Here is a 127839-nt window from a genome sequence, read left to right on the forward strand (position 1 = left end):
TGCAGAGCAGGTACGAGGCAGATCACATAAGATCGGCACAAAAGGCCAGTGCTGAAATAGTCCTTAATAAAAGGATTGCACTGCATGGGTAGAAACCCTTCACGTTTCCCCTTGAGCAGTTGAAGAACTAAGTCCCCTTCCAGAATTGTTTGTTGAGAATTATTCTTTATAGGGATATAAAGTGGTCAAATTCATAGACTCAAAGAGAAGACAGGTGGTGGGTCTTGTTGGCTGCAGGAAGGATAGTATGGACTTCCCAACCCACTAGCATAAACTTTCCATCCGAGGAGTATGCTGTAAAGACCAGCCTCCCATGGACCTACAGTCAACAATAATTCATTATACACATCATTTATTAAGAGGGTGGGGGGTCGATCTCATGTTAGTGCTCTTATCACAATCATTTATTTTCAAATAATACCTTCTTTATCCAGCCAAAGTCCATTTCAGTCCACAGTTTGTCAGTTCCAGGGTCCCGGGGCATTACCACAATCACAACCTAAGAAAGCTAGGCCAACTGGATTTCTCTCAACCACTTAGTGGTTGGTCTAGGTCAGCCAATAACTCAAAGTCCCAGAAACAGTTTGCCATGGAGTTTATTTGTGTTACTGCTGCCCTGAAAAATCATAAAGGGGTAAGAAAGTGAGAGAACAAAGATATTATAGGAGAAAGCCTTTAAACTAAGGCTCGACCCTTAATCTTATCACAAGTAGGAGACCCACATACAAAGGATGTGGCCTGAAACTGATGGGCTTCAGCCAGAACAAGATGATCATCCAACAAGCCACAGAGGCAGCAGCTATAATCAAGAAGAGATTTAGCCCTCTAATGCCAACCAGTATTGTTGCTGTGGACTCTCTTGGACTGGCTGTCCCCCTGCTGTGGCTAATTTGATGGCCACTTGACTCTAAGGCAGGACCACAAACCCCACTTTTATTAGATCTACATTAATGCTCATGCTTTGGGGAGAGGAGGCTGGAGCTAACAACAAAGACTCCAGAACTTTTTCCCAGAGCTACAGCCTAAACCTCTAAGTTATGACAATAGTCATAAAATATTTGGTAAGTGTACAAGCTCATAATTTAGAAGACTTGAGAGAGGAAATCTCAAGAGAAGCAAAGTATTTTTACATGTTTTTGTTTATGTTCCTTCTTTCTTCTGAGTGTTCCAAGATTCTTTCTTGTATCCTTTCTATTCTCTTTAGAGAACTTCCTAGTGTACCCCCATGCTGTTAGGGTACTTCTCATGGCCATGAGCTTTCTTTAGTAGGTATTTTTACTGGATAAAGGACTCTTGACCAACATTTTTTTCCTTCCTGATACCACTTCCTTCTGGCCCCATGGCTTCTGAGGAGAAATCATCGGTCATTTGAATTGTTTTCCTCTCTTATTGCTTTCATGATATCCCTATTTTACTTTTAGAAGTGTGTGTGTGTGTGTGTGTGTGTGTGTGTGTGTGTGTGTGTGTGTTTCCCTCAATCATGATGGGAAAAGCACAGTGGACAATGAGGCAGCCGCTCACATTGCAGTCACAGTCAGGAAGCAGAGAGAGATGAATGCTGGCGCCCAATCAGTTTCTCCTCTTGACTCAGTCCAGAACCCCAGTCCATAGACTATCGCGGCTCACATTGAAGGTGGGTCTTCCCACCTCAGCTACATCTCTCTAGAAATGCCCTTACAGACACACCAAGATTTGTCTCCTGGGTGGTTCTACACCCAGTCAACTTGACAATGAAGGTTAGCCATCAGGAAGATTGTGTACCAATTGATTACAAAATGTGTCCGCCACCGCAGAATAAAGATAGCAAAAGGAATGTTTCTGCGCATGCTCAGTTTTCTCTGAAAAGTCTTAGCAAAAATGCAAGGACAAGATACTTTGCAAGTGTGTTAATACAGGGGTTTGCCCTTAAAGGTGCTTGTCTCACTTATCAGCTAGCAACTGGAGACCTGGATGGTTGGGAGAGGCAGAATTTTTGTTGTTGTTGTTTTAGTTTTTGTTTTTTGCCAGAGAATGACTAACCAACTAATTGATGTTATGATGTGGATATGGAGTATCCTCCCAAAGGCTCTTATTTTGAAAACTTGGTCCCTAGCTGGTGGAACTATTGGGAGGTGGTTGGATGATGGGTACTAGTGTCAGCAAGTTAACGCATTCTTAAATTCAGACTGAAAGGTCAGTAAGAAAAGGGTCCTGAGTAGAGGAGGCAGACCACCTGAAATATAGCAAAATATGAAACTTGGGAGGCACTAATTGGATACAAATGGGAAATTCCGCACTTGATTTTGTGTGTCAATTCACAACCAAAATGCTAGCAATACTACACATATTACACAAATTAAGTTTAAGCTGTCTGTCTAATGTATATGAAACACAAATGAAGGTCACACTTAGGCTTAAGTCCAAGCCTCAAGAGATCTCATTATGACTATAGATATTTCAAAATCAGAAAAACATCTGAAATGAAACACTCCTGGTTTTAATGTAAGTGCTATTTGGCCTGCACCATGTCCACATAGGTGTGTGATTTTTTTTACATGGTTTTAGAGCTTAAAAAAAATTAGAAAATTATGTATTTGTCTATGTGTGGGTAAATACATGGGCAAGTGCAGGTACCCAAGGAGTCCAGAAGAGGGAGCAGGAGTTCTGAAGCTGGAGTTATACGTCATGTGACGTGGGTCCCCTGCCATTGCAGTGCCTGATCTTAACTGCTGAGCTTTCTCCGGACTCAGGTTTGTTCAAGCCAGGCTGAGAAAGACAAACATAGTCCAGTTCTCTTAAATATTTGCAAATCTGAAAAAAAAAAAGACATGAAAATAGGAGGGAGACTTTTGAAAAGAGGGATGGTGGGTGGGAGAGGGAAACAGATGAAAAGAATGAAGGGGAAAAATTTATCAATGTGTATTATGTACATTATGAAAATATCACAAGAAACCCATTATTTTGCACAATTAATATATGCCCAAAAGGGGGGGGGGCAAAACAAGAAAAGAGTCTTTTCATTGGTTTAAAAATGCCAAGTTGACTAATTCAATGCTTGTTGAATTCAGTGTTTGTTGAACTGTGACTTCTCCTGTCTACTGAGCCTTCTACAGAATGTCAAAGGTTCAACTGATATTCTACATATTTCTTTTATTATAAAATATAGAAAATATCAATTTTATAGCTTTATCTGTTTCAAAACTGAAGTTAGTACCAGACATCAGTGGCCTACCTATTATCCTATAATTTCAGGTGTCTAGGAGAATCACAAGATTGAGGTCAATGTGGACTCCTTAGCAAGACTTGTCTCAAAATCAAGTGTTAAAAGTAACAATAATAACTTGACTGGGGTCAGAGAGTAGATGGGAGAAGACTAGAGACGGAGCAGACAAGCTGCTCTCAGAAAACTCCGTAGTATGTCTATTGTTTTTCCCCAGAATGAAAGAGCAAATGGAGACTTTGAAGTCGGCAAGATGCACTTGAGGATATCTGTATCAAAGGTATAGACAGCCCCAGCTCTTAAAGCTTTCTTTCATCCGTGTGTCCCTGGTAACCAATATAGATTTCAGAACAATAGATAGACATAGACACTCATTCACTGGCCAGTGGTTCTCCCAACCTTCTGCAGAGAGACTGTTCCCCCAGACACAAGAAGGTCTATCTAAAGAGTGACTGCTCCACAAAGTGAAGTTACCTCACAGAAAAAAACAGCTCTGCTGCAGAAATCATGTCCTGTAGATGTAATTCTAAACAGTCTTATTAAATAAGAAACACAGAGCCAAATAAAGAGTTAAAAGCCCAGAGATTGAGCAGTAGCCAAGAGCTAAGACCACCTTATCTTACCACTCGCTGCTGTCCTTCCCCTGAGAAAGAGACCTTTTTCCTGTGTCCTGTCTTTTTATTGCTTTTCTGTTCTGCCTTCTCATTGGTTCTAAACCCAACCACATGGCTTCCTCGTCAGTCACTGCCTGTCTATACAGACCTCCAGGTTTCTATGGTTCATACTGAGATTAAAGGCTCTGGTCACCGATTGGCTGTGTCCTTGAACACAGAGATTCTGCCTGCCATGTGATTGAACTAAGGGCATGTGCCACCACTGCCTGACTCTGCTTATGAATAAAGGCAAACTTTATTTATTAACAATCAAATAAAATCACATTTCAGCACAAATAAAATATCACCATAATGTCCTCCTTCCCAGAATTCTAAGCCAGAGCTCCTCAGGGATGTTCATCCTAAAGGACAATTTACACATTTTTAAATTATACACCTCATCTCCAAATGTGAATGGATTGTGATAAAAGTATCTTGAGCAAAGCAAAGCAACTTAAAAGAATAAAAAGTTGATGTGGGGTCACAGACCCAGGCTAGACATTATGGTGGGAAGTCATAGCAGAAGTGTCTTGAGGCAACTAGTCACACTGTGTCTGTTATCAGAAATCAAGGGAGGGAGTGTGGATTCTCACTCTCAGCTAGTTTTCTCAGTTTTATGCAGCACAGTACCAGAGCTCACAGAATGATCCTACCCATGTGTAGGTATGTCTTCCCACCTCAATTTACCTAATCTAGGTAATCCCTACAGATACTCCAGAGGCTAACCTAGATAATCCTCACAGATACTAATCTAGGTAACCCTCACAGATACACCAAATGCTAACCTAATCTAGATAATCCCCACAGATGCTCCAGAGGCTAACCTAATCTAGATAATCCCCACAGATACTCCAGAGGCTAACCAAATCTAGAAAATTCCCACAGATACTCTAGAGCCTAATCTTATCTAGATAATCCTTACAGATACTCCAAATGCTAACCTAATCTAGATAATCCTCACAGATGCTCCAGAGGCTAACCTAATCTAGATAATCCCCACAGATACTCCAGAGGCTAATCAAATCTAGAAAATTCCCACAGATACTCTAGAGCCTAATCTTATTTAGATAATCCTTACAGATACTCCAAATGCTAACCTAATCTAGATAATCCCCACAGATACTCCAGAGGCTAACCTTATCTAGATATACCTCACAGATACTCTAGAGGCTAATCTAATCTAGGTAATCCCCCACAGATACTCCAGAGGCTAACCTAATCTAGGTAATCCTCACAGATGCTCCAGAGGCTAACCTAATCTAGGTAATCCTCACAGATACTCCATAGGTTAACCTAATCTAGATAATCTCCCACAGGCATGCCCAAAGAAGTTGACAATCAGTATTAGCCATTATAGAAGGTCAATGTACCACCTTATATTTTATAATAACTAAATAAATAACCAAAGTAAGAGCCATTTCTCCTCAGACTGATAACAGCCCCAGAAACAATGAATCTGCTTTTCCTGAGGAAATACTCAAGTTGTTTACATGATTGTTGTAAACAATCTGAGGTTAGCCAATGCCTGGCCTCTACAACTGTAAGAAAAATAGAATCTTTCACCAGAATTCACGTCTTCAAGGTCTAACATTTCTTCTTCAGCAAGATCTCCTTCCATGGGCTCCTGGGTATAAATTTCATTATCATTAATCTTTTTTTCACTGAAATGCTTGCACTGCCAACAGCTTCAGAACTGAAGACAAATCTTTGCCTGTAAACATCTCAAGCTCCACGCATGCTCCCTTAAGAGATACAGAGAGACCAATGCCTTCCACTCGGTGTGTACAGCTCCATCTTCAGCAATTTTATTCACCCACAGTCAACGATGGTCAGAAAATATTAAATGGAAAATTCCAGAGAGAAGGAGAAACCACATTCACATAACCGTTACTGAAGTATACTGTTATATTATTCTACTTTATTACTGATTTTCCTAATCTCTTACTATGCCTAACTCACAAATTAATATGTATCATAAGATCATGCACTGTCAGAGACCAAACATGGACCATGGAAAAGTACTAGCTAAGCCAGAGAACAAGCCCCTACCCTAAACCAAAGATAAGGAACAGGTCAGGCAGGTCAGGTAGCATAGCAACAGAACAATGGGCCCTGACCAGTGACCTTACCACCTAGCAGCCTCACGACTTGCACGACTTGCACGTAGCCCTTCACCTGCATGTCCCTCTTCACCTACACGTACGGCACGTCGTGCACCCCTTCCCTCCTTCCTGCCCCCTCCCATGCTATATAAGCCTTGCTGAAGAGAATAAAATTTGCAGCTTGATCAGAACACACTGTCTTGCTGTCGTTCTCTCGTGTCCCCCCCCCCCCCCCCGTCCCTCTCATTCTCTCCCACAGGTGGGTCATCCCCGTTGACACCCCGCCTGCCGGGGCAATGCACTCTACAGTCTCAGGCTGGGAAGGTCTTTATCTCAAGCAGGTAAGTGTAGAGATGACTGTCTGTAGCCAATAATCATGTTCTTCCCTTGTTGGAATTGACTTGTCAAGAAATCTGTCCACCACTTTCCCTCCAGGCATTTGGAGTAGGAAACTTAGAGGGATGATCAAGCACAAGGAAACTAGAGAACTGTCCTACACATTGCAAAGGCATGGATTCTGTTTAGGGCCATATTCTGAGACCATGAAAAGTAAAGGTCCGTTCTAATGCTGATTTTCATGTAAGCATAATTTTAATTTTGACAGAATCTTTTTTAGTGTAATACTGTTTTATAAATTCCTTACTAAGCAGGGCTCAGAAGATGGCTCTGTGGAGAAGGTACTTGCTGCTTAAGCATGAGGACCTGAGCATGGATACCCAGCACCCAGGCTTGGCAGCACAGGTCTATGACCCCACTGCTGAGCAGGGCAGGAGACCAAGACAGGTGGCTCTCTAGCACTCCCTGGCTAGCTAGTTTAGCCAACCAGTGAGCTTTAGGTTCACTGAGAGAGCCTGCCTTGAAAAGTAAGGCAGAAGACAATAAAAGCAGACATCCAACATTGACCACTGACCTCCACATGCACACATACACATATGCACACTCACCTGCGCAAGAACATACACATGCATGCAACACACACACACACACACACACACACACACACACACGAATACCACATAACAACAAAGTACATGTAGTCATTACAACAACTACCTTTGATTGGCTCTCTTCTAAAGCAGAAGACACGAGAGCAAGAAGCTTCTCTAAAAGAAAAGCCCAAGAAGTACTAGAAGAAAATTCAGAGAGTGCATTAGGGAAGGGGAGGAAGCCTCATGAATGGATTATCACTGTGGACTCAGACCTAGAGAGAATAGAAAATAGAGAACACACCTGCAGTTAATTAACCAGGCACAAGGCAGCCACCATCTACTGTTAGTCAATAGTTGAAGGATGTTTCCAGGGGTCTTAATCCTCAACACTTAAGGCTACATAAGATGTGCAAACAGTTAGGTAGCACAGAGGTGGGAAATTCTAAGATCTTATGTCCAGGGAAGAAGAGCTCAGGCCAAAAACTATGGTATTACATCACATTACCAAACTATTGTTTATCTATTTTCTTCAAGAATAGACTTAATATATCTAAGTTTCAGCAAGGGAAAAGTCCATTAGTAGAATGCTCTTGTAAAACTTAGAATATGTACTTGATAAAGATATGAGTTAAACTTTTCTCGTGAATCTTATGACACAAAATACATTATTATTGTTTAAGAAGGTATTCATTCATTTAACATCTGTTAAGATGGCTATAAGGAGACAAAGCTTCAAGCATTAAGAGGGATGAATGGTAACTGGAAACCTCGAAAGTTGCAGGTGGGAATGTAAAATGTGTAGCTCCTGTGGAAGACAGCACGACAGATCAACAAGAATAAATATAAGCCGGGCAGTGGTAGCGCACACCTTTAATCCCAGCACTCGGGAGGCAGAGGCAGGTGGATCTTTGTGAGTTCGAGGCCAGCCTGGTCTCCAAAGTGAGTTCCAGGAAAGGTGCAAAGCTACACAGAGAAACCCTGTCTTGAAAAAAACAAAACAAAAAAAAAAAAAAAAAAAAGAATAAATATAGAATCAGAATTTGCACACAACCTTGTGGTGGTATTGTGTTCCCCAAAATATAGTGCACCCTAATAAACTTATCTGGAGTCAGAGACAGAACAGCCACTAGATACAAAGGCTAGAAAATGGTGGCACTCACACCTTTAATCCTAGCATTCCAGAGGTAGAAATCCCTCTGGATCTCTGTGAGTTCAAGGTCACATTGGAAAACGGCCAGGCATGGTGACACACACCTTTAATCTCAGAAAGCGAGCCTTTAATCCCAGGGAGTGGTGGTACAAAGCAGAAAGGTATATAAGGCATGAGGACCAGAAACTAGAAGCATTTGGCTGGTTAAGCTTTTAGCTGGTTAAGCGTTCAGGCTTTCGAGCAGCAGTTCAGCTGACAGCCATTGGGATGAGGACACAGAAGCTTCCAGTCTGAGAAAACAAGACCAGCTGAGAAGTTGGCCAGATGAGGTTAACTGTGGCTTGTTCTGTCTCTCTGATATTCCAGTTCACCCCAATACCTGGCTCAGGTTTGATTTTATTAATAAGAACTTTTAAGATTCTTGCTACACAACCTAACATCTCCATTGTGGAGTACACACCCAAAAGAATTAAAAGAAAGGACTGAAATAGTTGTTTGTATACCCATGTCCACACAGCATGATTGATGATAATTAAAAGTCAAAAGCTTTAACTAAATGCCCATAAACATATCAATGAACGAACCATGGTCTATAGTTACAATGGGATGTTTTTCAATCTTAAAAGGGTAACAAATTACTGGATCCAGTAAGATGACTAGGCAGCTAAAGGCACTTGCTGCCAAGCCTGAAGACCTGAGATCGAGCCCCAGGACCCATATAGTGTAAGGTGAGAACTGACAAGCTGTCCTCCAGCTTTTGCGTGCTCCCCATGGCCTATGTGTATGTAAGTGCACAAGTGCACACAAACACAAAAAATGATTGTAATTTTTTGTAATCAAAGGGACGAAGTTCTAATACATACTCCTACACAAATGAACTTTGGAGACATGGTCACAAAGGGCAAATACTGCATGATTCTACTCATATAGGGTACTTGGAGTAATCACATTCATGGCGGAAAAACAAATGTGTTTGCCAGGGTCATGAGACAGAGGAATGGAAAGCTACTGTTTAACTGGTGTAGAATTTCAGTTAGGAAGATCAAAATGTTGTACTAGAGCCAAAGAAGGCTATGATTGTAATTAATGCTTTTGAGCTACCACCTCCCAGATGGCTAAAATGATAAAAAATCCATTATACAGACCTGTGTGCATGTGGAGTATATCTATAATCACCACATTTAAAATCCTGCAAAAATAAAATAATTAAAAGAAATGGGCTGAAACTCAAGGCCCTACGTTCAATACCCAATACCGCAACAAATAAACACACAGGTGACCATTGTCTGCAGCAATGTGGATTTTTAAAGGCATGCATTAATTTTCTCAACATCTTCTATTCATGTGCCTACTTAGTTTCTATAAATAGCGTCTAGAGCTCATGAAAGTACCTTAACAGTAGCCATTCTGGGACTCTCTGGTGTTCTTCCCTGTCTGATCTAGACGCAGGCACACCCAGGTCTTCTTCATGGAAATATAGGTACTATTACAGCCTAAATGTGTCTGTTTCATGTTCACTTTCTCCAAGGCACGGTTCACTTGGCAGGTGTGTGACTCTGTGTTTGTGAAGAAGAGGCAGATCAGGGAACCAGGCAATCTGGTATTGCAGGTTTGCTGGTATCTGTGCTGAGACTGGTTCTCTGAGTGTATTCCTTCTGCCTCTTGAGGGCAGCTGCAGGTTTGCTGCTATCTGTGTTGAGACTGGTTCTCTGAGTGTATTCCTTCTGCCTCTTGAGGGCAGCTGCAGGTTTGCTGCTATCTGTGTTGAGACTGGTTCTCTGAGTGTATTCCTTCTGCCTCTTGAGGACAGCTGTAAGAAGGCCACAAAAGTGGAGACTCACGGAGGCTTCCTAGTGAGAACTTACTCAAGGTCTGAGCTTGCTTTACCCAGCAGGACTGCATAAGATGATTTGACCACGGAGATGATTTGACCACATCATGGTTACCAGGTATTTGGAAGGGTCTACAATTAGCTGTGTGGTGTGCTTTGATCTTACAAGGGGGAAGTCTTTTGCCCCACCCCTTAGCATTGTTATAAAAATCATTTAGAATAAACCTTCAAGGCCTTTGGGTAGTGATCCAGGCCCTCCCAAAGCTATCCTGTGTTTCTGTCTTTCTTCTCGTCAACTAGGTCTCTCTTTCTATCTAATATTTTCTTATCCCTCTCTCATAAGAACCCTTCAAAAGGTGGGAGCTGGCTTCCCACACACTGAGGAATGTGGGTTTCGTGTTCGTCTACTGCACACTCCTATCCTTTGAGGGACGTGGATTACTTCGAACACCAACTTATCTTACCATCGTACTAATTAAAGCAAGATTCGATCCCTATGCTTTCTCCCACACAATGTTGAACTCTTGAAGTGTATGGAATAAGGGAGAGGAACCTCATAATGGCATTTTGTTCCCTGGATTCCTGACAAGTAAAATTGTGTGTTGCATCTTAAACATTCTCCCTACTCCCAGCATTTGGGTGTGTACCTTCCTTCTTCAGGAGGGTCTTTTGTCCACTTTCCCATCCCTGTAGACCTCTGCATACTCCATTCAACACTCTAATTCCATGCTGGAGTATTGATTGAGAAGTAATTTCTTCTTCCCCTTCCAGAATACCACAGTGCTTTTGTATTATCCTACATTCAGCATTTATCAATTCCAACTCGTATTTTACACACTGATATTTGCCTTATCCCCCTTGACTTAAGACAAAGTCTTTGATTTGGTGGGTCCTTTCTCTGAGCTTTGTTTCCTTATTTTCAAACGAAGAGACTGACCTAGGAGACTCTGTTACAGTATTACACAGTAAGTCTCTTTGAGGAAATAGAAGTGTTCTGTATCTACGCTGCCCAGTGTGGAAGCCCCCATTCACAAGTGACCACCGAACACATAAAACATGGCTACTGGGAGCAAGGAGCTGGATCTTTAACTCTAATTATCCCTTTTTAATTGCTCCTGTGAGTAGCAGCTACTATATTGAAAGGGTGAAGCTTTAAGCCATTATTTCTAAATGCCCCAAGGCTTTGACATTCTAACGTTCTAGAACTTTCTAAATTACTCTACCTCAGCCTTTGTCCTCCTACCAAACTTTGGTAATTATATTCCCCACTCTCATAAAACAGAGAGAGAGGGAGAGAGAGAGAGAAAGATTCAAAGGACTAAAATTTGACTTCCTCAAAATAAACAGTAGGTGTCTCCATTGGCCAAAATATCAACTATTCAAAGTGTGTTTTAAAAGCCTGTGGATAAACAGACATGGGCCTAGCCAGTGTGTTGTCTCTAGACAGGAACTAAAACCTGGAATCCAATTGCTTTCCAGGAAATCCCTTCATGCCAGAACATTGGGTCGAAGAACAGAAAGTGGGCTCTGTGAGGGTGTAATTGGACCCACCAAACTAGGACTCTGGAAATGGCTTCTTCTTGCCTAATGCCACTGAGACACTTCCTAATTAAGCTCATGTCATTGTGTTGGATATTTGGGGACGGTGGGGAATTTCAATCTCCCTCTTCTGAAGAACACGGTCATGTGACGTGTGGCTAGCGATTTTCAATTACACCCAAGTGAGTGGCTACTAGTCACTTGGAGTGGTTCCCTAGAATCCCTTGGTTCCAGCATCCCTCTGCAGTTCCTCAGAGAGTCCATATCTTGCCGAGACAAAAATCACAACAAAAATGAAGAGTAGTTAGTATACATTTGCCCCAAACTGCACTCCATCAAGTAATTTTTCAAGGCATTTCCCCTAGAATGGCTTTGCGTCTGACTATCCTCCTACAAAGAGACAAACTACAGCAGCAAAGCCAGACATAGGTTGAGGCCAGGGCAGGTAGCAGCGCAAAGATGGCCAGGCTGGACTCCAAACTGGCCCATGGGTTGCCCAGTTCCCTGTGTTAGAAAGATGGTCTCAGACATTACTGTCTGTCTTACACTTTCTACTGCTATGATAACACACTGTGACCAAAAGCAACCGGGAGGAAGCGGTTTATTTGGCTTACACATCCTGGGTCACAGCGCACTGAGGGAAGTCAGAGCAGGAACTTGAGGTGGGAACATGGAGGCAGGAACTGAAGCAGACCTGCTTACTGGCTTGCTCTCCAAGGCTTTCTTGGCCTTCTTTCTTTTACAGCCTTGTATTTGTCCATGGGTGGCACTGCCCACAGTGAGCTGAACTCTCCCACATCAATCACTGATTTAAAAAATTCCCCCACAGACTAGTCTTATGGAGGTATGTTCTTAGTTGATGTACTAGACTCAACTAGACACAAGTTAGAGGCATCAGTGAGCAAGGATCCTCAATTGAGAAAATGCCTTCATAAGAGCCAGATATAAGGCATTTTCTTAATTAGTGATTGATGGGGGAGGGCCCAGCCCATGGTGGGTGGTGCCATCCCTGGGCTGCTGGTCCTGGGTTCTATAAGAAAGCAGGCCAAACAAGCCATGAGGAGCAAGCCCCATAAGCAGTACCCCTCCATGACCTCTGCATCAGCTCCTGCCTCCAGGTTCCTGCCCTGCTTGAGTTCCTGTCCTGACTTCCTTTGGTGGCCAACAGTGATATGCAAGTATAAGCCGAATAAACTCTTTCCTCCCCAACTTGCTTTGGTCATGGTGTTTCATCACAGCAACAGAAACCCTAACTAAGACCTCTTTTCTAAAATTACTCTAGCTTGTGTCAATTTGACAAAAACACTGACCAGTACACTGCCTGCACAGACTTTATTCCTGCACAGACCTCAATGAGCATATGTAACACGTTGCACACAGCTTACTAGTACACATCCCCTTACACAAGTATCTCAACTGCACAGTTATTGCTGTTGCACAGACCTCACTATACATGAGTGTGATGTCTGTGTCCCTCACACAGACACTATCACTGCACAGGTGTGTATCAGTGCACATCACCGTGGCACTGTGGTCACACAGTGCTTGAGGGCATGGACTCTGGATTTGCACTCCAAGTCACAATTAACAAGCTATGCCACATTACTCGACCTGTTGGATGGTTTTTAGGAAACAGCTATATAGAGAGAGAAGGTGGAAAGAAAGAGACCATGTTAATTCACAGCTACAGGCATCTTGTCATGCACATAGGTGGATGACCAAAATGCCTGCAAAGGAAGATGGGAGGTGGCCCCTCCTTATAGAGGCAGAGATGGGTGGAAATGACTTCTATAGTCCACAAGGGAATCTGGGAAGTGTAGTTCTTCAGCAGAAAACTATGACAACCTCCCTAATAACCAGTGTCCTCATATATAAAGAGACCATTTGGGAAAAACAAGAAATCACCACAGTGAAAGGTCTATGTGTACATGAGTTATTAAGGAAGAGTTCTTTCTCACAGCCCAGCTATGTGATACATTCTCTCCCATTTTTTCAATGATAAAGATGTAGCCCTGGAGATTTTCCTGTCTCCTCTGTTCTCGTGAACTACCTCATCAGTCACTTTCTCAGCTTGACTGAAGATTTTCATTGAACAACACATCTTGAGTCTTTACTCTCATACACCCTCCATTCTCAGGACATGCACATATAAAATGATCTAATCTCCCCCTTTCCCAGCGCTAGGCCTCACATTGGCTTCCCAGGGCACCCTGAGACACTGTCATATGCCTTTCCAGTTTGGGATGTTAGACATCTCATTCTGGCTGCACTCTCTCATGGTCACTTTTGTGTTGCTATTACAGAATTCCCGAGGTACGGCGCTGTTGTTTAGATCCTGAATATCCCCCAAAGCTCATGTGTTGAATTCTCCATCTCCAAGGAAGCGCAAGTGGGAAGCAATAGAAACTGAATGGCAGAGCCTGGGGAGAAGTCTTTGGAGGCATGCTTTTGAGGAAGATCGTGTGACGTGGCCCCCTCTCTCTGCTTTCTATTTTGCTCGCTGGCCGCCAGTGTCAGTGGTTTCTTCTCTCACTCATTCCTGCCATGACATCCTGCCTCATCCTGCGCAGGCCTTAAAGCGATGGGTCTGTCCAACGGTGAATTGACACTGTACGCCAAAAGAAACCTTTAGTGTTTATAAGTTAATTACCTTGAGCATTTATGAGATCAGAGTGGTGGGAGGTGCCCTAAAATCCTGGGCAATCAATAAAGGACAAATACATACAATGGAAAAGTCCAAAGTTGATGGGTTTGCATCAACGTATGCTGTATCAACACACGGCAGAAGGACAAAGGGGGGGTTGGGAGGGCAGATGGAGGAAAAGGAGGAGGAGCGCAGACTCACCCTCTAACCAAGGACTCCATTCTAGGATAAGTAACTCATACCGTGATAATGTATTTGTGAAGGTAGCTTTACTGGCCCAGCCCCTCAAAGCCCCTATTTCTCCACACTCCCCCATTTGGAAGCTCAGTTTCCAGAGAACTTTGGGAGGCACACTCAAACCAGAGACTTTCACCCCTGGCTCCCAAAATTTATCTTCTCAGCTCACAGTTCCTAATTCTCAAGCATCAACTGAAAGCCCCAATTCTAGGGCCTCGTGGGACAAAACACAGATGGGTCTCAATGTGTGATCTACCCAGCTGTGAGTCTTTAGAATTAACAAATTACATGCTTCACAAAGACAACAGTGAGACAGGAATAAGACAGATATTCCCATTCTGAAAAGGAGAAATGGGCAAGAAAAGGGTAACTGGCCCACAAAATCCAAAACCCAACAGGGTAAACAATGGAAAGTCTTAAATAATCTCCTTTAACTCCATGGTGCACATCCTGAACATCTCTGATGTCCTTTGACATAGGATTGCAGGGCCCCAAGCTCAAGAACTCCATATCCATATAATTAGCATCATGCAGCACTTGTATCTCCAGAGTGGAGGCCTAAGCTTCACCCAGGTCTCCTTGAGTTGCAGCTAGGGTAGCCAAAGAAATGGGTGTTTTACCAGAAACAGACGCAATCAGCTGCAGTTCTGGAGGTCCCAAGGTCCCAAGGCCAAGGGAGCAGAGTGCCAAGGCAGCCCTGAGCATGAGCTGCTAAGGGGCCAGGGGTTCCTCTGTGGCAGCCTTGATCTAGAGCCCTGCTCTGGACCAGTGACCATGAAGGCCGCCTGGAAGACCTCCAAATGACCTTCAGAGCCCCTCCCCTCATCCATGGCCCCTTCTGCCCACGATTATCTCTTTAGCCAAGGGTCCCTCGGCCAACTTTTAGTTGTTCTCCCAAACTCACCTTTGCCTTCTTTATAAGCTCAGGGTGAAGTTTTTCAAGTATTTTATTTCCTTCTTTTCTTTTAATTAAAAATTACATCTTTAAATGATTTCTCTCTCATTTTACTGCAATCAGCCAAAAGAAGTTACACTGCACCTTGGGTCCTTTGTCATTTAGATAGGTTTTATGCTGATATCCTGCTTTGTCACTGTTAATTAAGTTCTGCCTTACTCAAAGACCTAGGACCTGCTCATACATCTATCAAATCCTTTGTCACTGTATAACAACAGGACCTTTACTCTACTTTCTAGTCTCCATCAGGTCCCTCTGATGTCTTGGAAGAACGATCTGGCCGTCCACATGTCCACTAACATTCTGGTCACAGCCTCCATCATCATCCATGAGAAGGTCCAGGCTTCTCCTCCATCATCATCCATGAGAAGGTCCAGGCTTCTCCTCCATCATCATCCATGAGAAGGTCCAGGCTTCTCCTCCATCATCATCCATGAGAAGGTCCAGGCTTTTTCTCCAGGTCTCTTACTCTCAGCCCTCACCAGCATCATCCTGAACGCTGTTTGCAGCGATCCCGGCTTCTCTACCCTCATCCTCTAAATCAGCGGTGGTTGAGGAATATTGTTCTAACTAGGCAAAGATGTGTTTCATTTGTCTATGCTGCAGAATGTCACTTTAACTGTGCAGGTGTGCTGCTTTTATCTATGCTGCATTTGCTTAATTGTGTAAAGATGGGTTGCACTTGTTTCACCTTGCCTGCCCGTGGCACCTGATTGGTCTAATAAAGAGCTGAACAGCCAATAGGTAGGAAGGAGAAAGGATAGGCGGGGCTGGCGGGCAGAGAGAATAAACAGGAGAAGGAATCTAAAGAGAAGAACGAAAAGAGGGGCACACCTGGGGTCAGACGCCAGGCAGACGCCAGCCAGACATAGAGAAGCAGTGAGAGTAAGATATAGAGAAGAAAGGTAACAAGCCCCGAGGCAAAGGGTAGATAAAGAGAAACAGGTTAACTTAAGTTAAAAGAGCTAGCCAGAAACCTGCCTAAGCTAGGTCAAGCATTCAAAACTAATAATAAGTCTCCGTGTCATGATTTGGGAGCTGGTTGGTGGCCCCAAAAGAAAAGGCCTGGTACAAGTGGTTCTCAACCTGTGGGTTGCAACCTTTTGGCACCAAACAACCCTTTCACAGGGGTCTCCTAAGACCCTCAGAAAACACAGTGTTTACATCGGGATCCGTAACAGTAGCACAGTTACAGTTAGGAAGTAGCAATGAAAATAATGTTATGGTTGGGGGTCACCCCCACATGAGGAACTGTATTAAGGGGTTGCAGCATTAGGAAGGCTGAGAACCACTGCTCTAAATTCTCCCAGCCTTCTATTCAGTACTCAGTCAAGATGCTTCCCCCTTTTCAGGTATTTGTTGTAATAACGTTCTAATTCTCAGCATCAGTTTCTGCCCCAGTCTGTTTAGTGCAGCAGCAATCAGAATCCCTGGGGCTCAGAGTCTCAAGTCAAGGGATCCTCATCTGGTGATGGCCTGTCATCCACAGCAGAGGGCAGAAGGATGGAAGGAGACGGGAGGGGACTGAGCTCATCATAAGGAACCCACTCTCAACAAATGGTTCCTCCTGCTCTAACAGCATTAACTCATTCCAGCCTCCTCTAGGGTCTCCCACTTCTCAGCACAATCGCCTTGAGAACTGAGCTTCCCACACACAAACTTGCACAAAACATTCAAACTGTAGTGCTATCAGATACCATCCTTGGAAAGCAGTTAAATATAACCTATTAAAATGATCTGAAGACGTTCAGATGGTCAAAGCAAAGACATTAACCCTAATCGCCTCACGCCCGTGGGAGCCCACTAGTAACTAACCTTACCCCCCCTGTGAGGTGGGGGTGTGGTTTTCAGCTCCGAACATTTGCTGTTGCCAGATGGGGTGTATCAAATTGAAACAGCTTTGCAGCTCTGACTTCCTGCCCAACAGCTGGGCCTCCAAATGACTCAGTACATGACCACAAAGCTGCACCTATATTGCTCGATATAAACACTAAAAAGCCAAATACACTCATCTATTTCTTTTTTTTTTTTTTTTTTTTTTTGGTTTTTTGAGACAGGGTTTCTCTTGTGTAGCTTTGCGCCTCTCCTGGAACTCACTTGGTAGCCCAGGCTGGCCTCGAACTCACAGAGATCCGCCTGGCTCTGCCTCCCGAGTGCTGGGATTAAAGGCGTGCGCCGCTACCACCGCCCGGCACTCATCTATTTCTTTAAGCTCAGTTAGGCCAGAAAAGTTAGCTATCACAACTATCTCTTGAAAAGTCTAAATAATAGCAGAATAGACACTTAAAATTCAGTAAATTGGACTTCCATTTTTACCCTGTAACTCAAACAGTTACTGTGGCTATTTATTGAACTGGCCACAATCAACAATATTTCTCAATATAAATGACAAAAGCACATTTTAAGATTGCTTTGCCAGATGTTCAATTAAAATACATATAGCATATCAAAACCGTCATGGGTGCTATGTTTTAATTATAGAGGACCTCTATATATCCATCACCTAGGCTGCATTGGCACTTAGTTATCAAATTTATCCATTCAGAGACTTTGGGCAGGTAGAAATGTCATATCCTATAAGTTAAATAATATGTTTATATGTTTAAATAATCAGATCAACATGTAGTTGTTTGGGGATAGAGAAACACTAAGCTAAGAGAATTGAGAGGAGGGCACTGTCTCCCCCCTCTATCTAGTGGGGTCTCCAGAGGTGTGTCATGTTACAGCCCCTGGTCTCTGGGCACCGAGGAAGGCTGGGAAGTGGGGACTCCAAAGCTGTACTCCCCTGTAATCGCTGAGAAACAGGCTTCTGTCACCCTAGATTCTACTCAGTCGACTCTTCAGACAACACCCACCTCAGTCACAGCTAAGGAGAAGCCAGTTTTGCCCCTGAGGGTACCTCTGGCAGAGAGTTGGAAGTGATACCAGGTGGCATTTGTGTACAGGATGGGTGCCACTTGCCTAGCATCAGTTATGTGCCAGACAATATGTTACACCAGCACTCTGTGGCAACTGCTTGCTAACCACGTGAGAAGCAGGGAGAAATACCCGAGGTCTCCCTAGACCAAGCAGGTAATGGTCATATACTATAATCCTCTCCACAGCCTCATGAACCAGGTCCAACTGTGCTCATGAGTGACAATGATGTTAAATTATGGGGCTAGCATAGGCAACATTACTTAATATAATAAGGATAACATTATTATTATGACCAGAGTCTAGATGTGAGTGATGCTGATTTCCATGTAGACCATGAGATCCAGGTGGGCAGTAATTCCCACAATGTCCCTAGTAAATTCTTCATGAGGAACTTAGCAGAATATTCTAGAAACTGGATTAGAGGGTTCAGATTGCTCACATACTTCCACAAAGACTCCAACTGCTGGTGTAAGCCCTGGCTAATAAAGAAAGTGAAGAATCCTCACACTCTTCCTCCATAGATAAAACATTCTACTATTAATCATATTTCCTTTCTGTCTTTCTTTCTTTATTTTTTGGTTTTTTTTTTTTGTTTTTTTTTTTTGTTTTTCAAGACAGGGTTTCTCTGTGTAGTCCTGGTTGTCCTAGAACTCCTTCTGAAGACCAGTCTGACCTCGAACTCACAGAGATCCACCTGCCTCTGCCTCTTGAGTGCTGGGACAAAGGCGTTAATTGTATTTTCAAGTATTCCTTCTCCCCTACCCATTGCCTGCTTTATTAAAATGCTAATTAGGTGACTACTAGTCGGGTACTGTCTATTGCACAGCTCCTGAACTGTCTTCTCTGACTAATTTGTGTTTGATTGATTTTGATTTTCAGTCATTTTTTTCCCCCTGCTTGTACTTCAGTGGAGGCAATTTATCCTGACCTGTCTTCAACTCCTGAATTTCCTCAGCTGAGTGGATTCCTTTCTTGCAGTTTCCATCAATCTGCTGGTAACCTTGTGTGTGTGTGTGTGTGTGTGTGTGTGTGTGTGTGTGTGTGTGTTACACACCTTTTCTACTAGTGACTTTCTTTTTCTTTTTTTCTTTCTTTTTTTTTTTTGTTTTTTGTTTTGTTTGGTTGGTTTTTCAAGACAGGGTTTCTCTGTGAAACAGTCCTGGCTGTCCTGGAACTCACTTGTAGACCAGGCTGGCCTCAAACTCACAAAGATCCACCTGCCTCTGCCTCCTGAGTGCTGGGATTAAAAGCATGTGTCACTGCCGCCCGGCTCTACTAGTGATTTTAACATAATAATCTTTTTTCCCCTTTTGTCCATATGTCTTTACTAGTGTTCATGGAAAGAGTCATTGGTCTGGTTTGAGGCCTCTGGTTTCTGCTGCACTGTCCATGCTGGGCCCTCACTGGAACTCCTCTTGGTTATCCTGCTGTTGCCCTGTGTTGTGGAGATCCTGCAGCTGTGGGTCTGGAGGACTGATCCCTTCATGTGCTCCAGCAGATCACAGATGGGGTGGATGTTGGGACCAGCCAACTTATAACCCTGGTTCTGGGCCTGGGTAGTTGCAGTGTTGGTCAGCCCACCAGCTCTCCCCTGCCCTCATTACACAGGGTGAGCTCTCCTACATTGCCCTGGCTAGTTCACTGCTTGCATGGATGAGCAAGGGGTGGGGCCAGTTTTCCCACTTTCACATCCTCAGGGTTGGACTTCCCACACCCACACCTTCAGGGCCAGCTCAACTATGTTACTCAGGTGTGATATAGGGGCCACTCTCCCAAGTGCTGCAGCTGATGGTGGGCAGGGGCAACTCTTCCGCTCTCATGACCTCATGGCCAGCTCTCCCAACTGCCTCAGGCATTGATGGGCAAGGGGTGAAGGAGGGCTTCTCTCCCCTGCCCATGCTGCCACATGACAGATGAGTAATGGGGACAGCTCTCCCATGCTCACAACTTCAAGGCTGGCTCACTCACACCTCTGCCAATGGGGTTGGCTCTATTGTACTGCCCAAGTGAGGTGCAGGGCCTGCTTTCCCGAGTTAACATAGTAATCTTAACTATTTAAGTTCCCCTGAGACTTCCAACACATGAATCTTCTCTGACTCTTATTCCTGATTCTCATGTCTGCTGGCTGTGAAGTTCATCTTTACCTCCGTGTCAGGTGATTTATTGATGAGGTAAATAGTTTCATGCCTCGGACTGTGCATAACTCACCTTGGTCTCTATCTTTTCTGTGAGGAACTGAGTCGCTCTGGTCAGTTGATCTTGCTTTGTGATTACTGCCCCTGCAATTAACCTCCATATACCACAGGCTTTCATTTCCTCTGACATGACCTTTGGCCTGCAATGGCCTGTCCTTATCTGAGAACTTTCCTTGGCATTCTCTTCCACCTCAGATTTAGGCATCCCTCTGAGTCTGACCCTCAAAGAGATTTTGTGCTTTTGCACACTCCTTGACCAGATATCTGCTAGTGTGTTTGTTTGTTCTCACTAGCCTGGGAATCTTATTCTATGCTCCTGGCCCAACCTGGCTTGGTCTCAGATGTGAGAAAACTTCAATGATTCTATCTTTTCCCTCATGGCTGAAAACCTTTTTCTTCCTGGTTCCCAGGAATAGAAGGTTGTTTTTTTTTCTCTCTCTCTTCTCTTCCCTTGTTTACAATGTGTCTTCACACATGTCGTGAGGTCGAGAGTATTTGCTGCCCTTTCTCAACAGTTTAGAGCTGTTGCTTTGTAAAGAAAACAAGGGTGGGGTTGTGAGCTCCATTGGCAGAATGTTTGCCTAACACCCATGAAGCCCTGGGTTTGGTACCCAGCATCACATAAAGTGGGTGTGGTGGCACATACATACCCAGGAAAAGAGGTGGATCAGAAATTCAAGGTCATCCCCTATACAGTGAGAATGAGGCCAGCCTGGAATAAGAGGCCAGAGAGGGGGGTGGGGAGGGAGGGTGGAAGGGAAACAGGAAATAGGAGTAAGTCATGCTCATAAAGTGTCGTTTCATGCCTGAGGTGGGAGCTGCTCTTCCCCTCTGCCCAACACAGAAGCCCTTTCCAGCTTCCTGCCTCATCCCTGCTCTGTGAAGAAAAGCTTCTGGTAGGCAAGAACTCCTCTTGTATCTGAGGCTACAGGTCAACCACGTTCTCATGCAAACCCACCCAGGGAACTTGGAAAACCGTGATTTCTTGCAGCCTCTGTGATGTCCGGCATCGTTCCCATCCTGCTGCTTGCTGCAGAGCAGTAAGACAGCTCTTCCTGGAGCCAGTTCCCAGATTTCAGGCGACATGGTTTGACCGAAAACCCCAATTCTCAGAGAACTTCCAGAAGTTATCATTTTAAAGGTTATCCAGGGTTTTTTTTCTTGTAAGGGTGAGACCAACATTCTTCCCAACTTTCTATATCCCATAAATCAGGTCTGATTTATGTTTTAACATTTTACCTTGCTTTGTGTGTGTGTGTGTGTGTGTGTGTGTGTGTGTGTGTGTATGTGTGTATGTATACCCATGTAACAGCATACATGTGATTGTTTCTTTCTCTTTACCAGTGGGTCCTAGGGATAGAACTCAGGCCGTCAGGCTTGGCAGCAGGTGCCTTTACCCACTGAGCAATCTCATCAGCCTTGATTTTTAAATGATCAAGATCAGCATCACTAATGGGATGATGCAGGAGCAGAATGGCCTATAGGGAGGCCATTTCACCTTCTAAGCGAAGGATGGAGGTGATGTGAACCAGGAATGCAGGAGAAAATAATATCATGAGTGACTTGGTTCTGTATGCATATTTTATGTAAATGAATGGGATTTTCGGATAGCTGAATGTCAGATGCAAAGATAAAGAGGACTACTTAAAGACAACACTTTTGTTCTTAAAAAAAAAAAAATCGCCGGGCGGTGGTGGCGCACGCCTTTAATCCCAGCACTCGGGAGGCAGAGCCAGGCGGATCTCTGTGAGTTCGAGGCCAGCCTGGGCTACCAAGTGAGTTCCAGGAAAGACGCAAAGCTACACAGAGAAACCCTGTCTCGAAACACCGAAAAAAATAATAATAATAATAAATAAATAAATAAAATAAAATAAAAAATCACAGCGATCACATACCACAAAAATGAAATGGAGGAAACAAGAGACAGCGATGTTTGGACAGAAATCCAATGGTTTCATTTCAGAGCTGTTGTAGTGGAGCTATTTGGGAGACCTCTGAGTAGAAATGTCAAATAGGAGTGAGGTCTATAGGCCTGGGGATGTAGCTAAGTTGACAGTCCTTGACGAGCCTGCACAAAGTTAGAAAATGAGTTTGTCCCGGTGCCCAGATAAGAATAGCACAAATATCAACCGACATCAGCGGTATGTGCCTCCGGGGCCGTGGCAGTAGCAGTTTTGTGGAATGATGGAGAGAAACCCTGCCTGGAGTGATTTAAGGGAGAGCTGGAGTAGATGGGTTGGGTCAGGGAGTAAAATAATATAAAGGACAAAATGCTGACATGAAGATGAGTTCAAGGAATTGAGAGGCCAGGGCACTGCACAGTTTCTGAATCACCTAGAACTAAGACAGAAGTAGTAGTAGAGGAAGAATACTAAACCAGGGTCTATAGTTTTCTAGAAATGGGGCAGTTCCTAAAAAACACTAAATGGAATTAAGATGTGGGCCAGCAATTTCCTCCTGAATACACACTCAAAGGAAATGCAAGCAGACCAAATGTGAAGTATTAACTGTATCCAGAAGGTGAGAACAACCCAACACCATTAGCAGGTGAGTGGTAAGCAGCGGAACATTGTTCAGCCATAAGGAAGAGTGAAGTTCTGATACATCCTGCAACAAGAATGAGCCTTAAAGACATTGGGCCAGGCGGAAGAAAACAATCAAAAGGAAACAGTATATGATTCAACTTATTTGAAATATTTAAACATGCAAATTCATTGGGACAGACAGATCAGAGGTTCCCAGGTGCTGAGGGGGAAGAGAGAATAGGAAGGAATTGCTATTAACAATTAGTGTTATAGTTACAGTGTTTCTGCTATGAAGTAATGAAAAATGAAATGTAGTAGTGAGAATTTCAAACATTATGCATCTATTTAGTGCTATTAAATTATGTTACTAATATGGTTAAAATGGCATTTTTATAATACATCTAGTATTTAAATTAGTAATGCAATGTACCTAAAATCATTGAATTACACATTACATGGGTGAATTGTATAGCATATGGCCTATATCTTAATGCAGTGACTAAACAAAATTAGAAATGACTGTTCCAGAAGACAGAGCAGGTGCAGCAGCATGCAAGGCAGTAGGTGGTTTAGGTGGTGACCTGAAGAGATGTACTGCTGTGTGCTGGGGACCTGGGGAGTGCAGTCCATTTCCTAGAAAACTCACCACACGGAAACTTTGGGTCTAGACCACATCTAACTGACCAAACTCTAACCAAATGAATTTCGTGAGAACCCCATCAAAGTCTGTTCTCATGTCAAAGTTCAATCTGGGTCCCAGGTTCAGAAAGTCAATGAATGACAATGGACTCTTTCCCCACCAGCACCTTGTGGGGAAAGCCTGTTCCCACATCATCCTTTACTGAAGGATGGAAAAGAACAGCTCTAACCTATAGCTCTGGTCTACATCCTCTATTCTAGTCCACTCCATCTTGTCTTGGACTCCCTGCCCTCCAGTCCTCCTTGTCTATTTTATGGAAACCCATTGTCAATAAATAAATTCATTCTAACACCTCTAACATACTCCTTCCCTCTCTATATTCAGGCACTCTGTAAATTCAGACCCAAACAATAATTTCCTAACTGATCATGTCTGTAGCTGGGAAGTTTGCAGCCTCTCCCCTAATGTGAGTTTCTACCATCCATCCCAACAAGCATCCATCCTTAACATTCACTCTAGTTTCGAATTGGGTATTGCTATGAAGATTCTGCTCTGAGACCATGTCTAACCTCCCACCTTGAAGCAGATTGCTGCCCCTTCAACCTTGTATCTACAGACACTCTGGAGCTGCCACTGCCTCGACATTGGTGCCAGAAGAAATCCCTCCTTATCAAATACAGATCCTTGAAAACACTAACTGGCTGATATGGCTGATCACCTTTCTCTTCTGGAAGTGTGCAAAATACCTTCCAGCACTGTGAATGCTAGTCAGTGGGGGTGAAGCTTCTAGTGGGGTACCTGCTCAGTTTTTCACGTTCAGGTGCAGAAGTGATATCTTCAGCAGTAGGGTCTTGCCTTCAGGTTGTGGAGGGTAGCCAAAGCCTTTGCAATAACTTGTGATGTTTAGGGAGTCTATAGGACCCCTTTGGCCAATGACTCAATAAGATGTGAGCCATTTCTAGCAGGGGGTGGGGGGTGGGGTATACTTGGTGGCATCAGTCATCTAGTTGGGGCATTGTCTTCCCCCTTATATAGTGACTCCACTTAAGTTCCTTTCTGCTGTGCATGTATTTATGAAGTGTCTGTGATAGCAGGCTTCCATATAGCTTTTCCAAAGATCTTCAGTGTTAGTTGTCCTTCCCATATTCTGCCCTTTAACCTGTCTTCCAGTTTCCCTTCCCATTTAATCCTCCTAGTCTAGTTTCCCCTTTATTTACAATGCAGTGTTCTATTTCCTCCTGGAGGAGGAAAGTAATCATCAGTATCATCCAGCTACAAACCCTGTGACCAACAATAAGATTATACTGGTACAACAGTGGTACAAACGTTATGGGAGCAAACAACCACTTTTGAAAAATTGGGTTTAAAGTCCGTTTATGAGCTGGAACCCATATACAACACTGCTGAAGCGGCCAAGAACCCAAGATATCTATATCTATATCTATATCTATATCTATATCTATATCTATATCTATATCTATATCTATATCTATATCTATATCTATATCTATCTATATATATATATATATATATATATATATATATATATATATATATATATATAGAGAGAGAGAGAGAGAGAGAGAGAGAGAGAGAATGGGCCCTGGGGAAAATTTAATAATACTATTATTCTGCTAAAAAACCATAGCAATAAAATTATTCCTAATGATATATTGTTATATTCATAGATCAAGGCATTGCTTAGCCCTCATCAGAGAAGCTTCTTGTAGTAGATGATAATTAGCTCAGGGACCCCAGACTATACAATGTGTAGAAAGTGAGAAATTTTGGAGCACTCATGTCTAAATGAAATTTCTTTATCAAACCAAAGTTCAGAGATCTATTTGGAAGAGGAATCAAAAAGACTGTAAAAGTCAGAGGTAGATGACTCCAAAGAAAGAGTATCTCCCGGAAACGACAGGCTGATACCCATAATGATATATATATATGAACTCACAGAGACTGTGACAGCATGCACAGACCTGGACAAGTTCAAACCAGACAAAATCCCAGTGTGGAGATGGGGAAATAGACACAAAGTCCCACCCTAAACAAGAAGCTGTTTGGACCGGATACCTGCTTGGAAAGGGAAAATCAGTTGTCTGCTGTGGAGTTTTGGTGGGTTATATCAACCACACTCCAGAGTGAGCCCCATGCCCAGGAATAGTTGGCCAACATAAAGTAAACTCCATGGTTTTTGTGTACTTTTTTGTTTTGTTTTGTTTACATTTTGTTTTGTCTTACTGGGTTTTCGTTTTGTTTTAGTTTTTCTTTTTTTTTTTTTGAGAGAGAGATAGAAAGAACATGAAGTTGGATACATAGGGAGGCAAGGGGGATTTATGGGAAATTGATGGAGAGTAAAGAATATGATCAAATTACGTTGCATGAAAAAATATCTGAATAAAGGTTTAAAACCCCTGACTGGTTCCCCCTTGTCCTTTGACATCTGAAGGCCTTATTTATCATGATGCTCAAAGTTCACCATAATGCTCCCAGCTCTCTCACCTCACCTTTCACTGCTACCCACACTGAAGTTCCTGAAACACTGGCTAGTTAAAGTCTCCATATAGTCCAGGTCCTGAGGTCTAAGGTTTATCCTCCCATCTAGCACCATGTCCAGCAAATAGGACCCAACCAGAAATGTGCTAAATGAGGTACTTATGAAAATATATCAATTCCATTGTGAGAAATAGTATTAATTCTACTTTTTAAGAAAAATAACACCCACTTTTCATGCCTGTTACAGTGCTTGGACACAAGAGATATTCATTAAAGACTGAGTGAGTAGGCTGGTAGAGGGATTGGTGGATGGATGGATACATGTGAAAGGGAAAAATCAGTAGCCATCTTGAGAGACGCTTCCCGCCTTCCAAAGGTATTTGCTGACCAGAAGTTTTAGAACTGACCAGAAGTTGAACTCATGAGAAGATAAGGCTGAAACAATAAATCTACATATCCTGGGTTCAACAAAAGCAGGACATAAGGAGTAAAAGTTTATGTCTCTGTAGATACCCTGAATCCTGTTAGCCATCAGTAACCTAATGCTTATAGTTTAGCCAGTAACTTCAAAGAACTACCTCACCCCTAACCCCCTCACCCAATCCCAAGCTGCATGTAAACCTTTCTGATATAAACCCCTTAAAGTGAGTGCTCAGGCCATTCTCCTTCAACCGCTGTGTCAGATGTTGGACAGGACCAAGCCCCAGGCTTGCTTGCTTTGTTATTAAAAAACCTCTGTGTGCTTGCATTGGATATTAGCTCTGTGGTAGTCTTGCTTGGGGGTCTTGTGACCTGGGCACAACTCATGCATGGATGGACAGACAAAGATGGAGGTGGACAGGTGAACTATGAGGGGAAAAAAGTACATTAGGAGAGTGTCTCCTCTGGGTAGTGAGGCTCTTAGATGCAGAGAACATGTCTGTGGTTGTTGGGGAATATTATTTTAAAGTGTGTTGAGTGTTTTCCTACTGCTTTTATTAAATTCAAATATGTGTTTGATTAAATAAAATGAACCTGTAAGCAGGAGGCTGAGTCAGCAAGTAGATGACAGGAAGTGGTAGGGAGGAACCATGTGTAGCAAGGGTTTTTTAAGTGGGGGCTGAGAGAAGGACACTGGATTTTTTTGGAATACGCCAGCAAAGGGACAAGGTTAGGTACTTGCTATCCAACCTCTCTGAGCAAGCAGAATTCCACCTAAACCATTGAATCCTGAGTTCTTTAGATTTAGGTAAAATTTCCCTTAGTAGCTTTGAAAGAGTCAGTGCCTGAGGGAACAGAATCCCCTCAGGCTGCGGCCCTTGCAGCTGAACCCTATCAGCAGGAGTAGCAATCTCTGACTAGGATAGCCATTGCTTAAGGGGTAGCCACTGTAGATAATAAAAAACAGAGTACAACATGTGGTGATTTGAATAAGAATGTTTGGGAAGGATTAGGAGGCACAGCCTTAAAGGTGTGTCACTCAGGGCAAGCTTTGGGATTTCAAAAGTCCATGTCATTTCTAGTTAGCTCTCTCTGCTTCTCGGTTGTACCTCAAGATGTGAGTTCTCAGCTACTGCTCCAATGCCATGCCTGCCTGGGCTATGCTCCCTGCCATGATGGTCATGGACCAACCTTCTGAAACTGTAAACATCAAATTAAACACTTTCTTTTATAAATTGGCTCCATTATGGTGTCTTATCACACAATAGAAAACTAAGGTGATGTCTTAATTCAGCTTTATAGTTTGGGATCTCAAAACAGGCTAACATGGACAATTTTCAACAAAGATATCAACTGCAAATTGATTTGGAATTACACAAGTAATATAAATAGTATTATCACAGTAAAACATAGTTTAATAAGTAAACATGGTGTTCCAATTAGGTATCTTATATGAAATGATATTTTAGACATAAAAAGTTCAAACATGGGAAGTCATACTAAAGAGAAAAAGGTTTCAGGAATTAAAGGGAATTGTCAGCAACTGGAACAATCTGTAAAAATTATTTTCATTCCACTGTAAAAATGAACCACATTTCCTTAACCACTCTTCAGTTGATGAACATCTGTGTCGTGAACAGAGCAGCAATGAGCACAAATTAGCAACTCTCTCTGTAGTGAGAAGTAGAGTCCTTGGCGTGTATGTCCAATAGTAGTGTAAATCTACTTCCATGTGGTAAATCTATTTCCAGTTATTTGATGAACTTCTTCACTGATTTCCACAGTGGCTGTACCTGTTTGCACTCCCATCAGCAATGAGTAAATGTTTCCCTTTCCCCACATCAACACCAGTATCTGCCATCATTTGTTTGCAGTAGTGACAAATAGAATCATGTTAGTAACCAGCCACATTCTGATTCAATTCAAGACCCACTCCATAAGATGGAACCCATATCTGACCCCATTATGGGGGCCAAGAACTGTGGCTAGATAGGTCAGTGGCCCTAGGGGAGAACCTACCACTATTACACTGCCAATTGGAAATAGTATTAAACTAACTTCCAGTGATTCCTCAGTGTACCTGTGGATTCGCACATCTCTAAAAACACATCAGAGAAGCTCCTTTTTGCCGTAGATGGCGATTAACACAGAGACCCACGGTCGGTCAAGGTTCAGAAAATAAGTGACTGTAGAGTTCTCAGACGTAAATCGGACATCGACATCACACCCATCTCCTCCCCAGGCTCAGGGACCATTGTAGGAGGGAAAGGAAGGACTATAAGAGCCAGAGGCGGTGGGTGACTATAAGGAAACAGTGTTGTTGTTGTTGTTGTTGTTTGCTTGTTTGTTTGTTTGTTTGATAAAACAGCGTGCTTGCACGTGTGAGCGCACAGCAGTTCTGCAATGCCCAAGATCTGCACAAGTTTACTCCAAACGAAGTCCAAGCATGGAGTCAGGAGGTAGGTACTAAGCCCACCCCCTAACCGAGGAGCTGTTAGTAACTGGTAGCTGCTTAGAGAGAGGGAAAGTTGTCTTTTTAGTGGATGGCACATACCTAACTGTGGTAATATTTTATTTGTACTGAAATGTGGTGATATTTTATTTGTGCTTTAATAAAGCTTGCCTGGAGATCAAGGGGAAAGGCCAGCCATTTTAAGTAAACAAAAAGTCAGGCAGCACATGACCTTAATCTGATCATCAGGCAGGGTCTCTGTGTGTTCAAGGCCATACTAGGGAACAGAGCCAAGCGTGATGACACACGCCTTTAATCCCAGTACCAACCTTAGAGACCTGGAGGTTTGTATAGACAGACAGTGACAAGGAAGTGAGGTAGCTGGGCTGAAATAGCCAATGAGAGGGCAGAACAGCAAGACAATAAAGGCGTGGGTAAGACAGGAAGTAGCTCGCATTTGGAAGCTGCGGAGCTGGTGAGGTAAGGTTGGCTGGTGGCTTTCCCTATTTCCCTGATCTCTAAGGCTTTCACCCCTCTATTTGGCTCCCTGTTTTTTATTTAATAAGACCATTTAGAAATTCGTCTATACCTAACACTATATAGCCAACACTGATACAATGTAATGGGTTGTTTGTTTTTTTTTTTTTTTTTTTTTAAATAAGGGCACAAAGTTGAGTGTGCATGCAATGAGGGGATGAGTCTGGGAGGATATGGGGGAGGGGATGGATATTATCAAAATACAGTGTATAAAATTCTCAAAGAATTAATAAAAATGTGTTCAAATGTCCATTAATGTCATCCATCTCTGATGATACCAACATTTTAAGTTTTTTTTTTTCCTAAGCCAGAGTCTCACTATGTATCCTTGGCTAGCCTGGAAGTTGCTGTGTAGACCAGGCTGGCCTTGAACTCACAGAGATCCGCCTGCCTCTGCCTCTCAAGTGTTGAGATTAAAGGTGCATACCAAAACACCTGGATGGAGCCTACATTCTAAAAGAAAGACTGGCAAAATAGAATAAATGCCATGTAGAAAAAAAATTAATCATTAACCTTCACTTTAAAGGTATTTTAATATTTTATTAATAATTCTGTTCTTAACAATTTATTACAAAAATATTTAAAATATAATTATATAAATAATAAAATAGTTCATCTTCTGTAATCACCACCCAGCAAAAGTTCTTTTTACTACATAGAGTTAAAATATGTTCTTTTCTTTGTACATTTAGGGGTGTGTGTGTGTGTGTGTGTGTGTGTGTGTGTGTGTAGACAAGCATGCTACAACACACACACACATGAAGGTCAGAGGACAAGCACAGGAGTTGACTCTCTTCTTCCACCATGTGGGTCCCAGGGAATTGAACTTGTCATCAGATTTAGAGACAAATGGCTTCACCTCCTACTGAGCCATCTCCTCAGCCCTAAAGTATATTCTCATATTTTCATTGCTTACATGTGTTGCATAACACAGATAAAATGAGAATACTGGAAAACCTTTTTTTGGCAATTGCCTTTGAAAAGAAGGGTCTATAGAAAAATCTCAGCTGCTCCTGTGTTATTAGGTGGGGTGACCCAGAGCAGCAGGATGAAAATTTTTGAAGGGGTGAGGGCAAGTCTCTGCCAGGTTCACTGCCACCACAGCCAGCTCTGGAGTGGGCATGGTGGGGCTACTTTCTAGGTCCTATCTGAAATCAGTTTGTTTAATTTACCCAGGACAGGTGAAGGAGATATCTTACACTGGATCTGTGTACATTGGTAGGATTTTCCTCATAAGGCATTTCCTGCCCTTATCTCTTGTTCTGAATCATCCAGGAAAATCTTTTGACATCTCACACCCAACAGCGATGGGAATAGCCAGAAAAGCAAGATGAGAAGTACACTATAAGGGACTAAGTTAAAGGAATGTTGGGTGGATCTATGCAAAGCTGGTTTCCATGGTAACCTCTGGGGAGCATAAGAGACCTAAGCACATAAGGCAGAGATCACCTGAGAGACCTCACTGGTGTACGATTAGCCAGGCATCCTGTGATAATGGGCCTCTACAATGCATATGAAGCCTGTGTGTGTGTGTGTGTGTGTGTGTGTGTGTGTGTGTGTGTGGGTGAAGAAAGAGAGAGAGAGAGAGAGAGAGAGAGAGAGAGAGAGAGAGAGAGAGAGAGAGAGAGCTCCCCACAGGTAACTAGTGGTACACATTTTCTCAGAGTCCCCTCCAGGTTTGTGGATCCATGACCTCTAAAAAGACTTAAGCAGAGTAGGAAAGGCTACAGTCTCCACCACTACCAATCTCCTGTTGAAATACCACGTGTTTTCTCAGCTATACATTCCAGGGGTTTCTCAACGCTGGCCAGGGGTTTGGTTGTTCTTGGTTTATGGCTGGATACAATGACTTCACGTCGAAGCTATCATTACCTTGCAACTGTCAGGCCATGGTTACGGCAACTGCTCCGTCACCTCCATCCTGAGGTACAAGCACCATCCATCCCAGGGCAGCCCTGGGACCCACATATCCTCCTCCCTCATCACCTAGTGCTCCTCTGCTTTCTTTGCGCTGTGTGGACCAATTTCTCTCATCCTGCCCTGGGCAGTGAATCTGCTCTTTGCCTGCTGGCTGACTGGACAAAGGGACTAAAGGGACCCTGTTCTCCCCACCTTCCCATTCACTGCAGTTCTCATGACTTTGCTTCATCCCAGAGAGAAACCCACCCTCTCCCATCCGAAACTCACCAGAACCTACTATCATAGTGATATGAAGAACAGATTGTACAAGACAGTCATGGAGAGTCTTCATGGGAGGGACCATTAATCCACTGATGAACAGCCTAGGTTGATTCCCGGTCATAGCCTGTATGACTGGTGCTACCATAAAGATGGGCATGTAAATATCTCTGTTTTTTTTTTAAGATTTTAATTTTATGAGTATATGTTTGTATGTTTATTTGTATATGTCCATGTGTATGTGCACATGCATTCGGGTATCCAAGGAGGCCGGGAGAAGACATCAGACCCCTTGGGGCTGCAGTTACAGGCAGCTGTAAGCTGTCCCCATGGGCTCTAGGAAATTAAATCTGGTCCTTTGTAAGAGCAGCAAGTGCTCTCAACCACTGAGCCATCGCTTTGGCCCCTGTAGGTAGCTCTTTGATATAATAATTTCATCTCCTTTGGACATATACACTCAGCAGTGGGATTGTGGGATCCTATAGTAGATCTGGTTTCAGTTTTAAGGAATCCCATACTATTTTCATGAAGCCTGTACTAATGTGCAGTCCCGTTAACAGAGTCCAAGAGGGACTCCTTCACACATGCTCAATAGCAGGTTATTCTTGATGGTAACCGTTCTAATCGATTTACACTTCCCTGGTGATTTCTGCATCTGCTTGTTGGCCACCACAGACTTCTTGGAAGAAGTATCTATTCAGATTTCGTCCATTTGTATTGGATTACTTCCTATTAAGCACAATTTCTTTTTAATTTTTTTTATATAAATTAACATAGCCCCATGACTTCACATTTGCCCTTTTGGACAGGACACATCTAACCCCAAAGGAAATAACCTCAATTTATGAAACAAGTAAGAACCCACACCACAGAAAAAATACGACTCAACTTTCCAGTAATAAAATACCTACAGCTTCTGCATAACAGAAGAGAGAGGGGTGAGGAGAGAGGGCAAACAGCTGTGTCTCCTGTATTACTGAAGCCAACACCTGGAATAGCACTCTCCAGATGGGGATGGATATCGGCAACAGCAGGGTGCCTCCCGCCTCCTTTCTCCCCAGGACCATCTTTTTCCTTCTCATTTCTGGAGGTAAGACATACTTTTGGATGCTTTTCCCTTTTGCTCCTGAGAAAATAGAAATCTATATTGGTTTAACTTATGCTTAATGTTATATAAAAAAGGAAAGAAAATGATAAAACCCCCACCACTCATTTTTAAGGCACCCTTTGTCTCCGCTATCTAAAAGGCACACCAGATTTAAAAAAAAAAGTCCAAAGTGTCTAAGGTGATACCATGAAAGCATCAGCCATACCTGGTGTCTCTTACAAATTCAGACTCTACCAAGCAAGGTCTTTAAATGGAAAACTGCCAGTGCCATTAAAGTGGGGATGTCCAGGTTGTATTAACTAACCTGCCAATTACAGAAGTACAACCGAATGCTCTCAGATAAGTCTTACAACGTTTAGTTTCAAGATTTTGTTTGTAGCTCTGTTCGTGCCCAGTAGTGGGATGATGAAGGTACATCATCAGTACAAAATAATCTTGACTACATACACGTATGCACGCCCACACTCACACACACATGCACATGCATACATATGAATGCACAGGAACAAATGCCTGTCCTTAACAAAATTCGCAAATAAAAATTAGCAATATGCTAACTGTCTATAGACATTGGCTCAGTTGAACATCTTAGTGTCTGTGAAATCATCTCCATTTCACACTTGGGAACCCAAGACCAGAAAGGTTACTATGTAAGCTGAACATGCCGCTGGTTTGTAGAAGCGCTGGGCTTGAGCTCTGACTTCAGGTTCAACCACACCTTCAGAGCTGGCACACTGGCACAGGATCTAGGCACCTATTCAAGGCCGTGCTTAGACATCAGAAAGTCCACAGCTCTTCCAAAGCCACATGTAAATAGTTAAATTGCATGTGTAGGCCTTGTGTTATTAGATTCTCATAACGCTGTAAGAAAAATGCTAAAAGAAAGAAAAGACTATGTAAGAAGCCACGACTGGAGGAAACTGTGCTTCACAATGGGAAAATATGGGTTTGCACTTCCTGTGTTAGGACGGTGCTCGGGCATTGTTAGTGGTGTGAACTTTGGTGTTTAAACTTCATCCTTCTCATCTACCTGGAAAAATATCACCTGTCTTCCACTGTAGTTAACATTATGAGTGGTGTCAGATACAAATGGGTATCATATGCTCCATTATTGCTGTCTCTGGAGGTTCTGAATTTTTTTCCTTTACTTTTAATATATTTACTAAAACTGCCCCTACAGATACTAAACATGCTATGGAATAGTGTGAGTTTTTAAGGCCAATACCCCAGTGTCCCACCTGTAGGGGGCGTCAGTGTCCAGAAAGGAGACTTCCTGACCACTCTAACCTCCCTGAACCCTGAGCTTTACAAAATCGCCTGACATTTCCCACCTACATTTTAAATAGATGGTTTGAACTCTACTAAGGAAGAATTTATGATATGGTTATGCAGAGAGATCAGGAAAAAAATTGCAAAAGCTGGGATAAACCCAACCTGAAAGATGAAAAGAACAGCAACAGGTTAAGTCAGACCTTGAAAACACACACACACACACACACACATACACACACACACATATATTACATATATGTGTAATTTTGTTAACAATTAAAATGTTAAAGTCTGAGAGTATATTAAAGCTGAGCCTCGAAGGAATTTATAGTCAGTGGAACCACAAGCTCAATTTTTTAATTTATTTATTTTTATTTGCATTAGTGTTTTGCCTGCATGTATGTTTGCATGAGGGTGTCAGATTTTGGAGTTACAGTCAGTTGTTAGCTGCCATGTGGGTGCTGGAATTGAACCCGGGTCCCATAGAAGGGCAGTCAGTGCTCTTAACCACTGAGCCATCTCTCCAGACCCCAACAAGCTCAATTTTAACATCACTCCATGGGCGTCGGTTTCTTCCTCAGGATCCCCAGAGTTCTGCCTTTTACTTAACTGACTTGAAACTTCCTCTACCCTCGAGCGAATCTTAAGTACCTTCAAACCTCCTTCAAGAAACTCAGCAGCTCCTGCCTCTGAGATCCTGCAGCTCCCCACTGGTACCCGGGCCAGACACTTCCCAGCACTGTTACCCTTTGTGAAGGATACGTGGCACCGGCCTTGCCTGTCCGTCTTCCCAGTGCTTGTAGTCTCGGATGGAGAGAACTGTGTTCCGTTCACTCCTGGGCCCATTTTAACAGCAGATACTCAAAAACTGTTGTGAAAAATTGGGATGATTGTGAATTAATTAGAAAAGAAGTCCTCGATTCGTACAACAGAGGGGACGGGGAACTGTTAAGAGTTCTTGCACAGTTAAGTCCTGCACAGGACCCAGGTTCAGTCCCCGCACCCACATGGTGGCTCACTACCATTATTACTTCAATTCCCGGGGATCCAATGCTTTCTGATCTCCACAGGCATGCATGCAGGAAAAACACACACATGAAATAATACACATAAAATAATAATATAAAAAACCTATAACCTTAACATCTATAAAGTGGATGATGGTATGCAGTACAGACCTAGAATGCCCAGAAGATGGCTAACATGGGTTCAGGAAACCAAATCAGTGGGCTGAATTTCTTCATAGACAGATTAGCCCAACAAGTACTTTTTCCTGTCCAGGCATTATGCTAAGGTGTTTTGGTTTTGTTTTTGTTTGTTTTTTTTTTTACTTACATGAGTACATGTTTTACTAATAATCGACTTTTTTCATCCATGACAATTCAAGAAGGCTCTCGGTATCTGTGCTTCTGAATAAGAGCATAGATAATTAGTCACCATGCAAACCGAGAAACTCTGAGGCTAGAGCCAAGCCTGGGCGTGGGGTGGGGGGGGTGAGGGGGGGTGGTCCAATCAAGGATGCTGCCTACTCAGTCTTCCCTACTCCCTTCCAGCCCTCCAGCTTCTGGCCACTTGGTGGTCTGGGATGTCTCTAACAAGTATCAGATGACTCTCTGTAAAATGCCATCTGCTGGTGATGACAGGCCACAGCATCAAAATTGGGATAAATCACTACTTTCCTACACACATCCACAGTCCTCTGCAGCTCAGAGAACTTCCTGCATCAGAATCAGGATGCTTATTTAACACATATGTTTCCTGGTTCCAAACCATTCTCTCAAGTGGGTCTATGGAATGAATTATGGTTTAAATATGGGCTATAGGTTATTATAATGACAATAAATTATTACGAACAAAGAAAAGCATTCTACATATTTGTCACTTAGCCATAACGAGAAAAATTGGGTAATAAAGCAGAAGTAGAAAGAATAGAGAAAGTAGGAAAGAGAGAGGGAGAAAGAGAGAGAGAGAGGATCAATTTAGGCACATGGCATAAAAATATAATTTAAAAGTAGAGATGTTTACTTACAATGAAACTTAATAAAGCTAAACTCAAGCCTGACATGGTAACATACCTGTAATCCTAGCATTTGGGAGGCAGAGGAAGGATAAAGGCTAGCCTTGGCTACCTAACAAGTTTGAAGCTAGCCTGGGCTACATGAGACCCTGTCTCAGAACACAAAGAAAAAACAGAAGCCAAGCACTAAGCTAAGTGTAAACAAATGCTATGAAGCAGCATGTGTGGCTGGGAACACAGCCATGGGACAAATGCTCCAGCAGCAAGCCCTAGCCAGAGCCTGGGAGCTTGATCTACTCTTTTCTGGCACAGAACATACATCTAAGAATTTGCAATGTAATTTTTTTTTTTTTTTTTTTTTTTTTTTTGCCAAACTTTCCGGGGTAGGTAAAGGATGATTACATGAGCAAGGATTTCACTCTCTATCGATCTCTTAGTTTTTCCAGAATCCTGTAAGGGAATTATAGGAGGAAATGAAGTGCCCTCTCATGCCAGACGCTACATGGCTCTGATCAAAGGACTGGGAATCTGCGCAGGGGCTTTGATCCACGAGAACTGGGTCCTGACAGCTGCTCACTGTGACCTGTAAGTCATCCCGGCTCCTCTCACTCCCAGTGCTGACTCACAGCCATCCAGTCCAGAGCCGCAATCAGTGTAGAATGGAGAAAGTAGTGGGTACCCATAATCAACATCATATCCTGCTTCGTGGGGGAACCCGCCCCCACTTTTTCCCCAGGAGGCTCTTGAGGAGAGAGGGATAGTAGATATTAGGTAGAAAGATAGAGGGGGAGAGAAACAGATAGAAACACAGGATAGCCTCATGAGGGCCTGGATCAATATCCACCGGCCCCTTCTGTCTCTTCTAAAGGGCCTTTTATAGGAATGCCAAGGGGTGGAGCGAAAGACCTCCCCCTAGCACAGCCAAGTGCAGACCCTTCCAAACACTTGGTAACCACACATGTGGTCAAGCAATCCTCTAATGCAGCCCTGCTGGGTAAAGCAAGCTCAGATCTCACTAGGAAACCTTTGTGGACCTCCACACTGTTGTAATATATGCCTCATAAACCAGGGCCAGATAATATAGAATAAGACTGAAATGCGTAATACCACTCTAAATATCAACTGTATTAGAAGTTGAAAAGACGGGGAAATAACAGCACTCAGTGAACTCACCCAGTCTGACCACCCCCACACAATCTGTCAATATTTTGTTCCCTGTTTGGTTCATAAGCATCTTTTACACAATCAATATCAATCACATTGAGTGTCTCCTGTGGTTACAGCTCATTTATTTGCTATCACTGGTCTTTTCCCACCTTAGTATGATATTTTAGAGTGATCATAGGAAATTACTACTCTTTGACTGTGTGAAAAATATCAATACCCTATAGCTTAAACTAATGGTTTGAGTCATTATTTTAAAGGCAGAGTCATATTCATCAGGTAGAACTACTATTCTTTAACTGGTACCTGTTGTTGGTAAGCAATACCGGATATTCTCTCTGCTCACTCTGGCACAAACTGCCTAAACCAAAGATTCAGCTTAAAATTATATATGAAGTTATGCTGTGGTACAAAATAAAGTTTGTCAAGTAAGAACATCAGCACAATTTATGCAAACAAGAAAGCTAACCACTGACAAATCCGTTAATTGACAGGACTGGTTAGTGCCAAGTTCACCCAACAAGTTGGGATACAGTTTTTCTCATCTGTCATTGGTTCATAAACTAGATTAGGAGTTAGCTCTAGTTCCATTTGCTTCTGTATGTGTTTGGTGAGGGTGTCTCTGTGTGGATCTATGTATACGTCCATATGGGAGGCAGCAGGGTGTGGGGGGTAGGGGTGGTGTGTGTGTGTGTGTGTGTGTGTGTGTGTGTAGGAGGGCTGTCTATGTTTGTCTGTGTGTGTGTGTGTATGTGTGTGTGTGTGTGTAGGAGGGCTATCTGTGTTTGTCTGTGTGTGTGTGTATGTGTGTGTGTGTGTGTAGGAGGGCTATCTGTGTTTGTCTGTGTGTGTGTGTGTGTGTGTGTGTAGGAGGGCTGTCTGTGTTTGTCTGTGTGTGTGTGTGTGTGTGTGTGTGTGTGTGTGTGTGTGTGTAGGAGGGCTGTCTGTGTTTGTCTATGTGTGTGTGTGTGTGTATAGGAGGGCTGTCTGTGTTTGTGTGTGTGTGTGTGTGTGTGTGTGTGTGTGTGTGTGTGTGTGTGTAGGAGGGCTGTCCGTGTTTGTCTGGATATGGGTGTGCAATTCTTGGTTTCACAGTATCCCTATAAAGGCATCTCTTCCTTCAAGCTCCTAGAAGCATGCCTTGGACCACCTTTCCTATTTTGAATACAACAGCAAGGTTCACTATTTTCCTGGAGCACATAAAGGCAAGCCTCTCGCTATGCCTTTGGGTTGGATCTTCCCACTGGGTGTCATCAACCCAGAAGGCCACTAGGAGACAGACTTTGCTGCACAAATCCAAAGCAGCGGAAGCTCCTCCTTTACTACAGCAGAGTCCAGTTCCTCTAGCCCAGGGCCTCAGTGCCTGTCCAGGGAAGCCCTGTTCCACACCCTCTCCAGGACATTCCAACTCATGTTTTTTTCCTAAGTCAGAGACTCCCTTCCTGGTTGCTTTCTCCTTGAAAAGACATGGACAACTTGAATGTGTCCTAACACATGTGGGAAGTCTTAGGTAGAAGACACCAAAACACCAAAAAAAGGGTTCTATAAACCCCACGCCATTTTGTGTTTGTTTATAAATATGAAGTCATCTGCAAACATTGAGGGAAATTATACCTGGAGCTGAGCTTACTCTAGTCTTTAACTTAAATATTGCATGATTTTCTTTTCAGGAGAGGCAAGCCTCAAATTATTCTTGGTGCCCACTCTGTATCTCAGAAAGAGAAACTCGAACAGATGTTTTCCATTAAAAGGGCAATTTCCTACCCATGCTACGATCCTGAGACATTTCAAGGAGATCTTCAACTCCTTCAGGTAAATATGCTTCAATTTTTTGTTTTTTTCTCATAACTTTTAGTAAACAGACAGTGTAACCTGAAACCAATTACTACGTGTGTGTGTGTGTGTGTGTGTGTGAGTGTGTGTGTGAGAGAGAGAGAGAGAGAGAGAGAGAGAGAGAGAGAGAGAGCGCGCGCGCACGAGCGCGCGCGTACGCGCGCACACACACACACACATACACACACACACACACACACACACACCATAAACCAGCCCTCACAAGATGGATTCCAAGTGTGAGGTTCCTCAGTAGGGCAAGGATCCAGCCCTTCACCCCTGATGTTCCTTCCCGTTCAGCTCAACTGTTTCTCACAAATTCTTACCGTTGCAGGACCAGGCAGTTCACAGTGTTGCTGCTCATTGATCAAAGGCCACCAGAACTCCCCCAGAGTCACACGTGTCTGTGCTGACTGACACTCGCTCAGCAGGGGAGATGGCCACTCTGGGAAACTGCTGGGGTAGACTCAGTGAGAGGACATGCCGGGAGCCCTCTTGTAGGATTCAAGCTCTGCCTGGCAGTCTGGTAGAGCACCGAGGAACTGAGTCTGCTCTGAAGGGAGTGTTATCAGCGAGTGGGCTGGTTCTGTGATGAAGCATCTTTACAGTTTTACTTACCTAGGAAGCAGAAGGCAAAGAGCCAATGTTGTGATTGTAAGGACATATCCATCGTGAATTTTAGCCAATGGTGTTTGGTCATTTTGGGGTTGTGGACAATGACATCAGTTTTGTCCCTACTCAAACTTGACTACAGAGCCATCCTGTGCTTGTTCCCTTCATTGGGCTCACCTTGTCTGGTAATGACAGTCTTAAGGAAGCTAAGAACTACCAGGAGGATGAAGGCCACTGCTCAATGGTTAGTGCAGCGTGCCTACCTCTTCTATAGAAGAGAAGTTGTAAATGGGACTTCCCCTACAGGTGTTCAGTCTAGAGAGAGGCAGACGGATTAACTACTGACTCTGAACTGACAGTGTGCTGTTTATCCACGACCAAGATAACATGGGAGCACCAGGGAAAAGCAGGTGGTCAAAAAATCCTGCTGGGTACCAGGAAACAGGGAGGAAGGGGCTCTCTAGGTAGGAAGAACAGCGTGTAAAATAGAATAGCTTGGAGGAAGAGGAGAGAAAGGAGTTAGGATGAGATCTGAAGTGGAGGGGTAAAATGGACACAGACTACAAAGGTGGAGTTTGTAAGGCTCGGCTAGAATTTGAGTGTTATAGGGGAGTGTTTTAAGCAGGAGGGTGATGTGACCAGGTACATCAAGAGTGATGTAGAACGTAGGACGAAGAAGACAGGACCCGAAGAGAGAGAGGCAGGAGCGGCCCACAGTGTCTCACAAAGCTGCAGACGGGTTGATGGTGAACTTCATAAGCAAGAATGAGACTGAGCCCGGGGTTCTGCATCCTCACCCCTGGGGGTAAAGAGAGAGCCATGGGACTCCGTTCGCCTCGACAGGACCCTCACCTTCCTTGTCCCCATACTTCCAGCCTAAGCTCTCCCACTGGTTTCCTAGAGAGCACCAGCCCTGGCCTTCCCTGGGTCACCTCTCATCCCTATGCTAACTCCTGCCTTGCTTCCTGGATGGTGTGAAGCAGCTCCATCCCCACCCACCGCTTCGTACTCACTCAACTCCCTTGGTTACACGTCAGGTTGCATTTCTTCCTCTGCCTGCTCACGTGCGTGAGGCCATAAACAACTCTGTGTTTTCAGCTGGATGGTAAAGCAGCTATAACCAAAGCTGTGGGAATCCTTCACCTCCCCAAAAGAGGAGAGGATGTGAAACCCCACACCAAGTGTCGTGTGGCTGGATGGGGGAGCACCAAAAGAGATTCTTGCAAAGTTTCCAACATCCTGAGAGAAGTCAACGTCACCGTGATTGACCGAAGAGTCTGCAACAATCCAGCGCACTACAATTTCAAGCAGTTGGTGGACAACAGCATGCTCTGTGCCGGCGGCAGGCAAGGGGAAGACGATTCGTGCAGCGTACGTAAATTAAAACGTCTAAGCATCCTTTGACTCTGAGCAATGAAGGGTTTAGAGGATCTTCTAGAAAGAACACGGTGAACAGCTGTCATTCCCTTTTGTGTCTAAGGACCCCTGCTTGTCCCTAGAGTGGTGGCGCCATTCTCCATCCCTTGGCAGACCCCCTCAGGGAGTGGTATCTATTTTCTAACGGTCATTTCCAGTACATGGCCAGAAATAAGGTAAAATGAGAACTCACAAATTCCTGGAGAAAAAAAAAAATAACCTACAAATTGTTTTGAGATATCAAATGTGCTCTTCCATCTGAGATGACTTAGCTAGTGTCCTCCTTGGAGAAGGGCATATTTGGGACCCCATCTCACGCTTTCTAATTGCCCCAACATATGTCTTCCCCTGACAGACTGACCAAGAGAGAAAACACATAAACTTTTTTTAATTTTTTAAAGGGACAGCAATGTGGATCAACATGTAAAGGTGCTTGCTGCCAAGTCTCAATTTCATCCCCATATTCCACATAGGAGAGAATCAACTCTCACAAGTTGTCCTGACCTCCACATTGTGGCACATGAGCATACATACATACATATATACAGAGACAGAGAAATAATAATTAATAATAACTGTTGGTAATTATTTATTAATCATAATTATGTATTAGTTATTAATAATTATTATTCAATTTAAAAAGAGGACACAGGTCAATGAAAGGAGACTTGTATTCTCTCCTGTCTTACTGATAGAAATGATTCTTCACTGCTGCAGATCTGCCTTTTTTTTAAAGATTTAATTTATTATGTATACAGTGTTCTGCCTACATGCCAGAAGAGGGCACCAGACCAAATTACAGATGGTTGTGAACCACCATGTGGGTGCTGGGAACTGAACTCAGGACCTGTGGAAGAGCAGCCAGTGCTGTTAACCTCTGAGCCGTCTCTGCAGCCCCAGAACTGCTTTTTGAAAGGGGTGAACGCCTGGAAAACATAGACACCCGTAAACTAAAAAGCCCATACACAGATGCTAAGGGCTGAGAAGTGGTGGAGGAGATTTTTGGTTTTGTTTTTCATTTTGAGAACCTCTTCTACTTGATTCATTTTCTCATTCAGTTTTGTTCGAGTACATGCAGTGTGAAGAATAATGGGTTTCATCACAGAATTTTCACCCACTAACACACACACACACACACACACACACACACACACACACACACACACACCCCACACATTGTGTACTAGTCACACATGCTGTGTTACCCTCTCTGTCCTCCTCCACCTGCCTGCCAGTCCCTTCCTCTTCCAAACTCTCCCCAACTTACTGTCCTATCATGTCGTCCCTTTGATTTAGTTTTGGTTTTTGAGACAGGGACTTACATTGTAGCCCAGGCTGGCCTAGAACTTACGGTAATTCTCCTGACTCAACCTTTCATTCTCAATTTTTAATCTAGTTTCTGCATATAAGAAAAATGGGCTATTTGTCTTTCTGGGTCATATTTATCAACACATGATTATTTCTGATTGAAGGAGATTTAAAATTTGCTTTTAAATCAGGAAAAAGAAAAGGGATGGAGGGAAGGAGAGATGGATGGATGGGTGGGTGGATGGATGGATGGATAAAATGATTAGTAAATATCTTGGAAAAGCAGCATACTCATAACACATGTCTTTCTGTTCCAGGGGGATTCTGGAAGCCCTCTGATATGTGATAACATTTTCAGGGGTGTCACTTCCTTTGGGAAATGCGGTGACCCCAAAAAGCCTGGCGTCTACATTCTCCTTACAAACAAATATCTCAACTGGATACAGAAAACCATTGCAGGGGCCATGTGACACTGGTCCGTGGAAGCAGAGCCCCGAGGTTGCCACTGGTAGAGATCAAGCAAAGGGGTCTGAAACTTCACCTATCCCAAGAAGCACTTCTTCTTAACCGTGCTAGCCATGGCCTGTCTGACATGATCACCAGCCACCTGCTTGCATTGCTCTGTAGATCATTAAGGCTGCCATTTCTCATTTAACTACTTCTGTGGCAAGAGAAAGCCCTGAGAAGAGGGTCCTTGGTTCAAAAATCACTTTGCTTTATTCACAGAGTATGGGCTGATGTTTTCCTGTGTGCTGCTTAAAAGAAGCCAATCCCAGAGAAAGCCAAAATAGTCTTTGCCCTCCCAAATACAGTCCCCAAATACTGTGGCCCTTAGAATGTGTGTGTGTGAATTTTTTTTTATTAAAAATAGATTCTTCTCTCATACAATACACCCAACCAGAGTATCCCCTCCCTCCATTCCTCCCAGCTCCTTCCCACCTCCCCTCTCCCCCAGATCCACTCCCTCTCCATATCCTCTTCAAAAAAGAGCAGGCCTCCAAGAGACAACAGCCAGACAGGACAAACCAAGATGCAATAAGACAAAGCAAATGCCCTCATGTTGAGGCTGGACAAGGCACCCCAATAAGCAGAAAGGAGTCTCAAGAGCAGGCAGAAGAGTCAGAGACACCCCACTCCCACTGTTAGGAGTCCCACAAAAAACAAGCTAACAGCCATAACATATACTCAGAGGACCTGGTGCAAGCCCATCCAGGTCCCCATGCTTCCCACTTCAGTCTCTGTGAGCCCATGTGAGCCCCGCTTAGTTGATTCCGTGAACCGTGTTCTCCTGGTGTCCTCCAGCCCCTCTGACTCCTACAGTCTTTCCTCTCCCTCTTCCATGGAGTTCCCCAATCTCCGAGGGGAGGGACCTGATGGGGACCTCTAATTTAAACTCTCTCTCTCTCCACATAATGTTTGGCTGTGGGTGTCTGCACCCGCTCCCATCTGCTGCCAGAGGAAGCCTCTCTGATGGTGACTGGACAAGGCACCAATTTATGAATATAGCAGAATAGCATTAGGAATCATTTCATTGATTTTTATATTTCGTTTTATTTTATTTTGTTTTATTTTATTGCCAGTCCTGTTTGGTTCTACCCGAGGTCTCTGGGCTATCCAGTCCCCTGTTCCTAGTCCAGGCAGTTTAGATCATGGGCTCCCTCTAGTGGGGTGAAACCAAACGTTGGTTGGCCACTCCCCGCGTGTTCTGGGACACCATTGCCCCAGCACATCTTGCAGGAAGGACAGATTGTAGATGGAGAGTTTTGTGGCTGGGTTGGGGTTGGGGTTGTTCTTTCCATAGCCTGCAGAATACCTTATCGCACCAAAGAGACTAGAATGTAGGAGTGAAGTCCATGCCTGCAACCAGCTCAACCTCTCTCTGTTTAATGAGCTGAGTGGGAGGGGCCATTGAAAATGCCGCCCCGCCCCCTCCCACCCACCTACCTCCTGCTGTCAGTTTTCAGAAGGCGACCTTCTGCCCTAGCACCAGCCTGGGCTGTTTAGAGATCTCCATGGGACCTCCTTGGCCAACACCTGAATAGAATGTCACCCAGACCCACCACTGGAAGCCTTGCCTGGCTACAAAAGAGGGCCAGTTTGGACTCGGTGTCCTCCATTACTAGGAATCCTCACTAGGGTCACTCTCGTAGACCAGGAAGTTTCCACTGAGCCAGGTTCCCACACCATCCTCCAAAAGCCCCCCAATTACAGCTGTCTCTCCCTGCACTCTCTCCCTCCACCTCCCCCCTGAAATCCAGCCACTTCCCAGCCCCACTTGAACATCAAGCAGCCCCCCTCCCCTGCCCCCAGATCTTCCCTCTTAAACCTGTTTCAACTCTGGTTTTTCTGTTTCTAGGAAACTCCCCTAGATAGCTAGCTCTATGTCTTAGCATACCCAGCCTCCTTCAAAACACTGTGGTGTCAGTGCACACCTCACCCCTGGGACACATTCGCTGCCGTGTGTGTGTGTGTGTGTGTGTGTGTGTGTGTGTGTGTGTGTGTGTGTGTTTTCCTAATCTGTTATGTACGTATTACCTTGGTGACAATATCTCTTCCCACTAGTGCCTAAGTCCCATGAAGATGGGACTGGTGTAACTTTCAGCATCTACATGTTCAATAAATGAATGTAATGAAGCTTAACTGCTGCCGTGTTAGCAAAGGACTACCTACCAGACCCTCTGAACAGCTGAACACCTTTACCCGAAAAGTAACTCTGACCCTCACTTCTAACATCAGAGTAGAGCTTCACCTAAGCGTTGGTGATGGTTGTCTTTATACACCCACCCCTGCAGTGCATGCTGCTGTCTTTATATACCCACCCTTGCAGTGCATGCTGTCTTTATACACCCACCCTTGCAGTGCATGCTGTTGTCTTTATATACTCACCCCTGCAGTGCACGCTGTCTTTATACACCCACCCCTGCAGTGCATGCTGCTGTCTTTATACACCCACCCCTGCAGTGCATGCTGTTGTCTTTATACACCCACCCCTGCAGTGCATGCTGCTGTCTTTATCTACCCACCCCTGCAGTGCATGCTGTTGTCTTTATATACCCACCCCTGCAGTGCATGCTGTCTTTATGTACCCACCCTTGCAGTGCATGCTGTCTTTATACACCCACCCTTGCAGTGCATGCTGTTGTCTTTATATACTCACCCCTGCAGTGCACGCTGTCTTTATACACCCACCCCTGCAGTGCATGCTGCTGTCTTTATACACTCACCCCTGCAGTGCACGCTGTCTTTATACACCCACCCCTGCAGTGCATGCTGCTGTCTTTATACACCCACCCCTGCAGTGCATGCTGCTGTCTTTATACACCCACCCCTGCAGTGCACGCTGTCTTTATACACCCACCCCTGCAGTGCATGCTGTTGTCTTTATACACCCACCCCTGCAGTGCATGCTGTTGTCTTTATACACCCACCCCTGCAGTGCATGCTGTTGTCTTTATATACTCACCCCTGCAGTGCATGCTGCTGTCTTTATGTACCCACCCCTGCAGTGCACGCTGTCTTTATACACCCACCCTTGCAGTGCATGCTGCTGTCTTTATACACCCACCCTTGCAGTGCATGCTGCTGTCTTTATACACCCACCCCTGCAGTGCATGCTGTTGTCTTTATACACCCACCCCTGCAGTGCATGCTGCTGTCTTTATACACCCACCCCTGCAGTGCATGTTGTCTTTATACACCCACCCCTGCAGTGCATGCTGCTGTCTTTATGTACCCACCCCTGCAGTGCATGCTGCTGTCTTTATATACCCACCCCTGCAGTGCATGCTGTTGTCTTTATACACCCACCCCTGCAGTGCATGCTGCTGTCTTTATACACCCACCCCTGCAGTGCATGTTGTCTTTATACACCCACCCCTGCAGTGCACGCTGTCTTTATACACCCACCCCTGCAGTGCATGCTGTTGTCTTTATGTACCCACCCCTGCAGTGCATGCTGCTGTCTTTATATACCCACCCCTGCAGTGCATGCTGCTGTCTTTATACACCCACCCCTGCAGTGCATGCTGTCTTTATACACCCACCCCTGCAGTGCATGCTGTTGTCTTTATGTACCCACCCCTGCAGTGCATGCTGCTGTCTTTATATACCCACCCCTGCAGTGCATGCTGTTGTCTTTATACACCCACCCCTGCAGTGCACGCTGTCTTTATACACCCACCCCTGCAGTGCATGCTGTTGTCTTTATACACCCACCCCTGCAGTGCACGCTGTCTTTATACACCCACCCCTGCAGTACATGCTGCTGTCTTTATACACCCACCCCTGCAGTGCATGCTGTTGTCTTTATGTACCCACCCCTGCAGTGCATGCTGCTGTCTTTATATACCCACCCCTGCAGTGCATGCTGTTGTCTTTATACACCCACCCCTGCAGTGCACGCTGTCTTTATACACCCACCCCTGCAGTGCATGCTGTTGTCTTTATACACCCACCCCTGCAGTGCACGCTGTCTTTATACACCCACCCCTGCAGTACATGCTGCTGTCTTTATACACCCACCCCTGTAGTGCATGCTGCTGTCTTTATATACCCACCCCTGCAGTGCATGCTGCTGTCTTTATACACCCACCCCTGCAGTGCATGCTGTCTTTATACACCCACCCCTGCAGTGCATGCTGCTGTCTTTATATACCCACCCCTGCAGTGCATGCTGCTGTCTTTATATACCCACCCCTGCAGTGCATGCTGCTGTCTTTATACACCCACCCCTGCAGTGCATGCTGCTGTCTTTATATACCCACCCCTGCAGTGCATGCTGTTGTCTTTATACACCCACCCCTGCAGTGCATGCTGCTGTCTTTATATACCCACCCCTGCAGTGCATGCTGCTGTCTTTATACACCCACCCCTGCAGTGCATGCTGCTGTCTTTATATACCCACCCCTGCAGTGCATGCTGCTGTCTTTATACACCCACCCCTGCAGTGCATGCTGCTGTCTTTATACACCCACCCCTGCAGTGCATGCTGTCTTTATACACCCACCCCTGCAGTGCATGCTGCTGTCTTTATATACCACCCCTGCAGTGCATGCTGCTGTCTTTATATACCCACCCCTGCAGTGCATGCTGCTGTCTTTATACACCCACCCCTGCAGTGCATGCTGTCTTTATACACCCACCCCTGCAGTGCATGCTGCTGTCTTTATACACCCACCCCTGCAGTGCATGCTGCTGTCTTTATACACCCACCCCTGCAGTGCATGCTGTCTTTATCTACCCACCCCTGCAGTGCATGCTGCTGTGTGAACTGATTCTTTGTGGAACATTACACTTGTGAGGTTCATCCACGGTGTGACAATGCCACCACATGCCTGTCCTTCTGTGTCTGCTAAGATCCGCAGGTTTTCAGCTTGCCTTGTTTCTGATGGGAGCTCCAGAATCGAACCCTTGCAGAAAGAGTCTTGATTGACTAAGAAGGTGCCCCAGGGTAATGGGAGCAAACTAGCGTTGGAGTAGGAAAGTGAGACACAAAGGGCACAGTTTCACTGACAGCCCAACAATGCTCCCTCTGGGACCGTGAGTGTAAACACAGAGTAAAAGAACCCTCGTTCTCCCTCATTCTCACCAGTAAGGCTTGCCTTGCTTCCTGTCTCCTTGAAGACACAGATTCAGTCAAGACACACAGACAGCAGACGCAGAAGCTATTTATGAAATGAAAGTGGAAAACACTCCAGACCCTCTTGAAAAGGACTGTGGATCTCCCAGTCAGCCAATGCATTCCCCTCCTGTCTCCCCCATCTCCACCCTTCCCCATCCCATCCGCTTTTAACATCTGACCATCAGATGCTCCATGTGCTCCTACGGTGCTGTGCCACCATATGCTGCTCTCAATAGAGACTAAAAAATGGCTGCATTTGATCCTGAACGCTGAACTCCCAAAAACCGAGTTCAGTAAAACTTTCCTTGGTATAAAGTTAGTTGCCTTGGGTATTTTTCTAGTCATACAAAGCTAATATATCTACACCACTTCCTTATCAACATTGAATTTCTTCTTCCTATTTATGAAATAGGAAAGCAGTTCCGTCCAACAGGACTAAGTCGCTGGTGTTGGTTCAAACGTTAGGAGTCTGACCCTGAGTAGTTTATTTCAAGGATATTTAAGCACATCACAACTTGGTGAAAACTTTCCTGGTGATAAGTAACTCAGTTCCATGTGCACAACAAAGCGAACATAAATCTCCTTGAGGAACAAAGTAAACTAAATAAATACCGATGTGACTACCTGAAAACTTCTTGTAAAGTACGTGTGACACGTTCCAGAAAGATGGGTTCAATGCATTGACTGGGAAAAATAAGCTTATGACAAGGGTCTTAGGGAGGGGCCAGTGTGGTCTCTGGCCACACAGGTAGCACAGTAGGGCAAAGGTCTGAGTGTAGTTTCCGCTAAGCAGGAAGGGTGGAGTGTAAGGTTATCTGTGCTTTATCCAGCAGAAACTGGCTAAAAACACACCTTGTCTCTGCATCCTGGGATGGGAGAGTGAGAAACCACAGACTTGCCCCAGAAGTCCTGACTGCCTCCACCCCTGACTCTCCATAATGCTTGGAAGAGATCATTCAAGTTCCTGGGCCCCATTTCCCTCGAACCGCCAGTGAGAACGTGTCCAGGAGTATCTTCCAATCTCAATCATCCCCAAAAGAGGCCAGGGAGTCATTCTCCTCACCTCCTCACACACACCAGGCTCCACCCTGATGTGGGCTTTTATATTCCCCCACACATCCACCATACACATATGACTTCTCAGCCCCACAGGCATATACTCACCTACAAATGAGGGGTTTCTTTATATCCTGCAGGCAAATGCTCAGCAAATCCTGTTCTGGGCACCCTTTCCCACACACACCCTCCCCTATTATTCTCCATTCTAGCACTCGACTGCTTTCTTTGAAGATGCTTAACAAATTAAAATTCTTACCGATCTATAAAACTTCCTTCCTAGGAGCCAGGGTCCATAATGGCGATGGTAAATTTGTTTTACACCTTTGCTTCTTGTCTCTGACATCTGACATCCTATCTGACACATACACACGTCAGTCAATACTTGGGTGACTATTTAATCAATATGATTTCAATCACTTTCCCCAATAGTCAATTCACTACTCTGCTACACGGGAGCAGATCTGTACATTCAAATGCATGTAGAAACATGCACTGACATTTTGGAAAATATTGATTCGCTGAGCTCGACATACTTTCCAAAGTTTTCCCTACCTGAAATTAAAGGTCATGTTTATTAATTCCTCTACCATTCCAACAGGAATCTTTGAGGGACACAAAGATGTTAAAATCCTGAATCACAGACCTAAGTTTTCCAAACAGTCTTTCATATGAAAGTTCTAGTTTTATCATTGGCTATAAAAATGATCAAAACTGCTCTCTTTAAAGAGGCAGGCTACTTCACTCACACTGTGCATATAGTACTAAACAGGCATTCACTACAAGGCTGTCCCTGAAGCTAAAACATCTTAGTGCTTCTACTGCTGAAGCAAGGACATTCTTGAGTGAATTTTCTTTTTTTTTTTTTTGTTTGTGTTTCTTGAGAGTTCCTGACATTGAAGAACATGGGAATACTGGAGCAGTTTGGTGTAACTGCACTGTGTGTTCTAAAGCCCTAGAATTTTGATCAGCACAAATGTCAACATAAGAGCCAAAGGCAAGCATCCTAGTATTGTTATGGAAAAAGTTTGGAAGCTGGAGAGATTGCTCAGTGGTTAAAGAGCTTGTAGCACAGGCTTGAGGACCCAAGTTCAGGTCCCAGAAATTCTCATAGATGCCAGGTGAGCAACACAGGCCACCTGTAAGTCCAGCTCCAAAAGATGGAGACAGGGGCTCCCTAGAGCAAACTGGTTAGCAAGACTAACCACATCAGAGACTTCTGGGTTTCATTGAGAGATCCTGCCTCAATGACTAAAGTGGAAGAACTGTTGAAGATTCCTACTATCTACCTCAGACCTCCACATGCTCGAGTGAGTACACACAAACACACACACACACACACACACACACACACACACATCACACACAGGGTGGGGGGTGTTTGACCTCACAGACCCCTGAAGGATCTCAGGATGCCTTACAAGTTCACAAATCACATACTGAGGTCCACTGGTTTGTAATGTTGCAGTAGGCTTCCTCACAGTTGAATACATTTAAATGTTCATAGGAATGGAAAGAAAAGCTGCACCCACAAGTTTTGAAATTTGTATCTCACTGTCAAAACCATCTGGGAAAGAACTGTTAGGACACAGGTAGTGAACTCACATTTTTCTATTTCAGATGAGATCAGTGTGTTCCGGGTGATATATATGGACATGGACGATGCTTTTCAGTTTCCAAAGTTTACAAAGCTATAGTAATCATGACAAGTGGGACTAACATAAGAACAGACCTATCCATGCATTTTGTAGAACTGAGATCTCAGAAACAAACCCAAATAGTTATGGTCAAATGATATTCAACAAGAAGGAAAAACAATCCTGTCAGGGAAAAATGGTTGAACAAATTAATGCTGGGATAACTGAATATTCACATACAAAAGATGAAAATGACCCCTACCTCAACCACACACAAAATGTCACTCAAACTAGGGGCTGGGAAAACAACACAGCAGTTAGTAGCGCACACTGCTCTTACAGAGGACCAGTGCTTGGCATCTCCCAACCACCTCCAGTTCCAAAAGACCCAATGTCCTCTTCTAGATACACAGACATACACATTAAAAAATAAAATAAATATTTGTAAAACAATCAACTCAAATTATAACAAAAAATTCAAAAATGCGTCTAAATATTAGAACAAAGCAGAAGACAACACTCAAGAAAATGTAGACCGGATTGGACGGTGATGGCGCACGCCTTTGATCCCAGCACTTGGGAGGCAGAGGCAGATGGAGTTCTGTGAGTTTGAGGCCAGCCTGGTCTACAAAGAGAGTTCCAGGACAGCTAGGGCTACTCAGAGAAACCCTGTCTTGAAGAAAGAAAGAGAGAGAGGGGAGGGGTATGGAGGGAAGAAGGAAGGAAGGAAGGAAATACAGATGGAAGTCCCTCCAGTCTTGGCTTAGTGGATGACTTTTTAAATATGGCATCCAAGATGCAAGTGATGAAGAGGGCTGGTAAGTGGAGCTTCACCGAAACTTAAAACTTCATGCTCCAAAATACAGCATCAAGAAAGGGAAGAAGCTGGGCAGTTGTGGCGCACGCCTTTAATCCCAGCACTCGGGAGGCAGAGCCAGGCGGATCTCTGTGAGTTCGGGGCCAGCCTGGTCTACAGAGCAAGATCCAGGACAGGCATCAAAACTACACAGAGAAACCCTGTCTCAAAAAAAAAAAAGAGGGGTGAACAGATAGCTACAGATATAGAGAAAATATTTGCAAATCCTACAAGCTATGAGAGACTTGTATTTGGAATATTTAAAGAATGCTTAGTCTTCATTAATAAAAAGACAACAATTTTAAAATAGGCAAAGGATGTAAATAGACATCTCAGCAAAGACATATGAATGACACATGAGAAGTTCATCATCATTAGTCACTGGAGAAATGTCAATCAAAACCACAATGACTGAAAAAGAAATTATCAAAGTAGTGACAATATTGGCAATGATGCAGATAAATTAGAGCCCTTGTAGATTACTGGGGAAAGTCTAATATGGTGCCTCCATTTCATTAAAGTTCCTTTTTTAAAAAAAGATAAACACACAGTTACTGTGCAATTACTCAATTACTCAGTAATTGCACTAGTAGGTACAGACCCCAAAAATGTGAAAAGAGAAGTTCACATTTAAAAATTATACATAAGTATTCAGTCGCTCAAGAGTAGAAATATGCCATGTATCCATCAACTAATGAATGAATAAATAAAATGTAGCTTACCTATATAGTGAAATTTTATTGGCAATAAGAAGAAATAAAATATGGACAGGCGTTACAATGTAAACTCTCAAAAGCATTGTGCTAAGTGAAAATAATTAGTTGCAAAAAAAAAAAGAACTCCTTTATATTATATGATTGCACTTACCTGAAATGCCCAGAATAAAGAAATCTATGGAGCCAGAAAGTAGATTAGAGAGGCCCTGATGGGGCAACAGTTAATTGATTATTGGTTATTGGGGAAAATGTCTTACAGTTAGATTATATTGGTGACTATATAACTCTGGAAGTATGCCTTAAATGAGAGGAGTAATGGTACATGGATTGCACCTTATCAAGCAATTAAAAGCCAAAATAAATGGAGAAACTATGATGACAGTTAATAGAAACAGAATTGACAATGTCTCCTTTTTCACTTGGTGCAAGTGTGACTTTGAAAAAAAAAGTGAGAAGAAAACTATTCACCAAAACCAGAAGCACGATATCTCACTGCTGTTACTGAAAATGATTAAACCCTGGTGCTCTCTGAGATCTGGGAAAAAGAACCGCAGATGTCTCAGCAGGGGTCCCTTCTAAAGTCATGTGACTTCTAAAGAAGCACTCACTGGGTCTGAAGTCACAAGGGTGTTAACTGTGGGGCTGTGTGGTTTAACACCAGATATCCTCATGGAACATATGGCCAGGGGCCTCACTCTCAAGACCACTTCCTTGGCTCCGACAGAGAGCTCAAGACTTTCTACTAGAAACGAAGCCAGAGCTGTCTTCCCAAGACTGGCCATGTGTTCGGTCTGTTTTAAGAAAGCAACATATCCCAATGTTGGGACAAAATAACCTGACTCTTGCTGTCCTTCAAAAGTGAGGCAGGAACTTCTGTCCATAAATCTTCCTCTGGACCTCCACTTGTATTTTTCTTATCAGTTCTTATAACCCGAGAAAATAGCTAAAAAGAAACGTGTCTGGTGATCAATTTTAGGACTTTAAAAAAAAAACTCCAAGTGTGTGTGTGTGTGTGTGTGTGTGTGTGTGTGTGTGTATACATGTGTACGCATATGTGTGAAGAGACCAGAGGTTGACACAGCATCTTCCTCAAGCACTTCCCACTGTTCTTTGAGACAGGGTCTCTCACTAACCCTGGAGCCAGTGCAGCAAGATCTCCGTCTCTTGGCTTTTCGGTTCTGGGATTACAGGCACACACTGCTGCACCCAGATTGTTATGTAGGCTCTGGGAGTCCATACTCGGGTCCTCGTGTTTATGTGGCAGTACTTGACCAACTGGCACCGAAAACTCTGTTTTGTTTTGTTTTGTTTAATTCATCTATTTATTTTACATCCCAGCCGCAGCCTCCCCCCCCCCACCATCCTCCCCTTCCAGTCCCTCACCCCCATTCCCCTCCCTGCACCCCCAATCCCCTCCTCTCTGTCTCTATCCAAGAAAGGGCAGGTCTCCTATGAGTATCAATAAAACCTGGTGTATCAAGTTGCAGTAAGACTAAGCACCTCCCCATGTATTAAGGCTGGGCAAGGTGACCCAGTATGAGAAGTAGGGTCCCAAAAGCCAGTAAAAGAGTCGGAGACTCTTAGGAGTTCCACAAGAGGACCAAGCTACACAACTGTAACACATATGCAGAGTGCCTAGGTCAGTCTCATGGAGGCTCTCTGGTTGTTGGTTCAGACTCTGTGGACCCCTATGAACCCAGGTTAGTTGATTCTGCGAGCCTTCCCGTAGTGTCCTTGACCCCTCTGGCTCCCATACTCTTTTCTCCCCAGGATTGCTGAACCCCACCTAATGTTTGGCTGTGGGTCTCTGCACCTGCTTCCGTCAGTTGCTGGATGACCCTTCTCTGATGACAATCTGGTCACAGGAGAAGGCCACTCCAGGCTACTTATCTACTACTGCTAGGAGTCTAAGCTGGGGTCCTCCCCATTGACTCCTGAGAGACTCCCCTGCACCAGACTTCCACCCGACCCCAAAATGGCCCCACCCTGGCAGTCCCCCTCAACACTCTTCTCCCCACCTCCCACCTTCCCCGCCCCCCCCCCAACCTGATCGCTCATGCAAAACTCTGATTTTCAGGTTTTCAAAGAGTTTCTACTAACGGATACTGACAATATTGCTGGTGATGAAAATATCCCAACTGAGTCATTTCTAGTCCATTCTTCGGAACTATATTCTAATGGCAACAAGGTCCCCTTCCCCTCAACTGTTGGGTAGGAGGACACGTGGCCCTCTGCACCCCGCATCACTAACACAGTCAAGCATGCGCACCCACCCCACCCCCGCCCCGTGATGAGGGATTACGTCTGCTTTCCTCTCTTATAGTTTCATTTTCCAACTCCACACCTAGAAATCTGAAAGAGAAGAAATGAAACCACATCCTTTGTACTCTCATATATAGGTGGAAAGAAACAAAACCAGAGATCCCTGCTGATTGATGTGGGGTGAGCCACAATGAAGAACTTCTGTGCTCCCCGGGTGTCTTCTCTTGCCGCTGTCGTTTTTCTCCTGCTAATTCCTGAAGGTAAGGCAGACGCATGGCATTCCCCTCGCAACCATAGTGGAGCGGATTTTTGTGATGCTTTAGCAATGGTGCCTTATTTATAACCGATAGAATTCCCAAAGCCTAGGAGCGTTTAGCATTCGTTTTTTAATTATATTTATTTTAGAAGAAAAATGTTTATTTGTAATTTCTTTCCAAAAATTGGCAAAACCACTGATTGGTAATTGCTGCCAACTTATTGCTTGCATTTTGCTTTAAAAGACAATGTGCAAATGAGCAAACGAATGAATGAAATGCTCTTGAGTTGGGAAACCAAGCTCTAGATTTCAAGAAAGGAAGTAGTGGTGGGGCTTCCCGTTCTCTCTCCAAATACTGTACAGACAGTTTTGAAGAGAGTTGAGCTGTGTCTGAGCTAGACAGCAGAAGCCAGTGAGGACCGGTAGGTGCCTCTCACTATTGAAAACTTGGTCAGAGTTTCCCTGGCAAGTCTTCCGGACCCTGAGGAAGACCTCTCACTGACTCCTTAGGAGAACTGGAGTATTTGCTTTCCCGCTGCTCCTTTCACGTAGTAAGTAGTAACCCATATTCCTGTGTGAGTGAACACACATGCACCCGTGGGAATACCATCGCATTTCTTGCCCTGACACTGGGGGGACAACAAATTCTTAGGGGTTCTCCATGCTCCTTGGAGAACCTGCTAGGAAGCTTGGCGTGGGGGTAAAATGGCTAGCAAATACAGAGGCAGTCATGATTTCTCCCAGGACCCATAAGCTTTTAGGGGTAGAAGCGATGGGCAGGAATTTCAAAAGAAGTTCTAGTGTCAACCTTATACCCAACAATGACAAGAAAATTTAAAACAAGGTGGAAAGATATTTGGGACCAAAAGTGAACACATGACCTGCACAGCACAGCCCACAGGTACTCAGTCATGTCAAATCCCCCCAAACCATGAGAGTAGAGCAGATTTTCTTTTTTTTTCTTACTTTATCATTGGATTTTGTATTTTTTAATCCAATTATATATATTCTTCAAGAGAAACCATAAAAGCAGCTTTTTTCTGTTACACTTCGTTTTCTGTGTTCAGAAGGAACTGTGTGACCCGAAAAGGGGAAAAGCAAGAAAGCAATGCTTTGTATTCAGGACTAGTCAGAATAATCTAGAAGACCTTTTCAAAACAAAGTCTGAATGTCACAGCTCCTGCCTCCGAAATTCTACTAAATCTAATTCTATGGGGAGGAGTATTTGCTAGTGTTTAAAAGCTTCCTGCCCACACTAATCCTATACCAAACCTTTTTAAGTCCAGTTAGTGGCAGACCTGGCCTTATGCTCAGGCTGACATGAGATCAGGCAGGCACAGAGCTCTACAAAGGAGAAAGTTCACAAATTCATGACTCCTGGTGTCCACAGACTCTCCTTTGTAGTCTAGCTCTGTAAGAGTCACCCCAGGAAAACTTGGGATGTGGTCAATGTTCTTTTGGTTCTATCCAAGTCTATTTGTAGAGCCTAAAATTCTGCCTTCCCTATTCCCTCACGGAAAGTGGACCATGTGCCCTCTTTTCCAGCCTCTCACCCTCCTCAACCTGATGAGAAGTTCCAGGCCTACCACTGATACTTAAGAATTCAGCAATTAGTTTGACTTATCTGTGGAATAAGAGATGTCAATCCCTACTCAAGAAACCATAACTCTCGGCCAGCAGTCAGTAGTATTTGAGAATCCAAGAATAACTTGTATAGAAGTTTCAAAACTGCAGCTCGCCACAAGGGCACGGGGTCCTCCCCACTGTCACACATACTCGCCTTGTGCCTATGTGTCTCTCTGTCCTGGTCCTCTCTGTCGGTGTCTATCATCCTGGTCCAGCTCACGCAAGTTTTAATAAAGTGGACTATCTACTTACACACCTCCACTCCTTTTCACTCTACTCATTCAACTCATCTATGAAGGGTGTAAACTAAACCATGTTTGGTCTGAGGATTGAAGCGGAACCTCAGGGGAGATATCAGTGTTACTCTCTCCACTTGTGAATGAGAGTGGTGCTCTTAATACCTGAAATCTCACAGGGACCAAAGTCTTCATGGAGGGTCCCAGCTACAAGGTGCTAACATCAATGTGCATACTATGTTTTCACACGGCCTCTGAGTGGAAGGGGGAAGTGACAGGCTTCTACAATCATTCCTGTCCTGCTTCTCCAATCAACTATCATCCAGAAGAGAGTAGGGGCAGTTAGGGCTGCATCAACACAGCATCCCCTCTAGCAACCGCTAATGGTATCGACCACTGCACAGCTCTCTGCCCTTGGCAAAGCCTGATCTCTGAGGCTACAGCTGTGACAGGTTTCCAGCAGAATGGTCGCTGGAACACCAGTGGGCTTCTGTGGATGTGACAGCAGGGACTTCTCAGGAGCCCCAAGGGCCAAGACATAGGGTCAGACATCTGAAGGTCTGCACAGAGGGAAAAGAGGAGGGGTAAACATAGGTCGTACCAAATTCTCTCCCAATTCTAAAGGCATGCCTTGTCCCAGAAATATGGCTTTCTTGAAGAGTTACTTGGAGTGGGCACTCACCTGAGTTTCCCTTTTCTATTGAACAGGTGGCTGTGTAAGAATCATTGGAGGAGATACAGTGGTCCCTCATTCAAGACCTTACATGGCCCTACTTAAACTTAGAGGAAAATACATCTGTGCTGGCACTTTGATTGCAAAAGACTGGGTGTTGACTGCTGCTCATTGCAAGCCGTAAGTCTTGGGGGTTAAAGTTTTGTAGAAATATTCTAATGAGGAGAAATAATAAAAAGACTATATCTCACTAACACATGGGAAAGTCACTTACATATAAACATTTTTATATCTATAAGTGAAATCCTTGACAAGTTGTGTTGATCTGAAAGGAAATTAAGCCCAGGTTTGTCACAAGGAGCCAAGGCAATGAGGATACAGTGTCTGCAGGCTCTGTCTGAAGGTCTCCACTATGAGGGGGGAAAAAGAGATCACTTGGAGGGCATAGGGAGGTGGAAGTGGATCTGGGAGGAAATAGGGGAGGAAGAGGAGTGAATATGATCAAACTACATTGTATCAAAGATTTTTTTAAAGAAAAGAAAGATAATAAACGGGTTTGTTAAGTGGAAATAAAAAAGTTGGCTTTTTTATAAAGGGAGGATCACTCCCGAGAATTAATAAGCCAGTGAACTGAGGTAAGGCGAAAATACCAGCGGGCCACTAGACTCCTGACCCTATATGGGTCATTACATAGCACCCACCTCTCCCATTTCTCTAGAGCATATTCCATTTGTTGAGTGAAGCCCATGTGGAGAAGGGTTTCTGGTCCTTCTTGGCCAAATGGCTTCTTTTATCTGTCAACATGATGGCACTTTTCCCGGTGCCTAAGCTCCTGCCACAGTACTACGTGGGCGACATAAGTTCCATCGAACTAAAAGTACAAATTTATTTCTTTGGTCATGTACCAGAGTCCTAGTAGCTACGTGTGACTCATGGTTTTGGGGTCATGCAATTTACAGACCATAGTGTTGTCAAAGCATGCTCTGGAATGTACAGTTATGACGCCTTACGTGAGACCAGCCTCAGCTGGTGCAATAGAGAAAAGACAATGTGAATATTGCTCAGTTTGGTATATAATGGGTTGTGAATGACAAGAGCCATAAGCATGAACGCATTAGGAAATGTCTGCACCCTGAGTGGCATGTACACAGGATTCCTTACTAAGCTATCTCTTTCTGAAAGCTTTCCCCCATCTGAGTTTGTTCTCTTACAAAGAGATCAGCCAGAAAAATTGTTTTCCAGCCCCCAGCTGCCTTCATTTCCTGCCTCTGGATCTCCTGGGAGCTCTGCTTTTTAGGGATTTGCAGCCTAATCCTCTACCTCAGCTAATCAGGGAGAGGAAAGAGTAAAAACAAACCCAAGATTTGGATTTGCTGCCGTGAACTTCTCTCATTTGATTTTCCCATAAACCTGTTATCTTGTTATAAATAAGCTGTTGGAGACAATAAGTGTGGTGGCTCAAATGTCATTTGTCCCCTCAAAAGTTCATTTGCTGGAAGTTTGGTCCCTAGGGTAACCACACTGAGAGGTGGTTGGGACCTTTAAGAGATAGATCATGGGAGCTCCATTCTGGTAACGGGATGAATGTAGGCTTCAGGGTTGGCCAGTTACCATGAAGGGTAGATTACTATAAATCAAGCTCGGTTTCTGGTCCCTCTCTTGCCTCCCCTGTCACTCAGCTGATCCTCTTCACACATCCTCATCCCTCCAAGCACTTCTCCACCATGAGCTGACAAGTCACATGACCCTCATTAGAAACCCAGCAGATGCTGACACAGAGCTCTTGAACTACAAAACTGTGAGCCAAAGGAAACTTCTATTCTTTATAGCACACCCAGCCCTGGATATTTTGTTAAAGCTACATAAATCTAAAACAGTAATGTTAACAGATTTATAAACACCTTACCCTTCAAGACAGGCATATTCTCTCAAGCAACAAAATTTCTCCAAGAGCAACATTTATATCAATGGCATAATGAAACTGTTCAACACATATTATGACCAGTTCCTGATTAAACTAGCAACTAGTATTGTGTTTATTACAGGGGGAAACGTTCTGAGGTCATCCTTGGAGCTCACTCAATAGACAAGGATGAGCCAGAAAAACAGAAATTATCCATTAAGAAAGCATTTCCCTACCCATGCTTTGATGAGAATACCCATGAGGGGGACCTGCAACTTTTACAGGTATGTACCTTTGGTTGTTGTTTCAGTCACAAAACCTTCTAAACTTTCACCACTTACATAAAAGTATGTTCCTAGTTCCCCATCTGGTAAAAATAAGGGAGCCCCTCAGAGATAGGTAAGAAGTTCAAACATTGATATTCATTGTAATTGGCATTTTCTTTGGGCCGACAACCAGCTCCCAAATAAAGACATGGAGACTTATTATTAATTATGAATGCTCGGTCTTAGCTTAGGCTCCTCCCACTAGCTCTTTTAACTTAATTTAACCTGTTTCTATTCATCTACATTTTGCCTTAAGGCTTTTTTCCTTTCTTTCATTCTGTATGTCCTACTTTCCTGCTTCCCCCATGTCTGGCTGGTTGGCCCCTGGTGTCTCCCTGGCATCTCTTTTTCTTTCTTTTCCTGAACCTAAATTCCTCCTTCTACTTACTCTCCCTGCCTAGAAGTCCCACCTATAGCTCCTCCATCACTATTGGCCGTTCAGCTTCTTATTAGACCAATCAGGTGCCTTAGACAGGCAAGGTAAAACAGCGACACATTTTTACATAGTTAAACAAATATTCTACAACGTAAATAAATATAACACACCTTTGCATAGTTAAACAAATGCAACACACCTTTGCTTAGTTAAACAAATATTCCGCAACAATTCATTTCGTACGCTTAACTGGTTTATGTTTGTCTTCCCACAGTTAAATGGAAAAGCAGCCATTAACAAAAATGTGGCAATCCTTGCCCTGCCTAAAAAGGGAGGTGACGTGAAACCAGGAACCAGATGCCGCGTTGCAGGATGGGGGAGAATTCAGAATAATTCACCTCCCTCTTCTACTCTGAGGGAAGTCAACATTACTGTCATAGACAGAAAAATCTGCAATGACGAAAAACACTATAATCTTAATCCTGTAATTGGACTAAATATGATTTGTGCAGGAAACCTCCATGGTGGAAAGGACTCGTGCCAAGTAAGTGAAATGAGATAGAGTGTGTCAGCTATTGGAGCAAGGTACAGGGGTGTAGATGGTGTGACGTTATGTTTGGTCTTGTCAGGGCATTGGCTTCTACGGGTTCCTACTGTGTTTGTTTGTTTGTCTGTTTGTCTGTTTGTTGAGACAGGGAGTCTCACTGTGTAGCTCTGGCTGCCCTAGAACTCACTATGTAGATCAGGCTGGACTGGAACTCACAGAGATCCACCAGCTTCTTCCTCCTCAATGCTGGGATTAAAGGCCTGTAGCACCATGCTCAGCCTTCTACTGTGTATTTTGAAATTTGGTAAGATCTAGGTGAATAAAATAACACATTCAGCTCCAAAGAGTCAGTAAAAATAAGAATTCACTGCTAGGACCATGGATGACCTATACATTGACTTTGTTTCATATATTAAACAAAACAAACAAACAAACCCCTTAGAAAAAGTGGTGAGAGAGTTCCCAGTTTTCATGTTATCATATAGATACAAACAAGATACACAAAATTCTAAAGAGTTCCTGGAGGGCCGTCAGTCTTTCCCACCTCATCACAACCCCAAAATGCTCAACTGCCTTTTGTATGGACATGTTTGAAATGCCAGCCATTCCCAAACCTGGCCAGGGACCTGGAACTAGAGTAAACAATTTCAGGCATGACCCTCACCAGAGGATGTATAAGCCTCCCTCCCAGTGTCCCCAAAAACATGAGGGACAGGGCCTGATTAGAGACAAGAATTTAAAAGAACTCTTCGCAAAGGTTTAGACCCTCAGTTCTAGCTTGTTAGTTCTCGCCTCTCCACAAGACTCCAGAGAGTCTCCCGAGGTGAGGCCAGTGTGTCTATCAACAGGAAAGGAGTCAGAGGACCTATGCCTTGTCTTCAGGACCAAGGTTGGCCAAATACCGAGAAGAAATGGCACCTGTCCTTAGCACCTTTCTTCTCTTTACTTAACCCTGCCTCCCTCATTGCCTCCCACATCCTCCACTGAAGGCACCCAGGAACCTGGCTTTCCCTCCTGGGGATTTATATGCAACACCCTGAAGCCACACCAGCATCCCAGGATGCCCCTCCCCTGGGACCAGCCCCTGTACCCGCAGAGGCTCAGCAGTGCTCCCGTTCTCTCCGTGCCCTCGGCTGGCTGCTGAGGAATCCAGCCTACGGGGCTGGATCTGCACATTCCAGATGCTCTAACAAGGAGGGAATGTATCTCAGCAGGGATGGCCATGGTTCTCACATGATCTATTACTTCATACAGATATAAAGACAGCTTTTCCCTGAAAGGAGGATTTCAATTTTCTTCCTTTGGGAAAATTAGTTATCTTCTAGAGGGACCAGAAAACATGGCAGTTACTCTTTACCTAAGTGTGTCATCTGGGTCTGCCTATTTCACTCCATGTTGAAAAAATAATCAAGAGGGATGGCTTTCTGGAAAAAGGCAACCGATCTTCAAATCAGTGGCTAAAATATGTAATACAACTTTCATTGCAGTTTTCATTAATCTATACATATTAAAATATTGCTAAGCATCTTGATGTTTTAAGCAGTAATTTTCAGTGAAGTCTGGACTGCTCTTCACACTAAGTGCTACAGAACTTCTTCATAACTCATACTGATCTCACCTCATCCCACCCCTCTTCTCTCCCCAGGGAGATTCTGGAAGCCCTCTGGTGTGTGATGGTATTTTCCGAGGCATCACAGCTTTTGGCCTTAAGGGGAAATGTGGAGATCCCCGAGGGCCTGGCATCTATACCTCCCTCTCAAAGAAACATCTCAGCTGGGTAATTAAGACTATGAAGGGCACAGTTTAGATGCGTGAATTTCATTTCATCTGTTGTCACTTCTACATCTAATCACAAATAAAATCAATTGAATGACTGCACGTGCTTCTCTATTGCAGTGTTCTTGGGCGGATCTCCATCAGCAAAACCAAGAGTCAGAAGGCAATGACAAGGACAGTGCAGGAGGGAGATAAGAAAGCCAGGGCCACACCAGTGTCATCCATGGGTGCAGGGACAGGGGAGTTTGTCCCTGGACAATGCACTTCACTCTCCGCAGATCTGTCTGGCAGTAAACACAGTGGAGGGCTCAGGCGTTCTGAACTGCTCTGGAGTGTAGGAGTGAAAAGAGAGAAGCCTGGTTCCCACTCTCACACCTCCACACCACTGCTCTTATTTATATGGAAGAAGTGAGAGGCCAGGTCTCAGAAATGACTCAAGGGTAGTTTCCCCAGGCCGATGTGCATTGCCTCTTGGCCTCTGGACTAAGATGAAGCATAGCGTCAAAGGCTGAAGGAGAACAGAAATTGGAGTTCTAGGAGATATAAATGAAGTGCCTGGCCAGCCAAGAAAAGGATGTAACAGAAAGTCAGCTTTGGTAGTTTTCATTTCAGCCTTGGATTATCTAAGTGATCTCTTGCTTTCCCTTGTCTGTGAGCCTGGGTTGATGGCACCATCACGGTTGGTACAGTGATTGCCGTGTCCATAGGGATAGAGTAATGAATTGTGATCTAAACATTTTCTTGGAAAAAAAAAATGCCCCGTGCTTGCTCAGCATTTTTAATTTAGTGGACAGTCATCATCCCAGCAGCCATTTTAAAATGGGATCAAGGGAACAAACTCCTATTTTCATATGAAATGTTTATATGTATGTATGCAGTAATGCATGTATGTATACACATACATACATAATTCCTGTCCTATCAAAAAACATACACTAATACTCAGCTTTTAAAGCCAATGAAGAAGCAAAACTCAGGCTGATTAAAACACTAGTCACAGCCTTTTAGTAATGGTTGCCCACCAGATTCATGGGCCTATCCAGAATCACCATTGCCCAGGGCCCACCTCTAGAGATTCTGAGTCAATTAATATTGGTGGATTCCTCACATTAGCACCCCAACAAGGCTGATAACACCCAAGGATCATACTCCCTGAACTATAAAATGAAGTTTCTACTAGAGGGGGTTCTGGGATGATATTTTTAGCATCTCATAATCTTTAATGTGGATTTAGGATTTTAATTACAATAAATAAACTATTCTTTACTGAATTCCATTTTTTGAAACGAGAACATTTATTTTATGACTGATTGAAATCCTCAAGATGAGCTGGATGCTGCAACAGCTGCCCTCTTGGGTTTAGATGTTGTCCCTTTGCCCTCTTGGGTTTAGATGTTGTCCCTTCATGGAATCCATGTCTGAATCTTCAATAGACAATTTTCAGGTGCCTCATCCACTCAGTCCCGGTAGTGTTACATCTCTTAGCCTGGGCACTCCATTTACACTTTCTCTTGCACTTGGCCGGGTAGCCACATTTTCCACAGGTCGACTTCTGAAGGTGCTGGGCCTTAGAGCCACAGCGGTGGCACAATGTGTGCGTCTCATTGTGACACTTTCCAAAAGATGACACTCCTTTCGTCACCTTGCTTCTGCTGCCGAGGCCAAAGAGACTGGAAAACCTGCATTCCGTTTCTTAAACTGTTGACTCGAACCCTCGTGCATCGCTAGTTGAAGTACAAATGTGCCTTTCTTCCCGGAAAAGTTACTGGTGTCTGTTGAAGATGAACCTGATATATTTATAATCTAGCGATTCCACTCTTGAGTACATACCAAACTGAAATGAGTGTTTTGTCCACCAAAGATATGTTCAGTAGTGTACACACCACATTAATTACTAAAACCCCAAACTGCAAATAACTTAAATATCCATTTCTAGTAAATAAACAAGTTTATACTCATAGGGTAAAATGTACAGCAGTGAAAAGAATGCTATAGTCTCATGTAACACACGTTTATGGCAGGACTCTATCTAGCAGGAGGTAGGCACAAGTAAAGACCGGTCCATCATGATATAAACCAGAATACAGAGACCGTTCACTGACAGTACACACACAGATCATTTTAGGAAACCAGGAACGTTCATACTCTAATCTGGAGAGAACTTACTGTTATCTATTCATGAACTAAGAAATTTATCCAGCTATCCACTAAGGATTTATACACGTGAAACTTTGTATTACAAAATTCAAAAAGTGATTGTAGTCAAGGCTTCTGTTTTGCATGTTATCTAGCCTTGTTCTGATTTCTTTATAAAAATCATATCCCAAACTTTCTGCTAAAATTAATATCAGCTAGAAATACATTGATGTTTTTCTTAAGTGAGGCCCCTTGGTCACGTATCAACATTGACTGTAGAAATGACCTTTGATCATGACAGTGTTATAAGACTGTTAAAACAGAAAACTATAAGTAGAATGATGGGGGACACTTGAAACTGTCTAATGTGTGTATGAGAGAGAAGGAGAGATGACAGAGACAGAGAGAGACAGAGACAGAGACTTGCAGTTTTAGGAGCCCTAAATTTTTCTAAAAAAGGAACTACTAACCTTACTGAGTTAAAGGAAGGTGGGAAAATTAACTGACAAATTGAATTTGGCAAGAAAAATCCTGATTTTATATATATACGATACCCTGCTCTACAATAATCGGGCTTTTGTTTTGTTTTATGGGAGGAATAAAGGGGAAGGCATGTTTTCTTTAAGATCCAGGTGTGGTGGCCCACACCCGTGAAGCCAGCATCCGGGAGGTGGATGCATAAGAACTGTGAGATTGGGGCCCGCCTGAACTAGGTACTACTGTCAAGAACAGCCTGAGCTGCAAAAGAAAAGTCAAAACAACGATGAAAGAGAAACCAACATTTGTTGCCTGGGATGTGCTCCCCTGTCACTCCTGTTTCATTGTCCATCGGGGGAAAGTGTGTTGAAACTAAAATAATCTAAGTTTCACATAGTAAATTAAAAACAACAAAACTACAATCATGTTAATACCGAATAAGTAATACAGACTAATACCATGAATGCAAGCACAGGTAACAAACATCTTGTGTACACACCTTTAATCCCAACACTCGGAGACAGAGGCAGAGGCAGGCAGATCTCTGTGAGTTCGAGGCCAGCCTGGTCTATAAAGCGAGTTCCATGACAGTCAAGGCTACACAGAAAAACTCTGTCTTGAGAGAGAGAGAGAGAGAGAGAGAGAGAGAGAGAGAGAGAGAGAGAGAGAAGAGAAAACAAACATTGTGTGCAGGGGAAAAAAGGAAGAAAAGAGCAAGAATTTCAAAGGACAAGCAAAGCCTGACACTGGAGTCATACAGAAGACAGGCAGAGGTCGCCAGAGGCTGCTCACTGGCTTTCTCCCCTAGCTTGCTCAATCTGCTTTCCTGTAAAACCAGGCCGGGTGGTGTCGACACCCACAGTAAGCCTCCACAACAGTCATCAATCAAGAAAATGCCCAACAGGCTTGCCTGCTGGACAATCTGATGGAGACAATTCCTCAGTGAAGCTCCCTCTCCTCAGATGACTCTAGCCGTGTCAAGTTGACAAACACACACACACACACACACACACACACACACACACACAGCATAACGACCTGCTGTAAGTGACCTCCTGGCTGTCTTGGCCTCTTGTGTCTTTTGCCCTAGGATGGCACAGTGGGAAAATCCTAATCCGATGCAGGGCTACCAGCATGCTCTTGGACTTCCCAGCCTGCACAACCCTGAGCTAAATAAATGTCCCGTGTTTCTAAGTTACGCTGTCTTGGACCTTCTGTTACAGCAGCACAAAACAAAGACTGGAGGAAAGAGGGCAGGAGAGCTGAGTTTGCTTGCCACAGCATCAGATCGGTAAGCTGTACCAGCAGTGTACTGAGTTTGAACCAATGGCAAGAAAGCAGCTCAAAAAGGAGAGATGGGAAAGGCAGTTGGAAATACGATGGAAGGACTTAGAAAAGGCAGGCAGGAAAGAACTGTTTAGAACTCGTTTTTACTAAAACTGTGAAAAATTAATCTTAAAAGAGGAAAGAACAGAAGGCAGAAGAGGAGAAAGGAGAGAGGAAGAGGAGAGAGTATGGTGGTATTTTATTTGTACTGAAATGTGATTTTAATTGTATGTTAATAAATAAAGTTGCCCGGGGGTCAGAGCTATTAGAGCCATAGCAAGAGCGTGGCGGTGGTGGTGGCGCACGCCTTTAATCCCAGCACTTGGTAGACAGAGCTAGGTAGATCTCTGTGTGTTCAAGGATACAGCCAGCATTGGAGACAACACACGCCTTTAATCTCAATACCATAGAGGACCTGGAGGGCGGTACATACAGGCAATGACGAGGCAGTCATGTGTTTGGGTTTACAACCAATAAGAAGGCAGAACAGACAGGAAGTAGCTCCTTTCGGAGAGCTCTCTTGGCTGAAGAGGATCGCTGAAGCAGGAAGGGCGAGGCTCTGAGCTCTGACCTCTTGGCTTTCTTCTCTGAATCGGCTCTGTGTTTCTTATTTAATAAGACAGTTGGTTACATCTACAAGAGAGGGAGAGGGAGACAGAAGAAAGTTGGACCATCTCTGGGCTGCGGGTGGGAAGAAGTACAGAGAGGCCAGTCTGAGAAGAATCCGGCGAGGAAGAGCTGAGCATCACAACTTCCGATCCCCATGACCTAAGGGAGAAGGAAAGCCTGCCGCACTGTTCTCGGCTACAACTGGCTGGGTGACCGGTGGCTCTTCCACACACAAGCTGTCCCATGCGTCAGGGTCTCGTCTGGACTCGGGGCCAGGTGCAGCACCCTGCCTCTGTGACCTGTGGGAGAAAGAAGATGCATCTGGCGCCAAGTTACAAGGGTGGCCGATGAAAACTAAGTAACCTGAGCCGGGACCAGCATCCCTCCCAGGGTTCCCTGAACCCACCAAGTTCACCATCCAGGCCATCCAGGCCTTTCACCCAGCATCTGAGGCTAACTAAGTTTCTTTTCCAATGCTTGTTCCACCTTCCCGCTCCCCCTACTCATCCCTACCCCCTCTCACCCCCCACCCAAACCTACCCACCCCCGCTCCCACCCCACCCTGACCAGTGCCTTGTGGCTATCGTAAGAAAAGCCCACAAGCTGGGTGGTTACGCACCAGAAACTGACTTCTCCCACAGTCTGAGGTTGAAGTGTGAAGTCTAGGGGTGGGTGGGACGGCGGGCTCAAAGAGTCTCAGCCTTGCCACTTCCGGTTCCTGACAGCTGCAGCCTTTCTCGATTTGTGCCCACACCAACCACTCCAGCCTGCCTGTGTGAGCACACTGACTTCTCTGTGTCTGCTCTCTGATTGTCTTCCGAGTCGCAGGATACTTGACATTGCATTTAGGCCTGCCTACATAACCCGGGACAGCTCCTCCCAAGACCCTGAAACTCATCACATCATGAAAAACCCTTTGTCCGCAGAAGGTCACAGGCACAGCCTACGGAGATTTCACAGAGTACCTTTAAGGAAACGGAGCTTCAGCCCACACTCTTGCCCCACTGTCATTGGTTTTATCTTCTGCCATCTCAAATACCCCCTTTCGGGTAGATTCCAAGAAATGGATCCCATCAACGGACCCCGCTTAAGGCAAAGGGGTCCAAAAACTCTTCCACAATGCAAGTAGGAGACTTGCGCACAGGATTCTGGAGCTTGTGGCTTCCTCTCTGCTCTTCTATTCACTATTCCCAAAGAATGCTCTCAATTATGCTTGCTTTCTACAAGGTTGATAGATATTAAAAAGGAGAACAGCATTTAATGGTCACATTAGTTGGGGAACTCTTGAGTTAATATCAAAGTCAGCTGTTTACTTCAGAACTCATTTTGTTTTAGGGCTGCTGTATGCATTGGGGCTGTTTGGAAAATGAGGCTATAGTGGGCAGCATTTCTCAACCTCAGCTGACTCGCAGTCCTTTTGACTTTGGCATGACAAGGTCCTCAACAGGGCCACCTGGAAAACGCTTCGCAAAACCTAGCCTGACCCAACAGTGGCCTTAACAATCAAAACTTTGGGCCAAGACAAACAAAGATAATTCCATAAAAGAGGCTAGGGATAGGAGGATATGAAAGATGAAAGGCCAGATAAGGTTTGAGTGGGGAGGTGTTTGGTGATATAACTGAAATCAAACTCAGGAAGGGGTCACCTTTTCACAAAAGTGGGATTTCTTACAAGTTATTTGAGAGCGGGACTCTGAGACATCATCTTGTCCTGTGGTACAAGATCTTCAGCACAAAGGAGTGTGTATGCACTGGTCAGCTCCTGGAAGAGACATAACCTAGGTCCTAGACCCTTGGGAGTTTTGTTGCACCTACATGTCACTCCCCTCTCTGCACACAATACACATACACACACACATACACACACACACACACACACACACAAACACACAACACACGTGCCACTCACTATATGATATTCCAAGGGGGGACATAGGACTGGTTCTTTAAGTGTTTTACATGAAATTATGTTCACAGAATAATACAGCCCCTTATTTATGAATGAATAAAATAATGTAGAAATAATAAGCATCTCACACAAGGTCACACCATGAATTAACAGCAGAGCTAGAACTAGGACCAGTTCAATGCTCCAACATTAGGCCAAACTCCAAAGGAAAATCTCTTTTTCTATTGCAGGCCATTATCTTTTTATTTTTCATTTAAAACTTTTTTTTTTTTTTTGTTTTTTTTTGTTTTTCGAGACAGGGTTTCTCTGTGTAGTTTTGCGCCTTTCCTGGAACTCACTTGGTAGCCCAGGCTGGCCTCGAACTTACAGAGATCCGCCTGGCTCTGCCTCCCGAGTGCTGGGATTAAAGGCGTGCGCCACCACCGCCCGGCTTCATTTAAAACTTTAAGAAAACGCAACTTGATATAGTTGTTTTTAAATGACTTAGAACCAGGGTAGGAGAGAAGGCTCGGCAGCCAAGAGCATACACTAACTACTCTTGCAGAGGACCTGAGTTCGATTCCCATCACCCCTGTCAGCTAGCTCACAACTTCCTGTAACTCCAGCTCCAGAGCACCTATTCTGAACTCTGGGAGCACATGCACTCACATATGAATATACTCATCCACATGGATACATAATTTAAAACAAATATTTTAAAAATAAACAAAAAGGTATATAGGACCTTGCACTAAAGCTTTTCAGTCATTTTATCCTGTTCTCATTTTGATAGTCTAATTTTATTGATATATTTATGTTGTTTACTTTGACCACCCTAAAATATGCAAGAGAGTTACCTTTTTGAAGAAGTGGGAAATTAAATGACTTTAGAACTAGGAAATTTTTAGCTGGGGAATAGCATGCTTGCCCAGAATGTGCCAGGCTCTGGTTTGATCCCAAGTACAGCAGGAAAGAAGAAATGGAGGGAAGGAGGAAGGAAAGGAAGGAGAGAGGAAGGGAAGGAGGGAGGGAGAGAGGGAGGGAGAGAGAGGGAGGGAGGGAGAGAGGGAGGGAGGGAGAAAGGGAGGGAGGGAGGGAGGGAGAAGAAATTCTGTACACATAATCAACACACAAACTCAATTTTAACAATTGCAGAAGGTCACTTTAAGCCACAAGGTCACTTTAAAAGCCACAAAGAAGGAAAGTAAAATAGACCCTCTCTTGGGACTGGACAGATGATTCAGCAGTTAAATCTGTGCGCTGCTCCTATACCAGCAAACACTCCTTGTTGGGTGGTTTGCAAACTCCTGTAACCCCAGCTCCAGGGGGATCTAATGCCTCTACCCCGCCCCCAGGACACCTTCACCCACAGGTGTACACACCCACAAACACACAAGCATAATACAAACAAGTTTTTCAAGTGATTTCCTTTTTAAAAAATGATATCAAATAGTCTCGCGCTCACACTTCTCCAAGTCTTTTTGCTACTCCCCTTCCTTATCTCCTGGACAGAAAGTTCTTATAAGAAGAAATAATAAATAGCTGCAGTGTTAGGTACGTACAGAAAATTGTCACTTGGAGAACCCTCTTGCCAAAAAGTTAAACACTCCCATTGATTTCTGCCACAAAGCTCCAGGCACAAGAATGTTGCAATGTTCACTTCCAACTTAAAATAATGCTTTTTAATCCACACTTGCAATAATGTCTTTATTATATTCAATAGATATAATGAGCAATGAAAAACGACTTTTTACCCACTATGTGTTAAAAAGGAAAAAGAAAGAAGAAAAAAGAATGGAATGGAATAGCAAAGAGGGAAAATCCCATACGTTTTCAAAAGCAAGGTTTGAAAGCTAACTTAAATTGAAGAGAAACTTCTGGAAAAACGACACGTGGCTCGAAAGCAACAGTGTTCTTGAAGCCCTTTCGGAGCACATCAGTGACAGTCGTAACTCACTAGGTAGTGGGAAACGACATCTTCACCTCAGACAAAGGTACTCTTTACGGGGAGGTTGTGTCTTCAAATTCTAAGAACACTGCTGCTGTGAGTTTTGTTTTCTACACACAAGTGTCATCAATGACACTACATATTGATCCTTTGCTATGGACCAAAAAAGTCACGTCAAAGACAGGTCTCACCGGCAAACTAGACAGTTACTTACACCCGGCTGTCTTTTTAATGTTAAAAAAACAACCTAACTTTTTGAGAATGTATACAGTGTATTTTGATTGTGTTCACCCCCCCCCTCCCCTAACTCCCTTCAGATCCTCTCTCACCTTCCCCTTACCTCCCAACTTTCTGTCATCTTTTTTTTTTAAAACACCTCCTGAGTCCAATCTGTGCCGCCCTCGTACTCACGAGTGTCGGACCATCCACTGGGCCTTGATCACCACACCCTTAAAAACCAAAGTTGGACTCTGCCTCCTCCCGGAAGCCATGTAGCTGTGGCTGTCAATAGTGTTCCCCTGACTTGAGCTCGTGCGGGTTTTGTTCAGGCAGCCACAGCTGTGAGTCCATAAGCACAGCGGGACGGTCATCTACAGAAGACAGCTTCTCTCCAGAAACTGACTAAAGCATACACACTCAAGGAAGAGGAATCTGGACACTTCCAAGAGATGCGCAAGTATGGTCAAACTTAGAAGCATTCATCTCTGTGTTCTGAGGTGGGGTGGCTGTCAGATTTTGCTCTCTATTGATGTTGAAATCAAAGAACCAGGCTTTCATCAATGCTTTCCCACTTTATGCAACACACTTTGCTGTGGTGTGTGGCATTTACTCACCAAAGAACTCACCCAACAGCGTGGGGCAGGCCCACAGAGCCACAGCACTCTCCGGAGCACCTTGGCCTGTTGCAGTCTCCTTTATCTTAGGTAGCGAGATGAGGAGAAAATCTATAATGAGGACCACAAAACACTGAATGCTAGCAACTTCTGGTGCACGAGGAATGTGCCTACACTGGTTCTAGACTCTACGTTCTGTTCTGTTCACTCTCCCTCCAGCCATATGAGGACTGGGTATTTTTAGAAATTATATCCATCCTAAGAAAGTGTATACCAAGTCATCCAAGGACCAAGAAAACAAATAGGCCCCAGTGTAATGAACCAGGAGATTTAAATCGTGACCACTGGCCAGGGATAGCCAGCTAACTCTCAAGTTTTGGAGTCAAACTGTGATGAGGAAAAAAAAGCAGAGAAGGAAGAGATGGAGGGAGGAGGAAAAAGAAGGAAGAAGAGAGAGAGAGAGAGAGAGAGAGAGAGAGAGAGAGAGAGAGAGAGAGAGAGAGAGAGAGAGGAAACACAAAATAGATTAACTTTGGACTCACCAATTGAGAGATTTTACCAAAAAAAATTTGTAAGAATTGGAATTCCTTTTGGACTCAGAAGGGAAGGAAGGGTGGGATCCTATGTTCTATCATAAGTTGTTTTCATAAGATTCTAGATGTGGGATGAAGACAAAGCTTGCCTGTGAGTGTGTGCTTGGAGCCTGAATGCTCTTCCCAGTATTTACATCCAAAACATGTAGTCGTCCATCCTTCATTCCTCCTCCAATGGCAAGGACCTCAGATCGCCAGGGACACCACTCCATGGCCTGTAAATTCCAGGTAAGAACACAGGCAGGTGAGCAGCAAGGACACCTGGGGGATGTACACAGAAGTCTGCAGTCGGAGCAGCTCTCCCGGGTGAGGGCAGATACACCCCTCAGAAATTATTCCCCCGAGATGAGAAACCACTGCTGTAAGGGAAGACACCCAATAGAAGACTTCCCTAAATGATGCTAACAATTATCAGTCAGTCAGTATTTTTAGCATATAATGGAAAAACTGCACGCAACACACCCATGCGGCAGAACTCTGCGGCTGGAGAAGCCCATGGCTCTTCTGGGTTCTGTGCTAAAGGGCAGCCTCCGCTTTGTGACCTGAGTCCTTGTCGTCCAGATAACAGTACGTTAAAGAAAGCTGCACATGACTACCTGTAAATTCAGATCTCAGGCGTCTCGAATCCCAGTACACTTCAGAAGAGCAATTATTTGCAAATAACTCTAACCAACTGAACATCAGGATTCATAGCTCACATCTGTACTGGTAACTGGGATGGCTAATAACTTTAAAGAGTGTTTTAACAACTATTTTGGTTGGATTCATCTGCAAATCTTGTCACTCATCAAAGAAACTTCTGGGAGTCAAAATATTTACAGAGTAACAAACTGAGTTTATACTGATTTGTTCTCCTATTTATTAGTATGTAAAACCTTTCTGTGCTTTAACATACTTTACATCATTCCCATTTTTAATGGTTTTAACTTTTATTTATACACATGTGTGCATGTATGTTTGTGCACACGTGTGTCGGTACCTGAGGAGGCCAGAAGAAGATCTTGGATCTTCTGGAACTGCAGTTACAGGAGCTGTGAGCTCTGTTGTGGGTCCTCTACAGGAGCAGCAAGTGCTCTGTACTGCTGAGCGTCTCTCCAGGCCCCGTGACTATCATTTTCACTGATCTCCTTCTATCCCATCAACTGTGGTCCTGATGCTGGATTTACGGTTTTTTTTTATTTTATTTTGGTTTGGTTTGTATAGCATTAGTTGACATTTTTTAAGAGAAGTGGATCATTTTGTTCGTTTTGTGTTTCATTTAGTGCTTGCTGTCATCTAAAACAAAATGTATCTTTTGTTTCTGACAAAAATCTTCAGGTAAATTCCAAACTTCAAAATACTTTCAAAGCTAACATAACAGCTTTCCAAACAACTATGTTTTTGTTCCATTTTGGTTTTTCAAGATGGGGTTTCTCTGTGTAACAGTCCTGGCTGTCCTGGAACTCGCTCTGTAGACCAGGCTGGCCTCGAACTCACAGAGATCCGCCTGCCTCTGCCTCCCGAGTGCTGGGATTAAAGGCTGTGCCACCACAGCTGGCTCAATTATAAATTTTTAAAGCAACACACACACACACACACACACACACACACACACACACACACACACACATACACACACACACACACACACACACACACAAAGCATACTAGTGTGTTCCTGGATGAAATTATTTGAAATTTAACATGTTACTTTATATCTAGCAAAATGTAATTGTGAAATAATCATGTGTGATTTATTTTGTGCTTCTCCTTGGCAAGAATGAGCTGTCCTGATGCTGTGTTCCTCTAATGCTTTTCTTGTAAATTAATCATCTTTTAAATAGTTACACTTGCAGCTTTTCCTACAAGTGTGAGTCCATTTTCTTTTTTTTAAGATGTATTTAGTTTATTTTATGTGCATGAGTGTTGTACCTGCATGTATGCATGTATGTATGTATGTGTAACATATGTGTGTGTGGTACCTCTGGGGGTAAGAAGAAGGGATCCCTGGATCCCTGCATCCACTGGATCCCCTGGGAACGAGAGATACAGGTGATTCTGAGATATCACATTAGTGCTGGAATCTGAGCCCAGGTCCTTCGGAAGAGCCAGGCAGTGGTGGCACATGCCTTTAATCCCAGCACTCGGGGGACAGAAGCAGGTGGAGCTCTGTGAGTTCAAGGCCAGTCTGGTCTACAAAGCGAATTCCGTGACAGCCAGGACTGTTACACAGAGAAATCCTGTCTCGAAAATAATTAATTAATTAATTAAGAAAACTATGGAAAGACCCATTAGGACATTTCCAAACACAGATAAAAATCCCTTGGGTCAGAAGGATGGAGTAGTCAGCTCGTGTGAGTCTTTTCACAAGAAAGCTGGGTTCACCCAGACATGGCGGCACATACAGCTAATCCCAGCACTCAAGAGGCAGGGACAGGCTGATTTCTAAGTTCGAGGCCAGTCAGGGCTACATAGTGAGACCCTGACTTTAGAAGAAAAACACAGTGAAATGGATTTGTCTGCCAACATTTTAGATTTGGAATCAAAATAGATGCTTCTAGCAGCTTTAATATTGTACTAATAGTCATGAAAAAGACAAAATTAGACAGTTACAAGATTCCCCTGGGTAATTTACATACAATATGTAGGAAATGATATTTCTCTCTTTCGAGAATATTTTGCATTAGTCCAGGAGCATGACTTTAGTAGACTCTTGTTGTAACACGTTAAGCAGGATTTTTTTTATTCACTTTTCTGACAGGTGTCTCTCTGTTAAGATTCACTTCCATTCTTAGTGTTATCCGTGTTACCAATATGTAAAAAAGAACTCAACACTCGCTGAACGTCTCAGAAAAATGTGACATGTTTCAGAGCTGTGATAGAGAGAGATACTACAACCTCCCACAGACTATGAACTCAGGGTTAGTCTGATGTTCTAAAAGGAGCAGAAAAAAACTTCTACAATTGTGGATGCAGTTTCTCAACATCTGATGTCATACTTTCTTAAGTATTCAGGCACAACCCTAACTAACATCTTGACTGACAGTATGGGCGCTGGGACTAGGTTGCCTGGGTTTAAATCCTGACTTGGTCACTTTGTTAATCACATGGTTTCATTCTAGTGCCTCAGTTTGCTCCTCTGAGAAGAAAATTGAAATAAGAATCCCCTATAACAGGAATTAAAACAAGATTGTGCCCATCAAGTATAAAGCACAGAGCAGCCCAAAACAGCTGCTGTGATTACAAGTTCATGATCCTGTGGATAACAAAGTCAATCCTTAATGATGTCAACTGCAAAAATAGCATTTGCACAGAGCTGACCTGACCACACCACCCAAGGGATGTGAAGTTTGGCCTGAAAAATCCCAAGTTATAAATTTTCCAATTTACTCCTCAGCTACTTAACTGGTCTGTAAAAAGCTCTGAAACCTTATCGACTTAAATCTACCTAGAAAAACATAATACAGGGATGAATGCTGGTACTAAAAGCAATATATATTGATACCAATTCTGTAGCATCATAGAAATAATTCACACAACTTCCCTGCTTAAGAAGAAGCTGTTAGGGGGCTGGAGAGATGGCTCAGAGGTTAAGAACACTGGCTGTTCTTCCAGAGTCCTGAGTTCAATTCCCAGCACTCACATGGTGGCTCACAACCATCTGTAATGAGATCTGGCGCCCTCTTCTGGCCTGCAGCGATACATGCACAGAACACTGTATACATAATAAATAAATCTTAAAAAAAAAAAAAAGAAGAAGCTGTTAAATCACATCAATATTCTTGATGTCCTATGTCATTGGCCTCACTTGGGAAATTAGAAACACAAATAATACCCCCCAGACCCTAATATGAGGAAATGCTGGAGAGGCACAGTGATCTCTGTTCATGAGCCCTGCAGGGGAGTCCAGTGAACACTCATGTTTGAGTGCCATTGAGCAGGATCATCTATGCAGCCCCTCCCAACTCTAATGTCATAAGTCTACACATTAGAAGGCCCCGAAAGTTTAACATTTTCCATATATACCAAAAAACACTGGTTTCTGTCCAAAAACGTCCTTTGCAGGTGTTACTAGATACAAAGAAACTTTTTGCTTGGAGAGAGTTTCTCAAATTATCTGAATAATGAATTGAACTTCATGCTGAAGGCATGGTCACTGCATATGTGTGCCCTCTAGAACACATGTCAGAAGACCCGAACACCTGCCAGGGCAGAAGGGCTAAGAGACACAAAGCCTAATGGGCTGTTTTGTTTCACTCTTGGTTTTTTCTTTAAGTGTTATGGTTCTATCCACTCCTAATTCAGTGGTGAGACACACAAACAGTTCAAATACTAACTGTTTACCTGCTGTGGGTGCAGTGGTTCCAGCTCAAGGCTCCGACTACTGACAAGTGGCCAAGCATGTTTCTCTGCTGCTTTCTAGTAATTATATCCCATGACTGGAAAACATGAACAAGCATGTTTCTCGGCACTTTTTAGTAATTATACCCATAACTGGAAAACATGAACAAGCAATAGAGTCCATGGCACTGCCTTTTCCCCAGGCCACCATGTTCTCAAAGGCCTCAGAGCAAATTACTAGATACAGGCAGCCTGCTGTGAACTAAGAGAAAACTCAGTACCGCTCATTCTAATGGCCATCCTTCTCTGACTACATACAGGGGTCACGTGGGGAGTATTGTTCTGTGCCAGTAGTTGTGGTTTAATTGGTAAGGTAGAACCAGAAAGTGTGGCATTCATGGTAAAGCTCCTAAAATGAATGCAATGTGCAGCCAAGGACTAAGAATCATGATTGAGCTTCTAATATCTTGGAAACTGGGACTTCTCGTGGCCAACCTATACAGTTCCAACAAACACACAGGTGGAGTATTTCTCACGCAAAGCTTCAGGAACAAGAAGTGTTTTGGATTTTGGAGCTTTTGGAAACATTTGTATAGAATGTACCTGTTGTACAGTCCTACTCCAAAATGCAAGATGCTCTGAGGTCTGCCGCATTTTTATTAGTCTGTGTGGATAAAATGAGGGTGAGTCAGAACTCAATATGCTACTGAAACTCCATTCTTCCCTCAATGAAAATGAGAAAGGCTAACTGTGAGATAGGAAGACATCGTGATGCAAGCTGGCCTCCAAGGTTATCCAGCACCTGGGCAACATTCTTTACGCTGCTGAAAAAAAGATCAGGATGATGGTTACATGAGGAATTCGTCTAACAAACACCTGACAGAGGCTTGTCTCGGGCAGCCTATCAGGAAATAAAAGTCATATTACACCATTCTGCACGTATCACAGCTTCAGATGAACAAAACCTGAAAAGGCACGTTCTCTCCTGGGTTCCCAAACTAGAGGCTTTGTAAGTCCAACCTGAGTTTGAGAGATTTTTTTTTTCAAAAAATGAAAGATGACAGACAGAAAGATTGTGAGGAAAATGAAGGAAAATACCCTTAAGTCTTCAAGAAATGCCATTCGGAAGAAAACAATTCTGTCTCTCCTTGCTTCCCGCAGTTCCAGGTACCTCACTTAGTCTAGTTTCTCTATATTAATATGCTATCTCTATATTAATATGTTATATAGTAACTGCACAGAGGACATCAGGAGGAAATGTTTCTAGTACCTGCACTTCTCCCTCGCTGGTACCAACAGCCAGCACGATCCCTCTCTGATCCATGACACAGACGATGCAGAATTACAGAAGAGGGTTAAGTCTATTATTTTTCAATCCCACTGTGGTTTTGTCTGTTCCCGATGTATACAGAGGATCCGAGGGCTACAGCAACAAGATTTTGAGAATTCCAGTCCAGGATATCGAGGTCTATAAGGAAACAAACCTGAATTAGCACGATTGTGCAGTCAAATCTTTGAAGGAAAAACAGAGTTCTGGGGCTGAGGAGATGGCTCAGCGGTGAACAACACTGGCTGCTCTTCCAGAGGACTCAGGTTCTATTCCCAACACCCACGTGGCAGATCATAGCTCTCTGTAACTCCAGTTCTAGGGGATCCATATAAATATACACACAGGTAAAACACCAATGCATGTGAAATAAAAATAGGCAATTTTTTAAAAAGTTTTTAAAAATGGAAAGGGAGAGAAATCAATACCTTTGCCATGGACAGATGTAAAACAAAGTCCTGAACCAAAGCAGATCATTTCAAAGATAAAAGCTGAAACATAATCTGGTTCAAGACCCATAGTCTGAGGAGCAATGCTAAGCATCTACGCTCAAATAAACCTGTGTAAGAACATTGGTTTTTTGACTTAGTGTGTTCATCCACCATGGTTAGTACAGATGTACCTCAGCTAAGAGGTTTCTGAAAACTAATGCCACATAATTTTTATAAAAATGCCTTTGGACCTGCCATATCGACATGGGAAATTCTTTCTAACTTTAAAAACGACATCAAGTTAAGTATGTCTAAAAGAGATAGTGACTCACTTATGACATCTCAAAGTTCTCAGCAGTTTTCTTTAGCCTACACATATAAGAGCTCTTTTTAAAAGAGTTTTAATATTTATTATTATGTGTGTGTATTGCTTGCATGTGTGTATGTGCACAACATGTGTGCAGTGTCTCAAAAGGCCAGAAGAGGGCGTCTGAAAACTGGAAGTGTAGATGGTTGTGAGTTGTCCATACAGGTGCTGAGAACTGAACCTGGATCCTCTGCAGTGCTCTTAACCACTGAGCCATTTCTCCATCCCCAAAATTTTATTTTTTGATTATGTGTATATGGGGATAGGGCAGGGGATATGTGCGCATGAATGCAAATGCCCGTGGAGGCTAGACAACAGTGTCTCGTCCCAGGAGTTGGAATTATAGGTGGTTGTGAGCTGCCCTATGTGGGTACTAGGAATGGAACTCATGTCCTCTGCAAGAGTAACTCTTAACTGCTGAGCCATCTCTCCAGTCCCCTGATAAGAACTCTTTGACTGCTGTGAGAAAATGTATGTTATGATCACTTAATACCATGTTGAGGAACTTATTTCTATAATTCACAAGTGCCTGTCATGCCTGACACATATCAACATACAGTTATGAAGTGCATCAGTTCTATTATAGTAGACTAAGTCCTCTATGGTACATTCCTTCCCACTAATACCAACTCTTGACAAAAATACTAAAATCAAACCCCTGAGGACCCTTAAAAGTAAAAACAGGTAAACTAAGTCAGGAAGTCAAAGCATGAAGAAGGAGCCTACCCATCCGCAGGAGAATTTTTCACTTTTTTTTTCTTGTCTGACTGTCTTAACCTAGCACCTACAGTCAAGCCTCTAAGAGACCCCATCATCTCTGTGATCAAAGACAAGCAAGAGCTCACGCATGTCTCAGCCTACCAGCTAATCGTGGGAGTGGAGAGGAGACTCAGGGAAGCCTAGCAAAATCTGTGAAAAAGAAGCAGAGATCTAAAATATCTATTCAGGTCTCAGCTGGACTCAGAGCTACATGGATAAATGACGGGCCCAAGTCAAGCATAAGGCTAAGAAATGGATGTGAGGGGCTGAAGAGCTGGTTCAGTGGTTAAGAGCACTGACTGCTCTTCCAGAGGACCCAGGTTCAAATTCCAGCACTCAAATGGCAGCTTACAACTGTCTATAACTCCAAGATTTGACACCTTCACACAAACATACAAGCAGGGCAAAACACTAATGCACATAAAAATAAATAATTTTTTAAAAAATGAATCTGAGATTTTATACACAAGCCAGAGATGGAAAGACCAGACCTAAAGGGTAACCCTAGCTAGGGCAAAAATATCAACATTCTCAACAGGATTCAAAGTGAAAACAATATAATATGTATAAATGTCTAGTGTATGATTCAAATACTTAACACATGTAAAGAGAAAACAATCAATAGATGAAAACCCAAGATGATCTATATATAAAAATGGTCAAATAAAGGAAGGATAAAAAGCCTAAGTATAAAATTAATAAAATAGAAACTACAAAACAAATGTCTGAAACAGAAAAGCCATAAATGAAAATGTTTAAATTAAATAAAACATGATATCTAAAACATTCCATTGATGGGCTCAATAGCAAAATAAAAACAGCAGAGTAAAAAAGTGTCAGTGAACTTACTTGTGTGATAATATTCAAAATCTGACATATACATAATTAGAGCCAAATTCTGAACCCAGAAGAGTTTTTATCACAAAGGAGAGAATCCAAAAACCAATGGACCAGCATCTTTCAAATACTGAAAGTAAAATCTTCCAGCTCAGAATTCTGTCCAGCAAGGATGTCATGAAATTGAACATGAATATCTGAGAGACATCTCTGTCGATTGAGCTGATCAATAAGAAATGCTAAAAGGAGCCTTCCAGAATAAAGAGAAGTTATTGAAGAGAATCTCTTAGTTGATCTGGCTATTTGACTCCACAGGATCCAGAAATACCTAGAAGACACAACTCAGCTATGTGTTGTGAGGATGTTTGTGGAGGCCCACAAGTGACTCAGTTTCCCACTGGGACTCAGTTTAAATCTGAAATCTACTCTGACTCAAAAGAGTTCAAAGCTTGCCGGCTGGTAGTGGCACACACCTTTAATCCCAGCACTCAGGAGGCAGAGGCAGGCAGATCTCTATGAGTTCGAGGCCAGCCTGGTCTACAAAGCGAGATCCAAGACAGGCACCAAAACTACGCAGAGAAACCCTGTCTTGAAAAAACCAAAAAAAAAAAACAAAAAAAAAGAGTTCAAAGCTTGCTTGATGTTGACCAGAAGCCCTCCTGGCACTGATTTTCTGTCTCCGTCTATTCTTCTGTCTGTTTTTCCCTCAGCCTCACGCCTACTCAGCTGCCCTAGCCAACTGTTCAGCTGGCTCCAACAGATGTTAGCAGAGAGGCCAGCTGAGGGAGGAAGACACGCTCTCAATGTGAGTGACCCCTCCCAGACAGCATCCCAGATAGAGATCCAAGGACAGTGCAACGTGGGCCTTTGCTTCTTCCTGACCGAGCGCACCTGCTGCTGATGCCGCTGCCCTCACCGACCTCAGGCTCTGCTCCAGCCTTCACCCTTGTGGACTGAGCAGCTGCGGACACTCAGCCTGCTCATGTGTGGACAGCCATTGCTACACTGCCCTGCCTGAATAAGGCAATATAACACATCCCTTTTTATAATGGATCTACATTCTACTGGTTTGAGTTCTTCAAAGAACCCTGCCTACTACTGAGAAAAAAATTAAAGCTTTAAGAATTAAGGAGAACATTAGACTTGACCCAAAAAAAAAAAATATTTGAATAAACAAAATGAGCATGGTTTCCCTCTTAAGAAATTTAGTATTTAAAAATTTTTACGTGTGTGTGTGTGTGTGTGTGTGTGTGTGTGTGTGTGTGTGGTGTGTGCTGTGTGAATACTTATTAAAATGTGCCTGTGTAAATGTGGAGGCCTCAACTGATGTTGACAGTTCTCTTCAATTAGGAGGCCTAATCTGTTCCTTCCCCTTCTTTTATTGAGTCAGAGTCCCTTGCAGAACCTGGAACTCCTCAGTTCTGTCTAGTCTAGCTTGCCAGCTTGCCCAGGGTCTCCTATCTCCCCTCCTGAGTGCTGGGATCACAGGCAGCCAGCCAACAATGTGCCTGCTCAGCTCTACATGGGTTCTGGGATCCAAGCTCTGGTCTTCATGCTTGCAGGACAAGCGATTCAGCTACCAAGTCATCTTCTCAGTCCAAAGTTGTATTTTATAAAATGAAAGTCTTAACAGTGGCGAGGTTTTCAATAGCTGTCATGTAAAACACACGACAGATACAGTAACTTGGGAATGTGTAGATTATAATGTAGTACCTACAGCAGTAAATATTAACACACAATAAAGAAATCAAGTAAGGTAGGACAGAAGTAGAAAACAGGCAAGAAATGAGCCTTGGGCACACCAACATTTAGAGCATAGAGAGACAGAAGAGGACCAGGGGCCAGCCAAAGGGTGGTCGCAAAGCCAGGAGGCCTAATCTGTCCATTTTAAACAGACACTGTAGCAGGCAACTCCAAGAGTCATGAAACAGGCATCAGTCAGCTGCCTCTGGTTGGAGGTATTTAGAAGGGCGGTTTTGATGGTGAGGTTTAGAATTCCACTGCAGTGGGTTCAAGACGGCCTGCAGAGACAGCTGCTGTCAGTATGAACATCTTTTGACAAGTTTTACTCTTGACGGGAGGAAAGAAAAGAGCTACGGCTTGAAGAAAAAGTGTGCACAAAATTTGCCTTTTAGTATGAGTGTTTTGAGTTTTTACTATTTCTTGAGACTTTATATCCCCTAATGGTCATGATAATAAAGTCTCTGGGAGAAAGCTCTGAGAGAGTAATGGTGGAGAACTGCTCACTTCTGCTCATTCCTCTTTGTGGATGCTCCCCCTCCCTCTTCTGTTCCCTCCCTCACCAGGAGAGTTCACCATGGCCCTTGCTCTCAACCCTAATCATCCACCCTGCATGACAATTTGTAGCTAGAGTTTTCCTGCCTGGCCCACAATCAGGACAAATCTCTCTCACCTGCCAGTCCCACAGCCGCTCAGACCCAACCAAGTAAACACAGAGACTTATATTGCTTACAAACTGTATGGCCGTGGCAGGCTTCTTGCTAACTGTTCTTACAGCTTAAATTAATCCATTTCCATTAATCTACACCTTGCCACGTGGCTCGTGGCTTACCGGCATCTTTACATGCTGCTTGTCATGGTGGCAGCTGGCAGTGTCTCCCTGACTCAGCCTTCCACTTCCCAGAATTCTCCTCTCTCCTTGTCCTGCCTAGACTTCCTGCCTGGCCACTGGGCAATCAGTGTTTTATTTATACAGAACGATATCCACGGCAACAATCCATCCTTTATTTCAGCCACTGACTTCACTGAGATCTGCCAGACTCCTCCATGTCACACCGACTCCTTCAATGAAGGATTTGAAGCACTTTTCTCTCCCCAAACTGTCTTCCCAATGGTGCCACTCTCCTGCTTCAAAACTTGTAACAACACTAAATTCGTTCTTGATTCTTTGGTAGCTCTCTCCTGTAAAAAATGTGTTCTGTATTTCATGCATATAACATCATATACACACATGCACACACACACACACACACACACACACACACACACACACACACACTGTAAACTGTCTTCATTCTTTTGATATTTGTCTTAGTCAACAAATCCCAAATTAAATTTCTACAACTGATTCTTGAATTTCCACATGATCTGCATTTACCTACCAGTGGCTCGGTCCCACCACGTCCTCTTTGCTGCCATTACCAATAATCCCCGACATATTAATGCCTTTGCTCATGCAGCATCAAATATGTTCTCATCTACCCTCTACCCTTACAAGTCTTACCCATCTTCCTTGAGGCAGCTTAAGTCTGGATAGCTCTAGAGTATTTCTGAGCTCACTGAGATCCATAACTCACTGTTTATATTCTACATTGGCATGTTGGCAGTCAATCCTGTGTGAGTTAGCACTGTCTTCCAAACTGGACTATGAGAGCCACTTACTAAACCCAGTGAGACAGATTGTTTAACTGCTTAGACATTGCCACAGTGAAACTCCATGTGTAAGAGTAGGTCAACATCAGGACAGTTCATTCTAATATAACTTCAAAAATGTACTAGTGAGTAACAATACTCATGTCCCACCAACAAAACCCATTACTGAAAATTAAGTAGTACCCAAAACATGGTAGTTACATTAACCATTGTTGCATGTTACATCATGTGGGCACGAAACATACGGACCATCTGGCCCTTCCAGAATCAGACTTTGGTTTTATGCCAGAGCATTGGCTGCATCTTGTTATTTCAGCTGCTCAACTGGCAGTCTAAGCAGTGACTTACAGTAGTCATTTCAAAAACCCATGAAATGAAGCTTCACCTCTGGTTGGCATGTGGAATAGTGGACACCACTGAACCTCTTAAGATAGAAGAATTCATCTCCAACTCCATCTCTACAGCCTGCAGGAAACAAACAGTTCTACGGATCTCCAAGATCCCACAAATACAAGAGTTCTCCCATGGGTATCAAGAGATTACAGAGGGAAAGAGAAAGTAGTCACTCTGATAAAACTGTGACACAAAGGATACAGGAGGAAAGGAAAGGAAAGGAAAGGAAAGGAAAGGAAAGGAAAGGAAAGGAAAGGAAAGGAAAGGAAAGGAAAGAAAAGAAAAGGAAAGAAAAGGGAGGGGAAGAGTTCAGTATGGACTTTAAATAAGAGTTCAAAGTTATTCAACGGCACTTTTCAACAAAAGATACATACATGGCAAAAATAAGTGTAGACAAAAGGTGTCATGAGGAACACACAGAGTACCACATCATGCTTTGAATATTCATTCTGCCATTTGATATTTCATAAAAGAAAGTAAATTTTGTATGTTTGCATACCATCCCAGCCATGCTTACCTAGCAGACCTAAGCCCTATTCTTTGTATAAATAGTTGTTGATTTATTGATTTTAATTTTTTTCTTAATCTTACAATACCAGAACAGTTACTAATTTTTGACTAGTTTTACCCTTGACTACTTGGGTTCATGATTCTATCATTTGTTCAGTTTTAAGTTTTCATCAGAAGACCCCACTAAGTCAAACCACTGGCACTATCTTTCCATCTCTAGCCCTCAACTCATGATCAAACTGATAAGGAAACATATATCAACAGGAAACAAGGTAACTCAAGTGAATTGTGGTCTCTGTGACTAAATGGTTTCTGATGAAAGCCTGAAAGTTTCACAGTGTTGTGCCAAGAAAACCAATTGTTACTCATAAATGCTTATCTTGGGGTTCACTATGAATACTTCCAACTGTCAGACTTTAAGGTTACTGGAAACACTTAGGCCTGCTAATAAAAGGCCACAAAATTATTTTTTAACAAAATCAACACCCAAAGCATTAACAACAGAGATAAGGATTTAGTTTCATGTAGAGTGCTTGCTTATCAGGTACAGTGACTTAGACTCAAGCCCCAACACCACACACAGACATACACACACATACACACACACACACACACACACACACACACACACACACACACACACAATCAATCAATCAATAAATCAATCAACAAGAAGAATAAAGAACAACAACAAAAAATATAAGATCTTATTTATATCTAATGAGTGATGGGTCATTATAGTAAAGTTGCAGGATATAAAATTAACATATGAAAGTCAATTACATTCTTATATGCCATCAACATACAACTGGAATTTGAAATTCAAAACAAATAGTATTTATATTATTAGCCAGAATTTTAAATGCTTAAGTATGTCTCCAAAAAAAGCATATCTATATTTAAAAAAAACACTAAAAATGTTTGGTGAAAGAAAAAATAATATCTATATAGGGAGGTATTTACACATACAAGAGTAAGAAGACTCTATATCTACATACAGTTCTCCCCAAATTGATCAACAGATTCAATGTGATCACAATCAAACTCACAGTAAGTTATTTTATGGATATTGGTAAGGTAATTCTAACAGCCATATAGAAACAAAAGAGTAAAAATAGTCAACACATATTGAAGGATAAGAACAAAGTGAAAAGACTAACATTATCCAACTTCAAGACTTATAAACAAGCGGCAGTAATTGGGACAGTTTAATATTGACAGAAGAATCAACAAGTTCGATGACAGGATGGAGAGCCTAGAAAGAGACCTGTACTAACACAGGAACAAAGACAGCAGGATGGAGAACAGGGAACTCTTCAACTGCTCTGCAACAGCTGGATTCCGCATATGAACAGCTGAATCTACACACAGACCTTTCATTCCTCACAAACATTAACTCCAAATGGCTCACAGACCTAAACTACTACTCTCTTAGAAAGCGGCATAGGAGAAAACCCGGATGAACTTGGGCTTTGTGATTACTTTTTAAAGAGAACACCAAGAACAAAACTCATGAGTGATTTGCGAGCTGGACTTTGGTAAAATTTAAAACTTTCATCCTGCAAGACACTGCTAAGAGAATGAGAAGCAAGCCATTTTCCACAGTTGATAGAAGACTGTTTGCCCAAATGTACAAAGAGACTTTTAGCTGGAACAGGGGCTATCAAGATGGCTCAGGGGGTAAGGCTTGCTGCCAGTCCTGACAACGTGAGTTCAATCTCCAGAACTCATACGGTGGAAAGAGAAAATCAATTCCCACAAATTCTATTTGACAAGTGTATGCATGTATATACTCTATGCCTTATAAAAATGTTACATATATATACAAGTTATAATATAATTTATGCATTATCTAAAGTATCAGAATAATAAAGATACATGCTCCCAGCCTTCACAGGACTTTTTTTGTTCTGACAAATAGCATCTTACAAGAAAACAGTTACTGCTGCTCAGACCAGAAGGTGAAGAGACTGGGTTAGGGAACTTGCCCAGAGTGTGCAAGGTCCTGGGTTCAAATGCCACAGCAGCAGAACTTCAAAAGGAGAAGAAAGTGGTGGAGGGGAGGAGGGGGAAGATGGGGACGAGGGACAGCTGAGGCAGGGCACCCTTCCAGATAGTTCACTCTGCTTTAAATTTATTATTCTGAAAAGAAGATAAAATTCCTCCTCTCATCCCAACAGTGTATTTATAAATCAACACCTCCTCCGCCAAAAAAAAAAAAAAGAACATGTCCAAACCTGAAACTTTGGTGCTCATTTTTATATATCTAACACCATCTTTCTCCATTTTACTGCCAGGAAATATAAGCTTGAAAACTAAATATGTACAAAGGTCTAGAAAATGAGGCTGTGCTTCTGTGTGTTTTTTATACAATGCCTAAAACTTTCAAAATTTTAATACAAAATTAGGAACACAGAAGCAGACACGCTCTTTAGAATTGACTCTCTCTCTCTCTCTCTCTCTCTCTCTCTCTCTCTCTCTCTCTCTCTCTCTCTCTCTCTCTCTTCACATTTGTGTCTGGAGTCCAACCCATATTTACAAGCTGTTATTACAAAGGGAGAAATAACAAGAACGTTTCCTGGACATTTACAAAGTGAAGCGCTCATTATCTCACAGATTGCTCGCACAGAACTCGGGGCTGCAAGCCTTGCTAACAACCCTTGCTAACAAAGCCACAGACGACACAAAACATCCAAAGGAAAGCAGAAGTAGAGAGGAGAGTATGAAGGTTCAGAGACAAGCACTTTGTGTGTTCTAAAAGTGGCCTGCCCTAAGAAGCTTCTGGAAAATACCACCAGTAATTACCTCACAGAGTTGCAGAGCCGTCCACCTCCAACCCCTCCATCCTCAGTCTGCCTCCAGCTTTGGGCCCAGCTGGTACACTTAAAAGTTGCAGGAGCTGCCCACCATGAAGCTACCGGGACTAATCAGGTGTCAATAAAGCATATAAAAATGCTCCAGGTACACAGCACCTGTAGAAAATTGTCCTTGAGGCCCACGGAACTGATGATTTGCCTGGTGTGGGGGAGATCCATTTCATTCAGCTCCCATAAGAGAAGCAGGAGAGAGATCTACACAGCTCATCCCAAGAACCTCTCAGTCAGTCTCTGCCTCCAACATCACATCTTTCCTCAGTGCTGACACAAAGTGACCTCAAGGTACTTCAGGTAAAGTACATGGGATGGGTTTGCAGAGCCAGTCCAGGGGGGAATGGCTATATAAGGTTATTTTCTTGACCTCTTAGTTACAACCAAAGTGACAGCAAGTGACTGAGATAGTAAGACATACAGAAAGACAAAGAGCTGGGCTGCTGGCACACGCCTTTAATCCTAGCACTTGGGAAGCAGAGGCAGGTGGATCTCTGAGTTCAAGGCCAGCCTGGTTTACAGAGTGAGTTCCAGGACAGTCAGGGCTACACAGAGAAACTCTGTCAAGAAAAACTAAGAAGAAGGAGAAGGAGAGGAGGAAAAGAAGAAGGGCATGTATGGAACTAGACAATAAGCTACAACTTTTTTCTGGAAGGCAGATAAAGGATTAGTAGCCAACCACAAAGAACATAAGAAAAAGAATGCTGTAAAAAAAATTACCCTTTAAATATTAAAACTAGGGTGTCCTTAGTGATGGAACTTGACATGTGCTGTGGTACTGGGGAGGCAGAGGCAGGGAGATTGTGACTTGAAAGCCAGTCTGTGCTACATAAAGAGTTTGACACTGGCCTGAACTACATAGTGAAACCTTGTCTCAAAAAATATTTTCAAACTGAGATAGCCAAAATTTAAATTTTAGTAACAAGGCTGGTAAGTAATTCATTAGAGGAGAGAGAGAGAAAAAAATAAGATAAAAAAAATGGAACAGAGAAGATAGGAAAATCAGAAAAATCAATCCAGAAGTATCAATAATTAGCTTAAAATAGAAAGAAAAAAGTGGCAAAATTATGAAAAAATAATTAGAGAATTTTAGTGAATGGAAAGGCCCACCAAATGGTGCTTTTTAATGTACAATGAGGTGGAGGTGGCTATTAATGCCTAGTTTTATCACCCTGAAATTCTAGAACACTGGTGGTAGGAGAGGCTGCTAACAGTGGCTGTGGGGGTGGGGGGAGGCATGTGGCATACAGAATACAGGAAGTCAGAATAGGATGGGACTTCTCAACATGTGTGAGCTAGAAAAGACAGTGTCTCCACAATGCTGGATGAAATTGGAATTTACAGCCAGCCACATTATGACTCAAATTTGAGTATCATAGATAGTTCCAGAAATAGTGGGTTTAGTGTCAGAGAGAAAGGAGTCCCAGGATTATAGCTCTGCAACTGGCCAAGTCAACAATCTGTTGTTAGAGGGACACCAGGAAAGAGGAAAGTAGAGCGAGTTAGAGAGGGCATGGTCGTGTTGTCAGTAGTGAGAAACAGAACATGGATGCCAGTCGGAAAGAAGAGCTTCATAGACATGTTAAATGAAAACAAGTCAAGCAGGGGAAACAGAGTCAGACTAGAGAAGAAGACTGCTTATAGTGAATATAGTTGTATGATAATAGGATATGGACACTGACTACCAAGTCTGGTCTGGGTTTGCAAACTATAACAGAAGCACATCCAGAAACTGGAGAAACAATGAGGCAAGAGGGGCCCTGAGTTCTTGTCTGCTGTGCCAGAGTCCTCAAAAGTCTAAAATCATAAGGAATAGCCAAAGAAACAGAGGAAGACACAAGTATTGAAGGGAGAACGGACAATGATAACCTCTAGAAAATAGGACTTAGGAGTGAAGGTGACCAGAGCAGAGGATTATGGGAGCTATGCAAATTGGATAATGATGTTGATTTCATCTAATGAATATAAATAACATTTTAAAGTAAGGAAGGAATGAAAGAGGCAGGGAGAAAGGAGGGCTGGAACAAAGGGTAACACCAGTCTCTGCCCCATGCCTGCCCAAACACATCAGGATTTCTCACAGAGATGCATTTTCCCATCAGTTTACTGAACTCCCTTCTGGGTTGAAAACAGCTGGTTTAGCCATTTCTGGAAACAAATGCACACAAAGAGAATACTTCTTTAGGAGCGCACGTGTGCATCTCAGGTGTGATGAATGAAGACATTACAACCGAGAGTTTGCTAGAGAAGTCCAAGTTTTCACAGTGTGATGACTAGTGGTGAGAATCTCACATAGATTGTTTTTAACCTCAGCAACTCCATAGCTCAGCAGGGAATACTGAGCTAAAGTAAAAGCCTCTTTTTATTCTTCCAGACACGAAACTGACTTAGTATACAGTCCAATCACAAGCCAATGGTACCTTTACTCATGAGGAGTGGAGTAAGCAATCTCAAAGAGCTTAAGGAAATCCTTAACTTTCCATGAACAACAAAAAAAAAGATATCATTTTATTGGGACATTGAATGTTCTTATGACATCCTTTTGTCCAACTTTGATCAAAACCAGCTAGGAAAATTAGGAATAAATACCCCAAAAAAATCATGTATTGGAATTTTCAAAGAATATAATGGTGAATAAGTAAAATGAAAAAGATTTTTTTTTTTTGGTCTCCATAGCCTAGACATGACTGTCTTTCTAAGCATCATTTTAACATTTTGGTTTCCTCCTCAGTGAAAATCTCTTACCGTCTAAGAGACTGGAACATTTGCTGGACCTCACAGCTAGAGTTACTAATGCACCTTGAGGTCAATTAAGACTTAAGACTGCTATCCCACTGTGTGCTCAGCCTGTTTGTTTAAACTGCCTTTAAGAGAACAATGTAACATCAAAACTTACTTGCCTTGGGCTTCCCATGTAATCAGTTTTTACAGCCTCAGCTAGGATTACACAGCTGTAATCCTAAGTGATGTACTCTTCCATGACCTTGACTCAGAGTAATGCATGTATGTTATGATCATCATCTTCTGGAATTAGTAAATAGAGGCTGGAAGCAGCCTTATAAAATGAACATCCACCATAAATATGGGCTGCGATGTATGGATATTGTTGGATAAACGATGAAGTTTGTAGTACTGTTTGTTATCGGGGGCAGTGGAGTCAATAACTCAATCCCTTGTAAAATTCTATTAGTTTTTGTCCAGCATCTACCTTCATTTCTTCCACATGTGACACTGTCTGTGCTGGTCAATAAGGAAAGAGCAAAGCTTTGTTAGGGACACACACTCAGACATTCACAAAGACAGACAGACACATTCAGACAGACACGGGGACAGGGATAGCTTCAGAAGCCAGCATCCAGACAGGCACGGATTCAGAGTCATACTATAGGCAAATGAGGAGCATGGAAGACACAGAGGGAGTGAAGTAGAGAATTCAAAGCCGGTTCACTCTGAGTTCAATAATACCAAGAGGAAGCATTTTAATATCTTTCCTTAATGTGACACTGGCATTATTGAAGACTAGTTCATCAAATCCACGCACTCCTCAACTCATCAAAGGTAAGCATTGCCAGCCAATGAATCGTGTCTCTGGTGTATTCCAAACAGAACAACTGACTGCAGAGGAGTTTCCCAATCTCAGTGCTATGGGCATTTTTTTTCAATATTTCATTTTGATGATATTAGAAATATTAAAATAAAGATAAAATATTTTCTCAGTTACATTAAATTTTATCTTCATGGTTTGTCCTCAGTTGTAAAATGGAAGAGAAATTGCTGAAAATTGCACTTTTTATGATGGAAAGGGTGGATTGTGGGTGTTTTAGTTACTTTTCTTTTTTTGTTATTAAATTTTTTCTATTTATTTTACATACCAATCATAGTTTCCCCTCCCTCCACCTCCACCCTTATCCCCTCCACTCCTCAGAAAGGGCAAGGCCTCCCACGGGAGTCAAAATGCATGGCATATAAAATTGAGGCAGGACCAAGATTTCACACACACACACACACACACACACACACACACACACACACACACACACTGCATCAAGGCTGAGTGAGGCATCCCACCATAGGGAGTAGGTTCCAAGAAGCCAGCTCATGTGCCAGGGATGGATGGCAGTCCCACTGCTAGGGGCCCCACAAACAGACCAAGCTACACAACTGGCACTTACATGCAGAGGGCCTAGGTCTGTCCCATGCAAGCTCCCTAGCTGTCGGTCCAGAGTCCTGTTGGTCCAGAATCCGTGAGCTCCCGCGATCTCAGGTCAGCTGTCTCTGTGGGTTTCCCCATAATGATCTCAGCCCTCCTGCTCATACAATCCTTCCTCCCACTCCTCAACAGGACTCCCGGAGCTCAGCCCAGTGCTTGACTGTGGATCTCTGCATCTGCTTCCATCACTTACTGGATGAAGGTTCTATAATGACAGTTAGGGTATCACCAATCTGATTACAGGGGAAGTCCAGCTCAGACACCCTTTCCACTATTGCTAGGAGTCTTAGCTAGGGTCATCCTTGTGGATTCTCAGGATTTTCCCTGGCACCAGGTTTCTCCCTAACCCCATAATGGCCTCCTCTACCAAGATATCTCTTTCGTTGCTCTCCCTCTCCATTTATCCCCCAACTCAACCATCCCAATCCTTCATGTTCCCATCCCCCATCCCTTCCCCAATACACCCTCTCCGCCACCCCCAGTTTACCCAGGAGATCTTATCTATTTCCCCTTCCCAAGGCAATCCATGGGTCCTTCTTAGGGTCCTCCTTGTTACCTAGTTTCTCTAGGGCTGTGGATTGTAGCCTGGTTACCCTTTGCTTTACATCTACTAACCAATTATTAGTGAGTATATGCCATGTTTGTCTGTCTGGGTCTGGGTTACATCATTCAAGATGATTTTTCTAGTCTTATCCATTTTGCCTGCAAATTTCGTGAGGTCATTTTTTTTTAACCTGAGTGGCTATTGGCATTTCAAGGTAGGTGGTTACATCTTGCTGTCCTGTACTTCACAGTGTGTTTAGCATCATAACTGACCTGTACCCACTGTGGTGCCCTTGCCCAGAGTTATGACAATGGGAAACACCACCATGTATGCCATGAGGCACAAAATCATCCTCAGATGAGAACCACTGACAAAAAACAACATCTCTAACATAGTCTGCTGGTCAGTAGATCAATGTAGCATCTCAGATATAATAGACTTCATAGACGCATTTCTTCAAAAGCCCATATTATCCCACAGAGCTGGCCAAGGCATTGGCCAGCACATGCTGCTCTTTAGGTACTCGTGGGTTCCCTTTCTTTTTTTTTTTTTTAATTTTAAAATTCTTTGTTCTTTTTTTCAGGGGAAAGCGCGAACGCAGTCCCCCACTACCACAAATTATGCAGTCGAGTTTCCCGCATTTGGGGAAATCGCAGGGGTCAGCACATCCGGAGTGCAATGGATAAGCCTCGCCCTGGGAAAACCACCTTCGTGATCATGGTATCTCCCCTGCCAGGTAAGTATGGGTTCCCTTTCTTATGTGAGATCTATATTATGCTTTAATTAGCAACTTAGGACTAGCCCAATTAATGTGAGTTCTGGGAGTTTCAACAACTACTCAGACTCTCGTTGTGGCAACACCCTCCAGAGGATCAGTGAGGACCCCTGAAAGACCACACATGTTTGCTGAAGAGCTGTCTTCACCACTCTGGATGCTATCTGACTTCTAGCTAATCGTGACAACAGATGCTCGCCACTAAACAATAACACCATTTCCATTATCCCCTGCCCAGGTTCTTCAGTGACTTCTGTTTAACAATTTCTCCAAGAGATGTCTTGCCAAGTCCTTTGTGTGTCCACAGAGCCACCAGTTACCAGACATGGTAAGAGGACCAAAAAAAGTCCCAAGGGGCTGAGCAGTGACTCTAATCAGCAGTAGAAGGTGAGGAAATAGTAATGTTAACAAACTGGCCCAGGCGTGAGGCCCAGCGGTACCCCTAACTGTTTTATAGAATTTTCATGCTTGGACCATCACTTATCCTCTAAGCTCATACTCAACAAGAAAGCATGAGTGAAAGGCCTGCTCTGTGTATCTATTTCTTCTTTCCAATGAGTTCAAATAACTAGAATTTATACTCATAGTATATTCTTTCCTCTTGTACAATATGTACACTAAACACGGAAAGAGATATACACTAGATGATACTCTCGACTAAAGTATAGTTTTGGGATGAAATACTGCTTCCTTTAGAAGCTAGTCGCTGAATTTGGTAAACCTAAAAGTAACTGACATATAATGTGCCCAAAAGAACTAGAGCGAACTCCCGAGAGCTTAAAGTCATAAGAAGAAATGCAACAAACAAGTAACAGCAAAGACTTCAGGAAAATACTCAGTTAAAAATCTTCTAGAGCCGGGCAGTGGTGGCGCACGCCTTTAATCCCAGCACTTGGGAGGCTGAGGTAGGAGGATCTCTGTGAGTTCGAGGCCAGCCTGGTCTACAGAGTGAGTTCCAGGAAAGGCTCCAAAGCTACACAGAAAAACCCTGTCTCGAAAAAAAAAAAATCTTCTAGAGCATGGCTTCTTTAACAGGAGGTTCTGTGGGGGCTGAGAAGTAATTGTCAGCAGTGAAGGGTTTCTGAACATCCAATAACCAAAAGTTCATTCAAAATTAAACGCATAATGAATCTAAGTTGTTTCTCTCAACGTTCTCTCGTGTTGCCTCACACAACTTCACCACAGCCTCGGTTCTGAACATACCACATGGGCACTTTGCACTGAGAAGCCTGTCGTACCACATAATGTCAACAACAAGCACTGCCCCAAACACCTCATCTCAGACTCAAGGCTGTTGTATATGATGAACAGTAGTGTTTTTACTGTGTGTAGAAAGGTTTTCTGCTCTTACAGAAACCTAATGGTTTCAGTAAGAAAAACTTCTTGTATTTTCCCACTGTCATCCCTCAGAATGTAAGTATCAAAGGAGTGTATCTTTGGTCCATGTTATGTTACAACGTTGGTTTTAAAACTGCTGCTTGAATTCTTGACTTGAATTTCATAAATAAAAAAAAAAATCGGTGAATGAATTTTGGCCTGAGATTAGAGCAGAATTTCTAACAATTTCTGAAATGGCCCTAAACATGCTTCTTCCATTTTGCACTATATATCTACACAAAGCAGCATTCTCAGCCCTGATAGATATAAAATCAAAACACTAGGGCTGGAGAGATGCCGCAAAGGTTAAGAGCACTGGCCACTTCCAGGGGCCCTGGGTTCAATTCCCTGCACCCACATGGCAGCTCACAACTGTCTGTAGCTTCAGTTCCAGGGCATCTGACACCCTCACACAGACATACATGCAGGCAAAACACCAATGTACATAAAGTAAAAATAAATGTTATTTTAAAAAAATAAAAATAAAAACATCAATCAAATCTGAAAGATCCTAAAAATATTCTGCATCCTGTAATACCAACCATTTCAGCCAAGATTTAATTTTCTATGTAAAAATAAATAAGCATGTCTATCTCATTAGTATCCAAATTTTGCTCTAGTCTTAAGACCAAATTTTGCTCTAGTCTTAAGAAATAATAAAGTTATGTGTACACTAAACAAATGTTTTTAAATATATTTCTCATGATTTGTTATCAGGAAATGTTTGTTTTTTATGTCCATTTTATATACTTATATTCCCAGGGTCACAAAAATTTTCTCAGGTGAAAATGGGGTCATAAGAAAACCTATGATAGAGGAAGAATCAAATTGATACTGAGAAACTTTTTAGGTGGCCCCTTTAGGACAAACCAAGTCACCCCATTGGCTGAAAGGAACATTTTCCTCTGTCCCCTACATGAGGTGTCTTACAGAAATGGAGATTGGAGTTATTAATTTCAGAGCTTCCTTTGAGGGGGGTTTTCAGTGATTCTTTGCTGTGGGATCCTGTAAGGAAAACACTTAGGTTTGAATCTGGCTTTTAAAACACACCATCGTTTGGATTACTGCTGGTCTGACTAGCCATGGTATCTTTCTTGGTAGATTAGAATGTGAGGTCTGAGCTCTAACACCAAATTCTAGGAGAAAAGAAAAAATGAATGGACAGGGCCTTTGCTAAAGCTCTGGGCTCATCCATGAGCAGTCACAAGAAACTGCCTTAATGGCCTCTAAAGCCTAGAGGAAACGCCAGAGATTAAGGCCGGACTCCACCTTCAGCAGCAGCAGCCATGAAAGCCTTCACTTGTGCATGAATAGAACAGATTTTCAGAACAGGTAGAAATAGTTCAGTAGCTTAAAGAATGCTACAAGGAACATTTTCTCTAGCTGTGATAATCCCCCTCGGACATCACTGTAGGATGCTTGTGTACCAGTCATTGGTCTTCACTATCTGATCCTTAGGGTATCACTTTGCCTCTCCTCCTTCCTGTCACAGAAAGATGTGGTAAGGGTAGTTGGCAATAGTCACAGTGAAATACTGTCTAAGAAACAGAAGTCAATGTTATTGATATCAGTATTTTTCAATGTTTTCTGTGATGGTTAGCTTTAGCTGTCAACTTGTCAGAGTCTAGAATCACCTAGGAAGAGAGTTTCAATGGGGATTGTCTACATTGGGTTGGCCTGTGGTGTACCTGTAGGAAACTGTCTTAATTAAGTTAATTGATGTGGGAATACCCTGGCCACTGTGGGTGGCACCATTCCCTAGGCAGGGGATTCTGAACTACGTATGAGTAGAGAAATTGAGCCAAGCACAAAAAAGTAAGTAGGCTTGCATGCATTTATTCCCTCTCTGCTTTTGGATGTGATGTGACTAGATGCCTCAAGTCCCTGACTTGGTTTACCCAAAAAGATGGAGTTGTAAGACAAATAAACTCCTCCTCCCCTAAGTTGTTTTCTGAGAGGGTATTTTCAAGCAACATAAATGAAACTAGAATATATTCTTTTATCAAGACTGAGAAAGCCCTTTACCAGGAATACCTATCAAACCACCCTCAAATACTAGATATCTACCATGTATATCAAAAACTAAATATCCATCACATATATCATCTCGGTCAAGGGGCCTCCAGAAAAGCTTGGCCTTTGGACATGTAACAATCCTTCCTGCATTTGGACAACTATGAGCTTGATGGACTGTCATTCGTGTTCTTGGAGCCTGGCACCCCAGTTCCCAGGACTCAAAATATAAGAGATGGACACTAGGTTACAGAAGGAGAGAGGGTGTAAACATGAAACATCCCTCAAAGTTTTAAATTTGGCTCTTTGTTTTGCAATGTTTAATTACTGAGCTACTTTTTAGAAGAATATAGAGAAAAAGCTAGGCCTCAGAACCTCAAATGACACAGGGAAAGTGTGGTGGTTTGAATAAAAATGCCTTCCATAAGCCCATAAGAAGCAGCATTCTTAGGTGTGGCCTTGTTAGAGTAAGTGTGGCTTTGTTGGAAGAAATGTGCTTTGCGGGATGGGCTTTGCGGTCTCAGATCCTCAATCCAGAATGAGAGGCTTTCTCTCTTCCTGCTGTCTGCTAATCCAGATGTAGAACTCTCTGCTGCCTCTCAGGTACCACGTCTGCCTGTGTGCCACCATACTTCCCGCCATGATGACAATGGACTAAACCTCTGAACTGTAAGCCAGCCCCAATTCAGTGCTTTCCTTGATAGGAGTTGCAATGGTCAAATGGTCATGGCATCTCTTCATAGCCATAGAACCCCTGACTAAGACAAAGAGCACACACACACACACACACACCTAGAGAGAGAGAGAGAGAGAGAGAGAGAGAGAGAGAGAGAGAGAGAGAGAGAGAGAGAGAGAGAGAGAGAGATGCTAAAAATGGGGGGTGGGTGGCGTGCTTGGAAGCTGTCCGAGCCTCTAGCCTCAGAAAGCAGGAGACGGCAATTTCGTGCACAGAACATGACTGTAAATGAACCTCTCTGCAGATAGAGTAGATAGATGTCTCTGCAGACAGGGGATGGAAGGACCTTCTGAATTTGTTCCCCTGAAATAAAACAAAGCGCCCCCAGCAAAGTCCCTAGAATATGGAGTACGTGTTTGGTTACATCTGAGTATTAACTGAAATAGAAACTGAAATGGGCTTTTTTTGATTGACAAGCTGTTGCTTGGGATTTCCAATTTTTCACGCACTGCTTTATTAAGAAACAAATGGTGAATTTCAAGCTCAGAAAGAGCCAGGAAGCCCCTAATTTTAGCAAGAAATTCCCCTAAAACAATGACAAGCCAAATTTCCTCAATTACACAGGAATACAAAAGATTTCCCACACTCCTATCTCCTCCTGCCGCCGTCAGGTAAATTCTGGTGTTGCTACTTGCCGTTATATGGGAAAGCCCTCGGCTTAGCAAGATTTGGGTCCCTTTTCAGTCTTTGGAACCCTGGTACCTCAGGAAGAAGCTGGTACCACGGTCAACATCCATCTTAACAAGACGGCACAGTGGCTCACGCCTGTCATCTCAGTCCTTAGAGGGCTGAGGCAGGAGAATTGTGGCAAGTATGAGGCATGCCTGAACTACACAGTGAATTCCATGCCAGCCAGGGTGATATAGTAAGACCCTGTCTCAAAAAGAAGAAAAAAAAAAGGGAAAGAAAGGGAAGGAAGGGGAAGAGAAGCAGGAAAAATGCTGTCTCAAGATCATGTTGCACGGGACCTTTAAAGAGTAGAACACTAACTAAACCATTAGATGATTCATGGAAAAGTTTGTTCCTGAAGAATGGAAATTACAATATGTATTTTCAGACTCTTATGTACCAGGAACCTTACCAAATCCATTAATATTCTAGAGCAGCGTTTCTCAACATGTGGGTTGTGACCCCTGTGGTGTTGCCTATCAGATATTTACATTACGATTCGAAACAATAGCAAAACTACAGTAGTACTTACGAAGTAGCAGCAAAATAATTTTACAGTTGGGGGTCACCACAGCATAAGGAACTGTATTAAAGGGTCTTAGCATTTTGGAAGGTTGAGAACCACTACTCTAGAGTCTTCAAAGCAAAAGCATAGTCATATACTGTAGTATATATGTATATATACATGCACATATATGTATATATATTCTGTGAGCATATCTAAAGCACAATGTATGTATGAACATGACAACCACCGCACTATAAAAAGGGCAGAAACACAGCATGGTCTGTGGAAGGCGCTGCACTTGGACAATCCACATAAGGAACTGCAGTTTATCTTACTGTGTACATTAACCGAAAGCCTAAGACTGGGTTCATGTGGAGTTAGGGTGTGTGCTGTGGGCGTTATCTTCAACACTGGGATGTCTGAGGTCAAGCCCTCCGCAGAGGAACAGGCTTCCTGGTCCCTGGCTGGGCTTGGCTGCCATCTGGTGGTGATGGGGCTGCTGGCCACAGGCGTCTCCACAGACAGCCTCTTCACAAAGTTGCTCTTGAAGTTGGAGTATGTGGTGACAGAGTCAAAAGTCAACAATGGAAACTCTGAGTGAGTTCTAGTGAGCTCGAAGAGGCAAAGGGAAGAATTCCTTCCACTGGAATTGCATGGTATTTATCTAGAATAGCACTATATGTGTGCATGGGATTTAACTTTTGTGAACCTGAAGAGTACTTTTCCATTTTTTTAATACCAGAACATCATTTCATAATCACAGCTTCCATCCATGGTTTTTAGATGTACCGGAACCGTTTAGAGAGTGATTCTATTTGACTTATCGTCACTACACATCAGTGGGATACAGAACATACAAAGTGACACTGTGCGCTGAACACTGTCAGTTCCCTCTCTCTTCAATTTTCTTGTCACCAGAAGTCCAGTGTGTTACCATTGTGCCACAGAGCCACACCTCAATTTTCTTGCTGGCTCTGAAGCTCAGAACTTGGGGGACAAAGCAAGTCATGTCAGTGGGCCACCTCCAGACAGTATCTGCACTCCCATAATGCCATCTAAGGCTGGTGGAGACAAAGGGAGGGAGGAACTGCCATATTGGAGGTAAGACAGACACTCTTCGTTCAAAATGTCCTTGGTGTTCTAGAATTTATTTTTTTATTTTTATTTTTTTGTTTTTTTTTTTCCGGTTTTTCAAGGCAGGGTTTCTCTGTGTAGTTTTGCGCCTTTCCTGGAACTCACTTGGTAGCCCAGGCTGGCCTCGAACTCACAGAGATCCGCCTGGCTCTGCCTCCCGAGTGCTGGGATTAAAGGCGTGCGCCACCACCGCCCGGCTGTGGTGTTCTAGAATTTAAATATGCATCTCCAGATAAAATAATTTTGAGCTTCAAAGGGAGGGGGAGAACAAATTCGATGGTATATGAGATGAGAAAAGGGATCGATAAACTTCACGCTGGTAATCATACTGTGCCTTGACATGTCTGTGTTCCTTGGTACCTGTCACTCTGTCGGTCTTGAATGATTCCTGCTTGGAATCTTGTCCAGGACTCCCTTCCAAGGTAACCTCTGGCTTACATTCACAGCTGGGTTCACCAACAGTTCCTTCAGGGAATTGTCTGGAACACTGCCTCACTCTGTGCCACCTTGGGATGGCAGCCTATTTAGGCTAAGTAATAGTCCCCCCAGGATTCCAGATCCTAATTCCTGCCACCTATCAACATCATCTTCCGTGGCAAAGAGACATCGCACATGAAGTACCCACATACAGCGCTAAGCCGTGGGTTGACTTACATGACTTAGGGATACTACCCCTATCATCCTATTGAGGCCCGAATATCATCATTTGTCCTGATAAGAAAGTGGAGGGAGACTGAACTAGACCAAGAGGGATGGCACTGTGCACCCAGAGCAGAGATGGCATCAGTAACATTCACAAGCCAGAAAATGCTGACAGTTATCAGAACTGAGAAAGACAAGGCACCACAGCTCCAGGCGAGCCTCTGGAGGAAACAGTGCCTGTTGACACTTTCCTCTGCCTAGAGACACTGGCCTCTGGACTCCATAGGTCTCCATAATTGCAAGACAAGAAGGTGTGCTTTATGCAAGAGAGCTTTAGGTGGTTCCTTTCAGCAGCTGCAGGGAGCTGATGCACAGCTCTCAATGAGCTTCTACAGCTCCAACAGAGTGCCAGCACCCTGAATTAATACTAACACTTACAGTACACCCAGCAGTCGGCTACGTGAACTAGATAGTGTGTGTCATCACTACCTTCTCAAGTGGGCATTAATAAAAGTTAATGGAGCTAAGTCATTTAAGCAAAGAGTTAAGTGACTGAATCACTTCCCCTAAAAACAAATCACGTTGAGAAGGCAGAAGGGACCGAAGGAAGAGTGCAGAGGGTAGGAAGTGGTCATCCTCTTTCTTCTCTGTTAGGAACAAGTTTCAAGTTGGGTTAGACAAAACAAAAGTTTTTCACATAAACTGGAGCATTATGCAAATAATACGGTAAGTGCTAGAATGTCAGACAAACACAAGTACCCAGGGACACCCCAGAATACTGATGACACATCCAGACTCATCAGTGATCTATTAAAACACACAAGAAAATGCTCCCCGCAGAAAAGCGTTCTTTTATACTTTCTCAATAACAAGACCAAGTGCCCTCCTCCAGGGTAGTAAGATGGACAACGAGGTCCCTGGTCTCCAAGAATGACCGTAGTGAGTGAGGGCTAGAGCTGGGCAGAAAGTCAAGGATGAACACAGGTGCTTGAAGAACAGGGACTAGAGATTGTCAGAGCTCAGGCCATGGCAGGGTCACTCTAGCTGATTGTGAGGGTTGGGCCCAGAGGCCAGAGGTGCCATAGACATCAGAGGGTAGGAACAAGAGCTGAGTTAACGGTGTGATGTAATTCCAAAATCAGTACAGTCTTAGGTCCCATTAGTTCAGAGTGAGCACTGCTCTTGCCGAGGACCAGAGTTCAGCACCCAGTACCCACACTGGGAGGTTCACACCCACCTGTTACTTCAGTTCCAAAGGATCTGATGCCCTCTTCTGGTCTTCAAGGGTGCCTTCACACATGTTTTTCGTATGTGTGTGTGCATGTATATATATATATATATATATATATATATATATATATATATATATGTGTGTGTGTGTGTGTGTGTGTGTGTGTGTGTGTGTGTGTGTGTGTATGTATGTATATATATTATATATATGTATGTATATATATAAAAAGAGACTAGACATGCACACATAAATACAATTTTAAATATTTTTTAAAAGAGAAAAATAATGTCTAGGCTGAGAAAGCAAAATCTCACTGTTTCTAGAATGGCCAGAAGTCAACTGAAGATCACTGTCCAGGCTCAGAATTGGGCTTTAAAAAGGGAGCTGGTCGCCGGGCGGTGGTGGCGCACGCCTTTAATCCCAGCACTCGGGAGGCAGAGCCAGGCGGATCTCTGTGAGTTCGAGGCCAGCCTGGGCTACCAAGTGAGTTCCAGGAAAGGCGCAAAGCTACACAGAGAAACCCTGTCTCGAAAAAGAACAAAAAAACAAACAAACAAACAAAAAGGGAGCTGGTCAACAGGAGAATGGGTACACTGATACATTTATAAAATGGAACCCTGCAAAATAAGCATGAACTGAAGCTCTATACAAAGAGCAGCACGCAGCCTATCAAACAAGAAGAAAAAACGGGAAATAGCATAATTTCACTTAAGCAAAGTGCAAGGACAGGAGAAACAAATCAAATTTCAGGACATTCACAGGTGCTGGATCAGGACACAGGGAGGAGGGGAGGCATCAGAAACCCAAGGTAGGGTAGGTACATTCTAATTCTATCTGGGAGATGTACCCAACCTTTCGACATTGTGACATGACATTGTCATCCACAATATTCAGTCTTGAAAAGCATGTGATCGAATTGGGGAAGGGGCATGGAAAAAAATCACATGGTGGTTTAAATAAGCTTAGAAACTTGTTAGGCCACTTTTATGGATACTCTGGGCTGCAGGTTGGACATGATGAGTAGAATGTTTGCTTTTCGGGAACGAAGAGGGCAGATTCTCACTATATAGTCTAGGCCAGCCTTGAACTCCAGGTCTTCCTGCCTCTGTGTCCCCAACCCTGGGATTACAGGAGGACTTCACAGAAATTGGCCAGAATGTTTTCTCCTAATTATTTTTTATCAAGCTGTCTATCCATTGTATGTACTTTTCAGAATGTTTTAATATTTCAAAACAAAAAATACAGGATGAGAAAGAAGAAAAGAGGGAAGAAAGGGGGAGGGGAGGAAGACACGGGTATAAGTCAGGATTCAAATGCCAAGTTCAGTGGGAGGACGGAGCCCATGACGAGAAAGACTAAGATGAATGTCCACAGCCCCCCTATCATGTGCCAGGCTCCCATCACAGGCATCGAGGGGAGCCAGAGTGGTGGTCCAGAGGGAAAAAGACACAAAAGGAACTGTCGCCAAATATTTAAAGAAACGCAAGGTACGAAAAGAGAGAGCGCTTATGTTATATTGTCCCCATGACAACACCCGGGCCAGGGAAAGGAAGGGGCAAATTTTTATTAAATACAATGATCTTCCTAAGAGAGTACAAGAGGTCTTAACACACTGAATATAAAGTTCAACTCTCAACCAGCCCTTCCATTGGGAATAGAGTGAGGTATTCCAATGTAACCTTTTAATTGTTTTAGCCTTTCAGCATTAATATAACTTTTACCCATACAAAAATTATTTCAAGCAAGGTAAATGAATAGATTTACATTAAAATATGAAGGTGATAACGAATGATATGCAAATACAGAGGACACAGAGGCCACACGTAGACAGCCCCGGCTCGGGCCGCACTATTTCATCTTCGATGTTTTTAAGCTTTTGTTCTAGGATCTACCTCCTGCTGAGGAAATGCCTGTCGCATAGTTTCAAATGACTCAAGCATTTATTAATAGAGAGGAAGAGGAAGATGAAAAGTAAGACAAAGGAGGGAAAGGGATGAAGCCCATCAGCTCAGCTTGTCCACCTTGAATGGTCACATCGTGGTGACATTCTACAGAGAGGAATCCGGAGCCCAAGATAAATAGAAAGGAACCCAGAAACTAGGTTAAAAATAAGGTCAGGAAGTCACAGGATGAAGCGACCAAGAAAACAGAAACCAACAGGTCCGGTGATAAATGATCCCAAACATTCGGTGGGTGGGGCAAGCCTGAGAAGTCCGGAAAGGGCACGTGGGTGATGGATGTCTGCAAGAATCTCCTTGAGAGCGCGCAGACGAGAGGGCTCAGCAGGTAAAAGTGTTTGCTACCAAACCTGACAAACTGAGTTCAATTCCCAGGACCCACCTAGTAGGAGGGGACTGATTCCTACAAAGCCAGCCTGGGGTCTCCACACGTGTGCCACAGCGTGCACCCACACATATACATGCACAAGTAAATAAATGAGTGAATAAATAAATAAATGCAATCTTTAAGAGAGAGAGAGAGAGAGAGAGAGAGAGAGAGAGAGAGAGAGAGAGAGAATCTCATGACAAAGACAGAAATAACAAATATGGTCCCATGGCTCTGGGCATGCCCTAATGCCACCCAAACACAGTCCTGACACACACCCAGCCCCACCTGATGAAGTGACATTCTGACCACTGGACACTTTGAAATCAGAGTCTCAGTGCTATTTCAAAACAGACATAAACACCAAAATTCGAGCTGGCGAGGTAACTCAGTGGGTCAAGTGCTGTGCAAGCCTGGGGACCTGAATTCCATCCCCAGGACCCCCAGGAAGGTGGAAGAAGAGAAACAGTTCCACAGAGCTGCTCTGTCACCTCCACATGCAGCATGCCAAGGCACAGATTTACACAAACATACATCATGAACACACACTGCTTTTTCAAAAGATAAAAGATTTTAAAACTCCCAAAGCCTTCATGTTCTGGTGGGAAATAACAACCCAAACTGCAGCTGTCAGTATTCTATTGATAAAGGAAATCTTTTTGAAAAAGTATTCCGGATTTTTTTTTTTTTTACCACAAACGATATTTAGGAGATAGACATGTATAACGCGAAATAAACGTCATATAATATATTCATTTATATATTATATATTATATATTACATATATTATATCTTATTATATATTATATATATTATACATCACTTGGTACCCTATAAATATGTACAATTTTATGTTTTTAATCTATCAATTTTTAAATGTTTAAATCAAAATTATCTGTTCATTTTCCAATAGGAATTATGTTGTTCTCAGTCACCCATGCCTGTTACTGGGGAGCCAAGCATCCTCAGTCTCCATCCATCCCTCAAGACCCTTCTATCACGTTTGGAAATGCTGCCTTTATGAAGACCCTGCCTCATCTAGACTTTCTGCTCTGCAGACTCCCTGTGGTTCCTTTCAGGTGACTTCAAGACACATGGATGTGTTTTCTTGTTTTTCCACACTCCCAGACTCTTTCAGCCCTTATAGTAACTTCTTCTAAAACTGAAGGTCTCCTGATGACTAGAACTCCTTCACCAGACTGCTGGAGCGATCTTGACCCCTATGCTGACTTCTAAACAAATGTGTTTTAACTATTACAAAGAAATGGTGCCATGCAGATGGAATAATTCTGGTTATGAAGCTGAAAGTGTTAAACCCTGTTCTCAGTTGCTGCGTTCACTAGTTCTTTGATCTTAGCTGACTTGTTAGCTCCTTCCTATGTGTGTGTGGTGGGCAGTGTGTGTGTGTGTGTGTGTGTGTGTGTGTGTGTGTGTGTGTGTGCTGTGTGTGTGTGTATGTGTGTGTGGTATGTGTGTGTGTGGTGTATGTGTGTGGTGTGTGTATGTATGTGTGTGTGGTGTGTGTGTATGTATGTGTGTGTGGTGTGTGTGTGTGGTATGGGATGTGGTGTGTGTGTGTGTGTGTGTGTGTGTGTGTGTGGTGTGTGTGGTGTATATGTATATGCATAGTGTATATGTATGTGTGTGGTGTGTGGTGTTTATGTATATACAGGGTGTGTGTGGTGTGTATGTGTGCTGTGTGTGTATATGAAGACTGAAGACTGCATGCAGAACAGAGTTCATAAGCAAAGGTTATTTTCTCTATAAAATGTAGCATGACGCAGGTGACTTATTTAGGACCAAGCTCCTGCGGCCTCCAATTTCCATCCCCTGTGCCCCAACTCTGTAATTGCTTTCCAGCTCGTCCATAGCTGGCCCATCCACTTGCGCTTTTTCACATCCTTTGCAAAGACTGAAGTGGTCAATTAACCACATCAATTACTTTACCCCACGTTGACTCGGTCATGTCCCCAGCTGACAGTCACGTCAGCAACCCTCCCCACTTAGAAAACCTTCCTTAACCTGTGGAAAGAGTGCTGGTGGGTTTTCTGAACTATTGTCCTTCTGCAAAGAACTGTATAGTGTGATACATGTGCTGTCTGAGAATAGTCTAGAACAGGCAGAATGTGTGTACAGTAGTGACAAATCCCCAGTAGCTAAGAAATGATATTGGCTCATGCACAGAGAAAGCCGGCCAATCTCTGTTCACCCCACACTGTCCAGGGCAAGAGTCTGCTGAACTGTTGTGGATGTTTTATTAGTGGGTCTGCCTAGAAATGCATATGACACGCTTTCAGTGTTTGACCCTCCTAGATCTGAAGGACCATTAAACTCCAAGTTCGCCGTTGACAAGAAATATGCGCTTGCTATCATAATGTGTTCTCACTGGGTGTGGTGGTGCCCACCTGTAGTTCCAGCTCTGTGGGAGGCTGAGTCAGGAGGATCGGAAGAGCTCACAATCTCAACGCCAGTCTGGACAACCTGGCTTGATCCCATTTCAAAAAACAAAACAAAACTAGGGCCAACGAAATGGCTCAGAGGTAAAAGGTGCCTGCCACCAAACCTGACAATCTGAGTTCAACTCCCAGGAACCACATAGTAGACAGAGAGCCATTTCTCACAAGTTTTCATCTGATCTGTGCACATGTGCAGTGGTACTCAGGCATGTGCGCGCGCGCGCGCGCGCACACACACACACACAAACATAGATAGATAGATAGATGATAGATGATAGATAGATAGATAGATAGATATGTAACATTTAACTAAATTAAATTTTTTAAAGACCAGCATGTGCCTCAGATCTAAATGACTACTTACTTGTCTAGTATGCTGGCTTGTACAGCGACTAACAAGTTTAAACAGCTTGATTTTAACCTTTTCAAACCTGTTCCACTCTGGGTCGATTGGTGAGTCTCTATAGAAGAAACTAGACCAATTATTTCCTCAAAATACTATCACTATATGTAAAAAAGACCCTAAGGAGTGGCCCATCAACACCCCTCACAGAGGGAACCAATCTGGAGCCCTGTCTCAAGGGGATGAATCTCACGGTTCAAATTTTCAAAGTTTAGCAGTTCTTCTTTCTTTTTTTTTTTCCTGTTGGTTTTCATGCCCTATATGATCTTTTATTTTTTCTTTATTAAGAAATTTTCTACTCACTCCACATACCATCCACAGATCCCACCTCCTCCCTCCTCCCACCCCCCAGCCCTCTTTCCCTAGCCACCCCACATCCCCACATGCCCCAAATAGAGGTCTCCCATGGGGAGTCAGCAGAGCCCAGCACACTGAGCCTAGGCAGGTCCAAGCCCCTTCCCACTGCACCAAGGCTTTGCAAGGCATTACACCACAGGCACTGGATTCCCAGAAGCCTGCCCATAGACCAGGGACAGATCCCGATCCCCCTGCCTGGGTGCCCCCCAAACAGTTCGAGCCAAACAACCATCTTCCATATCCAGAGGGCCTAGTCCAGTCCCATGGGGGCTCCACAGCCACCAGTCTACAGTTCATGGCCTTCCACTAGTGTGGCCGATCATCTCAAGTTTAGCAGTTCTTCTATGGGTTAACTTTTTAAAACCTAAGTTCCCAGCCATTTCCTTGGATTGCCTGATGAACTGGATAAAGTATCTAGAGTACTCATAGAGACATGACACACACCCCTCCTGGAACCAGAAAAGATTCCAGTGGAAAGCCTCTGGAGTTTGGTGTGCATGCATCGCGAGGACATACCGCAAAGAAGGAAAATTCTAAGTCAGGAGGTCTTGGATGAGCTAGAAGAAGGCCATGTAACAGGTCCAAGGGTCCCACCTGGAAAGCAAGGCCAGAGTGGCTGAGCACAAAGGAATTCTGGAACATAATGGAAGGCAGAGCTTTGAACAACGCAACCAGACTGCAGCAAAGCAAAACTGTCATACTTAGGGACTGACAACTTTCTGGGTCGTTTTGTTCTTTACTGGAAATATGTTTTAAAGGAATAATTTCTGCATGATCATTTCTTTCTATTATGTCCGTTCTTGTTTGTTTGGGTTTTGGTGGTGGTGGCAGTGGTAGTTGGTTGATTTTTAATTTTTTTGTTGTTGTTTTCCTTATTTTTATTTTTGAGACAGCTTTCTCTGTATAATCCAGACAGGAGGCAAAACCATGATCTCCTACCTCAGCTGCCACAGTGCTAGGGTCCCCAGCATGCACCCCCATGCCCAGCTCTGCTGTATCTGTTCTTATCCAACTGTAGGGGAAGAGAAAAGTGGTTTCTCTGGCTGGTTTTACCTACGATTAAGCCTAAACTACAGGCCTTGCTGAACTACCCCCAAACATGCTCATGCATACACATACACACACACACACACACACACACACACACACACACATACATGCGCGCACGCACACACGCACGCACGCACGCACGCACGCACACACTCACACACACCACAGAAGCTGGGGACAGGCCCACTAAGGCACCAGGAGTGACAGAAAGCTCACTCTAGACTTCCAGGAAACACACAAGTAAACAGTTTAGAATTTCCTGTACGTAAACAGGGCAAATTCTAAGGTGACTGGGGATATGCAGCCCTTAGCGGCCTCCGGTTTCCATCAGAACAGAGTTGGGCCTTGGGTAGCAAGCTATAGCCAAAGAGAAAAGTGGAGGTGGAAGACACAGCAATTAGTGAATGTGTCTGCAGAGGTGTGGGTCTGCAGTTATTGTTTGGGGTTTAGGACTGAATTCTGCTGTTCACCTGTAAAAATGCCGGTTTAACATAGAACCTAGTATTTTCCAATCTACGAGATGGAATCCATGGGTAATAAAACCATAGATCAGAACCACACTGTCTCAAAAGTGCCATGGACAGGATTACAAAATAGTCCAAAGAATTATTTCATGAAACTTTTCAATGATGTGTGTGTGTGTGTGTGTGTGTGTCTATGTATGCATGTGTATACGTATGTATATGGGGGTTATATGTGTATGTATGTGGGGTAAGGTTTGTGTGTATGGGGGTATGTGTGTGTATGTGTGTGTATGAGAATATGTGTGCATGGGTGTGTGGATGTGTGTATACACTTGTGTATATGTACCTGCATATAGGTGTGCCTGTGTGTTCATATGTGTGTGTACCTGTGTATGTGTGTGTGCCTGCATATGTGTGCCTGTGTGTGCATGTCTATGTGTGTGCCTCTGTGTGTGCATGTGTGTGTGTGTGTGTGCACACGCATGTGTGTGGTTACATTATAAAGTATATATCTTGCCAGTGGTGATGAGAAAACTATGAAGAAAAAAGCTGCTATAGTTTCTGATAGAGAAAGGATGTTACTTTTGCTGTTATGACTTTCTATTTTTGCTGTATTCTCCTGGCTTCTAATTAATAATGTCTCCGTGTCATTATTTGGGGGCTAGAGATCCAAAAAAGGTCCAACAAGAAAGACCGACTACAAAGACTGTCTGGGGGCCTGGACAGTTAAGAGCACTTGAGGAAGACCTGGCTTCTGATTGCCTTCACTAGGTGAAGTCAGAATAAATAAAATGGCCTTTTCAGATTGCTCTATTGCAAACTCCTCATCTTCTTGTTAATAAATACACAAGCTTTTAAGTTCTTTGTGGTCACACGTCATATTAACAGACCGCATTAATCTACAGTCTAAACATCCCTCCACCAATCCACGGCTCCCCGAACACACTGGATGCCTTGAACACGCCACAAGCACTCATTTCCAAGTTACAAGAGCGCCACCTGCTGGCGGAACGTTTACTTAGCGTTAGGAATCCACTAAACGGATGCCGATTTTTCTAACCAAAAACTGTTAAATTGCAACCACATTACAAACATGTTGAAATGTTGCCGCGTTTCTGACTTCCTTTGATTCTTCTGGGAAGGGTCCTCCGGTTATTTAGCGGCCGGGGTAGGGGGACTGAGAGCCCTTCCGGTTCTCCGCGGAGCTCCGCGGGTTTCAAGTTTCAGCCCCTCCTTGAATTCCAGCCTGCTGAGACTCCGGGAATCGTCCAAAATGGAGCCCTTCGCTGCCTACCCTCCGAAATGCGCCGGGTCCAAAGCCAAGGTATTTGCAGTCCTGCTGTCTATGGTTCTGTGCACCGTGATGCTTTTTCTCCTGCAGTTAAGATTCCTGAAACCGAGAGTCAACAGCTTCTATTCCTTTGAAGTGAAGGATGCCAAAGGAAGGATCGTGTCTCTGGAAAAGTTCAAAGGCAAAGTAAGTCTTGGGGTTTTTATTTCTGTTGTTCCTCGGCCTCGATACTTCTTCTCACGGTAGAGGAGGGTTCGTTACAGTCGTACGTTGGAATGTTGTCTTCAAAGCAGTGTCGTTAGAGGTCCTTCTAGTTATCAGAGTTCTGAGAGCTTTTAACTTCCAACCCGCTAAGCGACTGTGTTTCTCGAAAGCTGCTTTCCCTTTTGTGCAGACCTGATGCTGTGATCTAGAAGATGCTGTGTGGCTGTGGTGAGATCCGCTAATAAGAGTGTTGGTTAAGTAATCTAACAAGAACTCTGTCCGAGTCTTAGCCCATTCATCTGGGTGATGGCTTTTAATAAAGTTGGATCTGTCTAAAAAGACGGAGTCTATCAGAGGTTGTATTCCTCCAAAGTGGTTTAGGATTTTAACTGCCTGAAGGATTTTTTTTAATCTCTTGCTTCTCTTTCCGGTGGGGTTTTTTTCTTTTTCCGGGAGGCTTCCCTAGTTGTAAACGTGGCTAGTGACTGCCGGTACACCGACAAAAGTTACTTGACGCTCAAGGAGCTGCACAAGGAGTTTGGGCCCTATCACTTCAACGTCTTGGCTTTCCCATGCAATCAGTTTGGAGAATCGGAGCCCAGGTCCAGCAAGGAGGTAGAATCCTTTGCAAGAAAAACCTACGGAGTCACATTCCCCATCTTCCACAAGATTAAGATCTTAGGGCCCGAAGCAGAACCTGCGTTTAGATTTCTTGTTGGTAAATATCTATCCTGCCTCAATGTCGTTCATTCCTTTTCATTTCATATGTTATATATACATGATATAGAAAAGACATATAGATAGGACCGTAGTTCCTATTTCAATTAAAATATTTTACTGGAAAAAAATGTCATAAAACTGTCAAAGATTGAGAATCTCATCCTTTGCAACTTTCTAGAAGTTATACATCCCTGAAATCAGTGTGTTTGACTTCTTACATGGTAAAGAACACTACCTTGATATATTTTTATTCCTTATAACCATGGTGTTGAAGACTGTATGTGAGGCATGTCCACGACTTCTTTCCCTAAGTATTTCAGCTCTCCCATCATCTACCTAGCCTTTGGGGCAGTATCCCCACCCCTTACCAAAGCTTCATGAATATCTGTGGCCGAGCATCACTAACTGGGTATTTCTTCATGTTTAGTTTCATGGTGGCCTTTTTATTGGAGACATTATCCTCAAGGTTGACCTGTCAGTTTACTGGGGGTTTGCTGAAATTCAAAGCAAAATAACTTGCTTATTTTCAGAAGTCAGTCATGTGAGGCTTCCTCCGTAATTAAGCTAGCCATAGACATCTATTTAAAGCACGCATAATGCAATGAACAGGAACCCGTGGCTTTTCGTTACGGGGTATACTGAAGAAAAGTCAGAGTAGGAATCCTTGAGCTAAACATCCAAATATAATCTAAAGAGAGAGGAAAAAAAAAAAAAAAAAAAAAACCTTGTGAAACCCAACTCACCTCCCATAACCAAAAAGGCACCAGTGTGAGGTCGCCCTGAAATTATTAGACAGGGAGGTAAGAGAACCCAGAGGTCAAGTCTCCTGATCCTGGAAGGAGGTGCAGGTAGCAACTCTGCCTTTCCCACTGACTGGCTACACAGTCTCAAGTTCAGGCCTCCATTTTCTCATCTGCAAAATGTTGACAATAGTAATGCCCATCTCTTGGGGGTGCCAGGAGCACTGAATCACTGAACCCATTTGAACACTGAACTAGGCACAGAGTGAGGACTTGATTTTGGTTTTAGTTGCTGTGTCTTTTCTAAGAGATACGTTTGTTTTTATGGACATGAGTGTTTTCCCTGCATGTCTGTTTCTGTACATGTGTGCCTGGTGCCCAGGGAGGCCAGAAGAGGGCATCACATCACCTGGAGTCCCACAGTTGTGAGTCACCATGTGCTTGCTGGGAATCGAACCGGGGTCCGCTGCAAGACCAGTACACACTCTTAACCAATGAACCATCTCTCCAAATCCTACTTACTATATTTTTTTCTCATATTCATCAATATTAAGGATACAGATCCAGAATGACATAAATGAAAAAAATCCACATTTATTACATAAATTAAGATTAATCAAAAGAATGTCATAATTTCTCAAATTTGAAATATGATCATTTCAAATCCTTTGCCATTTCCAGCTATATAATCAGTAACAATATTTGAAACATTATTATATTAAATGTGAAAATTCAATTTGTACAACTTCCTATTGCCAAAGAATTTTAGAATATTTTGTATTTTAAAATGTTGAGAACAGACTGGCTAGGGAGGCAAACACCTATAATCCCAGTCCTGGGAAGGTGGAGGCTTGGAGGATTAAGAGTTCAGTGTCAGCTTTTTCTTTGTAGTGAGTTCAAAGTTAGCCTAAGCTATGTAGTGAATTTCAGGCCAGCCTGGGCTACACAAACATTAAGAACTAAATATTAAACTTGTTGGGTCCTACTGGGCCTGGTGGCATTCACCCACCTGTTAGTCCCAGGACCCAAGAGGCTGAGTCAGAAGGGTCACAAGTTCAAATCCAGCTTAGGCTACAAAGCAAAACAAAACAACAACAACAAAAAAGAAAATGTTTAGATCAAGAAATCTAAATACATAACTTGGTTTCATGTCTGACTCTAGATCAGTACAGCCATCTGTGAAGTCAAGAATGTTGAAGTCTGGTTACTGAGGCCTTGAGCTCTACTTTGTGGGGGTGTTTTATTTTGTTCTTAATAGTATAGATTCTGATTCTAATATTGTCACTTATGCAGATGTAATGAAACTGAAAACCTTGACAAAGAATCAAGTCATGTTCATGAAAATATATTCTGAACATTTTAGATTCTTCCAAGAAGGAGCCAATGTGGAACTTTTGGAAGTATCTGGTCAACCCCGAAGGACAAGTTGTGAAGTTCTGGAGACCAGAAGAACCTCTTGAAGTCATCAGACCTCACGTGTCGCAAATGATCGGGCAAATGATTCTTAAAAAGAAAGAGGACCTGTGAAGATGGTAGCCAGTCCAGCACAACTGGACAGGAACGACCCTGGAGGACCCCGCCTCTGTTTAGATTCTGACAAATAAGGTCCTAAAAGATTTTTTAAGGCCAACTCACTACTTAGGTGCAGTGGATGTCCCCAAAATAGAAATGTTACCCAAAGAGGGAAAAAAGTGGGGGTAGCCAAAGAATCATGATGAAGTTTATTACTTCATCTAGCCAGAAGGAAAAATTTAGAAAGCTCAGTCACCAATGTGCTTCAGTTTCCTGTTGTAACTTTCTCTAGGGTTGACCGTTACGGGAAAACTAATGCCCAAGGTCACTATGTGAAATGAAGAACACGGTGTGGGTGACAGTTTTGAAGTAACTAACTCCAAGTGGCTACACAGATGTAATAAAAGATAAAAATGGATATTGCAAAATAGAAAGCGGTTTTTTGGTTTGTTTTTCGACACAGGGTTTCTCTGTGTAGCTCTGGCTATCCTGGAACTCACTCTGTAGACCAGGCTGGCCTCGTACTCAAAGATCTGCCTGCCTCTGCCTCCTGAGTGCTAGGATTACAAGTGTGAGCCACTCAGCCCCGCAAAGTGCAGACTTTCAAATCATTGCATGTGTTTGTTTCACATACGGGTTTTTATTTGGTGTTTCTTTAATATAGGTTTAAATGTTTTATTGAATCTGGCCAAATTATCACTTCTAAATGATATGAAAACAGCATCATTTTCAGCCCCCCATGTGATTTTTCTAGGATCAATTTGTATTACATAATTAGGACATTAGAATTGAGGTTAGCCTTTAATTTTGAGTAAAAACTGCCAAGTATAGGGAAAAGGACACAAGTATATGATCATTTCACTTGACTTCTTACAGGTCGATTTTGGCCGCTAATAGACTAAATTAGCCATTTGGGAGAATTCAATTCTGTGTCACTCTGATACTCAAAACCATGAACACCACCTTCAGAGAGTCAAAACTCCAATGCAAAGGTGGTAATTGCAATACCATAAGTCCTCAAATTCTAAAACCTGGACCTTTTTGTCAAATATTTGCACCTTTTTCTCCCATGGCCATGATCTTTATGTGTTGTCAGCCTTGTGACTAACGAAGTGACCCCCCAGCTGGTGAGGTGGACTACTACCCAGGAAATGCCTTGTCATTGCATCAAAGAATTACACTGAGGACTGACATTCACGTGTGTGAATACAGCCCTTTACAGTTTGGCAATGGAGGAAGGGCCAATGTAAGTGGCCTGTGGTTGACTCTGCTTAGACAAGTGAAGGTATCTTCGTGGGGAGTTCAGTAATGCCACCACACTATACTAAGTCTCAGAGAAACAACACTCATTCCCGGTGGCGTCTTCTGCTTCAAAGTGTATTTCCAGCCACATGGCTACTGGTGTGTTAAGTGAGCTCTCTGGACCAGAGATTGGAATGTGCTCCCCATTATAGGTGGCAAGTCTTGCCGGGATAGCCTTGGGAATGCCAGATTTGTGTGCCAGCAAACCCGGGGGTATCTCACCAGCTGCATGACTTCTGGTAAGTCACTAACTACTGTAAACATCAGCCCCCAAATGGAACAAAACGGTCCTCCTAATTCTGTCAAATGGCATACTCACCAGGGCAGCAACTGGAATTAACCTGGATTGTCAGCGAAAGAGAAGCTATTGAAGTCTGTCTTTTGTAATTTTACCCCAACAGCCTATTAACAATCTAAATTCTGGGTCTCTAGGGACAATTGTGACCAGGGTCCACCCCCCAAGTGTTGCTTCCCAAGCACTGCTGCCATATACTCCAACTCGTGACTTCCCGGACCACCAAAAGCACAAGACATTTGCTGCGCATGCTCACATCAGGCATGTGAGCAGAACTGAGCGGGCCAGCAGCATACAGGCAATGTGGACCCCACACTACCAGGTGGATGGTCACAGAGCTGAACAGAGAGAGACCCTGACTGCCCCCGTGGGTGTGATTTCATGGTCCTCGAGTCTCCACTTCTCTCCAAAATAGCGAGCTTCTTCCCACGAGTGTCTCCAGGTCTGGTTGCCTAACCCAACCTATGACCTCAACAATGGCCAGTCTCCCTTTGCACTATGGAAGGCAGGGCAGGCTTGTAAAGCTCTGAAAGCACGTTCTATGAATGACCCTGACAGGAACTCAAGAGTCCATTCAGAATTCCCCAATAATCAGCTGATAAGCCCTGAAAATAAAGAGCTGTTTGCTAGTGTGCTGCTACTCACAGCTCAATGGTCACACTTACCCTTAACTGGAGCACTGCTTCTCAAATGCAGACTGCGGCAGGATGTGGGGGTTGTGTAAAAAGGTGGTTAGCCATCCTCTTCAATGCAAAACAAAACCAAGGGATGTGATTGCATGGACCCTCACTGAGTTGAATAATTCATTGACTAAAGTTTGTTCTGGTTTTGTTTGGAGGGTAGAAAGGAATACTCCATACAAACTCACTACCTATTAATACGAATTTTCCCTCAATGCTGCACCTCTGCAACGTGTGTGTATATAGTAATAAATATAAAAACTGAGTAATTTTACTATATATAGCTTGATGTGTGTGTGTGTGTGTGTGTGTGTGTGTGTGTGTGTGTATTATATAGTTTAACAACAGGCTCTCTAGAAGAGGAATCCTGACTTGCAGATGCACGATTTCATAGCCTAAATGTTCCCATATAACTGATTTTAATCAACCAATGGCTTAGTGTCTCCCTTGCATCTTTTCTGAAATTTTAATCATTGTATCAATCAACAGGAGATAGCTCCAGTAAACCAAAGTCGTTAAAAACAGACTTGTTATAGGCGTCATAAGGCTCCCCAAGGAGAAAAGTCTACATCTGAAACATATCAAAAATGCTTTTATTATAAATACGCTATTTTGAGAGGGTATATACAAATGTGGGCATGTGTGCAGTTTCTGAATTATGAAATGTTGCCTGGTCACAGTGAAGTCTGTTGGCCTAACAGCACTGTCCACAGATAACCTCAAGTAAGAAACTATAGTAGTAAAAATAATAAAAGGAAGAAAGGAAGGGGTAGAGCAGGAGAGAAAGGGGAAAGAAGAGGGAGGAAAGAGGTGAGGCAGAAAAGGAGGAGGAGAAAAGGAGAAGGGGAGGAAGAGGGAGAGGGAACCTAAGAAGGAAACCAAAAACTATTCTATGTTTTATATTCAAATATTAACTGTTTTACAAGTCTTGCCTTGTGTGAGAGAAGCGCTGAGTGATTCCTGTACAAAATATGCTCATAGTGTTTCTTTGAAAGAAAGATGACCTGCCTGGATAGAGTTGGTAAAGGGACACTGTCCTTTAGTCCCCAGACTGACTTGCAATACAATTCTATTACAGATGAATCCACCCAACTCTTCCTCCTCCCAGACACTGCTAGGGCATTATCCTCGAGGGCATGGAGAGCATGGAGTAGCCATGGGACACAGTTCCACCCCCAGCACTGTGACTAGCACGGAGCTTTCCCAGGGCCGCAGAGTCGCTTCCTTCTCCACCTTTAATTGGCTGGTCCCTTCACTTGCTCTGTGTATTCTCCCTTTCCCTCACACCCCACACCCACAGGAATGTTACCCTTTATCCCTTGGGTTTTTTAATCCAGTAGTTCGCCCTTTTTCCCTTAGGTTTTTTCTTTGTATTTGATTTGGTTTTGGGGTTTTGTTTTGTTTTGTCTGTCTGTCTGTCTGTTTAAATGGGAGTCTCATAAAACCCAGACTGCAGACTGGCCTCAAACCAAGGCTGCCCTTAAACTGCTGTGCCACCTGCCTCCGCCTCCTGTGAGTTGGGATTGCAGGTGCAGACCGCCATGCCTGACCATATTTTTAATGTATTTCTTCTTTTTTCTCCTTACTCACGGATCTCATTACCTTACAGTGATTTCACTCCACTCCTTTCCTCCTTCCTCATCATCTCAGGAATAGAACTACAGAACAGCTTTAAATATATGTGCTTGTACAGGGCCTAGGTTACATCCCCAGCACTCCACAATCTAGACATGCTTACTGAGTACAACTATGGGTGATTTTAGTCCTCGCCCTTCAATTTAAAAATAAAACACAGGAAAAGCCTTCTAAATTTAATAGATTTTATTTTTATTGACAGGTCAGTAACTACAGAAAAAAAACATGCTGAAATTTAACCTTTTTAAAAAAGATGAAACCATGATAGGTCAAAGTACTGAGAATAAGTGACTGTTGTGTACTTAGCCCTAAGTGGGACACTTACATGACATACATTATATATACATACATATATGTGCATATATACATAATACATACATACATATATAAAAAAATCAATGCCTACAAGGGAACATCATAGAAAGGCAGGTAGAAAGGATGTAAGCCAGAGGATAAGGAAGAGTACTGAGAAACACTGTCTTCTGGACGAGTGTGGTCATTGCATTCATGAGCTCACAACAGATACACCAGACCTGCCTAAGACCAAACCAGCCACCTGTCAATCATGGCTGGGGGAGGGGCTCGGGAGGCTCCGCCCCAGCTGAGGAGCTATTGGCGAAAGATGGCTACTGAGAGAAGGCAGGTGGTTTTTCTTCGGAGGCAGGAGCTGCTAGTGGATTGCTCAGATGGAGGGTCCCACACCCGTGTGGGTGCAAACAGCTCTAGCTGGACTCGGTATGTTGTTTCCTTTTTAAAGGAGCCATAGAGGTGGAAGGGGATGTGTTAGGAAAGGTCCCAGAGGAGTGGGAAAGAGGGGGTTTGGTTGGATGTGCTCAATATATTGTGTACATGTGTGACATTATCAAAGAATACGTTTAAATTCTTTTTTAAAAGAATTTAGCCGGGCGGTGGTGGCGCACGCCTTTAATCCCAGCACTCGGGAGGCAGAGCCAGGTGGATCTCTGTGAGTTCGAGGCCAGCCTGGTCTACAAAGCGAGTTCCAGGAAAGGCGCAAAACTACACAGAGAAACCCTGTCTCGAAAAACAAAAAAAAAACAAAAAAAAAAAAATTAATGTTGGTCACCCCCCCAAAAAAATGGATGAGATTTGAAAGTAGTAAAATGCATAGAAATCAATTAAAAGTATCTGTTTAACCTATGTCCAAGAGATATATTAAAATTTAAATAGTAACCACAAAATTATTTCAACAGTAACTTTGGGCCCACTAAGTTAAATAGCATTGTATTTTTCTTTTATATGTCACTAATAGGCCAGTCCGCCAAAGTGAATTCTAGTGATTTGCTCAAATATCCACCCAAGGTCACCATATGACCCTCTGACTCTGCTCCGTGAGTCAGATGGCCTCCCATAGAATGTGGAAGTGTTTGAAATAATATTTGTGGTCAGTTCTTCCCTCTTCATGGACTAGAGCTCATCTTCTTCCAATTATTGTAAACCAATATGCAGTATTTTACATAAAAATAGGAGAACTGAGTTGTCTTCCAAAATACCAGCCCATCCCCCACCCCCAAACGATCCCAAATGTTTCAGATACTCCAAGGAAAATGGCACAGTCCGTGGCTTGTTTGAAAACTAGCCCACTTCTCCCTTCGAACGGTGTACATACAAGGTCACAGAGACCCACTCTATTGCCATATTAAGAAACTGACAGCCCCAAAAGAATATCAAAGATTTAGGGGGAGACACACGAGGCTTCCCATTATATTCTAAATCTTGTGCTCAAAAACCAAACAGCTAAGTTTATAAATGCTTTACCAAGCAGGACTCCAAAACTATTACTTGAATTTTTTAAAAGTAAGTATAGTACTTTCATTACTATAAATCTTTCCATTGTGCTATAACTAAGTCACCCAAGAATAATAATAATAACTGTTATCATGCACACGCATGAATTATAAATGTAATAGCATTCGTATGTTGACTGTATGTGCAATGGGACAGCAGTTGTATGTTAGCTGGTGCCGTTCACATATTCAACCAGCTAACAATACACTGCCAACCCGTCACACACAGCTAAGCTGGCGCACTTCGTTACAGGAAGACTCTGTCCGGAAGCAAGTGGCAGGGTAGCTGTGGCTGCTGACTTGACCCAAAGCAGCCAGCTAACAATACACTGCCTACCTGATTCCGGCGAGTGTGTGCTGATTTTCACAGCCCATGAAGTCCCGGAGGCTAAGTTGGTAAGGTAAAACACCGCCGCAGAACTGCTGGAGTGTGGTGGCGTGGATACAGAGAGCAAAGGATAACTTGAGAGAGTCAAGTCTCCCCTTCCACTATGTGAATGCTGGCATCAAACTCAGGTGGCTAGGATAAGCAGCAAGTGCCTTTACCAGCTGAGCCTTCTCGCCAACCCCAGAACTCTAATCTTAATAGCTACGCTGAAGAGAATTTATAGAGAAACCTTGTTTTGTTTCTCCTAAACTATAAGAAATAAAGTTTATATTTCCAAGCTATAAGCATGTTTCTTAAAAAAAACCTTTTAAGCACTCAAATTGTTTTAGAGACAGGGTTTTTCTGTGTAGCCCTGGCTGTCCTGGAACTTGCTCTGTAGACCAGGCTGGCCTTGAACCCCGAAGTCCACCTGCTTCTGCCTCCAAATGCTGGGATTAAAGGCGTGTGCCGCCACCACCTAGCTAAGAACTCTGAATTCTTATACTTAGGTTTTCCAAATTAAAATTCTAAATAAAGATATTATTTTAGAAAAAATGAATTAACAAAGGTTCAATTGAATTAGGCAGTAAAGCATCTGGAAGATAAAAAATAATTTGGGCAGGGATTATAACTGAGGAAATGTGCGTGGTAGATCAGTATTAAAGTGTCTAAAGAATGTAAGGGCTTTTCAATGTCATTTTTCTCCCATTATAGGTGACATTAGTCACTGATTTCTAAAGTTCAGCTGTGTATTCAATTGTGAGTGTCACTGCTTGGATATAGAAAAATGTATAGATTGTCTAAAAAAAACCTATTCAAATGGTGAAGTTTGAACTAAGTATGTTTAAAAGAAAGTGAGCTATTTGGCATAATGAGAAGCATGGTAAATGGTAATAGAGATGTGAGTCATATGAGCCTTTAACTTTTTCATCTACTAAAGAAAGTACAGAGGCTGGATGGCTCAGTGGTTAAAAGCACTAGCTGCTCTTCCAGAGGACCCGATTCTCAGCACCAACGGGATGGCCCACAACCGTCTGAAACTCCAGGGGATAGGAAGCCCTCTTCTGGACTCGACCGGCACCAGGCACGCACTTGGTGCACAGATATACATGCATGGAAATATACATAAGATATTAAGAATAATTTTCAAAAGGACACTCTGTTTAAAAAGAGAGAAACTACAAGATTTGGGTTGGGTCTTTCTTTACAGGGCAGAAATACTCCATTGGATCCAGCATCCCGCCTGTCGTGAGTACACCTCTTTATCCACCAGATGGCACCATTTCCACGTCTTTGCATGCTTCTGAGTGTGGCAGAGGGTAGTGCAGCTAGAAGCTGTTGGGATGGAAGTCTAACAGCCAGCTAGCAATGCACTGCCTGCCTGACACACCCACGCTTCATCCTCTGCGGAGACAGAAGCTAGGAAGCGCCCGCCAGCCGGGTATAAATGGCTACCATCGGTTGTGAGAATCTGTTAGTAAGTCTCAAGTAGATTCTGTAGTTAAAGGTTTTTGATTCTCCCATTTTCAGACCACGCTACACTTCCTGCAAATGCCTTCTTTGGCAAGAATTAGTTTGCTCAAGATCAGAATGAAGACAGAAGGGCAAGCCCCGAACACTCACCTTGGGGGAACTTGGACTTCGCTGCTGCTTCATGTCGTTGGCGAGCGTCCGCATGTCATTTTTCTTTGAAAACAGATGAACGTGAAGGGAGAAGCCTCTTTAGGAAAATCTTAAGGGGGAGGTGTGAAATTTTTCTGGATCCTGAGCTTGCGGGACCACATTCACTCACTCTTTCTAAAGCAACCGGGCACCTCCAGAGTATAAATTTCACACAGCACAAAATTTAAACTAGGCTGTAGACTTTCATGGCATTTCTTGTTCCTAAGCGGGTATTACAAACTTCACCTTCCTCAAGAAGCCCATTCAGAGGCTTTCTTGGGCCCCAGAAAGAATGGTACTCACGCACAGCAGCCTTCCTCGATCCGGGTCCTCCTCCGGGGCGGTGCGCTGCAGTTTCCACTCCATCTCCAGGTGAGTGCGCTGTTCTGGAGTCTGGCCTCTTCCTGCAAGGGCTAAGCACGACTTCCCAGACCGCTAGAGCCTCATCCCCACCCCCTCTCCACCCCCAAGCCGGCGATCCTTCTTCCCCTCCGGCCTCTGCATCCCCGCTCCTCCCACCGCTCCCGGGGCGTATTCCCCAGGGTACCCTTTAAAAAGCCCGCGGGGCGGCAATCCAAGCGGGAACCCCCACCTCCGCCCCGCCATAGGCCAGCGCCTCGATGACGTCGAGCCCAGGAGGGCTTCCCCGGCGTGGGGTGTGGGGGTGCCCCCTCCTGCCCGCGGTCTGGCACCGAGCCTCCCCGGCGGTGGCGCGCGCCGCAGCGCCAAGCTTTGCCGCCAGCAGTGGCGGGCCGGCGGAGCGCCGTCTCCACCGCAGGAGGCGCGGGGTCGGCGGGTAGGGAAGCGGGTGTTTGGAGTTCACCTTCGATCCGTTTTCAGAAAAAAAAAAAACAAAAACAAAACAAAAACGTTTGGTTCTAAGGGACTCTAATCCCTCTCCGCTCTCTTCTCCCTTTCTCCAATCCCACCGTAATTCTCTCAGCCTTATTTTGATCACTGCTGGTGACGACCGCTTGTGAAAATTATTGAACTTTAACGGGTTTCCCAATGAACACATCAACTCCTCTATCTTCAAACTCAAGAAAATGTAGGGGGGTGTCTGGGCTGCTGAGAAGGGAAAACATTGAACTATCCATTCAGTAATTATTATCTAGGCTGCGAGAAAGGGAAACATTCACATATGCATTCAATAAATTATCTGCACTGTCCACTTTGGGAACTGGTCAAGTTCTCTGGCTGGATCTGTGAATTACTTCCTATACAGGAGGCTTGTGAGAGAGGAAAGAGCCAGCAAGACAAACTGATCAGGCCTGGACTGAACTGGTGGCGGAATTACTGGAGGGGCCTGACTAGGAGCCAGATGGGCTTCGCAGACTTGGCCGCCCATCTGAGCTGCCCAAGAAGCAAGCTGTGCCATAACGGCAGGAAGCTCAACTGTCTGAGAAACCGGTCTAGCAGCCGGCTTCTCGCCTCTCACACCCTCATCCCAAGTTGACATCAATCGCATTTTACTCTAATAGGTTCCTTTGTGCATTTTGGGGTAGGAGATTCATAGGTATCAGGCAGATGCTCAAACGTGTCGATGCTTTAAACAAACACCACTAAATCCACTCTAGTACTTTTGAAAATTCACTCGAATGCTTTTGAAACAAGAAATACTGGATTCGCAGCCACCCAGTTCCCCGTGTTCAATGACAAAGGTTGAAAATGTGTGCAGGTAACCTAACCTTCAAATGAGATTTACCGAAATGCTTGTATTAAAATATCTTTCTTACCCACAAGAATTCTACTTCTCTTGCAGGGTATTCAAATGCTTACACACTCCAAGTCCCAGTAAATCCTTCCCACAAACATTGAGACTAAAAGTGAGCCATCATTGCATGAGTCAGGCGGATTGTTAATCTAAATAATCGCTTTTGAAAGTGTCAACCCAAACTAGCAATATATTGAAAATGTGACATTTTTATCTGCTCTATTCTGTTTTAATATTATTTTCACATGTACCCATTTTGTAGGAACAAGGAAGTCATTGTAAAAACAAGGAGCCCATAGATACATGTAAATTTTTTTTAAAGAATCCAACGTCTTATAAAGACTAACTGAATTCTTGGCTTACAATGCAGCCGTCACACAGTCTAAAAGTACGTATAAATGCTCGTTCCACAGCTACACAGCCCCTAAACTCCCTTTTCTTGTGTGAAGCAGGAAAGTATTATTCAAGTGTCTTCCTCTAAAATGTTATTGTGCATTTAGGGGCTGGGGGTTATAGCAGCCTACTGGTAGAAAGTTAACTCAGCATGCAGGGGACCCTAAAGTTCAATCCCCAATATCACTGCCCCCCAAGTTATACAACTGAATATTCAGACTAAAATTTAGTATCAGAAAGATGGAAATAGCTCATCGCTTAGTAAGTACCACAGTAATAACTATTATACTCAGAGGTCCAAAGTACTTGATTTATTGTGTATATGAGGATGTGTGCCCTCAACAGTTAAATCCAAAAAGGAAAATGCAGTTTTTCAATAAATCTGTCAGACAACACTTGAGTCACACAATCTAAAATCACTTTAAGAAGATCTACAGATGTGATGTGACTAACTGCTGGGGCATAACCTCAGTTCTGAAGTATTCCTGATCAAAAGGTAAAATCTCCATTTAATGATGAGGAGAGACAAAACCCACACTGAATGTCTACCAAATAATTGGCCAGTTTCAAAAAAAAAAAAAAAAAAAAAAAAGATTGTCACCCATTAAGAGAAACTACACTACTGTGTGAGTTGTGAGGTTCTCGGTGGGATCCTCCACCGAGGGGAAATCACTGGCACTGATTAAATGTAGAAACCTGAATAATGTCTAGTAAGTTACTGGAATAGTGGGATCACCAATCTGGCTCCCATCAATGTACTATGGTTATAAAATGTTGACATCTAGGGAAATTGGGGGAAGGTGGTTATGGAAATTTTGTTCCATTTCTGTTTCCGCAAGTCTGAAACAATTATTATTATTAGTGGTGATGGTGAGATAGTAGTACTAGTAGTATTTAGCAGTGTTTGACTGGCCTGGAACCCTCTATATGGACCAGCCTAGCAACCTCAAACCCACAGAGATCAGCCTGCCTCGGCCTCGGCCTCTAGAGTGCTGGGATTAGAGAGGCGCACTACCACAACTAGCTTCTAAATTTCATTTTTTAAAATTATTTAATATTGTGGTCATTCTGATTTAAAAAAAAAAAACTATGGTACTCTCTCTTTAGAGAGAAATGGGGGGAAAAACTCTTTAGAGAAATGTTTGAATGTTTTATCATAATTTGCATCAAATATCTGATTCAAACATGCCTGTGTTTTCCCAGAGTGGGAATTTTAGGATGTGTGTAATACAAAAGCTGTGAGGAGGCCAATTCGAAGGATTTAGAGGAAGGAGCTGACAGATCAATGAGAAAATTTGGCTTTGTTGAGACAGGTAAACAGTCCAGCTGCTCTAACTCTCCGCAATCCTCCTGTCTCAGCCTCCCACTGCTGCTGGGATTACAGGTTTGAGCAGCCACTTCCAACATAACGTTTTGCTTGACTCAAATCTACGGTTGCTGAGTCTGAGCGTTCTCTACCAAGTGGCAGCCAGAGGATTCCCAAGCTTCCCAAATGCACATCTTTTCTCAACCCCATAATTATACTTTGGTTTCACATAACGTAAACGTCTGTAAATCCCTTCCTCTGGCTCCCGAACTCTTCCTTCACCCAAAGCATTTTTCACACTCACGGGTGCTGGGTCCCCTGCGTCTCCCTACATCAAATAAGATATCGCTATACTATCAATTTTGCTTTTTCTGCTGTGTTTAACTACCTCCCAGAAATGCAAACCAGAGAGTTTCCCTATCCCCAATTCCAACCGCCGCCAACCCCGGCCGCAGTTCCTCCCCGCCGAGCTGATCCCGCGCCCGCGGGCTCGCCTCCCGCTCAACACCCGGCGGCTCCCGCCCCCGGCTCCCGCCAGCCCGACCCGCCCGCGCCTACTGGACAAAAGGGACGGTTGGGGCTCGCTTTTAACGAGCTGTTTGGCACGCGCCCCTCCCGGCGGGGTTAGGAGAGCTGAGCTGGGGGGTGGGGGGTGGGTCCGGGAAGGGGTCACTCGGGTAGCTGGGTAAGGCCCGGGGAGGCTGGATAGGCGGGGCTGAGGCTAGCCACACTGCAGGACACGGGGAAGAAGGAAATTAAGTCCCCTCTGAGATGAGTGCTCCCCAGAATTTGACATAGCCTCAGACCGCTCCAGCAACCACCAGCTGAGCTTAAAAATTTAACCTGCAAAGTTTCCTTGCAGAGACTATGTTTTGTAATACAGCCTGCCACTGCCTTGTATGGCTTTTCCCCCCTCCCAGGTGCGAGCAGCTCACTGGGGTATTTTTCTGTCACTGCCTGAGATCTAAGGACAGGTCCTGTTGTTCACATGTTCTCCATTTATACCCCCAACTAAAAGGGAAGGAGAGTCAAGTTTACCCAGCTTCTGCCAGTAATTTTTTTGTGTGTGGGGTGGGTGTGTGCTTGGAGAGGCCAGAGATCAATCCGTGGCCTTTCTCGGGAACTGACCGCCTCGTTTGGGGGCGCGGGGTCTTTCACAGACCTGGGGCTCTTGAGTTCTTAGGCTGGTTGGCCAGTGAGCCCCGGGAATGCTTCTGCTCAGGCCTCTCAGAGCTATTGATGTGGGTGCTGGAGGTGGGACCCACATCCTCAAGATTGCATGGCCTGCATCTTATCTCCCAAGCTCCCTGGTTTGACTAGCTTGTAAAACACAGATCTGACTATGTGTTTCCTTATGTATATTTTTCTCTTTAGAGTGTTACCCAGATACCCGTAGCTCCTCCACCGTTTCAAGATGATGTGAGACAAATATTAAACTCAGGACAACACTGTATTAATATAATAGGTGAAATCAGGTTTATGTTGTTAAACCCCCCACATATACACACACACAAGGAAAAGCTGTCTCCAGAATGCTCTAGACTTGAACATCTATTTTACTCTATTTAGAGGGGCAGGGACAGGCAGATCTCTGTAAGTTTGAGGCCAGCCTGGTCTACAGAGTGAGTTCCAGGTCAGCTAGGGATACATAGAGAGACCCTGTTCAAAATAAACACATTTTATTTTCTATCAGTACTTCAATGCAACAGAAGCTGAAACAGAAGGGATGATCTTGTTCCTTTCGTATTGTGTCCAAGGCTTCTGTCTATTCCTCCTGTGTGCCCTGTTCTGTGTTACCAAACATCACTCCATGGCAGGGTAAAGTCAGGCTTTAACCCTTTTCTGTGTGCCCAAATCCAGGTATCCAAGACATACTCTGTCTGTCTGTCTGTCTGTCTGTCTCTCTCTCTCTCTCTCTCTCTCTCTCTCTCTCTCTCTCACACACACACACACACACACACACACACACACACACACACACCTTCTCACAACAACTATTTTACAAATAGAAACTATAAAGCCCCTAAATGTATAGATCTATTTCTTTGGGATAAAGTGACAGTACTTAGATGTCTAATTTAAAAGAATGAGTAATTTATGTCTTTTTATTTTTTTGAGACAGGGTTTCTCTGCATAGCTCAGGCTGTCCTGGAACTCATTCTGTAGACCAGGCTGGCCTTGAACTCAAGAGCTTCACCTGCCTCTGATGCCTGAGTGCTGGGATTAAAGGCATGCGCCATCACAGCCTGGCTTAAGTAACACTTGTGTAAAATTCATCATCCTTATATTCAGCACCAAAGTACAGAAGATGTGTAGGCAGCCAATATATGAGTAAAATGTAAACTTCCAGCCCAATTCTTTAAGTAGAAATATACTAAGTCAGAGGAAGCCACCTGGCTGTGTAGTACGGTAATAGGGGAGCCCACATGCATTTAAATATACTCCAGATCTCTGCTCACCAAGCAGTCTTCTGACTGGTGTCTGAAGCTGAAGTCTAAGGAGACTTGCCAGGAAAAATAAGGGGCTCCACTTTGGATAGTGACACATCTCCAGTTGCAAATGGGCTCTGGTTTGCCCATCAGATCCAAGCCTGGTTTCTGTTAGTGCCCCATAGCCACTACGAGTTGAGAATAGTTCTGGAGACATGTAATGGAACCATGATGAAAAGAACAAGGCAGACACTCCTGCTCTGGCTGGCATTGATTGGCAGGTCTGTCACTCAAGTCCAGTTACTGATAAGAGTGAGTAGACGGAGGGAGTGTTAATGTGCTTCCTACTGCTGTTCAGTCACAGTCCACAAATGACCAAATAGACTGGTAACACGATACAACATTTCTCGGAAGCTTCGTCTGGGATAACAGTCAATCACCCCCTAACATGTTTTGATCATGAAAATGAAGACCCCCCTGGAATAGTAACCAAGAACATGTAAGAGGTTAATTTTCAGAGCTCGACATGTAGGGGAGCAGAGTATTTCCAAGAGGCAATCTGGAGCCTGAAGCCAGAAACTCAGGCTTATTTTCAGTCTTGGGGTAAAGCATTGAGGGGCAATTTTAGCTTGTTTAGATTCATGTAAAAAGTTGACTAATTTAAAAAGCCATACTTGGCTTTTCTTACCTATACTATGACTATTCACTCTTACATTCTTTTTCCAAGTTTTCCAGGGACTACTGACACTTTAAATACAAATTCCAGGTTCTGAGATTTGATATTATTCCATTTGTAGCCTAATTAGTGAGCCTAATTCTGCTTCATGTATGCTAGCAGAAGACACAAGGCTCATGGGTCAGAGATAAAACAGCAAATGCCATGAGCTTCACACGTCCACTAACTCACCTTGCCCCCCAAATCCCACAGGGATGAGGAGGGCAGGAGCTCCAAATAGATGCCTGTACTCACTGTGGGTTGCAGTAGAAGAGGGAGATGCTTAGCCTGCAGACGCTTCTGCTTTCACAAGCAAGGAGAAGCAAAGTTGTTCTTTGTCCAAGGCTACTTCAACCTTCAAGACAGCTTGCTGCAATGACATGCTTGAACATGACAAACCTGTAATCCAAACACCTTGACCTTCGAGGCAAGAGGATGTTGGCTAAAGGTCACCCTCAACTACATAGCAGCAAATTCAAGGCCAGCCTGGACTACATGAAAGTCTGTTTAAAAGAAGAAAAGGAAGAAACCCCAAAGATGGCTTACTGCAAGTCAGTTCTGAGAAATGGCCCAGAAGATAGGTAATGTTAGCATATCCATCCAGTAAGGTATGTGGGAAAGGGGAGAGCTGGCGGGAGTGGGTTCCAGAAGTCAGTAGTTCTGCTTGTGTGGTGTCCTGTACTCTACACACACGTTGCATTTCAACATTAAACACTAACAGATACTGTAGAGGGGTCAAAGAAGAAGGATGCTAGGAAAATGCCTGTACTAACTTCGCTAAACACTGCTTATCACTGTGGCCTGTTTCCATAACTACACTAGGAAGCTTCAAGACACACACAGAGCTATGTACAAAGAACCTTGGATGAGATGAGTTCCCTCTGTGGTTTAAAGACACAGTTTTCTTTATGATTCTGTCCTTTTGGCCCACCAATGCCCAAATTATGGGAGAAAATTTAAT

The 127839-nt window shown here is 43.5% G+C and overlaps 4 protein-coding genes, 1 non-coding gene and 1 pseudogene across 6 annotated transcripts; 3 read left to right on the forward strand and 3 right to left on the reverse strand.

The window, feature by feature from the left end:
- The first annotated feature begins 35358 nt into the window (after positions 1–35358).
- Positions 35359–42964, forward strand: LOC131922033 (granzyme A-like). The gene is made up of 5 exons (XM_059276758.1): positions 35359–35381; positions 36413–36586; positions 38836–38977; positions 40709–40981; positions 42652–42964. The coding sequence occupies exons 1-5, from the start codon at positions 35359–35361 to the stop codon at positions 42802–42804; spliced, it is 765 nt and encodes a 254-aa protein (XP_059132741.1). The 3' UTR covers positions 42805–42964.
- Positions 42965–54611: 11647 nt separating this feature from the next.
- Gzma (granzyme A) lies at positions 54612–62251 on the forward strand. The gene is made up of 5 exons (XM_059276618.1): positions 54612–54741; positions 57308–57452; positions 59318–59459; positions 60152–60421; positions 62070–62251. Exons 1-5 carry the CDS (start codon positions 54672–54674, stop codon positions 62229–62231), a joined length of 789 nt encoding a protein of 262 aa, XP_059132601.1. The 5' UTR covers positions 54612–54671; the 3' UTR covers positions 62232–62251.
- Positions 62252–63519: 1268 nt separating this feature from the next.
- On the reverse strand, positions 63520–64028 carry LOC131922034 (large ribosomal subunit protein eL37-like; annotated as a pseudogene).
- A 2639-nt stretch (positions 64029–66667) lies between these two features.
- Cdc20b (cell division cycle 20B) lies at positions 66668–77793 on the reverse strand. The gene is made up of 4 exons (XM_059276475.1): positions 77601–77793; positions 72096–72225; positions 71418–71528; positions 66668–67047 (listed from the first exon to the last, which is right to left on the reverse strand). The coding sequence occupies exons 1-4, from the start codon at positions 77652–77654 to the stop codon at positions 66944–66946; spliced, it is 399 nt and encodes a 132-aa protein (XP_059132458.1). The 5' UTR covers positions 77655–77793; the 3' UTR covers positions 66668–66943.
- Positions 77794–92548: 14755 nt separating this feature from the next.
- Positions 92549–92712, reverse strand: LOC131922057 (U1 spliceosomal RNA). Its single transcript, XR_009382176.1, has one exon. It is a non-coding gene; the product is annotated as a U1 spliceosomal RNA (small nuclear RNA).
- Positions 92713–109115: 16403 nt separating this feature from the next.
- Gpx8 (glutathione peroxidase 8 (putative)) lies at positions 109116–113009 on the forward strand. Of its 2 annotated transcripts, XM_059276192.1 has the most exons (3): positions 109131–109585; positions 110060–110321; positions 112427–113009. In XM_059276192.1, the coding sequence occupies exons 1-3, from the start codon at positions 109382–109384 to the stop codon at positions 112588–112590; spliced, it is 630 nt and encodes a 209-aa protein (XP_059132175.1). In that variant the 5' UTR covers positions 109131–109381; the 3' UTR covers positions 112591–113009. The 2 variants fall into 2 exon arrangements, with proteins under 2 accessions (XP_059132176.1, XP_059132175.1); XM_059276193.1 differs by lacking the exon at positions 110060–110321 and having other exon boundaries at positions 109116–109585.
- The last annotated feature ends 14830 nt before the right edge of the window (positions 113010–127839 follow it).

This window comes from Peromyscus eremicus, chromosome 11, assembly GCF_949786415.1.
Source record: "Peromyscus eremicus chromosome 11, PerEre_H2_v1, whole genome shotgun sequence".
In the NCBI taxonomy this organism is placed as follows: Eukaryota; Metazoa; Chordata; class Mammalia; order Rodentia; family Cricetidae; genus Peromyscus; species Peromyscus eremicus.

Bases quoted from the DNA above. Each gene is read 5' to 3' on its own strand.
- Cdc20b (XM_059276475.1), bottom strand. From the start codon at position 77,654: ATGGATCAGAGAGGGATCGTGCTGGCTGTTGGTACCAGCGAGGGAGAA. The intron at 71,529-72,095 runs GCTTTGTCTTCA...TCCTCATTATAG, and splicing joins AAGCACACACTCACAGGCAA to ATTTTCTCCTCATCTCGCTA. The intron at 67,048-71,417 runs GTGAGTAAATGC...TTTCTCCCACAG, and splicing joins GCTGTTGGGTGAGTTCTTTG to GTCACAGAGGCAGGGTGCTG.
- Gpx8 (XM_059276192.1), top strand. From the start codon at position 109,382: ATGGAGCCCTTCGCTGCCTACCCTCCGAAATGCGCCGGGTCCAAAGCC. The intron at 109,586-110,059 runs GTAAGTCTTGGG...TTTTTCCGGGAG, and splicing joins TGGAAAAGTTCAAAGGCAAA to GCTTCCCTAGTTGTAAACGT. The intron at 110,322-112,426 runs GTAAATATCTAT...TGAACATTTTAG, and splicing joins TGCGTTTAGATTTCTTGTTG to ATTCTTCCAAGAAGGAGCCA.
- LOC131922033 (XM_059276758.1), top strand. From the start codon at position 35,359: ATGACAATTCAAGAAGGCTCTCG. The intron at 35,382-36,412 runs GTATCTGTGCTT...TACATGAGCAAG, and splicing joins ACAATTCAAGAAGGCTCTCG to GATTTCACTCTCTATCGATC. The intron at 38,978-40,708 runs GTAAATATGCTT...CTGTGTTTTCAG, and splicing joins GAGATCTTCAACTCCTTCAG to CTGGATGGTAAAGCAGCTAT.
- Gzma (XM_059276618.1), top strand. From the start codon at position 54,672: ATGAAGAACTTCTGTGCTCCCCGGGTGTCTTCTCTTGCCGCTGTCGTT. The intron at 57,453-59,317 runs GTAAGTCTTGGG...TGTTTATTACAG, and splicing joins ACTGCTGCTCATTGCAAGCC to GGGGAAACGTTCTGAGGTCA. The intron at 60,422-62,069 runs GTAAGTGAAATG...TTCTCTCCCCAG, and splicing joins GTGGAAAGGACTCGTGCCAA to GGAGATTCTGGAAGCCCTCT.